Genomic DNA, 139,515 nt, shown 5'->3' with positions numbered 1-139,515 from the left:
TTGTAACTTCGAACAGTCGCTAAGCGAACTTTTGTAAGTCGAGGACTACCTGTACTTCATCACTTTTTTTCCTCTTTTTTTGGATCATCAAGTTTTTGACACCTTGCTAGGCGACTGGTGGTACTCGGATGTTGCCATGTCCTAAAAGTGGTACAATGGGTGAAAAGGTTGAAAAGCCCTGATCTATTCTTTGGATCAAACAGTCTCCATTGTAACCATGGAATTCAATGCAATCTGATTTCTCTACATACAAGATCAAAACAAATCTGGTTCAGCTATCGCCCGCTAGCAAGTTGAACAATTACTTTCTTCTTTCCATTTTTGAATGAGGGCTGCTTTGTACTTTGTTTCTAAAACTGCTCTTAAAGATGAGCTATCCCATTTTTTCCCTTTAAAGATTTATGTATAAGAGCAGATTTTGATTTTTTTTCCTGAAACTGTGGATTAAAGAACATGAATTGTACCTCCATTCTGGTTGTTCATCAGCAGAAAGTCTTTGAAAACTGTATTGTAAGTGGCTTTTATCACAGTGCCATCCCTCTCACAACATAATTTGAACTGATCTCGATATAATTATCAGAGGCAGCATTTACCGGTATTTGATTTAGATTCTTTTGTATTCCCAGAGAGGCATGCATTTGTGATATTTTCATGCTAATCTTCTCTGTATCGTTCCAATTTTAGTATATGTGCCGAAGCGAGCAGACATTTGTGATATTTTCCATCTCAAATGCTTTGGATGTTCTATCTCTTGATTTGGGCAGATAAATACCATTTGTCAGTCCATCCCTGTCAGCCAACTGCCTTGGCTAAAATTTGGTACTGTATGTATAAGGGCCAATATAATCACACACCCAAAATATTCTGGAATTTTTAAATCTCATCCTCCAACATGAGACATGAGTTGTAATCTGGACTGGTGAAATTGTAATCTGGATTGGTGAAGGAACCTCTTGCAATCCAGAAAACAGACATTTACTGTCGTATGTTATAATCAAATGGTAAAAAATATTGTCTAAAACTGGAAGTTTTAAAATCTAATCAATGAGAGTGAAGAGCAATGTTTATCTTAGAGAAGGATATTACGCAGAGGAACAGGAATATGTTTCTGTACTTCTAGAATGCATGCTGATTTCCTGATGCAAGGACTGCATAAACTAGTAATTTTTCACCTGGATACCATCACAGTCATATGATTTATACAATCCTGTCTCTTAACTGCCCTTCTCACAAAAAAATGAAAGGCCAAACTGGCTGTAAATTTAGAAATAATTGCACATCTCTCCCTATATTCCCTTTAGAAAAGAAACAGTGTTTCAAAGAAGAGAACAATCCCTGTCCTAAAAACTTTACCATTCCTTTTAAAGCAGGGGTGTCAAACTCAGTTTCATTGAGGGCCGCATCAGCATTGCGGTTGGCTGGGTGGGTGTGGCCTGGGTGGGCGTGGCTAGAGTGCGTATGGCCTACTGGGTGGGCGTGGCCAGCTCTACAACTTTCGCATGAAGGGTGCCTATGGGGGCCTGGGCAGGAGTGGGACAGATCTGAGGGTCTGTGGCAGAAGGAGGGTCTCTGGGCCAGGGCCAAGGCAGTGGAGGCCGTTCCTTTACTGTTTCCAGGATGGCTTCGCGGGCCGCATGAAACCACTTTGCGGGCCAGATCCGGCCCCCGGGCCTTGTGTTTAACATGTCTGTTTTAAAGGAACAAGAGGAAGGTATTTAGATTATGTGAGATAACAGGGTGTTTAAGTCTTTTACAGTGCTTTATTTACAAATTCTCTCCTGTATATATGATTCTTAGAAATTAAATGCCTGTAATTTGGTTATCCCTAGGAAAGGCTTAAATGAAATAGCTCTGCAAGGCATTTGCTTTGAAAAGCCATCTGTTCATCCATGCACAACTGCATCCCTTTAGCCTAGCATACAGTTGCACATACAGGAACAAAAATACCTGGGAAAACTATTGAAGAGAGCCATCCAAAGGACACCGATTTTTCATGTTTTCAGGATATATTTGTGAAGCACCTCTTTCATTGACAGGTATAATATAAAATTTATTTTTACAAACTGATATTTCCTTCTTGAAACTCATTAAGGCCTATTCATTATAGCTTAGTTTTATTGTTGCCATGCATTGGCTTTTCTCATGCAGCATGCATGTATGCACCTGGCATGCAAACACAAGATTAAAAAACATTCTGATTTTCCATTTTTTTCCACCCTAAAATAATTTGTTTAAAATTATGCGGAATGGAAAATTGCTGCATGTCTGCAAGATATATTTTCCTACTCAGACAAATGCAGCTTGTGTTTTCATCTCTGAGCACAGCCTATGTACACTTACATGGGAGTAAGTCCCAAGCCATTTGGTTGGAGTAAAAATAACAACCCTGCATAGAACTATCATGTAATTCTCCAACCACAACACTATTAGTTGCCAAACTATGTCTTAAACTGGCATATTTTAAGATAGGGTGACCATTTTTTGTGTTAATCACTTGTGAACAAAGTGACTCTTATTGCAATTTGTTTTAACTGTCCTACACCAATACCCCTCTTCAGGTACATTTATTTAAATTGTCAGATTTACATGTATTATTTTTATGCACAGATAGCAAAAGTGCAATATGATATACTAATCGTGTATAAGCTTACAATATTAGGTTCATTCATCTATTCAATTCTAAGTATTTATTTAGGACTGTACTTTTAATTATTTTAACTGTCCAGGACAGGTTTCACAATAGATAGCACAGGTTATTTTTAGGATTTGGAGAAGAATTTTTCTATATTTTTTTGTTTGTTGTTCTTTTCTTGCAAGTGGAAATACATTAGGTGCTATTATGGGTAGATTCCTTTTCATTTGCATAAACTGTATGACTGCAAATCCTTCAGAAGTGGAAAAAGATGTGCTTTAATCATTCTAAAAGAGATTTAATTTAATTTAATTTATTAATATTTCTATACCGCCCTTCTCCCGGAGGACTCAGGGCGGTGTACAGGGCAAGAATAAAACACAGAAATTTACAAAAACTAAAAGATAATTAAATGCATGCCCGATTAAAATACAATTGATACATAGTAAAAACCCCAATAAAAATGATAAAAACCCCACCAATCCCCCCTCAGGCCAGGCCGGCTTGCTCGAACAAGTATGTTTTCAGATCGCGGCGAAAGGAGCGCAGATCGGGCGCCGTCCGGAGCTCAACCGGTAACTGGTTCCATAGCTCCGGGGCGCCCACAGAGAAGGATCTCCCCCTGGGGGCCACCAGTCGGCATTCTCTGACCGGTGGCACCCTGAGGAGGCCCTCTCTGTGGGAACGCACAGGGCGCAGGGAGCTTGATGCCGGCAGCAGATGTTCCCTGAGGTACTCCGGCCCCATGCCATGGAGGGCTTTGAACACCATTACTAGCACCTTGAATCTCACCCGGAAGACAACTGGCAACCAATGCAGCTCACAGAGCAGAGGTGTCACATGGGAGTATCGGGAGACTCCCAACACAACCCTCGCGGCTGCATTCTGTACCAGTTGGAGCCTCCGGGTGGTCCTCAAGGGAAGCCCCATGTAGATGCTTTTTAAAAGTTCTCTCACAAACTGTTTGTTACTTTATGGTAAATCATCATCTTGCTATAAAAGCCTGTTATACATGTTGTCTGATATAGATATTGGCTACAAAATTTTTTTTATTTGATGGTTGTAATTGTAGTCACATCTTTTTCCACTTCTGAAGGATTTGCAGTCATACAGTTTATGCCCCACCCTCTTCTTTGGCTCTTCCGGGCAAGGTCATAATTTCAATATATTATGCACACTCAAAACTTTGTTTAATGTAAAATGGAAGGCTCTCTTTCAAGCACTGCAAATTAATTCAGCATTTGTCATAGAGAGATGTAATTTAAAAATAACTTGCTATGGTATTCACCTTTCAAAAAAAAAAGGAAAAAAATGGGAATTTAGTCAAGAAGGAAAAAGACAAATACTTATGAAAAAAACTTTTAAGTTTTATAGCTGCTAGTAATGTCATGGCCTTTATGCAATATTATTTGACTTAATTTACCTTCAGTTAAGAAGGGAAACTCAATTCTAATTTCATTCTTCTTTGGGTCTGATTTTCCAAGAACATATTTCTCATGGCCTAGAACTATCATCCTGAAATATTTTAGAAGATCAGGATTATCTTGAACCTTCTAGAAATTATCTCCAGTGTTCAAAAACAGGTACATGTAGGTCTTTTCAGAGAAAGACTGTACCAATATTATGTTGACATAATTGAGATCCAGATTTAATGCTTGTTACTTAGCTGTTGACACACAATTGCTATCCAGATTAACTATGAACAAGGACTCACAATATGCTTTAGCATAGGCCTATATTTCCCTGTCTTTGTATACTTCTAGATTCATTATTTATCTTAGAATGGATTCACATGTTAAAGAAAGTCAAAAAGAAAGGATATATATTATGGTTTACTAACCTAGTGTAACACAGAACAAAAGGTGAACATATAATTCTACTCGTTTTTCCACAGATTTCTCACTTATGATCATCTCTAGGATTTGTACTGAAATCTGGTTTGCCATGGAGAAAAACAACAAATGTTCACCTCCTCCTAATCTCCATGCAGTTTCATTCCAAACATGTTTTGATTTTGAGCTCATCCCATTTACAGTACTTTAATCCATATCACCTTCATGGTTGTTATGAGAGGCCAGTTTTTCCATATCTTGGATGTGATATCATATGAAACTTTGTAAGCATTATGAGAAAATTCAAGAGCACCAAAAAATTGGTTCTTATACATAGCAGGAGAACTGTGCTTCGAATCAATTGTTCCAAAGTGAGCTGCCAACAAATCAGTGATAATGATTATGGGTGAAGGCTGAATTCCTATTGCCAAGCTAACCAATTTTGTAAAGAAAACTTTACTTTCCAGCTAGAAATAGAGGTACACAATTTACAGAAGTGCCATATACCTGAAATTATCTCAAAGGTATTCCCCTAACTGCAACATAGTCTCAACACAGTGCCTTAAAATGACTTAAATTTCCTCTGCTATGATTATGTTATTTAAAAAAAACTTTGGAAATGTATTGCCAGCAGCATAGTTTTAAATATGGTTCTATATAATTTCCAAGCCCTTCAGCTACTTCTACTATTCTTTACTATCATTATCCCTGTGTTATTTCCTGAAATTACCGGTATATCAGGGAAAAATAAAGTGTAGGTAATGCAAGCCTAAACTGGGGCAATATTAATATTTTATTCATATAGTACTTTGTACTTTGTTTCCTCAATTCCCTGTCTTAAGGGTCTGTTTGCTATTGGATTTAAATGTTATAAACAAATACCAGTTTTGATTTTGCATTTGACTAATTTACGACTCTATAATCCCTTAATTCAGGAAAGAGTTGGGGTGACTGAATGGAGCTGAGCATTTACTGGCCAGGTGCACTTCCTGATGCCATGTGGAGTTCACAGCAGATATTTTTTTTCTTTGTGCCCTAGGAGAAAAACATCTGCCACTACCTAAGATTGAACTCTCAATCTTTTGAGTGGGAGGCGAGCATCTTCATCACAAGGCCATCAGAATTGCTGCTACTACCCTAATTGATAAATCATTCTTGGTCTGTGTTCAGAAAACACTCTTACCCTAATAAGCTATGTATTACAGTTTTTTTTCTTTAAAGGATTATACTGGAAATAAAACATGAAGATAACTGTAGGAATTATACAATATACATGTATATCTATATAGATATATATAGTTTATTTCACACAATCCTGATAATAGTTACAGGTATATTGGGAATCATTTACAGTTTCATAGAAAATGGAGTGGCTATGTAGCTTCTGATGCAAATAACATACGGTATGTAAAGCATACACGTTCCCAGTCAACCCACCCCACCATTCACACAATGATTTTTCAAAGCTAAGACTAGATTCAGCTATGTAGGAAAGCCTTGAGAATGCTAGGATACAGTGTTGGGTGTCATACAACACTGTAGTCACAAATGGGACAAGCTAAACTACTTTAATTTTCAGTCTAATAGTTCTACTCTACCTGCATTATTGCATTTATACGCATTTTAAAATTCAAATAAAAGAGAATACTATATGGGAAAGGAAAAATTCTTTGCCATTTTAAGGAGCTGAGCTGAAGCCCATACAAAGTGTCCATAGAAGCATAGGCAAGATCAGAAGATTTTTAAAAGGTTCAGATTTATTTTCTAACTCAAAGTGGTGTTACTTCACATTTGCTTTGACAAAAGATAGTCTGCAACCGCTGACTTCAAAATGAAAAAAAGAAACCACCTTAATCTCTGTTATGCATAGGCCAACATATATTAAGTTAGCATTTACCAACTTTGTTCTTTCCAATTGTGTTGGACTATATCTTGGAACTGGGTTGGTTATAGCCCAGGACCTATGGAGAATCTCATGTTGTTTATGTAAGTGTGCCTGTTAAGTAAGGGAAATAATCAATTAATGTTATAGGCTACTCATATTAATGGGGAGACTTTAGTAATGTTACATTGTTTTTAGAAACAATTTTTGCTGTGGAGTACATTTTGTATGATTTTGTTCTTTTGTTCAAATGAATCTAGAAGCAGATAGCAAACATTCGGATTGAATCAACTAGCATTTCCCATCTACACGGATTACTTTGGGCCTTCCCTTAACCATAAATATAGGAAAAGACATAAGAAATATGAAGGGGTGGGAGATCACCTCAAATACATTTACGAAGAAGGATACGGGCGTATCACAAAAGGAGAATTCTCCTTGCATTTTTGGTAGCTTGGGAAACTGGTTTAAACTTCTATGATTGAAAAATTAGCAACGGATTAGACAGTTTTAATTGCATCACATAGCACTCATCAATTCAGCACAATGAGATAAAATGATGGAACTGTGGCTGCCACCTTATAACCAAGGCATGGCTTTGAGATTGAAACAGACATTTATAACAGAACTATCTTTCATACGCCAGATATTTTGGGCCATGTTCGTATTAAGAAACAGTAGAATTTAAGGGATTACTCAGCCAATGCTTTTTTCCCCCCATTCATCCTAGAGTACAATTTAAAATGACGTTGGAGTCAAACTAAACTGAAGACTGCTTGGCAGACTATGGGAGATTCTGCGACATGGAGAAGGTGAGGTGGGCTTTGTACACTGGGCATCTTAGTAGATGGTTCAGGGGAAAAAAGAAGTGGTATAAGGAGAATGGGAGAATTTAAGATAGACAGAGCCAAGACTTTGGATAGAAGCATAGTCTTAATCAGGGGTCTTCAAACTTGGCCCTTTTATGACTTGTGGACTTCAACTCCCAGAATTCCTCAGCCAGCTTTGCTGGCTGAGGAATTCTGGGAGTTGAAGTCCACAAGTCATAAAAGGGCCAGGTTTGAAGACCCCTGGTCTTAATGTTTGCCCACTTGTACATATATTTGTCTAAACTAAATCACTTTCAGTTTTTAGATACCAGTTCTTATCATTACATTTTATTGTCCTCACACATCTAAAACAACCAACCAGATCTTATATAATAAAAGTGGCTTTTTGGAATGAGGAGGAGTTCCTTATCCTTTTGCTAGTTTTCCCATTCGTTTTTCACGTTTTAGTCACTAAAGAGAGAAACACTATCCATTTCTGTGGACTGTATGGGGGCAATACCTAAAACCAGCAAAGAATATAGAGTAGCCTCCCCTAACTCATTTTTGGTATTGTATAGTGAAATCTGAGTTTCTTTCAAGCAAAAAAAAAAAAAAGCAAAATATTATGTTGAGGAAAACTTTTTATCAGAATTACTGATGCCGTTGAAGCGTTGCTGCAGTTATAGCTGTATCACCTTGAATGCTCAGTTCACGCATAAGTTGCAGTATGTTTAATTAAGCAACCCTCTTGAATGTCCTATACAAGGCTGATAAAGGGCTGATCTCCTTGACTCTAGTGATACATGTTTATAGCCAAATTGAGATTGCTAATATATCTTAATATTTTGTACTAAGGGGCTGTACAGCAACAAAGAAGAAATGTGAGGGAACTGTCTTTCTAAATTTATATGCAGAATGAAAACTTTGTATCATCTCAATAAAAATTGAGAACAACTCATGTATTCCCTACCTAATAAGCACATGTAGGAAGCCTGGCCTACTGAATGGGGATTTTTTGATAATGCATGATAGACTGACGTTAAATGTGTATTCCTTTATTAGCAGGCTATACGTGGGCATCCGCAGGCAGATTGGGTGGAAAGAGAGAATGACAAATGCATCGTGACATCATCACACAAATACAAAGGCTGTGACTTAGCTACTAACATCAGATATTGTGATATCATCACATTACTGCACCACTTGTACAACGATATCATGACTCATTTTGCTACCACAGCAGTTTGCTAACAAATTTGCTGAAGCTACCAGTGTTCGAAAACTGTCTCAAGGCCAGTTCCCCCAATTCCATTACATTAAAATTAAAGATGGGGGCAAGGATGGCAGTTCCAATATTGGCAACAAAATTATCTGTGATTACTAAGGAGCAGTGTCCAATTATTCTTCACATCCTCTGTGTCTTAACATTAGCTCCGGCTCCATTCATACTAATACATGCCATTTGATATAGGAAATACCCAGTTGGAGCAGACATTTAATATTAGCTGATCATTTCCTAACCACAGAAAAAGGTGCACTCACTTATTTTGTAAAAATAACTCAAAAGTCAGTGCAATTTACTCTAGAATGTACTTTCTGAGGACTGCACTGTATTTAAAAAAGCAGTGTAAAGTTGAGTCTTGAGAGCCAAAGTTCTAGACCTTTCTTACCCATAAAGCTCACAGAATTGCCTTGGTCCATTCATTCTCAATCTAAACAATGAACGAGGGCTGATACGATATATAAACTTGGGGTGTGTGTGTGTGCTGGGTAGGGAAAGAGTAAAAATACCAAGTATAAAAACAGTTAGTTGATGAGTTGTATAATAATCCAGCTGATCTGCAACAATAAACAGAAACAATACTATTTTGCCCGTATGTATGGCAAAGTATGGCAAAGATTGAAATGGGGGGAGGGAATCCTTTAAAAACCAATAGAAGCAATCCTGACTTCATTCAAGACATACAAGGGTCCTAGCTGAAGATGGCTAGTCTTCTGAAGGAAGTGTTTTGTTACTTTATCACTAATGATAATAGAAGTGTATCAACAACCTTGGAACTAGAGAAATGCTTAAATGGGATTGTTGTACTATACAAAGTATAGCCAATATTAGAGATGTCAATGTCAAACTTTGCAGCAATTTCCCTGGTGCCAATAAGCAGCAACCAAAAGCTGCTATGCAAGGAGACAAGACATACGAGAGGTTGCACAAATTAGGATGCAGCGCATGTTGATTTGTTCACCTTTAAAAGAAACAAACTCAAATGTTGACACACATTCAAAAGCTTACATGATATTGTTTACCAAGCTGAAACATAACTAGCCTTTCTACTGAAAATTACACATTTTCATAAAGCTCAAGTTCACTGAGCTTAGCCTACACAAATGAACATATTTTCCAGATGTCCATTATTCAAAGCAAGTATGAGGAAGCATTTGCTGTGTTTATTATTGCAGTGAAATAGACTAAAGATGTATTTGTGGGGTATACAGCAACACATGCAGCAAATTAGGCCAGTTCTGCATCACTATCATTTCCCTAAGGGTCAGTTTGGGGCAGAGGCAAAGATGATACACAACCACTAGGTTTACATTAAACCTCAAGATTGAAATAAGCCTGCACATGTTATCACACAGATCCACAATTACACCACCAAATTATATTGGGGAATATCTGTTGATGCCATTCCTCGGGCATAATAGCTTCTTCCTTCTTCACCCATCCCTTTCCTGCTCCAGACTCTTATCAATTGCTCCAGAATAGTTTAGGAACACGTATCAGAGGCAAGCAGAGAAAGTTCTTTTGTACCAGCAACTGTCCATCAATCAGAGGGATTCCTTAGAAGCACAAGACGGATTATTATACATTCATCAATTAGCTAAATGTATCTTTGTTTATTGAAAGGAAATCTTGGTTTTGGCTACTGTACAATGGAATGCAAGTGGCACAAACACAGACACTTTGTGTGAATGCAAGTGTGCAGATAAATGGTTGTATTCTGTTTTTCTACAAAGAATACAGGTTTTGTAGCTTTACAAAGGCTTCATAAATTATAATGTATATACACATATTCTCAAAGAAGCTTGTACACATATACACAAGAATACAGGTTTTCAGATGGGGAAAAAGTTCTGAAAAATTATTCAGAACAGTGGGATATCACGATATTAAACAATGAGTGCCAGTGAATGATTCCCTTATCGACCTAACCTATAAGATCACAGCCATAAATGCAAGAGAGATGATTGATTGTAGCCTAGGCCAATGTTTCTCAATTTTGGCAACTCTTGAGATGTATGGACTCCAAATCCCAGAATTCCCCAGCCAGCCACATTGAAGTCCACACATCTTAAAATTGCCAAGGTTGAAAAACACTGGCCTAGGCACTACTATCATTTTACTATACTTCTGGATTTATAGTTTGCAATTTTAAAGTGAGTGGGGCTAAAAATACAAAAAAAGTCTAGTATAGAGGTTAGTTTCTGAACATGATGAGATGAAAACATGATACACACACACACACACACCACAAACATTAATCTTTTACTAAATCTGATCTCATTGGTATGGGTATGTTGTATAATTAATACACACATACACACCTGTTTCACACTGGTGGGGTCCAAGCAGGAAAAAAAATCTACTACATGAGGGATGGTCAGTCATCTTACATTATAACCAATGCTCCAGTGTCCAAATTCTTTCTGTCAGGGAAATATCTTTAGTAAATATATCAAAGACAAATAACTGTCCCCACCCCCCGCCCCCCAAATCTGGTTTTAAACATTTCAAGAAGACCATCAACACAACAAGCCTATTTCAAAACAGGAAATCTCCTCTAATCTTCAGCATCCTGGTTCAAATGTTATTGGGGGGAGGGAATGGCTCCTGTGACTCAGTGTTTGTTGTTTCTTTGCATAATTTCCAATGAAATACATGAGGCTATATCATTCTTTTGCTAGATCTTGAATTAAAGCTACAAAATGTTGAAATGAAGATCATCCGTTGGGTTCAAATTCTTGCATTTGGGCAGTTGTTCCATATGCAAATTTTCTTAAATCCATAATTCCAGAAAATATACACGCCTATTCCTTTTGTGTTCATTGTTTTTCTTGATTCCCATTTATAGCACAAACAGGTATGTAACTTTATATGGAGAAGCTCCGCTATTACTTCAAAATCCTTACGCACAGATGAGCTTTTCAATTTCCCAAAAGTTTAAATCACATAGATTTCAATATCTGATTATTATTTATTTATTTATTTTTTAAAACTTTTTTAAAGGTATCTAAATTCTACAAAGGTACTTGGCCAATGCAGGGTTGCATTTGACATGCATTTAAATGGTAGAGAAAGACTTACTTTACTATATTCCAAAGCTATTCCAATCAATGGCTAAACTATATTTAGTACTTTGTAGACACTGTGTGATAGATGGCAAGCCAAGATGTTGCCTCCTGGGCTTCAGCTAGTGATCTCAGTAAGCTAAGTTGGCTTCTTGAACTCTGATAGCTTCTCGTACTCTGAAGAGAACTTTGTAATTTAGGTGAGAATATACTTGGATGTGCTCTGACAATGGACCGAAGTAGATGAATACTGGACGGGACCACGTGGTCTTCAGATTAGTGAAGATGCTGCCATTTTAGGCACCTCTGAAAGTATTTCAGTGAGCTGGACTACAGGATACTAGATGGTCCTCTTGAAGAGAAAGTGTTTATTTCATCTGCTGTTCCATGGCACAAGTAAAAGCAAAGGAATCTGAAAATGATGCTGGAACCAAGTTTAAAAGCTGACCAAAAAGTGGAATGGGGAGGAGCTATGGAAAAAAACAACACAAAATAGCATCTATTGACCGGGGGGGGGGGAAATCTATTCTTTTTTTTTCAGGACCCTGGTATACTAACCTTGAGCAAGACCTACCTACGTCTCTCTTGCTATATACTGCATATTTATAAGTATGTATAGAAGTGATTGCATGCACTGATGTCAAAAGGAACAGTACACAACTCAGGGGAAATTCTGTTCCCTGCATTCCTTAGGTTCCCTACTTTTTCCGAGCTAGAATGGCTACTCCTATGATCACAGCTATGGCAGCTACTGCTGCCCCTCCACAGATGAGCAGGGGCTTGATGTTCTCAAACACGCTGCTCCCTGGCGACTCCTCTGCACTGTTCTCTTGATGCTCGGAGTTAGCGGGATGGGCACTTGCTTCAGGACCCTCAGCTGCTGGCACTGTGGCAGGCTTCAGGTTGCTGTGGTCATTCAGCATGGCTGCCTCGCTGGGTGCTGTGGCCCCCTTCTTTGCAGGGGTGGTGGCAGCAGGAGCGGGCTGTTCCTTAGGGGCTTCTTTCTTATCAGCACTTGCCGCCGGCCCAGGGTGAGGTTTCTCAGGCTTTGCTGAGCTAGACGTCTTGCTGTCAGTCTTGTTTCCACTTCGGGCGCTTTCTTTAGACTCCATTCTGCTCATGAGAGTGGCAAAGGTGGATATCACCCAAACTCAGCTCAAACCAAAGGAGAGGGACGTGAAGCCGGCAGTTGAGGTGGCTCTCTTCAGTTGGCCCTTCTCACTAGCCCAAAGGGAGGACCTGCCTCTCACTTCTTGAGATAGCTGTGGCTCTGTCTCTCCAAAAGGTGTCTTGCTCAAGCGATATCTTGCCTGAACATAGTACAACTCCTGTAAGATCAAGCAGAAACACACAGGTCAGAATATGCAGCAACACCCATATAAAGCAGCATTCTTCCCACCTTGAACTTGGACACGATTTTTCATGTTTCATTTCAGCTTGTACTATAGCATTTTTGTGTTATGTGCCAGTAGGGGGATATGCTTGCCGTTACAACAAACTCAGTTATGCTCCAACATTTTTCCCCCCATTAGTAGCATTATGTCTTTGGACAATATTCACTCTTAGTTTCATGCCCTGGAGCCTTCCATTTCAGTCTCCTGCATAATCTTTGGGGGCACCTCAGTGATCAGTCCACAAGGTTTCCAAAATCTTTATACTGCTAGTTTCAGATTAGGAATTTGAACTTAATAAAATGTGGACAATCACTTCCCGGTGACAGTTATTGGGAACTTGTAAGAGATAAGCAGCGTGGTCCTTAAATGTGAAACTCCACATGGTAGCTGGAACTATTAATGAGATTCCTTGTACAAAAGCGCTTCACTGGGCTTTGAAACTCTGAAGGCTCAGGAGGACCTAACAGTGCAAATGGTTTACAGTATTCCCGATTCATAAGCTTGTCAGTTCATATGTCAAAGCATACTTACAGTCCATTTTTCCACTTTAGTGATCTGTTTGTATCACTAAATTGTTTATAATGGGTTCGGAACAGCCTGTATTTAGTTTAAAAACCAAACAAAAAAAGCTATGACTTAATACCAGATCTTGTAATTGAAAGAATAAGATTCACTCAGACAGAACTAGAGAAGCCTTAACTTTGGCCCATCATGATATCTTAGGATGCCTGCACCGTAGAAATAATTCCTTACATGTTCAGGTAAATATGAATACCATTTACATACACCAGACTTTAAGCAGCAGATCAGTTCATGCATTCAACTGCATGTGATGAAAAAAATAGTGGTTCATATCAATAAGTACTTAGAGTAAATAAAATCACCAAAATCTATGATCATGTCTCTGGGGCATAACATGTCAATCATCACAAAGCAAACTGCTAGAATCATTGCCTCACCAGTGACTCCAAAACTAATCTAGTGCTTGATAAACTCTATCTATAGAGCTATATCAGAATACCATCTAAACCAGGCATGTCAGATTGCCGGCCTGCAGGCCGGATGTGTCATGCCGAAACCGCGCCCACCCCATTGATGGCAATGGGGAAAAAGTCCCAATACGTCGCATGACATCACATGACATCGCAAGTTTGACATGCCTGATCTAAACTGTACAAAGGTTGGTTTTCCAAATAGCCTACCTTTCCCTGTGCGTGGGCAAAAGATGAAATTAAACAGTTTCTATTTTATACCAGTTTCAACTGACTTCTCTCTGCATTTTCTTCACCCTGAAGATAGCATTCCACTGGGTTTGTTTATTTTTTTCCTTTTTAATTTTCTGTTTTGTAAGTTCTGCTTTCTCCCTTTTTGCAGAAATATTAACAAAAACCAGTAATTTGGCAAAAGTGAATATTATTGCAGAATACTAAAAAAAGGAAAGTGAGTATGGCTGGCTTTGCAAGCCATGTTTTGTAAGTTCTGTCATTAGTACAGGATGCTTAGGCTGTGGAGAAAAAGTATGAATTGCTTGCCAGTCAACCTGAAACATGGAGAAAGATTGATCAAAGGTGGAATCATGGGGGCAGGGGGGGACTGCCAAGAAGTAGCTAGCTAAGAGGGACACAGGGGACATATCGGAGAAGAAAAGTGGATGTATACTTCCGGGTTACACATCGTGGCATTACGGGTGCAGGAAAACAGGGCTCCGTTTTCCACATCCGATTTCGCTCTGCTGGGGATCCTAAAAAGGGTCTAAAGTGACCCCGGAGAGGCGACAAAGAAGAAGGGGACCCTCGTTGATTGCAGAGAGGTGGTGGCCCTTTGTTTCATCTGAGGAAGCCCTTCAAACCAGCAAAAGAAAGACCAGCCGCATTTATGTGGCCAGTCAGAAGCCACCAACAACCCAAGATAAGCACTAATTAGCAACCTCTGAACAACATGGATGGAACTGGGTGAGAACGTAATCCTCTCTTTATAATTTTAAAACTTCTTCCTGGAAAAAAGGATTCCCAAACCAAAGAATACCCCCAGGTGATAGAAAAGAGAAATGGCAAATAACTCTCTTTGGGGGGAAATTAGAGAAAACTACAAGATTAAATTGGATTTAATATAGAGACATAGCTTTGACAAATTTGGGGACTAAAAGTATTTTTAATACTTTCTTTTTGAAAAGATATTTGGAAAGTTAGTGAAATAAGTTTGGACTTAAAAGCTGGAAGATTGGTATTAACAACATCTAGTGGTGAACCTTGGCATTATAATTTATTATGCTTAAAGAAAATTTGGCACGAAGCCTGGGTATAGATAAGACTCTTTATTGTTCCTGGAAACTTTCACTTTTGCAGACTGCAGCTGGGAAAAAGAAAAAAAATCTTTGGGCTGTTTTATCTGTATGAAGGAGACAATAAACCATTCTGAATTGGCCAGCCTAGATTACAAATATTGACTGACTTTTAGTTTCAAGAATTATCAAGAAATGTTAAGAAACAGTGGGAAAGTTTCTTCTGGTCTATTTCTCTTTGGAAGAAACATGGATAATCAACAAGAAAATGTAAATGGACTTCAGAAAGAAATTCTTTCCATGTTGAAATCAATTCAACAGACAATTGTTTTCAATTATGAGGAGACTAAAAATAATTTAAAAAACATAAATGAGCAATTCTCCAACTTAAACTTTCAAGCAAAAAACGTTCAGAAAATGACCATAAAGAATGAACTACTGGTAGCAACTCAGAAATTAGAAGAAAAAATAGAGAAAAATGATATAAAGACAGAGGATTCAAAAGAAGAAACCTAAAGACAGACACAGATAAATAAAAATTTGGAAGACCCAGATACAACACCGGAAATGGGAAAGACATTTTAATTTTCAAAACTTCAGAACATATTTGAAGACAAGGAAGAAGAATTGAAGGAATGGATGACAGAGCTTGTATGAGAAATGCTGAAAACTGGGGAACAAAAAACTGAAAGAGAAACTGAAGGAGAAAGAAAATGGAGGCTGTTTAATGAATATAAATGGACTAAATTGTCTTTTTTATTCCAAATAATATATGCAGAAACAAAGGAAGAAATACTTGGTGACCTAAATGTACTGACTTGCAAAGTTATTTGGCAAAGGAAGAAAGCTAGAGTAAGACTGAAGAAAATAGAGGTCCTAACTAATTAGATGAAGTATTATACCATCTAGTGGATGTTTGAATGTGATTAAAAGAATAGACAATTGTTAGAAATAAAAGGACCATAGTGAATTAGAAAAATGTGATTTGTAACTAGAATAACATAATTTTCTATAAGATGGGAAATATGAAAATACTAAGAGGGTCGGTATAAGGGAAGCTTTTAGTTACCCAAATGTAATTAATTATGAGAAAAATGATAATTGATAAAAGTTATTTTGAATATTGATGGGAAATTAAAATTGAAAAAAAGAGAAAAAAACAGGATACGGATTGAATAAGGAAACTTTGTAAATACATTTGAGATATGTTTTGGCTAGAGAAGATATAAACTGATATTATTGACACTATGTATAATATTGGAATCATGTGATGAAGATGTTTATATTTGACTGTATATAGTATTAATAGCAGTAAGAATTATACTTACATAGTATGGAAAAATGATTATTATTGGAAGAAGATAGGACCAGGGAAATGATGGTGTAGTATTGGATGTTTTAAGCAAAAATTAGTATGTACCACTGGATGATAAGGGAAACCTGACGCCAAATTGTTTATTAAGTACTTATGATTGTAAAACTTGAAATTAATAAAATATATATATAAAAAGAAAAGTGGATGTAGTAAAGCAGACATATCAAACACAAGGCCTGGGGGCCAGATCCGGCCCGCGAAGTGGTTTCAAAGCCGTCCTGGAAACAGTGAGGGAATGGCCCCCACTGCCTTGGCCCTGGCCCAGAGACCCTCCTTCTGCCAGAGACCCTCAGATCTGTCCCACTCCTGCCCAGGCCCCCATAGGCACCCTTGATGTGAACGATGTAGAGTTGGCCATGCCCACCCAGTAGGCCATACGCACTCTAGCCACGCCCACCCTGGCCATACCCACCCAGCCCCCTGAGGGCAACCGCAATGCTGATGCAGCCCTCAGTGAAATTGAGTTTGACACCCCTGTAGTAGAGCAATTCTGTTCACTACGGAGAAGAGTAATTCTTCCCTGCTTTTCATTAAATTACATCAATTGAACCTATTCAATTCCAGCTCCTTTTCTGATGGGAATGTTATTCTGCATTCAGTGGACTTGACCTCTCCCAGTGATTCAAGTCTTCATCCCATCCCCATTCTTATAAATTCTTCCTTCCCAAGAAGAATAGAAATGAAGCACATTTCTTTTTTCTTTTTGACCACACTGCTGAAACAGTTACCCTGCAAAAAAATGAATGAGTCACTCTATTTTTCTTATAGGGTTCTTAATTTTCTGCAAGTAACATCCTGTGACCACCACTTGTTGTTTTCTCTTTAAAATATACCGGAGTAACAACAGGGATATGCACTGTTCCAGACAACTGCTTTCAGTATTCCTGGTCAGTCTGCATTTTGGTATTTAATTCAAGTTGTTTTTGACCAGGGCGCTCTATCAGGCACAACTCCTTAATATAGCAGAAGTCACACAGGATAAGAACTTTGGACTGCACTAAAGTGAGGATTTGTTTCAGATTCAGTTTGTCAACTTGATTCAACTGAAATCAAACAATATTAATATTTCAATATCTGATAAAGCTTTGGAAAACTGATCCCTTTGATTAGAAAATCCCAATCACTTAAACATCATGCTCCCGCATCTTGGAATTCATAGACAAAGTAAAAAATCACCATTGGTTTTGTGTGTGTTTGTTATTGTTGTTGTTGTTTTTGCAGATACAGCTAGGTTTATCACATTCAGCATAATTTCTACCCGTGATTTGCTGAATAAATCCATTCACTGATTAGGTCAGCTGTCCCCAGTCTGCTCCTCTTCAGGGTTCTAAGATTTCAGTACCCAGGACAAGAATAAAAAAATGCTGTGGAAATTTTAGTATTGAATCAAGGAAATTAAATTTACCAGCCCTGTATGTACCATTACTTGTATAAGCACCTCACCTAATAGATCATCTCTCTCCCGTGTTTTTATTCTAAAATTAAAAAAAACAGAAGGTAATAACTTTATTAGATTTTTTAAAAATGTCATACAAGACTGTGTGACATTTAAAAAAAAATCTAATAAAGTTATTACCTTCTGATTTTTGAATTTTAGAATAAAAATATGGGAGATAGTTGATCTATTAGGTGAGGTGCTTATAGAAGCCTACAAGACTGTGTAGGCTTTCAGATTTTCTAGAACTCTTCATCAATAAAAATGGCAAAGAAATGGGATGCGTTCTACTTGATGAGGAAAATCATTTTATATATTAATTATTAGGCTTACCACATCAGAACTGTAAAACTGACCCACCTAGTGGTCATCTAAAGGGTTGCAAACCTGATATTCGCAGAATTGCTACTGGCTTTGTGCTTTCAAAATTTTCTCTCCCTGGAGATTAGGTATGACCTGAAGTTAACAACCTGCAGCACTAATTAGATATTTCATGTTCAGGTTGATGCTGAGTTGAAGGTTTCGTGATTTAAACATTTGGCTCTGGGGAGCTTCTTACTTCTCTCTTGTGCTCTGCTTTTCCTTTTTTCCTTTTCTGACATCTTACCTAATGAAATGTTTTTGGAGAATTCAAAATCTTTCACATGATTGGAATCAATCGAGTTATTGCCACCCCTGCTCAGTCAACATGACTATAACTGTTCATTATGTATGCCTATTTTATTGTTTTCCTTTAATTGCATTCCCTCCTGGACCTTTTTTCCTCTCCTGTTATTTGTCATAAATTAATATGTATTCCACTGTTAAATATAGTGATGTTCATAAAAACATTGCTAAAAATCTTTTTTCAATAAATACAGTCAAGAATCTGTATAAGACATGCTAGAACTATAATTCTGACTAAAATTAAATAATTCATTGCATTCAAATTTCATTTAAAGTTCATTAAGTAAAACAGCTGATGAAATCACAATAAAATTCATTGCCTGTTAGGATGTACTGTATATCAGAAATAATCCAGTAGAAATGTACAGCTGAAGAGTCAAAACGTCAAAAGAGATTATAATGTACAAAAGTTCTACAGTTTTTGCAAGAAGGGAAGAAGAGATGTTTATGATGAAAATGACAGTATCATGGTTTGTACTGGGTGCCTCTGCATGTAGCCCTGCAGACACAGACCTGGTCATGGTGCTAAGCCATGGCCTTAATTTTCTTTTGTTGAATCAGCTACAACTGCCTATATAGCCTTGGAACACACTAGCCCAAAACCAAACCATGTTCTCAGCTCAGCTGGTTTGAACAAGATTCCAGTTTCAGCCAGGGTCAAAATCTTACACCTATGCAGACCACTGTGTAAACGTACACAGGAAAAGTCAGTTTGCATCTTTTTGATCAATTGGTCAATTGACCGATTTACATGATATCAAATCAGTGTGAGAAGGTCAGTGACAACTCTCTGGGCTCTTTCTCACATACAGCTTATTACATGTATTAAAGGTAATTTAATTATAAAACTGAGAAGATGACATGCTTCAAATAAACGTAAGGGCCAGCCTTCAGCATCTCCTTTATTTCCCAGAATTTCTCTGGAGCCCAAAATGGGTCCCATCAAATAAAAATGTTGGCCAATGGAAGAGGGCAAGAAATGATGACAGGTCATATGCAGGTAAATTGGTACTTTGTAACTGGCTGCAGTTCCCATGAAAACCCATTAAAAGCCTTAGCTATTAATTCAAGTCCGGGAAGTACCTTAAACAATTCAAGTACCTTTCCAAAGTCTGAAACGGGAAAAGCACTTCCACCCTTTTTGTTCTCCAATGATGGTGGCTATGTTCACACAGTCCAGCTGATCCAGTTTTCTCTGATTAACTTGGCCAGGGGAGAGCCATTTTCTAAATCCCCCAAGTGCTCATAGGGGCTGTCAATTCCATTTATCCTGATCTAGCAGTTTTAAAATACAGAGGGTTAATTGGGATTAATGCAATTGCTGATGGATTTATAGAGCATTTACCCATATCCTCCCCATTTTGCCATTTTTCACAGCTGTTCATGTTGTTGTGAGGGATTTATGTATGCAAACAGAGGAGGAATTCCTAGAGAGGCTTTGCAAGCCATTGAGGACAATTTGCAACTAAAATTAATAACTGTGGGGTAGATGTTCATTCAAGATATTTATTTCCCATCCCCACCCACCATTATCCAATTAAGTGTGTGATGTGAACAAGGCCTGACAGCACTGTTGTTAAAGAACACACATAATCTATATGTATATTTGTGCTTATATTGGAAACACTTCATGTACAGAAGTTATATAATGAGTGAAGCAGCCTTCAGGACCACATATAGTTGTGCAACACCAGGAGTAATATTTTTGCAAACACATTTTTTTCCAGCTAAGCACTGATCATGTATTTAATTTCTCAAACCACTAATCTTTCTCTCTCCCCAAAGATCTCCCCTTCTTTGGAATTGTGACACAGTCCAGAGTCAAATTTTAGCAATTGCTTCTTCAAGCTGCAGCCTCCTCACAAGACAGAAACCTTGCCTTTGACCAAGCATGCTGAAAACCAGCCTGTATTGGTCCTATGGAAGTTACTTGAACCACTCAATCTGACAGTGGGGGCGGGGAGAGCTCATTTCCTTAATTATGCCAAATATTGGCTTTGCAGGGCAAATTTAAATCAGAAAAATCAACTGTCGCCCATTTTTCTTTCCCAGAAGTGATTACCCAGCAAGTATACTCTTTCATCTTGCCCAAAGAGTAATACCTCACAGATGGAAAACTATCATGTTGGGGGAAGCATTCAGTCTTGATGTCCTATTTTTCACTGATCTGAAATTGGTACCCATGGTGCATTAAATGCAAACAAGAAAAATCACTCCTACCAGTAACCAAGAACAAAAAATACTGTTTGAGTTCATTCATTGATAAAATAATGCTCTGTTCCATCAAAGGTTGGAGCACATTGTTTGTAAAATGCAGAAGGAAAATTACCAAAGAGCAACACAGTTTGGATCCAGACATTATGCCAAGATATATGCCAAGATATACAAGATAGTGCAGCAGAAATATGCAAATCCATTTTTTATCTGTAAATTGTGATTATGGTATCACATTAAATATATCCTGGTGGTTAAGCCTTAAACTTATAAATCATTGTGGTAACTGTCCACACACATGTGGGATGCATTTATTACTAAACCTATGAGAGCCCTCCATACATGTACACTACTTAAAATGTTGTTTTAATAAAACACTCACAGAAAGCTGAACTGACCCTGGCAACAGGACACGTCAGTCAAGGACCTGTGGCCCAGGAAAACAAACTGTTTATTTATTTATTTATTTATTTATTTATTTATTTATTTATTTATTTATTTATTTATTTATTTAATATTCCATGACTGTATCTCAAAGATAGTATAGCTACCACAATGACCTAGTAAGACAGGATAAGTAATGAGCAGACCATCTAGATGGGTTTACCTAAAAAAATTACAAAGTCATGCTGTAATTTACACTGTGTTTGCCTTTTTTGGGTTTTGTCTTAGAAATGTAATAGGCTAAAGCAGGGGTCTTCAAACTTGACAACTTTAAGACTTGTGGACTTCAACTCCCAGAATTCCTCAGCCAGCCAAGGCTTGTTGAGGAATTCTGGGAGTTGAAGTCCGAAAGTCTTAAAGTTGCCACGCTTGAAGACCCCTGGGCTAAAGGTATATATGCTGCTGTTCTGCTTTTACCCAGGGTTGCACAACAAGCTGTCAATGCTTTCCTGGGAGCCCAGTGTCTGCTGTATTGTTTGCATACCCGTGCTGTCTCTTCAAAGTGATTTGGTTGCTTTAGGTGAACCATGGTTTATTTTTAAGTATGAACTCGGCCACCAACCCACTGACTTTGAGAAACAGGACATAAAAATTATGCCATGTCAACTAACTAGCAGAATGGGGAAGTCAAGCCCCTTTGGGTGATATTACGCCCCACAATACAAAAGCTCCACTGAAATGGCAGTGCAGAGCAAGAAAGTATGGCCAAGAGGAAGATCACTGGCACATCTGACAAGCAGAGTCAAGGTCAAGGAAAGTTTCAGATGAAAATATTGCACAAATAAGGGCACAGATTCACAGCTGCCCCAGACTTTGCTCTGTCTTTATCAATCTAAAAATCCATCCTTCATTCTCTGGGACTCTTGCCCAGAGGAACGGTAGCAAGTTTATTTTGCAGACATAGCTCTTTTCTAACGCTCTTAAATTTCTACTGCGTTGCACTGAAAATGCAGCCTCTGGATTCCAAGAAAGAAAGAAATATGTAAATAAAATTACATGTAAATAAAATGTAATAAGTGGTGCTTACTTTCAATTCAGAAATAAAATTTCAAAGAGATACAAAGAGATCCTAGGCTAGGGCGAATCACCCAGCAGGAGGACATCCCAAGGACATGTATTTCTACTTACATCCTATTTCTAGGGGTGTCAAACTCAATTTCATTGAGGGCTGCATCAGCATTGCGGTTGCCCTCAGGAGGCCGGGTGGGTGTGGCCTGGGTGGGCGTGGCCTACTGGGTGGGCGTGGCTAGAGTGCATATGGCCTACTGGGTGGACGTGGCCAGCTCTACATCGTTCGCATCAAGGGTGCCTATGGGGGCCTGGGCAGGAGTGGGACAGATCTGAGGGTCTCTGGCAGGAGGAGGGTCTCTGGGCCAGGGCCAAGGCAGTGGGGGCCATTCCCTCACTGTTTCCAGGATGGCTTCGCGGGCCGCATGAAACCACTTCGCGGGCCGGATCTGGCCCCTGGGCCTTGTGTTTGACATGTCTGCTCTAGACTCTCCCCCAGCTGGGGCAGCCAGAGAAAAGCTGAATGTGCTCAGTTCTGGGAATGGCGTTTTCTCTAATATCCCATTTCAAGCAATGTAGTTATGATGGGGTAATGTGCATTGTAGAGATGGGGTGAAGCAATGTGTTTTGTCCCTGCAATCTTTTAGCGCCAGTCATTTTCTCTGGGGTTATCCCTTGCATTCTGGGCCCAGACTTCTTTCCTCATCCCTCAATCCTTTTCGGAGACTGGAACTCTAGCTTCCAAGCCATTTTTTTTACATAGGTTGGGCAACTGGTTGACCTAGAAAGTGCAAAACCTTAAAACTGACCAATCTAAGCCTGATTAGTGCAGGAAAAAGTGAAACTTCTATTCTAGGTCTATTCTAGGCAGGGAATTCCTTTCCAGTGTCCCTGGAAAATGGTGAAAGCTCCTGGCTTTCTCTTGTCATGTTATGTTCTTAAGACGGTTTGAAGCTTCCACTGTTCAATCCATTTCTCCATTGCTAGCTTTCCACTGGTTCTTCCCTACTGGCTGATCACTGTTCCATTTCATAGTGGCTAAAAGTTACTTTAAAAAAAGCCCTACTTTCATTACTGCCAGCTGGTGGTCATTATATCAGTCTTTATATCACTGTATCAGATCAGTTAATACATAGATTCAAGAATGACTGCAACAAACTAAAAGTTAAGTTGTTCTTTACTGCATAGAAGTAACATTTAAAAATATACCATTTTGCCACAGCACTGTACATGCCAACTGAATGTGCCTTTTCATGTGGCATTTCAGCCCAGGGAACTACCACCACCACGGCTTTGAATTTGCACTTTAAACCTGTATGGACAGATGTGCAGCACGCCCTTGGCCCCAAGTACACAGTAAGGGTTGCTTTGGGGATAGCAAGAAATAGAGTGGCATGGTTTTCTGCTGGTTTCTGGGAACATAACAGTGCAACTATATAAACGTGGCCTTAGCGGGATGAGGTGTTTCTTGATACTATTGAACTAAACTAACCAAGATCTAGCCTGGGTCTATTTACATAGCAGCCTACCCTAACCTGATGCATAGGCTTAGATATTTATGGGACTTCACTCCCATCAACTTCAGGAAGCATGGCGAGTCCATATAAACTTCCAGGTTGAAAAAGGCTGATCTGAATTCTGGCTGAATTCACTCATCGTATTAGGCTGTAATATTGCTGGTTTCACTTTGGCCTAATGCACCACGGAATTCAGCTATCATAACTTACAAACCATAGGTTTACGACGTAAGAAGCTTGTGCAAATTCAGCCTATTATGATCTTGTGGCTGTCCTTAGTTTCTTAGTTAATAAACAGCTGAGAAAATACCTTTGTTTAGATGGAAGTTGAACATCACTGGTTCCTGGTTTCATATCCTTCCCCGAACTGCATGTATTCCTTCTAGCCAATTCACAATCAAGAACTCATTTATGTATAGAAAATCTTGTCTCAAGTTTCAGTCTTTGGCTCACAGATTAATATTCTTGGCAGGTTGAGCTGCTGCATATTAAAATTACAATTTGTGGGGAAAGAAGTTATACAATAAACACCACTCAATAAGACTGCTGATGCTTTAGGATGCCAATGCTTTAGGATGCCAATACTCTTACATTCTCTTTTAGCCACAAGTGGAAGAGCAAAAAATAAGAAATTTACTATATACAGTATAGAGCAGGGGTCTTCAAACTTGGTCCTTTTATGACTTGTGGACTTCAACTCCCAGAATTCCTTAGCCAGTGTGCCTGGCTGAGGAACTCTGGGAGTTGAAGTCCACAAGTCATAAAAGGGCCGAGTCTGAAGACCCCTGGTATAGAGGAATGCAAGATTCAAGTGGGCTTTTATGGTTCTGATCACCACTGAGTTGTATTGCTTGCAACAAAATAATTTTCACTACCCATTTAAGTAGATTTATCTCATGCCACTCTTTGGGGTTAATGTTTAACTATCTCTCAAACACTGTACATAGAGAGGCACAGTTTAACTGCAGAGAACTACTACTGTATTAACATTCCAGGTGTGACAAAGTTGATTATGGAATTTAGAGTTTAGAATTCTATTAGCCACGATACTGATATTTTACGCGGGGGTGGGGGTGCATTTCTTTGTCAAAAGCAAATTCAGAGCACCATAAAGAAAGAACAAAGCCATTGGTATTGTGACATTGAACAGTAACTCTACAGAGTGTGATAGCTTTTTCCCCCCTCATCAATATTTCTAGTAACTAGCTCCTTCTGTTTCCATCTAACTAGATTCCAAACAATGCAGTGGCCCAGATGTCACCAGCAATTGCTCTGTTCGCTCTATTGGGTGAAAGCAAAGATTAGGCAGGACCTCCCAAGATGTCTTTCATAGGCACCAGTCCAAAGCTACTGTGTCGCACTGGAAATTCAAGAAGCCACTGCAGAGAAAGATCCTGACTCAGCTTGAAGCAATGACCTTTAACAAATAATAGCACACAATCAATGGGAGGGCCTGGATTCAACAGTCTTCTCCTGCCCATTCCCCTGTGCAAACTGAGAGGGCATGGAGTGGAAATTGTGCATCTCTAAGCTACTTAGCACCAGGTGTTTTTTTCTGAGAGGGACGATTTATTCTCAAATGATCAAGAAACAAGAGAGGGAAAAAAAGAATAAGTGCAAAACTGTCTTCCTGTTGCAGTGAGCTTTCAGTCAACAATGTGGCTAAAAAGAACTGAATAGTAGAGCAATTAAGCTTGCCAGGGATGGTAGTGGCAGAATGCCAGGAAGGTGGGTGGTGGTAAAGGGAAACTGCTGCCAAAGAATGTCTGGCTCGTGACATTTCTATGCTGCACCTATAGCAAGGAGCTTTCAAAGCATCCTCCAGATGTGAGAACATTTTCTAACTAGCTAATCATGAGGAAGGCCTCCAGAGAAACCAGTTGATTTCAACCCACGTATTTCTTAATCACTCCAAAAGCACCACCCATGAGAACTGAAAAAAGGTGAATAATCCAATTTTTAATACCCTCTGGAAAATAAATTCTAATGTGGAATGCAAACTACAGTCATAGAAAAGAATAATCTAGCTCTAGCAGCTTATTCACATAATTATGAAATAAGGCTGTCCAATGGAAAATGCAAAAGCTATCCTATGAAAATTAGATACTCCCCCCGCCCAAAAATTTAAAACCTGTGTTTCGTGTACACTGAATAAAAGGAACTTGATGCACTTTTTTATTGATCTGGCTGTTGATATGTGATGAAACTGTTTTCTTGACTGTACTGGGTATATATGTATAGTCTGGAAACCAAGAGGAAACATCGGGTGCATTATACTGGAATTATATTCCAAATAAATCACAGCCTTTCCAAAGAAAAGGTCTGTAGCAGAAATTTTAGTCTAAGCGTATGTTGTTATGCTCTGTTAAACTGTAGCCAATTCTTGGTGAACCTACAGATAAAAACTTTCCAAATGCATATAGATTTCTCAACATTTAGCCATAAACAAAACTACAGCAGTTGTAGTTTGTGAAAAAAATGTTTATTTGCTTATTTATTACTGATTTTTAATGCAGCTCTAATCCAAACAGCTCTGGGCACTGCTCTTTGGCCTTCTTAGGCAAGATAGAAAAGCATCCATTTCTTGTATGAAAATTGAAAAGAAGGGTTTTTTTAGAACCCAAATCCCAAAATTTGGCATTGAATTCACTTTTTTCCTTTGGTATTTCAAGCAGAACATGAGTGATCAAGGTAGAATTGGTTAAAATGATAGCAGATACTAAAAAGCATTTCCTACAGATGTTACCTAATTCTGTATGATTTCAACAACTAGCTAGTAAATTCTTTTTTAAAAAGCAACAAAGGATAGCTATTCTTAGTTATTAGGGATTTTTCTTTTTCTAATAAACTCAAATGTAATTTTGAAAAAAGTTTTAATAATATCATTTTTTTAGTAGAAAGTATGTTTATGTTTGTATCTGTATGTAGATGGGGAAAGAACACAGTTCTTAGATTTTAATTCCAAATGAAGATAATACTTTTGATAGGATGCAAGTAATTATATTTTCTGTACAAACCAGCTTTCAGCCACAACAAATTTGCAACAAAATGCATAATTAATCAGATTGCTCATTAAAATTTGAAGAGAGTTGCTACATTTTGAGACAGACCTTCATTGTAAGAGGTGCTTTTTCCCCTTTAAAATTGTTTGCCAAGATCCTAAATTTCTGCCTGTTCCTTTCCTGGTTTAAGCTAAGCCTAGGTATGTTTCTGGACTATGACAGTACTCTTTAGTTGGCCTTCTATTTCTCAGGACCAGATGTAACATTTTTCCCAGGAAAAAAGATTATAAGATGAAATATTTCTGAGCACCCAGGGAAACCATTATGCAGACTAGTCCTATCTGCAAATGACTAAAGCAAAAGGCACATGATGCTCTTCAGCCATTGAAGCCTAAGGTTAGCCTGTTAAGTCTTCAGCTTCTGTTCCTGCTCACACCCACAATCTGACCTTCAAGACAGACAGTAGGACACATTATCCAAAGACACAACCTTCGTTTTAGTGAGCTGAGGTGGCAGGATGGGGTTAATGGCACCTAGATGACTGACACTCCTGCTGTAATCAAAATGCTTTTGTCATAGCAGCAGCGGTCCAATGACCTCTCCTTCAGAGAAGGGATAGCTTAGATAGGCCGCAAACTTCCAGACCATCACTAGAGGGCAGCAAAGAGATTTTTTTAAAAAAAAGACCTTAATGATTTGCTATCACCTAATTGCCCTCCTGAGTTTTGCAGCCCTGGTCGCTTTCCCCACCTTAGAGCCTCTCAACCTTTCACAAACGCCTTGCTCGGTAATCCGGCGTGCAAAAAAAAAAACAAACCCATTCCCAATCCCGATTCTCCTCCCCCCCGAACATTTAAAACATATTCCCTACATTTTGGAATCTTATGGCGTTTGAGAAAAGCCAGGAAGAAAAAGCCATCCATACCTTCACTCCCACCTTCGGCTCCCGGCTGCTGATGTCACACACCTTGCAAGCCAGATGCTCCGCAGAAAGGAGGAACGGATGAGGGCGGTGGAAGCGACTGGGAGTTTCCCACAATGCCTCGCTGCGGCTCTCTGCCTAACTGGGGAGACCGAAGAGAGGCGGGGAAAAGGGTGGAGCGAAGGGGATTGCTAAATGCGGGGCCGAAAACTAAAAAGGGGGTAAAACGTTGGTTTTGGCTCCCGGTTTTCTTTCAGCTGACCTGCCCGCCGAGAAAACGGGGCTCCTGGCATCAGGGCGGGAAACGCCTGCACGGGGCGCATCGGACGATGGGCTCCTTTAGGTGCAAAGATTGGGGAAAGGACGGCTGACTAGCCAGAAATTGATTTTGGAGGCAGATGGTGGGGTGGGGTTTCAGAACATGTTAAGGCTCCAAATATTTCGGAGCAATGAGAAGGCAAAGTACTCGGGATGCGTTTATGCTTAATAGCGCTTTTCGGCCTTATTTAACAAGGCTGGCTTAAGTCAAAAGCAGATTTATTTTTTTTTCTAAAAAAACAAAACAAAAACCCGGCAATAAAACCCATCTGGATTAAACGGCTTGTCTGCAATAAATAAATAAATAAGGAGGCCAAGCGTAAGGCTGAAGCCAGCGCATCCGGGAAGGAAGAAGGCTTGCCACAGGGAGCCAGTTATGTACCGGGAGGGGAAAGGCCGGCCGCCCTGCGAGGTGACTCGTGCCACCCGGCTCAAACGTGAGCCTACCCTTGCCAGAATGGCAGTAAAATGAATTTCCGCTTCCAAATTTGAACCATCTCCACCAGGAGTTGTCCCACCCTGGCGACTTTTAAGACTTGTGGACTTCAACTCCCAGAATTCCCGAGCCAGCCTGGGAATTTCTGGGAGTTGAAGTCTGCAAGTTCACAATTCTGGGAGTTCAAGTCCACAAGCCTTAAAAGCTGCCAACGTTGGACACCCGCTGATGTCCGCCACCACTTGCCCGAGGAAGTGTGTATATATATCTCTCTCTCAAGCTACGCCTCCTAGATGGTCCGCCTGTGAGGTTTCACAGGACTTTGTAGCTGAGAACGGGAGGAGAAAGAAGACGCAACTGTCCTCTCTAAGGCTGCTTCTCCAACTTCCCCCTCCCCCCCCCACGCCTCCTCCCCCAACGTGTCCGCTTCTGTAGGTTGGCTTCAAGTCATGCAGACCAAAGGCTTGTTGCAGCCTCGAAGCCTGCTTTAACGCTGCACCCCTTGAAGTCCCTGTTATGTTCCCTAAATAGTGGCGTTTTATGGCGTGGTCGCAAGGGGACGCTGGGCTTAATTTTCTTCGGTTTGGCGTCCTTTCAAATCCATCCGTGACACTGAACAATATAACAAATCACCCAATAGTTCCAAAAATCGGGTTTGGGTTTATTTAAAATGACTCTTACTTTAATAGATTGACTATGGTAGATTTCTTGGGGGGGCGGTTTTGTGCGCGTGCCTTTGGATCAATCTTTGACGCCTGGCAATTGTCCTTGCCTGCTTCCACAGGCTGAGAGTGAGTGACTGGCCCAAAGCTACCTTTGTGCCTAAACTGGGGTTCTAGCCTGGTGCCTTCACCACTACACCAAACTGCCTCTCTATGGTGAATATTACCCTTTTCTATAGAATGAAACTCTCATTGTTACAAATAGAAACTTCTCCGGGTCATCCAACCTTATTTGACTTTCATTAGTAAGATTAGCAAAAAAGCTTTAGTAATTAAGTTACTAAAGAAAACATGTGTTCTCTTTTATTAGTGCATTGTTTTCAAGCCACAAAGTCAGAAATTCCTGGTTAAAAACATTGCATATTATTCTGCCCTTATTGCATTTGTCCTTTATATAGTATCCTATGGGAGAGCGGATCAAACCTACTTTTTGGAAACTTATTTTGGCAGCTTAAATCTAAAAATGTTTTTAATATGTGTTTTATTGTTTTGTTTCAGATTTATGTTGTAAATCCTCAAAGGAATATTTAACCCTATGTTGTGAGCCACCTGGAGTCACTCTGTGTAAACTGAGGTAAATATTGGTTGACATTAATTTAAAGTTGGGAACTTTGATGTCTCTCCAAAAAGCTTCAAGTATGTATTTGCATTATTGCAAGGAATAATGGTTTGCATCTGGCCACATTTCCTTTTCTTCTTCAAGTTTGTCAGTGATACATGGTGGTCTAGTCAATTTACTTCCTTAATATAGGCCCTTTTTTATTTTCCTGAACTGTAAAAAGAAATTCACAGAGGCACAGGAAATTCAAGAGTGGCCACAAGATGGTAGTACACTGTGTGGAAAGAAAGAAAACAGAGGGATAGAAGCAAACAGAAAAAAATGAACAAGGTGACCCTGTTGCTTGTACAAAAAGATCAGAATTCAGATGAGGAAAATAAAGACAATAAAATTGCTGGGTCGTGATGAGAATCAGTTCCTGAAACTGGTGAGCCGTAGTTCTCTTTAATCTTTTTATGTGAATAGAACAGAATAGAACAGACCACATTAAAAAGTTCCCAGGGTTGCTAAATTTGGATTGCTGTATTAGAGTGATATATGAATACTCCAAATGGTTTGCTTGATTTCACAAAAACAAAACAAAATTTGATCTTCTCCTCCAACCTTGAAATTTCACTGGACATTACCTTAAATGGACACTTGGAATTTAAGTTCTCATATTGTTTAAGGGACGCGGTGGCTCAGTGGGTTAGGACGCTGAGCTTGTCGATCAGAAGGTCGGCAGTTTGGCGGGTCGAATCCCGAGTGCCGCGTAGCAGAGTGAGCGCCTGTTACTCGTCCCAGCTTCTGCCAACCTAGCAGTTCGAAAGCACGTAAAAATGCAAGTAGAAAAATAGGGACCACTACGGTGGGAAGGTAACAGCGTTCCGTGCGCCTTTGGCGTCTAGTCATGCCGGCCACATGACCACGGAGACGTCCTCGGACAAGCGCTGGCTCTTCGGCTTTGAAACGGAGATGAGCACCGGCCCCTAGAGTCGGAAACGACTAGCACGCATGTGCGGGGGAACCTTTACCTTTACCTTTACCTATTGTTTACTACTGTGCAAAAACTGAAAACTCTGCCTTTAAGCTACATATTCAACAGGTCTTAAACAAACTCTGCTCAAATAAGCTCATAATGAGCTAGATTCCATTTTGTGGAAGCTCGGCTGACTTTTCTGGATTTTAAAAGCACTTTTGCTTCATTCCACAGTTCAATATGTTTATAGTGATGAACAATGATCTAATATAAAAGGCAGACTAAAATATTTTCAGTTGATCCTTTGTCTATTTTGCCAAAGAGAAAGAGGACATCATTATATATTTGATTTTCATTAATAAGATTAGCAAGCAAGCAAACTTTAATGTAATTGTTACATTATTTTAGTTAATATTAGTTTAATTTTCCAAAGGTACAACTACAGATTAGGCAAAACCTTACTCAAAAATAGTAACTGTGAGAGGGACCTTGGAGTCCTAGAGGACAATCACTTAAACATGAGCCAGCAGTGTGTGGCAGCAGCCAAAAAAGCTAATGCAATCCTTGGTTGTATAAACAGAGGCATAGAATCAAAATCACATGAAGTATTAGTATTGCTTTATAAATCCTAAGTAAGACCACACCTGGAATACTGCATCCAGTTTTGATCACCGCATTACAGAAAAGATGTTGAGACTCTGAGAAAAGTGCAAAGAAGAACAACTAAGACGATCAAGGGCAGACATGTCAAACTCGTGATGTCGTGTGACGTCACGCAACGTATCGGGATGGTTTTGCCATTGCCGGCAATGGGGTGGGCGCAGCTTCCGGATGACGCGTCTGGCCCGCAGGCCGGCAGTTTCACACCCCTGATCAAGGGTCTGGAGACTAAAATATATGAAGAATGGTTTCAGGAATTGGTTACCTAGAGAAAAGAAGGACTAGGGGTGACATGACTGCAGTACTCCAGTATTTGAAGGGCCGCCATAAAGAAGAGGGGTCAACTTATTTTCCAAAGCACCAGAAGGCAAGACAAGAAACAATGGATGGAAACTAATCAAGGAAACAAACTGGAATTAAGGAGAAACTTCCTAACAGTGAAAACAACCAGTGGAACAGCTTGCCTTCAGAAGTTGTAGGTGCATTTTTAAGAAAAGACTGGGCAGTCACCTGTCTGAAATGGTCTCCTGCTTGAGCAGAGTGTTGGACTAGAAGACCTCCAAGGTCCCTTCCAGCTCTATTCTGATTAAAGTTATTAAAGAAAGCATGTCTTCTATTAGCCAGTTATGTTTTCAAACCATAGATCCTGAGAAATTCATTGTTGGATAGATTGCATATTGCTTTTACAGTATTGCAATTGTCCTTTATATAGTATCCAAACAATATATTTGGGGAGGCGGGACCCGCCTTTGGAGAATTCCTGTGTGAAATTTCAAGTAGGACATATCTTCTGAATTCACTATTGAATGTGTGTAGTTGTTATTGGTCAATAGTTACTGATTTAATGACTTCCGGTGGCTGCGCGGCGCCGGAGACAGCCTTCCCGGGCTGCCCGCGGCTCAGCTGAGTAATTTTCACCCGAAACAGTGCCGATCAGCTGTTCGGGTGAATTTGAAGCCCCCTCCTCGGGAGAAGAGGAGGGGGTGAGGCCCCAGGTAGGGGTCGAGTTCTCCGGGGCCGCCTGAGCTTGTAGCTTGGGCGGCTGAAGGATTGAACTCCCCCGTAGCCTGGGTCGCTCCCAGCTGGTCAGCGTCTCTGCTCCCGATTTCTTGGAGCAGAGCCAGGCGTTTGCGACCACCCCTGCCTGAAGGAAGGACTATGGAATAAAAGGAGCAGGCAGAGCGGTACAAGAGGAAAAGGTGAAGAGGATTATTATATTTTACTCTCGAGCTTGATGGACTTTTTAAACTTAAAGTGAAAGTGCGTCACAAGTGAAAGTAAAAGATGGCGGCTAAACCTCCCCCAAAAACTCTTCGGAGTGGTGGAACTTCTCCGGTGCAACAATCATCATTGCAGGCGTTGCATCCTCCTGATGTATTGACAGCGAAGCATTTACAAGATGCTCTTGAAAAACATGCCCAGGTAATTTTGGAATCAATGGGTGATAAATTTGCACAGATGGAGGAGAAATTGGAGAAATTGGAGGAGAGAATGGAAGAGAGGATGGAACAGAAGTTCAGTGTGATGAAGGTAGACATTTTGTCTTCAGTGCATAAAGTGGCTGAATGTGTGGAAGATCTGGATGAAAAACTGGAAGATTTGACTCAAAAGAATGCCATATTAGAAGCAAAAGTATTGGAGAATGAAGATTTAAGAGACAAAATGGACAGAGAATTGAGTCTTGCTCAATATTATCAGATGCAGTTTGCTGTTAGAATCAGAGGCTTAAAAGAGAATATTAAGGAAGATTTAAAGCAGCTGATTTCTGAGGCTCTGGAAGTGGTATTGAATCAGCCAGCATCTGAAATAAAGGGAGGCATGGATAAAGTGTTTCGTGTGAATTCATGGATTGCTAGACAGAGAAAGCTGCCTAGAGATGTGGTGGTTTATTTTGCAAAGAGGGAAATTAGAGATGAAGTTATACATGCTGCCTATGATTCTAAAGTGGTGATTGCTGATCAAGAAGTTTTGGTTCTAAAAGAAATCCCTCCAAAGATTTTAAGGAGGAGGAAGGATTTTACATTTCTTGTGCAAGAGCTCAAGCAACGAGATATAAGGTTCAGATGGGAGATTCCAGTTGGGTTGATGGTGATGCATGAAGGTAAAAGGTACCGTCTGGTTACTGTGATGCAGGCGCGTGATTTTTACAATAACGTTTTAAAAGCAACCTCATTATCACTTCTGGAAGCTGCAAAGGGATCTGGAGAAGGAGAACATCAAAAGGCTGAAGATGGACAGACAGAGGAGAACGGTGCTGGAGGAGATCAAGCTACAACTTCTTTGGATGATCCTAGAGAGCAGAGGGTGACGCGTGCTGCTTTAAAACGATCAAAAAAACCAAAAGAACAAGATCAGCAGAAGTCTATGGAACTTCCACAACGTACTTACAGCCAAGCAGTGGGAGGAGCACGGCCTAAAGAAGATAGTCCTATCAAAGCAGTGCTCCAAGAGCTTTGGGATGATATGCATGGCAACTAAATTTTTAACTTGGAACGTTAATGGACTAAATTCACCACAGAAGAGGAAGAAAGTTTTTCAATATTTAAAACAATTTAAGATAGATGTTATATGTTTGCAAGAAACGCATATTAGGGTTGTGGATCAAAAGTATTTATCGAACTCAAGGCTGGGTACGCAATTTGCTGCTTCTGCAATGAATAAGAAAAATGGAGTGGTTGTTTATGTTAAAAGTGCTTTAACAGCAGACTTAATTGAAGCAGATAAGCATGGAAGATACGTTATGATAGAGCTGCTGCTAGAAGGTAAAAAGACGCTTTTAGTTGGATTATATGCTCCTAATCAACAACAAGCTGACTTTTTTAGTTTACTTCATACAAAGCTTACCCAGTTGGATTATAAATCTTTTATTTTTATGGGGGATTGGAATGGTGTTTTGGATGTACAGATGGACAAGGCTGGAGCTTTTAAGCGCGTCCCAAGTCATGCTAGACTGCCTAAATCCTTTTTTGAAATGAAGGATGACTTGGAACTGCGAGATATTTCGCGCAAGAGACATTTGCAGGAAAAGGACTATACTTTTTTTTCTGACAGACATCAATCTTTTTCTAGGATTGATTTTATTTTGTTGACTAATGATTTTTTTTTAAGGACTAAGAAGGTGAAGATTTGTGCAAGAACTATTTCTGATCACAGCCCAGTTTGGCTAGAGATTGATAAGGAGAATAGAGATAGGCGCTCGTGGCGCGTAAATGAGAATTTGTTTAGAAATCAGAGAAATGTGGAAGAATGCAAACAGCGGATGAAGGATTTTTTTGAAATTAATATGAATAAGGGCACCTCTATGGACATGGTTTGGGATGCTAGTAAGGCCTATATGAGAGGGGTGTTGATATATATGAATAATAAACATAGACGTGCTGTGGAAGCTAGGAGGAAAGAACTGGAGAATGAAATAAAGGAAAAAGAAAAGGCTTTGATTTTGAATTCAGAGGATGTGAAGATTAAGGAGGCTATTAAACTGTTAAGAGGACAATTTGATAAATTAATGGCTGACCAAGTGGCAACCAATTTGCGGTTTGCCAGGCATAATACCTTTTGCAACGCCAACAAACCAGGTAGATGGTTAGCCTATAGATTGAGGAAAAAGCAAAGGGCTTCTAATATAGACAAAATTGAGCATAAAGGAAGGGTTGTGTTTCAACAGGACCTTATTAAGGATGCTTTTGTGGATTTTTATTCTAAATTATATGCTAAGGAGAAGATTAATGAAAAAGACATTGATATATATTTGGAGAATGCTAGCATCCCGGTTCTTACGCAAGTACAAAAAGAGGGGATTAATCAATTAATTACAGAAGAAGAAATTTTTACAGTAATTAAGGAATTGAAGATGGATAAAGCACCAGGTACGGATGGTTTGTCTGCGGCTTATTATAAAAATTTACAATTAGAGATGATGAAACCGTTAAAGGAACTGTTCCAGACAATCCAGAGGGGGGGGAAAGGTGCCACCGTCTTGGAGAACAGCTTTTATTTCCTTGATTCCGAAGGAAGACCAAGATGCTACTCAAGTTAAAAATTATAGACCGATATCGCTTTTAAATACAGATTACAAGATATTTGCTAAGGTGTTGGCTAATAGACTGATGAGGGTTCTGCAACAGGTGATTCATGGGGACCAAACGGGGTTTATTAGTGGTAGGCAAATGAAAAATAATGTGAGGCATATAGTTGATGTGTTAGAGTTTTTGGAAAGGAACAACCAGATCCCTGCGGCGCTAATCTTTCTAGATGCTGAAAAAGCTTTTGATCAATTGAATTGGCAGTTTTTAATGAGAGTTTTAGACAAAATGGATTTTGGGGAAAATTTTTTACAACCGATTAGGGCATTATATCAAAAACAAGCTGCCCGAATTATAGTTAATAATAGTCTGACAGAAGCATGTAATATTGAGAAGGGCACAAGGCAAGGGTGTCCGTTATCGCCCTTGTTATTTGTATTAACATTAGAGATATTATTGGTTAAAATACGGAATTCGGGAAAAATTAAGGGTATACAAATTAGAGATCAGGATTATAGATTGAGAGCATTCGCAGATGATCTGGTTGTTACAGTGACCCAGCCAGAGAACTCTGTTGTGGACCTGATGGAGATAATAACACAATACGGGAAGGTTTCTGGATTTAAAGTTAATATACAGAAAACCAAAATTCTGGCTAAAAATATGACAGTTTCGCAAAAGGCTCTCTTAGAAGGATTAACTGGATTTGAGATTGTTAAAAGGGTAAAATATTTGGGGGTGCTTTTGTCACCCTCTAATACAAAGTTATATAAAAATAATTATGAAAAACTGTGGGGGAAAATTCAAAAAGAATTGGAGAGTTGGGAAAAATTGCAATTGTCCTTGTTGGGACGGATCGCAGCAGTGAAAATGAACGTCCTGCCTAAATTTCTATTTTTATTTCAAATGATACCGATTCTTAAGAAAGATTCTAATTTGGAGGAATGGCAGCGAGGTATCAATAAATTTGTTTGGGCAGGGAAAAGGCCACGAGTTAAACTTAACATTATGCAGGATACTCGTGAGAGAGGTGGTCTTAAAATGCCCAATCTTAAACTATATTATGAAGCTGCTGCATTAGTAGGAATAAGTGATTGGATTAATTTGACACAAGAGAGATTATTAAATCTTGAGGGCCACGATTTGTTGTTTGGCTGGCATGCATATTTGTTGTATGACAAGAAGGTAGACAATGTGTTTAGAGTGCATATTCTAAGACAGGCATTGTTGAGAGTTTGGAAGAAGTATAGACATAAGCTAGATTGTAAAATACCACTGTGGGCAATTCCAAAACACGCAATAGAAAATATACATGCTGGTTTCAAACATGATGTGACTACGTACAAGGAGATTCTGAGCTTGGAAAGAAATGTCTGGAGTTTGAAATCATATAGCCTCTTGCGAGAAGAGAAGGTTGTTCAAAATTGGTTTCAATATACTCAGCTACGGGCCAGGTGGAAAGAAGACCAGAAAATTGGTTTTACAATGACTGATGAAAATTTGATAAAACAAATTAGAAATCAGGGTCCCGCACATATCAAACGGATATATCTTGCATTGATAGAAATTGACTCAGAAACAGAGCTTGTTAAAGATTGTATGATTAAATGGGCCCAAAATATTCAAGAAGTAGTTACAATGGATACATGGGAAAGGATTTGGGTGAGGAACGTAAAATTTACACAAGCTCAAAATCTAAGAGAGAATTTTTACAAAATGTTTTATAGATGGCATCTAGATCCTAAAAAGCTTGCAAGTATGTATCCGAATTATCAGCCTAAATGTTGGAGGTGCGGTGACGAAGACGCAACATATTTTCACATATGGTGGACTTGTAAAAAGGTTAAGGCTTTTTGGATAAAAGTCTGGTGGAGCATGCAGAAGATTTTTAAACAGAGGATAAAGTTTTGTCCGCAACTTTTTTTGTTGGGAATAATTACAGATGCTACAGTTGTGGACACTAAGTTGATGTTGAATTTAATTACGGCAGCAAGACTCTTAATAGGTCAGTATTGGAAGAAGGAGGAACTGCCGACTATAGGAGAATGGACTTTAAAGGTTTCTGACCTGGCAGAGATGGCAAAGATATCGGCCTATTTGAAAGATCATTCGCAAGAACGTTATATTATGGAGTGGAGAAAATGGATTGAGTATATCCAGAACAAATATGGGACTAAAAAGTTTCATGTAGCATTTGAATAAGTCTTCCCTTCTTTTCTCTTTTTTTTTCTCTTTTTTTATATATTTTATATTAATAGTGTTTGTAGTTATCCTATATGAGCTAGAGAGTGATAGATTTTAGAGTTTACGGTTGTTAGCATATGGTTGTTTATGATTCTTTTTTTTTGTTTTTTATACCTTGTATTTAGCTCTGGGAAGTCGGGGGGGGGAGGGGGGGAGGGGTAAGGAGGGAGGGGGGGAGGGGTAGGGGGGTTTGTTAAAGATAAAATGTATGATAAAACTTTTCAATAAAAAAAAAATAGTTACTGATTTAACTCAATATAATAAACTCCTATGTTCCTGTTAATATTAGGATGACTTAGTTCAACTTGTTATCTTTAATTTTCCAGTCTGAAGAATAAACACATTTTTAATTTCGGTAATTACCGTACTATGAAGATCACAAATAAAAGTAAAAAACACAAGCAAAAATCAAATAGCACTGGAGAATCAGATTTTAATTCTACTTAGATATTTATTTTACATGACAATACACAAAAGTACTTTTCAAAACTCTCCAGGAGAAAAGAAATAATTCTTCTTTTATCTTTAAGCAGCACTTTAAGAAAACCACAGTACAAGTAGTTTAAAATTCCTATTCAGCAACAGGATATACTAAAAATGTAATCTGAAACTTCATTCAGGAACATCTCAAAACAAAATAAGTGTGTGCACAGATACGCGTGCGCGCACACACACACACAGAGGTTAATGTAAATGGAATCATGAAATGTTATTTAACTGAACAAATGAGTGTTTAAGATAAGGAATAACAAGATCTTTTAATATCAGAAAATAAATAGTGAACATAAGATGACATAAACTTGTCAATTGACATATCACTAACAGAAATTACTACTACTAAAAAAGTACAGTACAGAGAAGTTGATTGATCCTGCCTGTTTTCTATTGAAACTAAGGCCTTAAACCCCAAAAAGTCAATCTAAGAAATTTCAAAATAGGCCTACCTGACATTGAGCTCTCAAAGGAAATCAACTATCAACTATATCAGATGAAGAAAGAGGATGTCACAATTACATCCCTAACTTAGATTAAGAGTGAGGGAGTTTGTCCAAAATGATTTTATCGTGTTAATTGTCATCCCTCCAGTGTTGTGTTGGACTAAATCACAAACTGCACATACAAAACTGCACTATTGAAGAAACAGCTGTGGGACCTGAAAAATACAGCCAAGGAAACAAAAAAGCCAAAGCGGAAGAGGAAGCACTTGTGGTTTAGGGGTTAAAAAAGAGGAAAACCTATGCTACTAGTCCAAACACACTGACTGATGCAACCAGGAGAGTTGGTGACAAACTTGGAGGTTCAAAAAAATAAAAGCAATACCCCTTTCGCCATGCCATTCCACAAACGCATAAGGTGTAAGCACAACATCAACACATTCCCATCTGGAACCTCCAGCAGTGCACATTCTTGCACAAACGTACAGCCCCATACAAGAAAAAGCTGAACTCTGCATGCGAAAGAAGACCTCACACCAAGAAGTGTATGATCACTGCATACACACTTAACACAAAATGGATGCCTGAGGTCCAACAGTTTTCACAAAGGCAGGCTTGCAAAATGAGCATTTTCACCATCATTTAACAAGGGACTTCTGTCCCCTTTCACACTTGTTTTCACTATTTGCTCAATTTATTGGAATAACCTGGCTTCAAATGGGAGCAAGAAACATTGTTTTAGGTCACAGACCTGTCAGGTGCAAAGATGTCGCCCTTAGTATGTATATACTTCATGGTATTTTCTGGAACACAGAAAGTGGATTCTATGGTCCACAAACTATTATAACAACTCCAGATGACAGATATCAATTTATGCTGAAAATTACCAGTCAGATCCATTAATTTGCCAAGACTCTGCATTATGTATTTTGAAGCTCTCTATACAACTTTACATACAATTTTTTTTATAAGTAGGAATCATCCCAAAGGTGCTTTCCCCCCCCCCCCCCAAGCAACTGGACTTTCTTGTTTTTCTTTGAAGACGTTTTGCTTCTCATCCAAGAAGCTTCTTCAGCTCCGACTGGATGGTGGAGTTAAGTCAGAGCTGAAGAAGCTTCTTGGATGAGAAGCGAAACATCTTCAAAGAAAAACAAGGAAGTCCAGTTGCCTCGGGAAAAAGCATCTTTGGGATAATTATGACCTGGATGACTGAGAATCTCCATAGATCATAAGTATGAGTCAGAATTCTATTTCCAGTTCAGATAAAAAAAAGAGGTTGAAAAAATGGAACATACAAGGGTCAGCCGCTCTCTCATATCTTTAAAAATTGTCTGGATATACTCTAAATAAAGGCTAAACACACTTCCATTGGATACTGACATAAAATCTATTTTCCAGGACTGAATAGTGAGAGACACACAGCATTGACTATAGTTTGTGCTTGTAATAAACAAAGCCCCTTTCTGAAATGTTGCTTTTTATGCTTTCCAACTGCACCAATGGTTAGAAAGGATCTTCGGACTTTCTCAGCAGGATAACTCAAAAAAAGGAGAAGCCATGGGATCAGATTTGATGTAGGCAAATAAGCCAGCAAAAGAAAGATGGAGTTTGAAAATAGGCCTGATTCAAAGCTGCAGAGAAAAGTCTTGCAGAATAGCTCCTCCCATTCATCCCTATGGGAGAGACCATAGGGCAGGGCTTTTCAACCTTTTCACCCATTGTACCACTTTTAGAAGATGGCAACATCCAAGTACCACCAGTCGCCTAGCAAGGTGTCAAAAACTTGATGACAAAAAAAAGAGGAAAAAAGTGATGAAGTACAGGTAGTCCTCGACTTACAACAGTTGGCTTAGTGACGGTTCAAAGTTACAATGGCACTGAAAAATGTGCCCCCCAAGCCACAGCCGAGCAAGAGACCTGCCTGGCTGGCGGTGCTCTTCCTCCGGTCCGAGGTTTTCATTGTTGTGAGCATTTCTGTTCAGGATTGGCAGCGGGGGTGGGGTGGGGGGGGAGTTTGGTTTTTATTCCTCCCCCCTCCGTCTGCTGGGTGGTTGCAGCAGGTTTTGGTCACTTCACATAACCCTGGGACACTGTGACCGTCATAATTATGAATCAGTTGCCAAGCATCTGAATGTAAACCACAAGACCCTGGAGATGCTGAAACATTCCAGCCGATTTGTGCTTCTTCTGGGCTCAGCAAAAGCGCCAGGATCAGCACCGAGCTCCAGCTGGAACCTGGTGCTGATCCTGGCGTTTCCGCTGAGCCTTGACAGCCCCGAAGAAGCGCTGATCCTGGCACTTTCGCTGAGCCCTGACAGCCCTGCAGCTCCAGCCATCTCTCGCTCAGGCTTGTGTGGTGCTGCCACCGGTTCATCTCATTCCCCTCCCCCACTACCACTTTTCTAGGATGGTCGCGTACCACCTGCCAGGTGCCAATGTACCACAGGTGGTACTTGTACCACTGGTTAAAAAGCCCTGCCATAGGGCAGCTCCTTGGAATAATGCCAACCTCTCCTTTCTTAGCCCCTCCCTCATCATGTGACCAAGGGTGGAATAATTGTTAAAGTCGGAAGGAATTCCAGCAGCCTTGTTCCAAATGCTCTTCCGTAACTTGTTTTACAATGGATGTTCCTTTCAAAACAATTAAGCAACAGCTAATCATGCTGTGGGTGAAGAGGGTTTTTTTGAAGGCACTGAGGCTACCCTGAAGATTAGAAAGAGCAGCAAGAAAGATAAGTGAGAGATTTATCCTTTCAATAGTGATCAGCCATCACAATTTTTGTGAGAGTGAAGTTGAGCGAACCTGTGGGTACAAACCTATTTGCTAACATGCCTTTGCAAAACACAATTCACAACAACCTGGGGAAAAAATTCTATGGAAATGTCTCAAACAAGCCAGCAGAAGTGTGCTGCTGCCTATTAATTACTGCCATTTGATTTCATCTCTAGACAGAGAAACAATTCTAACATTGTGAAGACAGAGAAAAACCTACAAAACCAATCAGAAATAAGAGCGGTCATTGGAGATGTCTACACAGATTTGTTATTTCTCAGTGAAGCAATAACTCAGTTACCTCCTTGCATTCAAAAACTTAAAGCTATTCTCTAGGCAGGCATGGCATGCAAAACTGAATGTATTGTCTGTCTGTCTCTCTTTCTCTTGCACACAACTAGCAACAACTTAATATTTACACAACAGAAATGGGGGAGGACCAAAATTTGTCATGTTGAATCCAACTCATTGTTTTGAGGTGGAAAAATGTTTTGTTTGCTTTAGTTATTTTTGTACTATATGTTGTCTGGGTGACTTGCAGCTCTTTATATGTTTAAATGTTTAGCAATTATTGTTTAAATGTTCAACAGTTATTGAGAGAACTTTGCTAAAGAAATGTCTTCTCTACTTTTTGTCATATTTCTGGTCACCCTCCTATGAATAAAACAAAGGAATTAATTAACTGCATATTTTTCATTAATGTGAAAATCGAGTTTGGAAAACATTGCCAGTTTGTGTAGGGACAGAACTGAGACAAAAATGCATATTGGTTCCATATTTGTTGAACTTGGTGGAGCAGTGGGCTAATGCCTCCTTAAGTAACACCAGCTGCCTGCAATTATTGCAGGTTCGCATCCCACCAGGCTCAAGGTTGACTCAGCCTTCCATCCTTCCGAGGTAGGTAAAATGAGGACCCAGATTGTTGGGGGCAATAAGCTGACTTTGTAATAATGCCGCTTGGGGGGTGTGAAAGCCCTAATAAGCAGGCATATACATAGAATGAAGGCTATTGCTAAGCACATTTGATTTGTGCTTAGATTGTAAGCCGCCCTGAGTCTTCGGAGAAGGGCGGGATATAAATGGGATTAAAATAAATAAATAAATAAATAATAAAAGTAGCAGGATTAGAAGAAACGACAGCTGGAATCGACTCAACCCTGACAAGACTGAGTGGCTGTGTGTGCCGGCGTCTCGGGAAATTCAGAATATTCCATCGCTAAATATGGGGGGGTGAGATATTACCCCCCGTAGATAGGGCTCGTAACTTGGGTGTCCTCCTAGATTCACAGCTCTCCTTGGATGATCATATAGGAGCTGTGACTAGGGGGGCCTTCGCTCAGGTTCGCCTGGTGCGTCAGTTGCGGCCCTATCTAGACCGGGATGCCTTGCGCACAGTCACTCATGCACTCGTGACCTCCCGTTTGGACTACTGCAATGCTCTCTACATGGGGCTGCCCTTGAGGACTACTCGGAGGCTCTAGCTGGTGCAGAATGCAGCCGCGCGAGTGGTGGTGGGGGCTTCCCGATACTCCCATGTAACACCTCTACTCCGTGAGCTGCATTGGCTTCCGGTTGTCCTCCGGGTAAGATTCAAGGTGCTGGTTACGACCTATAAAGCCCTAAATGGCATGGGTCCGGGTTACTTACGGGAGCATCTGCTGCCGGCATCAACTTCCCTTCGTCCAGTGCACTCCCACAGAGAGGGCCTCCTCAGGGTGCCGTCGGTCAAAGAGTGTCGACTGGCGGCCCCCAGGGGGAGGGCGTTCTCTGTGGGCGCACCAGACCTTTGGAACCGTTTACCGGTGGAGCTCCGGATGGCTCCCGACCTTCGCTCCTTCCGACGTGACCTAAAAACATATTTATTTGAACAAGCCGGCCTGGTCTGATGGGTTTAGGGGTATTTCGACATTTTGTATTAATTTATTTAATTGGGCTACTGTATTTAATATTTCTTTTAATTTTTATATATTGTATTTTATTGCATTGCCCTGTACACCGCCCTGAGTCCTTCGGGAGAAGGGCGGTATAAAAATTAATTTATTAAATTAAATTATTATTAAAACTCTTTGTAATTATTTAAAATAGGCAAGCACTGCAGTATTGTGCTGAAACTAAAGAAGACATAGAAGAGTATATTATGAAATTACAAACAGGAAGTAAACAATTAAATTTACTGGTAAGCATTAAGATAAAGGTAATGTCAATCTGCATATTTGGAGAACTTATAGCGGGAGATAGTTTTGTCTTGTGTTCTAGAATGTATAAAGATAGACTGTGTGTTGGAGAAGTAAAGAAAATAGACATCTTCAAATTATGGATTTGGAGACAGAGAATCCTAGAAAGTAAGGGGAACCAATCAATCTGTCCCAAAGAAAATGAAGACTGTTCCCTTAAAAACAATGATCAGAAGCAGAAACTTGAGACCTGGACATGTGATTCAAGTGTATGGTGAAGTATAATTAAAAAACTGTACTTGGCAGAGGCTGAGGGAAGCAGAAGAAGGGGGAGATAACATAAACAGGATTAAGGAGATCACTGGAATATCTCCAGAAGAGCTATGAATTATCGCTGGGACAGATGGTGGGCATTTGCTCTTATAGGCATATTTGGCCTAAAAATATGACATTTAACTAATATTTCCTATAGCAAAGGTAGATGACATGTCTTCTGACTAATAGAATAACAGAGTTGGAAGGGACCTTAGAGGTCTTCTAGTCCAACCCCTTGCTCAGGCAGGAAACCCTATACTATTTCAGACAAATGGCTGTCCAGTCTCTTTTTAAGAACTTCCAGTGTTGGAGCATTCACCACTTCTGGAGGCAGGTTGTTCCACTGGTTAATTGTTCTGACTGTCAGGAAGTTTCTCCTTAGTTCTAGTTGCTTCTCTCCTTGAATTAGTTTCATCTGTTGCTTCCTGTCCTGCCTTCAGGTGCTTTGGAGAATAGCTAAAATAGATTTAAATCCAAGCCTTCCCCCCGCCTTACCTTTTAAAAGATTTTAATAGATACGTTTTTTATGAAAAAAAAGATTATGCAAAATCCTAAAGAACATTGGCTCAAGCAAATATCCTTTATGGTTATGTTTAACTGCTGTAGTCTATTATATGCAGAGAATACCAGATTGTATGATTTTCCTCCTCTTTTTTTTTAAAAAAAGCATAATGCATCTCACCATTCCCCTAGTTTTAAAGCAAATGTCTCATATGAAATAGGCTAGAAACCTCTTCACGGTACAAGCAACTTCAGAAGAGGTGCCTCAACAAGAATACCAACATTATTTTAAAATCCAAGGCCAGAAAAGAAACAAGTATATTACATACTGTATAGACCAGGGGTAGGCAACCTCGGCTCTTTTATGACTCATGGACTTCAACTCCCAGAATTCCTGAGTCAATTCTGGGAGTTGAAGTCCATGAGTCATAAAGGAGCCGAGGTTGCCTACCCCTGGTATAGACAACTGGAAGATTATTTGAGCAATGGAATTGTGTTCAAAGCCAAAAGAAAGGATGTGGCAGTGTTGTAAAGAAGTTGGCAAGGAGCAGAACACAAAAAATGCTTGCAGTCCACTCAGAAGCCAATGCTTGGGAAGGTGGAAGAGACAGAGGCCGAAAAAAAAATACCAATGAATCAGGCTGTACTTTTCAGTTGTCTTAATAGACTATGACAGGCAGCAGATGGAACTGAAAATCCATACTTAAAAATTAAAAGTAAGCTGATTTTCAAGGTCCCCTTTTTGTTCCAGGAAGAAAAAGACCTTTCCCTTTAATGATGAAGCATCATTCGCATATATTTAACAGGGTATTTAAATTTTCAGATTGACTTCAAGTATATCTTAATTTTATATTCAAAACACATTCACTGGCCAAAAGATTTGCAGCAACCAATGATCAAAATGTGGTCAAAACATGACAGTTTTTAAAAATTGCAAATGCACCATTGTCATTTTGTTCAAGCTTTCGGTGGTTCAAAAGCAGTTGGATTTCTTAGACCTCCTCCTAAGGTTACAGTGATGTGATACAAAGCTATAAAATATTAATTCCCACTCTCATATGGCAGGTTTCATCAGAAAAATGGGAATTTTAAATTTTAATTTCCCCAAACTGATCCCTTGTTTCTAGAAAACTGCAACATTATACAGATACTTTTAAAATATCACTATTTACTTCCTTTTCATGTCATAAGAATATACCGTAAGCTAGTGCACAGTAATATACCAGGATTCTTAATAGCTTAACTAGCTATTTTTTGTATTTATACAACAATCAGAGCTGTAATGTACATATCAAGTATTACAATCCATTTCATAGCAGCAAATGACTTACTAAGCACCAGCACAATGCACTGTCTTAGAAAGTTTTGAAGAAGTAAAAGTGACAAGGAATCTTATAGCACCTTAAAGATTAGCATCCAACTTGTAAATTAAACACAAATTTCCTTCCTCAATAGGGTGAATTTCATAGTAAATATTGACTACTGAAATCTCAAAGATTTGAATAAATTATGTTGGGAAATCAACATTCAAATTAACCTTCCCATCAGCAGCCATGTCATCAAAATGCTAAGTTGTTTTTTGAAACATATCAACTGGAAATTTTTCCAGGCACTATATCATACAAAGGCACTAATGCATAAACAAGGGCAATACAATAACGATTAACATCTGCAAAATTCAATGATAATCATATCTAAGACCTCACAAAATATTGCATTAGACTACCCTAAATCTCCCCTTCATGGATTACTGCCTTGTCGTGGCGAAGGGGCTTGTGTAATTCAGTGAAGCTATGAGCTATGCTGTGCAGGGCCAACCAAGACGGACAGGTCATAGCCGAGAGTTCTGACAAAACGTGATCCACTGGAGAAGGAAATGGCAACCCACTCCAGTATCTTTGCCATGAAAACCCTATGGACAGTACCAAAAGGCAAAACGATATGACGCTGGAAGATGAGCCCCTCAGGTCGGAAGGCGTCCAATATGCTACTGGGGAAGAGCAGAGGGCTAGTACTAGTAGCGCCAGAAAGAATGAAGCGACTGGGCCAAAGCCGAAAGGACGCTCAGCTGTGGATGTGTCTGGTGGTGAAAGGAAAGTCCGATGCTGTAAAGATTTTTTCTCCATAGGAACCTGGAATGTAAGATCCATGAATCAAGGAAAGCTGGACGTGGTCAAGCAAGAGATGACAAGACTGAACATCGACATCTTAGGTATCAGCGAACTAAAATGGACAGGAATGGGTGAATTTAATTCAGATGACCATCAGGTATACTACTGTGGGCAAGAATCCCTCAGAAGAAATGGAGTAGCCTTCATAGTCAATAAAAGAGTAGGAAAAACAATACTGGGATACAATCCTCAAAATGACAGAATGATCTCAGTTCGAATCCAAGGCAAACCATTCAATATCACAGTAGTCCAAGTCTATGCCCCAACCACCAGTGCTGAAGAGGATGAAATTGACCGGTTCTATGAAGCCCTACAGCACCTTATAGAACTAACACCAAAAAATGATGTTCTTATCATCATGGGGGATTGGAATGCTAAAGTAGGAAGCCAAAAGATAACCGGAATAACAGGCAAGTTTGGCCTTGGAGTGCAAAATGAAGCAGGGCACAGGCTGATAGAATTCTGTCAAGAGAATACGATGGTCATAGCAAACACTCTTTTCCAACAACCCAAGAGACGGCTCTACACATGGACATCACCAGATGGTCAACACAGAAATCAGATTGACTATATGCTCTGCAGCCAAAGATGGAGAAGCTCTATACAATCAGTAAAAACAAGACCAGGAGCTGACTGTGGCTCAGACCATGAGCTTCTCCTTGCAAAGTTTAGGCTTAAACTGAAGAAAGTAGGGAAAAGCACTAGGCCACTCAGGTATGAATTAAATCATATCCCTGTTGAATATACAGTAGAGGTGACAAATAGATTTAAGGAATTAGATCTGATAGAGTGCCTGAAGAACTATGGACAGAGGTTCGTGACATTGTACAACAGGTAGCAACCAAAACCATCCCAAAGAAAAAGAAATGCAAGAAAGCAAAATGGCTGTCTGAGGAAGCTTTGCAAATAGCTGAGGAAAGGAGGGAAGCGAAAGGCAAGGGAGAAAAAGAAAGATACGTCCAACTGAATGCAGAATTCCAGAGAATAGCTAGAAGAGATAAGAATGCCTTCTTAAATGAACAATGCAAAGAAATAGAAGAAAACAATAGAATAGGGAGGACCAGAGATCTTTTCAAGAAAATTGGAGAGATGAAGGGAACGTTTAATGCAAAAATGGGCATGATAAAGGACCAAAATGGCAGGGACCTAACAGAGGCAGAAGAGATTAAGAAGAGGTGGCAAAATTACACAGAAGAACTATACAAGAATGAGCTTAACGTCCCTGATAATCACAATGAGGTGGTCACTGACCTCGAGCCAGACATCCTAGAATGTGAAGTGAAGTGGGCCTTAGAAAAGCTGAGCAACAACAAAGCTAGTGGAGGTGACAGTATTCCAGCTGAGCTATTCAAAATCTTAAAAGACAGTGCAGTAAAAGTGCTACACTCAATTTGCCAGCAAATTTGGAAAACTCAACAGTGGCCACAGGATTGGAAAAGATCAGTTTACATTCCAATTCCAAAGAAAGGCAGTGCCAAAGAATGTTCAAACTATCGCACCATTGCACTCATTTCTCATGCTAGTAAAGTCATGCTTAAAATCCTACAAGCTAGACTTCAGCAGTATGTGGATCGAGAACTACCAGAAGTACAGGCAGGATTTCGAAGAGGCAGAGGAACTAGAGATCAAATTGCCAACATACGCTGGATCATGGAGAAAGCTAGGGAGTTCCAGAAAAACATCTACTTCTGCTTCATTGACTATGCTAAAGCCTTTGATTGTGTGGATCATAACAAACTGTGGCAAGTTCTTAAAGAGATGGGAGTACCAGACCATCTTATTTGTCTCTTGAGAAACCTATATGCGGGTCAAGAAGCAACAGTGAGAACTGGACACGGAACCAGTGATTGGTTCAAAATTGGGAAAGGAGTCCGGCAAGGTTGTATACTGTCGCCCTGCCTATTTAACTTATATGCAGAGCACATCATGAGAAAGGCAGGGCTAGATGAATCAAAAGTTGGAATTAAGATTGCCGGAAGAAATATCAACAACCTAAGATATGCAGATGATACCACTCTAATGGCAGAAAGTGAAGAAGAACTAAAGAGCCTCTTGTTGCGGGTGAAGAAGGAGAGTGCAAAACTTGGGTTGAAACTTAACATTAAGAAAACCAAGATCATGGCATCTGGCCCTCTCAATTCCTGGCAAATAGATGGGGAAGAAATGGAGGTAGTGACAGATTTTATTTTCCTGGGCTCCAAGATCACTGCAGATGGGGACTGTAGCCAAGAAATTAAAAGACGCTTGCTCCTGGGGAGGAAAGCCATGGCAAATCTAGACAGCACACTAAAAAGCAGAGACATCACCCTGTCAACAAAAGTGCGTATAGTCAAGGCTATGGTCTTCCCAGTTGCAATGTATGGCAGTGAAAGTTGGACCATAAGAAAGGCTGAGTGCCAAAGAATTGAGGCCTTTGAACTATGGTGCTGGAGAAGACTCCTGCGTGTCCCTTGGACTGCAAGGCGATCAAACCGGTCAGTCCTAGAGGAGATCAAGGGAACGACAGAGAATGAGGTGGCTGGATGGAGTCACTGAAGCAGTAGGCGTGAGCTTAAATGGACTCCAGAAGATGGTGGAGGACAGGAAGGCCTGGAGGAATGTTGTCCATAGGGTCGCGATGGGTCGGACACGACTTCGCAGTTAACACCAACAAAACCCTAAATCTTGCAAGACTTTCAATAGCAAAGTCTCCCAAAATTTAATAATTTTGTTTAAACATTATTCAGTCTCAAGGTTTCACAGATGCTATTGCAAGCCTTACCAAAATGAAAAAATAATGGCAGAAGACACATCGTATATTTGTGTCAGTATCGCACCAATGTCTAGAGCAGATACCCAAATCAGGGGGCCCCATCCTTAACAGGAGCTTACATGTGGTTCTGTAACCACTGTTAAATTTTAGTAGCATAGAAGCAAGGAGTATCAACACACATTTAATGGCCATCTTTAATGATGTTATACTATTTTTTGTGCCATCTTTTTTATGTCTGTACATTTTGCCTCAGATTAAACAAGGTGGTTTTAAATTCATTTTGTCACTGCCTCTTTTAGCTGTTAGCTTAGTTCAAATTAGCAGTCAGCTTGTTTTAAATTACCTCCTTCCTTGATCTGAATGTTACCAATACCACTGTCTTTTCATCATGCTCTTCCTTCATTAATGTGGATCCCAGAGATATTGATATTCCTTCTTCCCATTCACTTTGTTCTAGGTAACTAAGCCTGAACGTCAGGTACCTTGCAATGCATGCAGACGCCCAGATTCAAAGAAACCTTAATTGAGAAACGATTGATAAAATTCATTTAATGGATGAACAGAGGGGGAGATGGCTCAGAGTACACAATTTAATCAGAGGGAAGTCTGCATTTCCTAATTAACATTACATCTGGTTATAGCAGAAATTTTGATGGGGGAAAGCATCAGATCTACCCAGAATCTAATTTATAAATTTATTATAGCAACAGAAGATCTGATGGTAGGAGGAATCAGTGAACTGATTTTACAACCATAAATGGATTTAATAGCTAAATGTTCAGAAAGTCTTTTAAGTCAACTCATAAACAAATGTACTCAATTATTTATTAATTTTGAAACAGAGAACGTGAGTTGGATCTTTTTGTCCAATGGTTCTCATGGGTTTTCCAATCCTTTATTTATTTTCTTCCTCCCATTACTGAACTCCAATTTTCATTCTGCCCCATGGCATGTCCTTTGAAGGTCAAAGCTATCCTCTGTCCAAAGCCCTTCACATATGTCTTAGAGAGTATTAGCATCTCTGTAGAGCAGGGGTGTCAAACTCAATTTCATTGAGGGCCGCATCAGCATTGCGGTTGCCCTCAAGGGGCCGGGTGGGTGTGGCCTGGGTGGGCGTGGCCTACTGGGTGGGTGTGGCCTACTGGGTGGGTGTGGCCTACTGGGTGGGTGTGGCTAGAGTGCCTATGGCCTACTGGGTGGGCTTGGCCAGCTCTACATCGTTTGCATCAAGGGTGCCTATGGGGGCCTGGGCAGGAGTGGGACAGATCTGAGGGTCTCTGGCAGAAGGAGGGTCTCTGGGCCAGGGCCAAGGCAGTGGGGGCTGTTCCCTCACTGTTTCCAGGATGGCTTCGCGGGCCGCATGAAACCACTTCACGGGCCGGATCTGGCCCCTGGGCCTTGTGTTTGACATGTCTGCTGTAGAGGTTTGCTACATCTATAGGCTCTTTAACTCCAAAGCAAGAATCACCCTCCATCTCCTCATCAGTTTCTCCAATGCTTATATCCTACCCTGTGGGTGCAGGTTGCTCTAAAACTATACTCTCTCTTCTTGACTGCAGAACCATAAGCCCGTGCAAAGGAGGATATACAGTAGTGGCCAAAATTGTGGAAACCTTTTGGGAAATGTGTACAGTAGAAATGCCACCTTTGGTTACGTTTCCACCATTTTTTCTTCTAATTTCTTTATAACTGCAGCCTTGTTCACTTAATAATACTATTTTACATCGCTTTCTGGGCAACCAGTCAACTCTTTGCACCATTACTTTTGTTTTATTACGTTTTACAAGCTCACTAAATGAAAGAACACAAAAAAACCCAAACAACTTGATAGCGATCACATAACACACTGACAAATGTCCTCCTCTCAGCTTCAATACAGGACATCAATAACTGAATCCTACTGTGATCTGATTGGCTCATTGCCAAAACAAGATGACACCTGATTGGCTCTCTAAACACTCATTGGCTACAATCAGATGAAGGAAAGCTACCTGATATCAACCTAAGCAAGTTGTGCTTCCTTTTTCTGCTTATTTGGCTATAACTTTTCATAGAATACAGTACAGATAATTGAACAAACTTTGTTGCATTACATTCTTGATTAAATTATCTTTCCATTGATATACTGTATAATTTTATGGTACTCCAAAAAAGTGGTGTTATTAGCCATCAAACCTCAAAAATACTTTCCCCAAAAGGTTTCCACAATTTTGGCCACTACTGTAAGAGTATTAGAACGTTTTCCCATCTAACATGGTGGGAAGACAAAGCTGCTAAGTAGGAAAACAAAGATCCTACTTGGCTATAATATAGTATATCTACTAGCTTTAAAGTGTATGCTGTTAAAACGTGAACTCTAAAATCTGACCTTCACTAATAAGACTTTCGATTATGTTACATATATGGGCTACTATTTGTGAGGAATAAAAGCTAGAATTGTTTCCTAATTAAAAAAAATATGTGCTAAAGCAAGGCCTGAGTTTTAAGAAACGCCAATTAGGAAAGGCATCTTTTAATAAGCATATATTGGAAGCATGAGAGACTTTTAGCTTTAAATTCAGAAATAATTCCAGTTAGAGATTTACAGGATTGTATTATAAATGTTTTAGCGTGGATTGGGACAATTTCTGTCAAAAGTTAGATTTGGTTAGAAATATGCTCTACAGATGAGCCTGCTGAAAATAACTTTTCAGAAAGGAATCACAGATTCTATGAAAAATAGCTCTTTAGATAACCAAGCATCCCTAACCAAAAATTATTTAAGGTACAGAAACTTTCCATGTGTGAGTTTCTTCTGTTGCTGTTACTCAATATTCACTGATTTCTGTGAATCAGAATGCCTAATTAGATGAATCTGCCAATGATTTATTTTCCCCAAATTCTACAGCTAAATTGTAATAATTAATTACAAATCATTGTAATTTTCACAGAATCTAGTTGTTGCTTTTAAAATTTCAGAGAGAAAAGTGCATATGAGAAGAAAACTTGACAGAAATGGGTTTTGTTTGTATTTATTAATTTGTTTTGTTTATAAGATGGTTTTATTTGTATTTAAATGTTGCTTAATAATATATTGTGGCAAAAAGTAATCATTGGTATATGGAAAGAGTAGAATCAAATTTTACTCTTTTGTTATCTTCAGCATTAAACTTTCCTAATGCAAAATATTTCAGTAGAAGCTCATAGAATAATGAATGTATGTTACAGGAGACTGGTATTTTGAAGCACTAACAAAATGAATTCCCTTAAATGAGCTTCTGGGAGGTAACATTCACAAAATGAGGTTTTATTCAAAAGAAGGACACAAAAGTCACCCTGTGATGCCCTTAATGTCACCCACTATGTTCCACATAGAACCAGGCTTAAGTTAAGATTTGTTAAGATATTAATAATGGCAGTTAATGTCAGATTTGCATTCAGAGAGGAGATCTGAAGTGAGAGGACTGTAACAAAAGGGGGACATTTTTCCTGGAGGAAAATTATTGCAGCCTTCAAATTTGGACCCCCTCCATATGCTTTTTAAATTATCATGTTTAATCCAGAATACCCATTTTAAGTAAACAGTATTATATTTTTAGAACTTGAGAAGTAGCCTATATTTCCTAATATCATATTTAATCATGGTACTATTATTTAGTCAACCAAGAGTCCTTTGTGAGCTCTTGTGCACAAGATCTGAGAAACTAGAATACTTAATCCATATTTAGTAAATAAAACGTAGTCCTCAAAATTTCTTGCTTCTCAGTTAGCATGCAGCAGCTAAGACATGTTACCTGTTAACATGCTTGTACCCTGTGAGTACAGACAAAAATGTGATCAGGGACAATTTATAAAATGACAACAACCAACCGGCGAATGATTAGACCTAGGACTGAGCTTTATATTGATGTTACACTGGCGGAGAACAAGATAAAATGTGATATCATATATTAGATAACAAGTTTATGCAGACCAGAATGTATATATGCATTTTATGTTGTATGCGTTGTCTTCCATACTATGTCCAAAATAAAAGCAAGAAAAGTTCAAAATCACATCCACATTATTCTATTGAAAACTCAACACCATTAACTTCCATTCCACCTCAGTTTAATAAACATCAATTCTCAACTTCCCTTCCTCACCATCCAAACTCTAGGTGGATATTGCTAGGGGCAGGGCCTACACAGTTTTCCTGTAAGGCAGTCCCCAGCCCTACTGTACCAAGTGGCTATTTTTAGATGCTCGCCTCCAGCGCATCTTCTTCCAACCATGCAATTAAGAGAGATTTTACTTGCCAACAAGCTCCTGGGCTTTCATGCAAAGACTGAAATATAGTTTGATAAAGAGAAGCAACGGGAAGGTCACTGTATAAGCTGGTGTTGGTCATCACAAACTAAATAGCACATAGAATCACACGTTTAAAAATAATCCAAGCAATTCAATTGTCAGTTCAATCTTTTTGCTTTATCAAGATTATCCTAAATACAACTGTGTTACATGGAATGTGCAAAAGTCACCAGAGGCCTCAAGAAGCCTGTCAAAGCTCTTGGACCTTAAATAGAAAAACTCCAATCTGTTAAAACAAGATGGAAAACTTCTACAACTTAAAAATATGCTTGAAGTCACATTGTGAGGGTGTTTTTTTTTAAAGTGAGCACTTGCGAGTAAACCTTTGGGAATCAGGAAACCTAAGAAGCTCCAACAGAGAGACTGTCAATACTGCAGTGATTCACAATTTCCGTACAAGAAAAGAACCCAGCTAATCATGGTCCCACGGAGCCACAAGGCCCTCTGACAAGCAGTCAGGCAAACATTAATTACACTCCAATTAGATTGTCTCCGCAGCATAAGCATGCCTTAAGAATATTAGCATTAAACATTACATTGCAAGGTAATATGGAAGCTTGTGAAATAGTGACACCTTATTTTACTACATCTGGGGCATGGAAATGCACTAGCCCCAAAATAGTGCTTTTTCTCCCTTTCCAGCAGTATTGCTGACCCACAACTCAGCAGTGATAAAACATGCAGCTGCAATCTAGTGGCAGTTTTATTAATCTGGGCCTAGTTGAGGTATAGATAATTTTCTTTATCCATGCCTTCATCGAAGCAAAGGTTTACCTGGAATTAAAATAGAATCTCAGACAATTAATCTTGCAGATACTATTGTAAAGGACATTAAACATTTGTTTCTTTTTCTGTTTTTTTTTAAAATGACAATCGTATTTTTAAAGTTTTAATTTAACCAAATGGTTGATTAAAACAAGGATTTATCTAATCTCAATTATTAAAGTGCATCAACTAATCCTAATTTTGTGCTTCCTGAAAAATCAAAATGTTGCTTAATTTCTGTTTCAGAAATAACAAAATATATTGTTGCAATGAATTCAAATATTATGTGCCATTATATTTCATGGTTTAACAATGAAACCTTAAGGCATTCTTTTTTTGAAGTGAGGTCTGATTAGCTGGGTGAAATAAATATTGCAAAAGAAGTTTTAAACCATGATTAAATGCTTATAAAAGGACAAAGTGAAGAAAAATCTGTGTGTCATGAAACAAACTATTAAATATAGGTTCTATTCTAAACTAATCTCACCAGCCACACAATTATTTTGGCCACATGAAACCCTTAACTTTCCAGAATAGACATGGTTTTACATTGAATTTGAAAGAGCAAGTAGAAAAATTAATGCCACATTAAAAAAAATCCTTATTATTCAAAAGAACTTATAAGGAATGTGAACATAGTTAACATTCAGATTTGGAATCCAAGAATATTTCTGAATAGAGGGGACAACTATGTATAAAATTTCTTTCTATAGAATGACATGAAGATACTAGCAACTAAATCTACAGAGACAAGAAATCCAAAATGCAAGCAAAGACATGCCAAAAATTAGATCTTCTATCCTCTAAGACTAAAAGTGTTGTAATTTTTAAGTAAAAATATTTTTTTTAAAAAAATTGTCCCCCGGTGTCTAATATTCAAAAAGAATATTCAAAGAAAAGCAGCTGACTGAACTAACCAAAGCCACAAACAAAAAAGAAAGAAACCGTCAATGATGGAATGGCTTTTTCCACTGAACCAGCAAATGTAAGGGAAAAACTATAAAACCAGCTTGAAATGAGAACATCTATGCATGGATGACTTTATGAAAATAATAAACATGCAAACTTCCCCTTTACAATAAAAACTGGCATCTAAAAATGCAATTTGTTGTTCAGGGGAAAAATGATAATCTGCTGGTATAAAATAGGTTAAACTTCTTTGACTTTAAAGAAACATACAAGGTTTTCCTCCGCCATGCTCTGTTTCACAAGCTCTTTTTTAGCACTGACCAGCCACAAGAGAGTTCACTTGCCTTTGGTGTTACTATGATCCCAAACAAAAATAAGGAAGCAATAAACACATTCTATGCACAGGTTAAAATACACAGACGTTTGAAACCCAGGATGGGGTGAAAAGTAGCATGGAGAGCAGCATCTCAGTCTGAAAGAGAGTATTTAAGGTACCAGACTAGACTTTTATCCAGCATATATATATTTTTTTTTAAAAAAACCCCAAATAATTTGGTTTCCCCCAACTGTCATGGCTCACAGATAATTGATGACCTTGGACATCACTTTATTTCCAATAGATGAGGTTTCAGAGGGCAAATGCACAGTTGTCCTGAGTACATTTTCCCACACGGACCTATTATGAAGATGATCCTTCCATAAAATCAAAACATTTAGGATGCAGCTTTCCCTTTGCCCTCTCTTAATATTCAAAAGTTCGTTAAGTCCAACTAATTTGGAGAAGTGTTGTTTAGGAGACCCATCTAAAAACAAATACTTTGATCTCAGTAATTGCCTGGGTCAAAGTGACCTCCCTTTTATTGAGTACCAACCGATTCTTTTCCCTAGAGACCTAACCCCAAGAATAGAGGCATGGAAACATGTCCTGTTCTTTTGCTCCTTCTTGAGTTGTTAGCAGTTCCAGAAAAGGGGTGAGGGGGCTCATCTTCCACTAGACAAGAGGAACAGCAGGCCACTCAGACAGTCTGTGTTAAGCAGTGTCTTTAAAACTGATAATTAAAAAACAGATACGACTATTTAGGTATCCCTCCTCAGGGCTATGTTGATATGAGGAAAAAAAATAACTTTGGAGACAACATTCATTCCCACTATTACTGCTTGGAACCCTTTGTGCCGTTGCTCTGACATCACAATGATAAAAATACTATGATGAATTCCAATTGGATGAGAAGAAGTATGGGAGGTTAATCCCGATGCCGTGGAAACATGTCTAGGATGAATTCAGCAATGCCGATGAAATAGACAACTTGTGCAATACCAAAGAGTGGAGCAATGACCAAGGCTCTGCAATATGCCCCTTTAAAAAAGGCCAAGGGACCCTCATTACGCCAGATTTTCCTAGAAAAAGACACAAAGAAAAGAGATGAAATCACAGCTGGCTTCAAATATCATGTTAAACCATGGCTGGTTTTAATAATGGTTTGCTGAATACATTGCATTAACCCATAAATCAAAGCTTACAAACCACACTGTCTGGAGTTGGCAAATATGCCAAGCCAGTATAAAATAAACCACTTTACATGTCAGGTTTACACACCAAATCTTGAGAGGGGCCCCAGAGGAGGAAGTACCTCTCTTAAACAGGAGTCCACCTAGGTTTCAGGTCTGACACCAGCCATGAAATGGGGTGGGGGTGGGGATAACAATTGCAATCCAGGAGGTCTTCAAAGCTTTCAGAGGCTCTGCTCTGGAGATAACCAGATATAAAACCCTTCAAGATGGGCTATAGAGAGCTGTTGAGCTTGTTGGTGTTGTACTGGACTCCCTGCTTGCAGCAAGAATTCTGTCTGAATTCTATTGCTGAATTAGCCATTCAGTCTCTGTGGCTGCTAGTTCTTGGAGCTTAACTTGCTTGTGAGTGATACGGAGTATGGGATGCTTAAGGATCACCTTGGTAACCATGGACCTGACCCAAGTCTTTGAGGACTCAACAGACAACAAGGATAACACACTAAATCTGATCTTATCTTGGGCCAGTTGTAATGTGGAAGACGTCACCATAAAGGTTTTTTTTCTGCCATAGTTGGATCACTCTATGATTGTTTGCTGAAGCTGTTTGCTGAAGCTTTAGCGAGTTTTATGCCAACCACTCTAAAGATATCATCCTTCCATTGCTAGTCCTCTATTAACTACTCATTAACAACATCCTTCAGACAGAGATAATTTACCTGGCACAGTCTATTATCCCTGAATATGTGTCCTCATTGACTCCTCTCTGCAAGGACTGAAGTCTTGTCTTGATTACTGCAGAAAGATATAGTGGTAGAGCTTGTTATAATGCCTTAATTTGTGTCAAGTTATTTTTTTCAAGTTTTTCAATTGTTACAGATACTTCTATTCAATTACTGGACAAGATTTTATCAATTCTCCCTCCAAAAACATATCAATATTTAATCTTGGTCTAGAACATTCCTCTTAGAACTACAGTATGTGTGAACAGCTCTCAGTAAGCTTTTCTTGAAGAGAGAGAAGAGCCCTTAAGTCATATTCTTTGATTATCTAAGGCAGGGGTGTCAAACTCAATTTCATTGAGGGCCACATCAGCATTGTGGTTGCCCTCGGGGGGGGCGTGGCCAGGGGGGGCATGGCCTACTGGGTGGGCGTGGCTAACGTGCGTATGGCCTACTGGGTGGGCATGGCCAGCTCTACATCGTTCGCATCAAGGGGCCTGGGCAGGAGTGGGACAGATCTGAGGGTCTCTGGCAGAAGGAGGGTCTCTGGGCCAGGGCCAAGGCAGGGGGGGCCGTTCCCTCACTGTTTCCAGGATGGCTTCGGGGGCCACATGAAACCACTTTGCGGGCTGCATCCGGGCCCCGGGCCTTGTGTTTGACATGTTTGATCTAAGGGATTTCCTTGGGAACCATACATTATCTGATAATGAGAAATTTGGATAATGGGCTGTGTGATTGACTTTGGAGACAGAAGGAAGAGCTGAAGCTAGACATCCTCATGTAAACGTATCTCAACCCACAGAAGGAAAAGAGGAGTGGGGACCATTTCAGAAGGGATCCTCCCGAATTCTCTGTAAAGTAAAAATAAAGGAGGGGGGAGTGCTTTCAGACCCTAACATTAAGAGGTTTTCAATGGAAAGAGACATTGACAGCTTTTTGTTCAGAGTTGTTTGTGAACCACAATAAAATACTTTGGAAAATCCCACTGCTGAAGAAAATGAAACTAGGGTTAGGTCTACTTAGAGTAACGGCTGAAAAATATTTATAGAGATATATTCTTAGCAGTTTTCTAAAAAAAAAGAGTGGGTAAGTGTCTTTGATGTGTGGGAGCTAATTTTAATTTAAAATGTTCCAAACACATAGGGCTTATTTTAATTATAGCTTTTTAAATGTCTGTTTTACTGTTTTTCTTTTGCTTTGGTTGTTTTCCTCAGCATCCATAGCCAGCAAGGTTGATGGATCTTCCTGCGCCTGCACCCCAATGAATGCTATAAAAGTACTTACCGTCACAAGGATTGACAGCTACAGCTGCTGTGCTGCCTGCCACACATCCAGACAGGAAGGAGACATAGAATGGAGCCTTGACCTCAAGGCTCTTCTGCCCCAGTTTGTTCAGGTTGGCAAACAGTGGAAAATAAATAATGGAAAATGGGACATCCCTACAAAAGGAGAGGCACACAATGAGTGGGATTTCTGAAAAGCTGTTTCTGTCTATCCTGTAATAGTATTAGTTGGCCACACACTTGTTCATTATAACTATGTGTGCGTTGAGAAGGTAATTCTTTATACTTGCATTTAGCTCCAAAAAGCTACTCCACAGAACATCCCTGGCACGTTTTTGGCCTTCCTAACTGAATGAACACTCAAGGGAAGGTAATGGTGCTCATTCAGATCCACCCCTTTCCGGCCAAGCCCTTTCTTCTCTCCTACAATATTTTCTTGCTTCCAATTTAAATCTTCTGAGAAGATTTGTTTCTGGGGATTTTTATTTATTTATTTTGCTTGTAACTAACCAAATCAGCAGCAAGCAGTAATGATCCTTAACATAATTTTAGTAATACCTCAGAAATAATAAATGCAACACTTCTGATAGACACACATGACTTATTTTGAACCAGGGATGGAGCCAAGTGGCTGTGCTCAAAGGCAGGAATTTCCCATACATTAGGACCTTTTATTTAAACACACACATGCAACTGAAATGGTTGTGTTGAGTCTGGAGAAAATGCCAACCTAAGCAACGTGGCTCCAAGTCCTTTATACAGTCCTGCAATGCCTTTGCTCCGAAGCAAATCTCTTGTGATCTGGATCGCTGTCATTCGTGTCTCTACCACCGACTCTGCAGCTCCAGTGCCAGTGGATGGGCTGAGCTGAGCTTGTCCTATCATGGACTTCTTCTGAGCAGCTGCAGAGGAACCAAAACAACAAAACCACTTAAAAGATTCTTCCATTTTAGTCTGAGGATGCAGCACAAGTGGAAACCCCAACCGATGGTTAAACTGTTAAAATGGTATTCTCTGACCTCAGAATAAATAGAGCACAAGACACAAGAATTTTACTTGTTCTTATTCAAAGATTACTTTGGTACATATGCTAGGGGTGTGCTCATTTGTAATTTTTTTTATTGGTTAGCTATTACCATTATGATGAACCAGGTTTCTGGAAGACCAATATACTGTATGTATATGCTAATGTACTGAAAAAAACTAGAATCCTTTTATCTATGAAAAAAAATCTACTGTATATCAGACTTGGACTGATATGAAAGAAGAATATCTATTCCTGAGACTTTATATGTTGGTTTAATAAAACTGTCAACATTCACCCTTTAAATTAGCTGGATAATATTACTGTATAGTTAGTCCTCGAATTACAACTACAGTTGTGACCAGAATTTCTGTCAAATCCAATTTTCTGACAATCATGCGGTTGTTAAAACAAATCCAGCTTCCCCAGTGGGTATTTTTTTGCTGGAAATAGGCAACCACCCCCACCACCCCGAAATCATGAATATGAGCCAGTTGCCAAATAGGTGAATTACAATCAAATGACCACGGGGGTGATGTGACAGTCATACCTGCAACAACATCTCATAAGTCACTTTTTCCAAGGATGTCATAATTTTGAATCATTGTTAAACAAATGATCATAAGTCAAGGACTACCTGTATAAGGTCTAGGTTTAATTCATTATTTAAAAATTGGATCATGCTTTTAAAATTAAAGTTATATAATTTCAGTAGCCTGATACATTGTTTTCTTTGTTATTCAACTCCCTCCCCTATAGTTAGAATTAGATATAATGTAGGTGTAGGTTTTTGTTTTTAGTGTTGTTTCACATTTCTTGTTTAAATTTTTTCTTTTCCTTTTCAGGCAGTTACTTTTTTTTCTTTCCTTAGGTAGTTTAGAATTGCTTCCCCCCTTTTTTCACTATATAGCTCTTTGTACAGTTTATAATTCACATTTAGCTCTTTGTATATATTTTACATAATAACGTACAATAGTCCTGCATTCATTAATAATATAGTTATAATTGTTATAATTAAGATGCTGTTTAGGTTATACACAATATTATAAACTAGCAACTAAAAGATTTTTTTATAAAATAAATGTTAATGTTTCTAAAGTGTATAAAGATCATATTTAATAATAATAAATAAGACTTCTGGGAAATCAACAGCAAATTGGAAGACGATACCACAAAAAGTGGAGCCAACAACCACAGGAGAATGAAGAGCTGGCTATCTCTTGGATAATTCCTCTCAGGACAAGGAGAGGACTTGAGATTGCCCACAAGTGCTCCAGATGGTTGCTCCTCACAAGGAGACTGCAAGACAGCAGTCTCTTGCAGATTTAGAACTGTGGGAGGTGAGGAAATAGACCTCTTGCACAAAGTATAATCCATGCCTTTAAAAGGGCACTGGGTTCATATAATTCCTTTTCTAATAACTTCTGAAATTTGTTTGTTAACTGCTTCAGGAAAAACAGATCGTTTTTAGAAACCTTTGAAGTGACAAGCCTTATGATCTTGCCAGACCAGAAATCTACCCTTAATCTCAATCTTAATCATGTAAGTCTACCCTTAATCTTAATCTTAATCACCGCCCTGAGTCCTTCGGGAGAAGGGCGGTATAAAATTTTAATAAACTTAAACTTAAAAGTTTTACTTTTTCCCCTCTGAATTTCAGCTGAGGTCACATATCAAAGGCAGCCATTTTAATTTACATTTAAGATTTACACCCTCTGCTTTTTCCCATTAACTACTCCCTTTGTAATTCTCCTGTTTTTTTTGCCATAGAGCTACATGAAGTCCTACCAAAGCTAGTGCGTAGAGTTAAAATAGTTTCTAAGCAACTAAGATACTTATATCAAATTTTGTGCTACAGTGACAATTTTCTGCAAAAAACAAAAACAAAAAGAATCTGCATTACCTTATTTGAACCGAAAAAATGCAGAGATCGGAAAAAAGAGGCAAATTAAAGTATAAAGACTGCTCATCCATAGCAGTCTAGCTTGACATAATGTCTATACTAGACTGTGGCTTTAGGAAATGAACAGTGAAGATAGCTCAGCTTCAGCAAGAGCAGGCATTCTTCATTCAGCTCTATGTCCCACACTAGCATCACTTCAGAAGGAGATGGAAGGGGCTGCCAGAAGCACTATGGACAGCTGGTTTGGGGACCTACAACCAGCACTTGGAAGGTGTCCATTTGGAGATGAGGTGAATGTCCCGTTCCTGAATCATTAAAATTAACATTTAATATAATAGTTAAGGGACGCGGTGGCTCACTGGGTTAGGACACTGAGCTTGTCGATCAGAAGGTCGGCAGTTTGGTGGGTCGAATCCCGAGTGCCACGTAACAGAGTGAGCGCCTGTTACTCGTCCCAGCTTCTGCCAACCTAGCAGTTTGAAAGCACGTAAAAATGCAAGTAGAAAAATAGGGACCACTACGGTGGGAAGGTAACAGCGGTCCGTGCGCCTTTGGCGTCTAGTCATGCCGACCACATGACCACGCAGACGTCCTCGGACAAGCGCTTCGGCTTTGAAATGGAGATGAGCACCGGCCCCTAGAGTTGGAAACGACTAGCACGCATGTGCGGGGGAACCTTTACCTTTATAATAGTTAAGTGAAGTACAAACACATTCATCCTTTTCCTGCTCTACACACAGATTGAGTACTGGGTTTTGTTTTGAAGTAAATCAGTCCACCAAAAAAGATAAGTTGTGGGTGTGTTTGTGTGTCTGTGTGAAGAACAGGGGCACATAAAATGTGTCTAAGGCAAAACTAATACACCTGTAGGGCTCAGGAAAGCAACTGTACAAGTGGGGGAAAGAGAGAAAGTTGAATAAAAGCATCAAGAGTGACAAATTCTCTTCCTTGTATGAGTTCTCCAGTTTAATAATTTACCACCACAAGAAACCTATTTTTTCCTGTCTTTTTCCACTATTTAAATACTTAAAGATCCAGTTTCATTAAAAAGGGGTCCTATAAATGAGGTATATCTGGACAAAAAGAGAAAAGACTTCTCCATAAAAAAAAGGAGAGGGACTATTGTTATCACAGCTCTAATTTGTCAGACTCCAAATTTATTCCTAAACTTTATTATTGAATTCTGCTATTAAAAATTGAGCTATTTAAGAGACCTTTTGATTCTTAATATAATCATCCATTTCTTATATTTATTGCTATTTGTAAGCTGTTTCTATCTTTATTTTAATGATTTTAATCTTTGGGAGGATATTTATGTAGACTTGTAATTGTAACATGGATATTTTAATAACATTGTGATTGTAACCTGCTGAGATTTTTATCGACTGCTATGGGTGAAAAAAAGAGTAACAATAACTCAATATTCCTAATCTGGCATCCTGTCATTCTTTTATAAGGCTGTCCTGTTATCTCCATAGTCCTGACCATTTTCAGGACACGGTAGAAATTTTAGTCTGAATCTATGGCTAAGATGGATGGTTTGCTAAGAAGCTGCATCTTTCTCTTTGTAAAATCTTAAGTTAGGCTAGCTTGCCTCAAGTCCCTCTAGCCATGACGCAGCTTACTCTTAGCTTCCTTCCATTATTAGGAACCACTGAATGCATTTTCTGTTATTACATGAGCGCTATAAAGAAAGGAGAGAGAGAGAGAGAGAGAGAGAGAGAGAGAGAGAGAGAGAGAGAGAGAGAGAGAGAGAGAGTGTGTTAAGGTACCAATTCGGCCTGCATCTTGCAGCTGGATTTTGAGCATCTCCATGGGAGTGGTGACAATCACCTGGCAGGTCCCCGCCCCACAACCGGCCAGCATCTCTTTTAGCAGCGTCAACTTGCTCCTGGCAAAAACACAGAGAAGAAAGAAAAAAAAAACACAAAAGAAAATCAGCTAGGCAATCCAACGACCTGCTTGATTTCAAGCAGCAGTAACAACAACAAACCAGCCAGTTTTGTTCTTTCAGTCAAATGGCCAGTTTTTGCTGCTAAGGAGTCAAATGACAAACTGTGTAGAGAATGAGAGTCATCAAACCTGTCCAGTTTGGGTCTTCTTGATCATGAATGCAATGGCATATAAAATCTGAAGACGACTAGCTCAATGACACAGCACTGCAGCACAATTTTGAAAGACCAAAGTGTTTTTTTTAGTGAACAAAGACAGCACTCAGAAGAATGCAAATATATACTGTTCTTGCTTTTTTCAAAGACAGTTTCTATGTTGTTATTTTAAAACAAAAACTACAGACAGATTTATCCAAGCACACTCTTTGGCAAAATACTGGAGACATAAATTAATAAACCACAAACATTGGAGGAAATGAAAAAATTCTGGGGGAATTAATTATGTTAATCTGTAAAGCTAGATGTCTCTCTAAGAGGCTGACAAGAATCCTGTTTTGGAAATAAAGCCACCACAGTGCTAGGCAGTAAATCTCTCCCTTACAGTATTTTGGCTTTGCAGAAGGGTAATGCAAATCATACTACTGCGTACAGCTGTCATCACCTGACACCATTGCAATCAAAATGTAATAGGAGACTGTAGCCACAGGAGTATCACCACCATCAGAGCAAAGGAAGATAACAAGATAGGAATTTGGTTTTCTTAGTCAGGCAACACTTTGAGAAAGAAGTAACTTTCAAGGAGGGCGATACAACAGGGATGAAGGAGAGAAGCAACTGCCTCATGGGTCTTCCCTTTAACCCTGAGGCATATTGGCTTTTGGTATTAGCCCTTTCCATCCAACTACAATCTGTTGCTGTAGAAATTTCTAATTTCAAAAGCCTCATAGGTAACTCCAGAGTGCCTATAACATTTGCCACCATATTGTATGATTTTCATGGGAGAAAATGAAAATTATTAAATACATGGGGATTAACTTAATTAAAGCCCTGTTCACCGCCCTGAGTCCCTCGGGAGAAGGGCGGTATACAAATTAAATTATTAAATTATTATTTTTAAATACTGAACTATTTGGTTTTCCACTATTGGCTGCAAACAAATAGGAAGTTTCACATACTTTTGATAACTTAGCATAATATAAGACAAGTGACCAAGTCTAAAACTCTTAGCCTGTAATACCAGGCAAAAGCAGAGTAGTTCACAGTGTTGGGAACAGAAGTGGCTGAATTCCCATCACACTCAACTCATCAAGTGGTTATTTTCAAAGCCAGAATTAAAAGAATACGCTACCTGATTAAAAAAACAAAACCCTCCCACACTCATGCCTACTGGTAGAACTCAAGAGACTTTCTGTTTTCTTCCTTTTCAACATACTACTTAATTCCACGATCTGAAACATTTTATTATGTTTATACGGTATTTTTTTTAAAGGGGCTTTTGAGTTGGCACCCATGACCAATGACCAGCCTAATCAGAAAGAATGATCTGAAACAACGCTTTCACATTTTAATATGTACTCATTCTTTTGCATTTTTAATATATCTATTACTGTACACGAAGGGGAAAAAATGAGAGGAGACCATTAAATCACTTCAGTTACACTGAATAAAGAGGATCAGGAAAAAATAGTTTAGGTAAGAGATCCAGAGTGAATGCACAGGCTGGCCTATTTCTGGCACTAAGGTTAATTTGTCACTTCTCAGAGAATTCAGAGCAGCCAAAGATCTTGGCCACCAGCCAGAGCTGGAAATGAGGTGGTACATTGCCCAGTTATGTCTTCAAAGCCAACACCACGTAGCTGAAGCTTAGCATCTGTGATCCATCAAAAACCTCCCTCTGTGGGAAGCCTGGAGTAGCATAACATTCATCCCCTTACCTACAGTAGTGGCCAAAATTGTGGAAACCCTTTGGGGAAAGTGTATTTTTGAGGTTTGATGGCTAATAACACCACTTTTTTTGGGAGTAGTACCATAAAATTATATATCAATGGAAAGATAAGTTAATCAAAAATGTAATTGCAACAAAGTTTGTTCAATTATCTGTACTGTGTTCTATGAAAAGTTATAGCCAAATAACCAGAAAAAGGAAGCCCAGCTTGCTTAGGTTGATATCAGGTAGCTTTCCTTCATCTGATTGTAGCCAATGAGCATGAGTGTTTAGAGAGCCAATCAGGTGTCATCTTGTTTTGGCAATGAGCCAATCAGATCACAGTAGGACATGACCACGGAGACGTCCTCGGACAAGCGCTGGCTCTTCGGCTTTGAAACGGAGATGAGCACCGGCCCCTAGAGTTGGAAACGACTAGCACGCATGTGCGGGGGAACCTTTACCTTTACCTATTGAAGCTGAGAGGAGGACATTTGTCAGTGTGTTATGTGATCGCTATCAAGTGGGTTGGGTTTTTTTGTGTTCTTTCACTTAGAGAGCTTGTAAAATGTAATAAAATTAAAGTAATGGTGCAAAGAGTTGACTGGTTGCCCAGAAAGCGATGTAAAATAGTATTATTAAGTGAACAAGGCTGCAGTTATAAAGAAATTAGAAGAAAAAAATGGTGGAAACTTAACCAAAGGTGGCATTTTTACTGTACACTTTTCCCAAAAGGTTTCCACAATTTTGGCCACTACTCTGGAGGGACTGCCACTGCCTCTCGGGCTCAGAAAAATAGCTTCAGGCAACCTCATGCAGCCAGTTCCTCAGTCTGCATGATTGCTGCTTAGGTGCGGAGTTCTCTAATCTGAGGAGATTATAGTTGTAAGGCCGCAGCAGAGATGAGCAAATCACTAAATATAGATTTCTCCTTTGAGAATATAGGAAGGAATTTTCACTGCACGCAAGTGTCACATTGGTACAAGAAGAAAACAGAGAGTTGGCAACATCCTTTTGAATCCATTAAAGCAATCAATTCCCTCTTTGAATAGAATCTGGCAGGGAATCAAGTCCTCTAAGGGACTAGTTTTCTGTATTAGTTTTTTTTCCTCACAAAATACAGATAGTCCTCAACTTGTAACAGTTCCCTTAGTGAACGCTCAGTTACAACGGCACTGGAAAAAGTGACTTATGACCATTTTTCACACTTACGACAATTGCAGCATCCCCATAGTCAGGTGATTTACATCTGGATGTTTGACAACTGACTCACATTTATGACAGTTGCAGCGTGCTGGGGACATCTGATCACCTTTTGCAAACTTCTGACCAGGAAGGTCAGTGGGAAAGTCAGATTCACTTAGTAACCATGTTACTAATTTAACAACTGCAGTGATTCACTTAACAAATGTGGCAAGAAAAGTCATAAAAGGGAGCAAAACTCACTTTAAAAATTTCTAACTTAGCAACATAAATTTTGGGTTCAACTGGTTGTAATTTGAGGACTATCTGTAACTCTTAAATCCCTCATAGGTTTAGATTTTCTTTTGAATATCTGTTGAACATTATTTTCGTGTGCTCAAAAACTGAGAAGTGGGCACTAGATACTTTAAAAATGCTTTTAATCCTTTTAAAGATTAGTTTAGTTTAATTTAATTTAATTTAATTTAATTTAATTTAATTTAATAATATTTCTATACCGCCCTTCTCCCGAAGGACTCAGGGCGGTGAACAGGGCAAGAATAAAAATACAGAATTACAAAAGTTAAAAAATGATTAAATACATGCCCACTAAAGAACAATCAATACATATTAAAACCCCAATAAAATGACAGTAAAAAACCCCCCACCAATCCCCCATCAGGCCAGGCCGGCTTGTTCGAACAAGTATGTTTTGAGATCGCGGCGAAAGGAGCGAAGATCGGGTGCCATCCGGAGCTCAACCGGAAGCTGATTCCATAGCTCCGGAGCGCCCACAGAGAAGGATCTCCCCCTGGGAGTTTAGTTTAGTTTATTAGACTTATATACCACCCTTCTCCCGTAGGACTCAGGGCGGTTCACAAGGTTTTTTAAAAGAAACAATACTACAATTACAAAAGTTAAAACAATTAAAATGATTATATTAAACCTTGAATATAAAAAACCTAGTTAAAAACCAGTTAAAACCCCAATTAATACCCTCAGTCCAGGCCAGAAAGCTCGAAGAGCCAGGTCTTCAGGTCCCGGCGGAATGAACGGAGGTCGGGGCCAGTCCTAAGCTCTGCGGGCAGCTGGTTCCAAAGGGCCGGCGCATGAGCTACAATATTTTAAAAATTGGAGCTAGTTTGTCACTTGCCTCCAAAACTTTTCCCCAAAGTTTTCACTGAAACATGACTGAAATAACCTTACTTTCTGGATCAGGATGGGCAGAAACTAGGTCATAGCCTGTTTGTGATATCTATTTTTGGTAAAATGTTGAGCTTTTCCTGATTCCTGAAAGCCTACTTTGGAAAAACTCTCCACATATGTTGGAAAAGCAATTCCCAGTATTTCTAATTAGCAAGGCTGAAATCACTATGGAAGCTGCAGTCTGGTGGATACTGCTTTGAAAAATGCTGTTCTAAAGAATGCTGGATAAGTAAAAATTATGTAATCTTTTACAGTATATGCATTTATAAACCACGTTTCCACTCACAATTTCTCAGAAATGAATCATCATTAATAAAAAATCATTTAAATAAGCTTTTACAATTTAGAGGTCTTAGTAAGTAAGTAAACGGAAAACCCATGGTAGAAGCTTTAAAAAAGGAGCTCATACCATATTTAGCAAAAAACAAAAACAATAACTCATGAACATAATTATAGTTGCACTAAAAATAAACAAATTAAATATTCAGTATTAATTCAAACAATTGAATTGAAACAATTTCCCAAGAATATTATAAAGTTAGAAAAGAATTCTATTTCTCATAACTAAAGCTAGCATACCAGGGGTCCCCAAACTGTGGGCCGCAGCCCACTACCGAGCGGTGCCCTCTTGGCCACCGGACCACATGAATGGCTGGCCAGTGAGTGCACTCCCCACCCACACACTCACGCTATTCCTGCCCTGAGTGTTGCACAGGTGCTAGGCCTGCTCCCAGCGTTGCACGGGCGCTTGCACTGTCACGCAGAAGCTAGCCCCACTCCACCCCCATTTGCATCCCATACACGCACGCAGCCCCATGCTTCCCCCTTCCTTTCCCTCCGGGCCACCAACCTAGAAAGATTGGGAACCTCTGTTCTAAGCTGTTAAACTGATGAGTAAGGAAAAGGTTGCAGAGGGCATCAGGTTGATCTTCAGAATTTCCTATTCCAATCTATGCATCTGTGTCAGTCCTTTGAGCTAGTCCTGACAAAAAGTATCAACCACAGGTGCCAACAATACCTTTACTGTAGTATTACATAGTGGAATTTTGCCAGTATGAAAGTACGTGTCCCCTCCCTTACTTTTACATTCCCCAAAACTAGGGAGGATCATTTTTGAGATACTTTGTCTACCTCCACTCCTCTATTAAACTGAGATTTCATTTATCAGACGATCCTCATTGACTTCACTTGTCAGCAGGTCTTAAAGGGAGCTCATATGACCCCTGGACACTGCAACCGTCTTAAATATAAATCAGTGGCCAAGTGTCTGAATTTTGATCACATGACTATAGGGGTGCTGCAATGGTTGTAAGTGTGAAAAATGGTCATAAGCCACTTTTTCAGTGCCACTGTAACTTCGAACAGTCACTAAATGAACTGTTGTAAGTCGAGGACTACCTGTATGCCATTTCCTATCACCCCATTCCATTGGACTACCACCCTTTTAACAGAATTAATCTAAGCTGCTTTTACAACCTAGTAAAACGGACTTTGAATATGAGGGTAGGGCAGCAGTGGCCCCAGTTAGGTTTTTGAAAACATGGCTACTTCAGCAGAACAGTTGTTACAACGCAGTGGTGGGATTCAAATAGGTGAACCACCGGTTCTCTTTGTGGATGCCACTTCCGGAAGTCCGTTCTGGGCCTGGGCAACAAAAAATTAGCTACCGGTTCTACTGAACTGGTGCGAACTGGCTGAATCCCACCACTGTTACAATCTGGCTAGCCAATCAAAGAACTGTCTTTACCAGAAAGTGAATTGATGAAGATACACTTCCAGGATGCCATAGAGCAGGGGTAGGCAACCTCGGCTCTTTTATGACTCATGGACTTCAACTCCCAGAATTCCTGAGTCAGCTGACTCAGGAATTCTGGGAGTTGAAGTCCATGAGTCATAAAAGAGCCGAGGTTGCCTACCCCTGCCATAGAGAAACCAAGCATTGTAAGTTCTCTCTCGTTTTTGTGTATTAAGCAAAACAGTATCACTTACAGGAAACATAAAAAGGAGGGGGGAAGGTATCAGTTTTCCTGCTGATTATGATAGGATGCATAAAGAAACAGTTAATGGAGCCATGCTTAACAACCAGGAAGGGAAAGAAAAAAAGCTCAGCAAATTTCTTTGGCCAAACCTAAACAGCAATCTGAAGGTCAAGATAAAAAGAATAAGATTTTATTGCACCACGGGGAGGAGTTGATATTAACTAAGATAAAGTTCCTTTGGAAAAAGTGATACAGATAGTTCTCATTTAGTGACCACAACTGGACCGGCAACTTGGTCATTAAGTGAAGTGATTGCTAAGTGAAAGCACAACTGTGCTTTCAATCTTACTTCAGCTTTCTTTTGCTTTACGGAGCTGCAAAAGTCACAAATGCAAGGCTTGGTTGCAAATTTACTATTTGATCACTGTTGTAATTGCAGTCACTAAATGAGGCAGCCGCTAAACAAAGATTATCTATAGTCAGAACATTTTTAGATGTTCGAAACTATTTACAAAAAATATTGTTTTTACTAGCAATTTTTGAGACACATTAACCAATGGGGCCAAATGATAGTATACATATGCTCCAAAATCACCTGTAGAAATTATGCAGTGCAAAGCAGGATACTATTTTCAGACTCTTGCAAGTACATATTTTTCTGCAATAAAGTCCTGTAAATATTTACTCAGATGCAAGTTTCACAGTATTTGAGAGGATTTGCACCTTTCAGAGGCCTTGACCATTCTTCTTTCCCCCCCATGAAATCTACCATCATTGGTATAAAATATAGCAAAATATTGAACTGGGTCACATCTGTTATGAAATTACTTGGAGAAGGACATGGTTCAGTCTCAATTTATGGGACTTAATTTATCCCCATATAAATGGCAACTGAACTGTCCCACTTAGGATGGCCCCTGACTTGTTACACTTTTAATCAGATCTTTTAGAGTATTTTTACGCTTCTTGTGGTTAATTATTTTATCATTCTTGGTTATTTGTAAATCACAGTACTTGGAGAGAGACAAAATGTAAGGCAACAATCAGCAAGTTCTAAAAATAACTCATGTGCAAAAGCAACACATGTATTAATATTTTTGCTATATCCAGGAACATGCAAATGTGCATTCAACTAACCAGTTCCACCCCACTGGATTTATTGTTGTGTCGAACACAAATATATCTACGATGCTACAAAACTGTCTTTGCGGCCCGAGGTCTAAACCAGGTAAAACCAGTTCCACTAATCTGGTCCTGCTATTATCAACAAATCATTTAACAGCCATAGCATGCCAATTATGTGTTTCAAGAAATGCCATTTCCAAGCATTCCAGAAGGAATTTGACTGAGGTCCATGCCATCCTCATAAATACCGGGGCTGTAACCCCTAAGGTCGGCCCACAGAATCATAATTGAGAATGCACATAGGGAACATATGAAAACAGACACACTACTGAATTTAATAATCCCAGCTTAAGTTTGTCTGCTTAAACAAACAAAAATCCTGACATTACTTATGCAACCTTCTGAAAAAAAGAAAAATCCTGTGCCTGCTTTATGGTAATCAGTGTTTCAGATGAAAAGGGACCCTGAATCTTTGCATGATTAAACTGGTAATATTTATTCAAGATGCCAGCCCCCTTCTGCAGGGAAACAATATTCATTTTCTACATTTCTACTTTGAAAATTCAGATGGCATGATTACAAACTGAACATTTCATATCTTTAGGCGAGCTGAGGAAGGAGCAGCGGAGTGTAACTAGCAGGCTTAGTGAAGACATGGCGAAGCCCCACATCAAACAGCTTCATCCCAAATTAAAGCACCATTTCTGGTCCACCTTTCACTACTGCAAAGGCTTCTGTTTCAACACATTGCTTCACAATTTCTCTTCACTCAAAAATAATAAAGTTTCACATCTATGGATTCACATTTGGTGTTCCACTAAGCCTTTCCCAGGACAAAGGCGTTTGGAAGTTACCGTAAGTGAAATCTTTTGCAATTATTTATCCTGACAATAGCGCAAGGATAAATCTGGATTAAAGACTAGGAAATGCATGAATGAGGGTTTCTCCAAATCAGAAAAGCATCTCTTTTTCCAGCTTACAGAACTGACCAGAGTAGAAATATCTCCATGAGGGCATACACATGTCTATATAATCCTTTGCCTTTGGCCCCTTTTTTTTAAATAAGATAGGCTTTATAGCTCCTTCCTAACCCAAAGGACCTAAAAAAAAATTACCTTCTCTTTTCACTGTAAATGTAGTAGCGCTTATGATTAAAAAAAAAACCTGATTTTGATGGGGAAAATACCTTGTGAGAAAAGGGGTGGCTAAATCCCTTTTTTGCCAAGACCTAACTCAGGAGCATCCAACCTTGGCAACTTTAAGATCTGTGAACTTCAACTCCCAGAATTCTCCAGTGGAGTTGAAGTCTACAGGTCACCCCTGTTCTAACTAAACACCACTCCTACCCCAGCCGATTGGCTGCATATTGAATATGATGAAAAGGTATCATGTCCTCAGTCTCCTATCTCCCAGGAATTGTAAAGACAATGGAACAAGTATTAATTAAATTCACAATGTCTTTGGAGAAGGTATATGATATTATACAGAGACAATCTAGCGCATGTTGTAAAAAAAACACCAGTTCAGTTCAGTCTATTACAGGGCTTTTCGACCTTTTCACCCATTGTACCACTTTTAGGATATGGCAACATCCGAGTACCACCAGTCGCCTAGCAAGGTGTCAAAAACTTGATGACCAAAAAAAAGGAAAAAAGTGATGAAGTACAGGCAGTCCTCGACTTACAACAGTTCGCTTGGTGACTGTTCGAAGTTACAATGTCACTGAAAAAAGTGCCCCCCCAAGCCACAGCCGAGCAAGACACCTGGCTGCCCGCCCGGCGGCGCTCTTCATCCTGTCTGAGGTTTTCATTGTTGTGAGCATTTCTGTTGAGGATTGGCAGCAGAGGTGGGTTATGTGGGGGTGTTTGGTTTTTATTTCTCCTCTTCTGCTGGGTGGTTACAGCAGGTTTTGGTCACTTCACATGACCCTGGGACACTGTGACCATCATAAATATGAATCAGTTGCCAATCATCTGAATGTAAATCACAAGACCCTGGAGATGCTGCAACATTCCAGCTGATTAGTGCTTCTTCAGGGCTCAGCAGACGCACTGGGATCAGCACCGAGCTCCAGCTGGAGCCTGGCGCTGATCCTGGCACTTCCACTGAGCCCTGACAGCCCCAAAGAAGCGCTGATCCTGGCGCTTCCGCTGAGCCCTGACAGCCCTGCAGCTCCAGCCGTCTCTTGCTCAGGCTTGTGTAGTGCTGCCATTGGTTCAGCTCATTCCCCTCCCCCGCTACCACTTTTCTAGGATGATCGCGTACCACCTGCCAGGTGCCAATGTACCACAGGTGGTACCCATACCACTGGTTGAAAAGCCCTGGTCTATTAAACACACTATTTTTAGCACCGAAATTACTGACCGAAATAAGCGACCCTCTGGGGATGACTTTCACTTTCATTTTCCACATGCATCATTCTCATCACCTATCAGAACGACATTTTACACAGCTATACTCTATAAAAAATTTGTGCAATCCAAAGTCAAGAAAAACTGCATGCTTTTATTATTGAGCACCTTGTTTGGATCATCAACAAGATAGTCAATAACAAGTGTAATTAAAAAGGATAGTGTTATGGTTCCAATAGATGAGATCTTATAAAAGGGAGGAGGTGCTGTTTAGGATTGTAGCATATGGGGAGGGTCTATTTTCCCCTAATTTCTATATTCCAAATCTTGGTGCCGATGTCAGATTTCCTTTTGAGGGAATAGCAACTACCGGACAGGGAGATATTTAAAAGACTTTATGATATGTAGGCATGGAGAAGAAATGCACTGGCATTTCTTCTAGCCCTGCCCCCAGTTATTATTTCTAAGAAGAAAACAGACAAACAGTGTGTATTTGCATTTTAACTGCTTTACTTGGCATAAAAAATCATAAACTGCTAAGCTTGTAAGCCGCCCTGAGTCTTCGGAGAAGGGCGGGATATAAATGGAATTAAAATAAAATAAAATAAAATAAAAATAAACAAGTGAGAAAGTTTGTAGAATTTCCCCACAGATCTCAAAAATTATATTCCTAATAGTTGAAATTAAATAATTACAGGCAATGTTATACAAATATGAACCAAATATGATGATTTAGTTGTCCGAGAAAGGAATTCCCTTTGATGACAACAACTCGCTGATTGTTGCCTATGAGAACTATTAACCTTGTGATTATAAGCTCCATGCCTAGGTTTAAATACTATAAATTTTGGTCAATTCTGTATTTTATTTTATTTTTTGCAAATACTGTATTTCTAAAATAAACAGTTCTAGGAACATAATTTGGATACCAACAATCTAATCCCATATTTTGTCATAAAACTATGACAATGCAAAGTTTCCATGGTTTCCAAGCTGGCTTTGTTGCCTTGCTATATTGCTTAAAGGATTTTGGTGAAGTAGAAAACTTGTGCATTTTTTCACATTATCTGTGTATTAAGGATATTGTCTTAATATGGAAGTTGGAATTTTATTAAGCTATAATAAGATGCCTCAACAATCATACAAGTTAACCCTGACTTACTTTTAGAACACCAAAGCAGTAAGTAGTAACCATTTCTGCCCTGGAATAAGGAGGATATCATATTTTGACAACTACCCTCCACCCTCCACCAAATAGAGCATGTCAGAAGGTGAAAAAATAAGTTTGTCCCACTCCAAAAAATATACAAATTGCCTGTTCTGGACTTGGGATGTATCGATTTCTATACTGTGAACAGAATAAAGCAGTTCAAAATTATAGAGGCAAAATCAACAGATATTGAGGTTCAACTGTTCTGTGAATTATAATGGGAGGAAAATACACAATGGGGTAACAGTGACAGAGCCCAGCTTTGTTGGAAATCCTTATGTGCAGTATGTGCAGTATGCCCCACACTCCACTTACCCATCTTTGGCAAGATGATACCTAAAGAAATCATTGGCAGCTAACTTGATGGCTTTTTCCGGAGTCACAAGTGTTAAATTCACTGCAGCCCCTGGACAAGAAAAAGAAGACAACGCAGAGCTTAGTGGTTTAAGGGATTTTAAATCATCTTTGCGTGCTGACAATCAATTGTGCTCAAAACAAAAAGTTAATCCTAGGAGAGGCATCTACACACAGGAAAAGGCATGTTATGATTGGCAGCCAGCAAACAATGACAAGTACTGTGTTGCTATTTATCCTCTCTCCTATATTGTGTCGTAACTGTGCTACATAAAGACAGTCGTACATTTATATACTGCCTGGGAGACAGCTAAACTGCAGATGAACTTTGCTAGCATTTTCTTTTTAAAAAGCTAACAGGTACAATTCTTTCCCAACAGCTGATGGTAGGAAAGGGAAATTAATTCTTGGACAGGGTAAGACAGTTGTCCCAGTGTTATTGCTTCCATTGTAGAAATGCAAAACTGATATTTGCACTATTTATCTATTTGCATTTGCATGTTTTCAAACTGCTAGGTTGGAAGGATCTGGGCTGAGGATGGGAGCTCACACTGTCACATGGAGCTTGGGTCTCGAACCTGGGCTGCTGGCTTTACAGCCAAGAAGCTGGAAACAAGCACCACTGAGCATCTATCTATCTGTCTGTCTGTCTGTCTATCTATCTATCTATCATCTTTGTGTGCAGGTTCAACCTGAACCTATGGGTGTGGACCATGGAATGAATTACTTCCTTCCTTCCTTCCTTCCTTCCTTCCTTCCTTCCTTCCTTCCTTCCTTCCTTCCTTCCTTCCTTCCTCCCTCCCTCCCTCCCTTCATTCAATATTTATACTGTGGTTCTACATAATGTGGAGGGCTGCAAGGTCCATACCCATGAATTAGGACATATCTACAGGTTCAGGTTGAAGCTGCACAGAGCCACTGCACTGAAGAATATATACATCTTTTCAACACATGCAATCCAAAGTCAAGCCCTGAAATTTAGAATCCAATTGATGTTGCAATATTCATTGGCAAAAGAAACAGCGTTCTTCATTGGACAAAGCTAGAAACAGCCAGTGAGCATTACAGAAGCATTCCATTCTCTTGACCCTGTTTGAGTTTATAAAATAGGTAAGCTTTGTTACCACATGTTAAAAGGAGCTATTACTCCTTTCAAAACATTTTGACTCAGTTCAAAATCCATGGTAATGGTAGGTTTCTCCAATCTCCTTAAGAGGGATGAGTACTGTTAGAAATTCTGTTTATATAAAGCACCATAGAGCAAACAAAGAGTACAGTGTCAATGCTCTAAACATTGACATGTTTTTGCATTGACAATATAAGAGACAGCCTTTTGTTTAAACTGCTTCACTTGAATCTTGAAGGGAGGGAATTTTCTAACGACTAATTTGAGAAGATTAGAAAGCCCCCGTACAGAATGGGAGGAGAGACCTCATATGTAAAACTAATTGGATAATGTGATTTATGACGTGTAGATAGGGCGGAGATTGTGTGTGTGTTACGATGGGTTTGGGGGGAGGAGATTTCAGATTCTGGCATCCCTCCATGAGTGCCAATGTTTCGTTTCATTACCAAGACTTTTAGATAAATAATATACCTGCAACTTGTTTGAATTGTCTCATTCATCGGAACCATGACATACAGTCTCCATGTGCTTTACCGCTTAACTATTTAACTGTAACAGGAAACAGGAAACTACTTAGAACAAAAAAGCATAAAGCCGTGGTGGCGAACCTATAGCACGTGTGCCACAGGCGGCACACAGAGCCATCCCTGTGGGCCCACGCGTCATTGCCCCAGAGGAAGGCGGGGCCAGGCTGCTCCCCTCCACCTCTCCATGTGCGCCTGTGCTTTCTCTCTCTCTGCACTGGGAGTCAGGGAGCAGCTGCAAGAGCTGGCCGGATCTGGGCTGGATGGTGGAGGTAGCTGCCAGCAAGAGTCCAGGTAAGCCTCTGGAGCGATTTTTTTTAATTTATTTAATTAGTTTTATATACCGCCCTATTCCCGAAGGACTCAGGGCGGTTTACAGGGCAAAGTTAAAAGACAAAATAAGAGTTAAAATAGAATTAAAATAAGATTAAATAACAATTAGTAGCCCAAAGTTTAAAAAATTTAAAAGTTTAAAAATTAAAACCCCTCAGTCCAGGCCAGATAAATCAAATAACCAAGTTTTTAGGTCCCGGCGAAACGAAAGGTCGGGGGCGGTCCGGAGTTCCACAGGCAGATCGTTCCACAGGGCAGGCGTGCCCACAGAGAACGCCCTTCCCCTGGGGATCACCCGCCGGTACTCACTGACCAGCGGTACCCCAAGGAGGTCCTCCCTGTGGGAGCGCACAGGACGATGGGAAATTGATGCTGGCAGCAGGTGCTCCCTAAGATAATCACCCCGCAGCCATGGATGCGAGCTCCAGAGGCCTGGAAAATGCTTCTGCCACCCGGATCTAGGGCTGCAGAGTGATTTTGCGCCCCCCCCCCCATGGCTGATCTGGGCGGCAGAAGCATATTCCAAGCCTCCGGAGCTCGCATCTACGGCCACAGGGTGGATTTTGCGGTGTGCCAGCAGCCCAATCCGGGCTCCGGAGGTCTGGAAAATGCTTCTGCCACACAGATCGGCCATGAGGCGGGCAGGGGGGTGTGGTGGTGCAAAATCGCTCCAGAGGCTTACCTGGACTCTTGCTGGCAGCTACCTCCACCATCCAGCCCGGATCTGGCCAGCTCTTGCAGCTGGAGAACACGGGATGGTGGCAGCTGCCCCGGGATGAGCAGTAGGTGGGGTGGGCAGCAGCCCTATGTGTGTCCCCATGCGCGAGTCCGCCCCCGCCCTGCCAGGCAAGCTAAGCTGTGGCATCTGCGGCCGAAGAGCGCAGGTGGGCAGTGGAAGACATGAGGAGCCCCAATCCCAGCACAGCCCCTCCCCACTCTCCTCCTCCCCCCCGGAAGAGCAGCTGGGCTCAGGAGCCTGCCCCCATGCCCCCCACCCGCTGAGCTAGACGTCCTCCTGCCCACTGCCCCACCCGCCAGAGCAACATCGAGCTGGCCATGCCCACCCAGTGCCATGCCCACCGTAGCCACGCCCACCCAGCAGGCCACGCCCACCCGGCACTCGGCAATACATAAGTGGGTTTTGGGTTGCAGTTTGGGCACTCGGTCTCTAAACGTTTCGCCACCACTGCCATAGATCCAAACTTGTAAATATTGCCATCTACTGGCTGAATACTACTGTAGTTGTTGCATAAAAATACATTCCAACAACAAATTTCAACAGGTACAAACTGGAAAACTACTTCAAATCTTATTTATTACGTATTTATCTGGGTGCCTTAGGCAAGCCATTACCAACAACTCCAGCCCTCTCTTCCAGTTAATGCTTAAGACCTCCTTTAAGAAGTGTTTTAGGGACTGCCAAAATCATGCATATTAAAGCTCACATATTTTTATTCTTCAGGAAACTCCACCTAAATATTTATATTTATCAATAACATTTTCCTGTCAACGTAGGTCGACTGTCATCTGGCCTGACACATGTTTGTTCTGAGTGAAATCTGGTTCAGGGGAAATTCTCTTTGTAGGCAAACGCACCAGAGCACTACTTTCTGCCAGCTCTGCTCCCTGGCATGTAGACAGCCTTTGAGAGGGATATGGGAAAGAGGGACTCCATTATATAGAGAGAACCTAAGAACAAATCCCAGGGCTGCAGAGAGGATCCCAAGCTGTGCCTGGCTCAGGGAGGACAAAGGAAAGGGGTATTACTAATGCTAAGGTGACCCACTTTACTGAAATCACTCAGAGAAGAGAGTCCAGCATCTGCCAAGCCTTCTTTGTCTTTGGAACATTTTAATCTTTCATCTGCTCTATCCAACTGTTTCACAATGGGCCATAATAACTAAATGGGAAGCTGACATTCTGCAAAGCAACCGTTGTCTCTAAAGCAATTGTGACTTAGAAAGACACTTGTGCTTCTGTTGACAAATTGGCTATACAACTAAGAACTACGTCCAACATTCACTCTTTTACTAGCCCTTTCCCTTTTCCAAAAAGCTCATGCCAATGCTTTTAATTAAAACAGATATGATTACATAATCTTTCTCGGCATGAAGCACTGTTTTGTCTCTATTACTGAGTCAACCCAAGGAAAATTCAACTGGTGGTTAGCACTCTTTAACAATGAATTATGAAGAGGTCTGCGTAATCTAAAAACCTGCATGTTCTTATACTTAATGCCATTTATAGTGTAATTTTTTGAAAGATGGATAGCCATATAGACTTGATAAATTAATAAGTAAGAGAGATTCTTATTTTATGGGATTTCTGTTGTTTCAGCAATATCAGATTCTACCAAAAATTAAGCCATTACTAGAATACAGAAATGTTTAATGGGATAAAGACAAAAGCAAGGTAAAAATTGTTAGAAACATTAAGGATGCCTCTGAGGTTGCCAACTAGTGGCAAATCATTATGTTATCGTCTATTCCGATTCTTCTATTTCTACCATTAAGCCAGGGACACCAGGGGTTACCCTCAAGAGAAAGCAGAGGCCACCAGACAGGAATTGTGTTTAAAAAATTTGCCTACAAACCTAGGCATCTCAAGGTTTAAGTATGATGAACTCTGCTCTCTCAGCAAGATTCAGCACGAGGGCCAGCGAAATGGCATTAAAACTATTCTCCTGCAGTGAGTATAGGCCAATTCTGCTTTAGAGCAAGGGTCCCCAACCTCTGGGCCGTGGCCCACTACCAGGCCACGGCCTATTCAGACCCGGGCTCCACGAGAGGTGGGCTGGTGGGCACACGCGCACAGCTCAACTTGTGCGAGTGGTAGGCCAGTGCACATGCACGGTCCGGTTCCCCTCTCTCCCCCCCTCCAGCTGGGCTGCCAAGTTGAAAAGGTGGGGAATCGCTGATTAGGAGGAAGGAGTGGGGACAAAAATAACAATCTGCCTCAGGGGTGAGGTGTTTTGCTTCCCAAGCCCCTTGGGAAGTATGGCCAGGGAAGTATGCAATTTCCTAGTTTACATAGTTTGCAACATCACGGGAATGTATGTGTGGGAAGAGAACAAGATTATGCCAAATTTTGCCCCTGTCTGCATTTTTCAAGGTTAAAAAACCACAAAAACAAAATGAAAGCCCTAAGCAAAACCAGCGTATCCTTTACATCAAAAAGGTCTGACATTGGCTGTCTTACGCTGCAAGTCCCCGTATGGCATGTTGGGAGAGCATGAAGTAGATCAATACCTGTGTACTGAATGGAAGAAAAGTTCACTTTGTTCCCGGCGGCCAGAAATGGTTTGCTCATTTCACTACAAATCAGGGGATGAGGAGGAGGCTATTCTTAGTAAGACGGCTGTCTGTCTTGCACGGTCTGCTTTGCAGAAGTTCTGTGCTATGGAAACAACTTGGCAAAGACAGCTCTTTGGCAAGCTCCCAATCCAAAAGGAAAGTAGGAGAAGAAGCTGAGCAAGTTGGTGGGAAATTTCATGCCATTATTATTCACAAGCTGATCCAAACGGATGACCTGCCAGTCTCCGAACTGCTATTCAGAAATAGCATTAGGATGATGCGGAAGAGGCTGCAAAGGAATCCAGCATTTTCTAACAAGGAAGGAAGTTTTCAGTTTTTACTCTTTTTTTTGGATTTCCCACACTTAAAAGAGAAGGCACAGTTCAGGCCTTATTGTTTGTATTCCAGTGAGCTTATAAGCATGAAACCAAACTTTTCGCTGCTGGGCAAGGTGGATGTTAAGTGAGTCGTGCACCTTTTTTTTTCCATAGCTGTTAAGTGAATCCCTGGAGTTGTTAAGTGAATCATGAAGTTATTAACCCAGTCCAGCCTCCCCCATTGATTTTGCTTGTTGGAAGCCAGCTGGGAAGGTGACAAATGGTGATCACACGATCCGGAGATTCTGAAATTGTCATAAATGTATGCCTGTTGCCAAGCGCCCAAATGTTGATCACATGACCACGGGGATGCTGGGATGGTTGGAGGTGTGAGGACTGATTGTAAGTCACTTTTTCCAGTGCTGTTTTAAGTTCAAATGGCTGCTGAACAAATGGTGGTAAGACAAGAACAACCTGTACTTTCCACTCTCAGTTAGTTGCTCCACTGCCCTGATCATAGGTACTGAACCTAGAGAGTAACAACTGCTCTGAACTCAACTGACATTAAAAATAAGTATTCACCCTGTGCACCTGCCCTCCGGATAGTTAAAAAAACTTTGACATTACCAGGTACATCTCATGCCACGCCCTGTTTTTCTTTTCTGAGAAGCTACAAAAAAGCTACTGCAGCATTGTTTTAAAGATCATTAAAACAGGACAGGGATTTATGTAATCAAATCACAGAGCCTTGGTGGAGCAGTGGACTAATGCCTCCTTAAGTAACACCAGCTGCCTGCAATTAGTGCAGGTTCGCATCCCACCAGGCTCAAGGTTGACTCAGCCTTCCATCCTTCCGAGGTAGGTAAAATGAGGACCCAGATTGTTGGGGGCAATAAGCTGACTTTGTAATAATGCCGCTTGGGGTGTGTGTGAAAGCCCTAACAAGCAGGCATATACATAGAATGAAGGCTACTGCTAAGCTTGTAAGCCGCCCTGAGTCTTCGGAGAAGGGCGGGATATAAATGGAATTAAAATAAAAAAAAAATAAAAAAAAATCTGAAAACTAACTTTATCTATGCTACCCAATGCTGCAGAGTAAGCTATATGGTACTCTGGTATGCTGCATTAGCTCTTCTGAGCAACAGATAAAAATGTTTACTCTTGCGAATCTTTAGAACTATAAACTAAGTGAGATTTCAGTTGTAGCTACACCCTTCTCATTACATGAATTACTTCAAGGTTTATAGCCGTTTGAACTGAAACTGTGTGCCTCTAATCTGGGACTACATTGTTAAATGAAGGCGTGCCAAGATAGACAGAAGGTAAATTAGGTAATGTAATGTGGACAATATGTTTCTTCTGGTCGGTACACACAAATGTCCTTTGGTCACTACTGCTGCAAAGCCTTTCTAGCTTTCACAGATGTATGGTAAGTAGATAAGCAAGCAGAAGGATGAGAAAAATGTTCATTTACCAGATTTCAGCTTGTCACGAGGTTGTAAAAAAATAACAAGATTTTAATCAGAAAAAAACAACAAACCAAAACAAACAAGCAAACAAAAAAAAAAACAAAAAAAACACCAACCCTCCAGCATTTCTAACATTAACAATTAAGTTCAGGAATTTGATGTTTCTCAGTTATTGTTCATACTGACATAGGAATCTGGACAAATTTTAAAAGTCAACAGATTTTTTTCCAAAATAAATATTTTTTATAAAACAACTATAGTTGGTAAATGAAATGATTTTATCAAGAAACGGTATGTGTATATTTGCTTTCTAAAGTTGTGATTAATATTAATGAAAGTAAATGAATTAACATTTTCCTTAAACAAAATCTGTATTTCCAATTGCCAGCCTGATGCAAGTTATATAAAGTTTTCTCATACCTATGTGGCAACAAAAAAAATTGTAATTCATAGAGGGTGTCATAGGAATGTCTTTACTCCACATTTGAAAAATTAAGCCACAACAGGCACTCTTTTCCTGGCTGCCACCTAGAATCCCTTCTAAATCATTGCATTTCAGTGGTAAGAAACACTAATTGCTATAAAACAGCTAAATGCATAGCAGCCATATGGCTAAAACCTAGCAACCTCTAATCTAGATGCAAATTTTTCAGTAAGATTTCTTTCTGGAATTATTTGTGACCATGAAATGTAATACTGACCTCTGTACATCCCAAAATATCCTTCAGATCGGATTGTTTTAATAAGGCAGTCAGACCTGTTTGAAAGGTGGATGGATGAAAGAGTTATTAGTTATTAACACACTGAAAAAAACAGAATAACAGAATAATAGAGTTGGAAAGGAGGTTGGAGGTCTTCTAGTCCAACCGCCTGCTCAGGCAGGAAACCCTATACCATTTCAGACAAATGGCTGTCCAGTCTCTCCTTTAAAACTTCCAGTATTGGAGCATTCATAACTTCTGGAGGCAGGTTGTTCCTCTGGTTAGTTGTTCTAACTGTCAGGAAATTTCTCCTTAGTTCTAGGTTGCTTCTCTCTTTGATTAGTTTCCATCCGTTGCTTCTTGTCCTGCCTTCAGGTGTTTTGGAGAATAGCTTGACTCCCTCTTCTTTGTGGCAGCCCCTGAGATATTGGAACACTGCTATCATGTCACCCCTCATCCTTCTCTTCATTAAACTAGACATTCCCAATTCCAGCAACCGTTCCTCATATGTTTTAGCCTCCAGTCCCCTAATCATCTTTGTTGCTCTTCTCTGCACTCTTTCTAGTCTCAACATCTTTTTTACATCGTGGCAACCAAAACTGTTCAGTCTTCTCAAAATCAGGATACTGTAGATATGTGGAACAGCAGCTTCCATCCACATAACCAATTGACTGGACTTGCTGGTACAGCGCATATGAGAGCAAACAGATTGGAAAACTATCTAATAACATTATATCTGTGCCAGAATTTCATTCTTGTTTTCAAACTGTTTAAAAACAGCTCCCCTTTGATAAGAGGTACAGAACCCCTTAAAAAAAGTAAGAGCAGGAAATCAAGTTCAAATATAATGAAGAATAAGAACATTTCATTCTCAAGAATATTTTCTTCTCATAAGAAACATCAATTCCTTTGAGGAACATTTGAAGCTAAATAAAAACAGCCATAAGCAAAGTGTTTCCCCAACCACCTAATTTGCTGAAATTTTGGGTCATATAACCTTGGTGAATGATTCTTTTCATACTTGGGTAGACTTTAAATACATAGACTTCAAAAATACTTTGCATGCTAAACATTCTAATTTTAGGTCAATCATATCTATTATAAGCAGGGTATTTTTTTCTTTAAAAAATAATTTTACAAGTTGACCATTTCTATAGTAACAGAATAATTATTTGTGAGAGATTTGAATTTAGCAGGGAGTCTTGATGAAAGACGGGCTCTTGAATATAAGCAGGATCAAGACAATTTTGGAGGGAGGTAGAGAGAAAAGAGAAAAAACATGAAGTTTTCTTTGTCTCATAAACACAGACATTTATTTAACTGACCACATGAGAAAGAGAGACTGAGGCAGGGTGTGAAGACCCTTCTCCTCATCTATCTCTTACCCATTTGCCTCAGGGTACAAAACTCTTAAGTGCAAAGAGATGGTGATCTCCAAAATCAACTTTAGAATAAAGCCTGGAGACCATTTTCTCTAGCCTGGAAATACCTGATGTGATAACATAAAAATTTCTTTAACAGGCTGAAATTTATCTTCCCATCTGCCACTAGAGCATATGTCAGGGGAGCTATAACCAACAGATTCAAACAAACAAAGCTTTTTTTAGGGTTCCCATCACATTGCTTCTCTCCTGTTGTGTATTAAGCATCTTTGACAGTCAGCATAGACTGCGTTAATCCTTCAATGACCTTGCTGCATGAAACATGAAAGGGCAATACCCAGGCAATGGAGTGATGTTTTTAATGTTTTTATTCTACAATAATCCTGGCAGATAAATCGGACTGGGGAAATGAGTAGCCCAAGGTAGACCCAGTGATCTTATGCTGATCACTGGGTCTTCCAGTGTCCAAAGTGAAAACTTTTATCCTTCTATTTTGTCCAGATGTAAAAGGATGACAACCTCAATTGGCATGTCCAACCAATATCCTTTAGGCATGTTGATTATAGTACTAATCACACCAGCATGTAAAAACTATCATAAAATTAATATTTGAAAACAGAATACAGAATATCATAAAACATTTAGTGTGTTCAGCTCATGATATTTGACTATGCTGTACAATCATGGGCTACTTTCAAGGCAGATTCATCTCTGAATATCTCCCTGAATTTTTAAGAACTTTTCAAATATATTAGAAGTTCTGCCATTGTTGAAGGCATTGAGGAGTCTGATAAGGAAATATCTATGAAACGATGACCCAAAGGATCATGGGTTGTCTAGTATACTAACACACAGCTGGCTCCAGAGTGTACTCAGAAAGAGAGTAACTGTTCTTCATTAGACTGGAGGGTGATGCTAACAGTTCAGCCCTGGGCTCCATGCTTTTTAATCTTTTTATGGATGATTTGAGGATGAGATAGAGAGATTACTTACTAAATTAAATCTGTAGGTGAAATAAAGGGGGAGGTTTAAAATAATTTGGTGTAATGGTCAGTGCACCAAGCTAGAAATCAAGAGATTGTGAGTTCCAGACATCTCTTAGGCACAAAGCAAGTTGAGTGACCTTGGGCCAGTCACTCTCTCTCAGGCCTAGAACAAGGCAAGAACAAGCCACTTCTCAAAAAAAAACCTTGCCAGGAAAACTGCATGGACTTGTCCTGACAGTCGTTATGAGTCAAAATTGATTTGAAAGCACAAATTAAAAAATGAATAGTCTGCAGGACAGCAATAAGATTAAAGATTAATTTAACAGGATTTCAGCCCAAAAAAGCAAATGAACTTTTAGGCTTCATTAACAGAAGTATATTTTCCAAGTCACAAGAAATTGTCATTGTCTGTTGTTGAAACCTGCCTTAGGTACTGTGTACAGTTCTGTACACTTCACTGTAAAGAGGATTCAGACAAATTGGTAAAGTTTCAGAGAAGAGGCTTGAGGAATGACAGGGGACTATAAATTATGTCTGATGAGAGACTGAAGGAATTGGGAATGTTTAGTTTTGAGAAGAGAAAACCAGTGAATAGGATACGACAATACTCTTCAAGGACTTGAAAGGATGTAAAACAGAAGAAGGTCACTAACAATTCATATATTGAACCATGGATGTTGGAATAGAACTGGGAAAATCCAAGCTCTGTCCACATTTAGCTGTGAAAGCTCAGTGGATGACTCTGAGCCAGACCGTTTCCCTCAGCCCAACCTCACTTTTCAGGGTTGTTGTTGCAGGAGCTGAAGGAGGGGTAGCCCTGTCAAAGTCTCCTTGAGCTCCTAGAGAAAAGGGTTAGGGCATAGGAATCTAATCAAATAAATAATTATGCTGAATCATCCTAGAGAGTAGAAAGTTGATCAATTAAGTTACAGGAAGGGAGATTGTAATGGAATGTTAGGAAAGATTTCCTAGTACAGTTGAATTAATTACTTTGAGAGATGGTAAGAGAACTGGTCTGGTTTAGTGGTTAAGGCAACAGGCCATAAACCATGGGGCTCTGAGTTCTAATCCAGCCTAAGGCATGGAAGACAGCTTGGTGACTTTGGGCCAGTCATATTCTCTCAGCCCAACCCATTTCACAGGGTTATTGTTCTGGAGAAAATATGAGGAGGATAGAATATTATATCTGTTTGTTGTCTTCAATTATTTAATAAAGGTGGGATAACAATTTAGTATATAAGCAAATAAACAAATTTCTCTCTTACTGCATGTACATTCACAAGTGTTCCAATGGTGAATGACAGATTTGCTTATGTGTCACTGAAGCTTTAATATGGATTTTAGCACAAAGCAGGTGCTGTATTCAATAGCTAGAATGACCATTTCCATAATTATTTTATTACTTATTTAAATTTATTATACCTACCCAATGGGTTAAATCTCTCTGAGCAGTGATGCAGAAATATCTCTCACAGGCACCCAACTCTTAAGATTATTAAAACTATTACAATAGCTCTAAAAAAAACTCAGTTAATCAAAACTGTGATGCAGTATTGATGAATTATCTTAAGATCGAAGTTCCACTAAAAATATGTGGCCTAGGGAATCTCAGTAAACAGCTCCACAGGATTTTTGTGCAGACAAATATAAGCAGTTCGCACACAGGAACAACTGATTAAAAAATAAGAATGAATGAATGTTTTCTTTTTTCTTTAAATCTGTGGGGTACTTACATACTGGTGTACATCCTGTGGCCATTCTGCTGGTTCTGTAAACGTGTTTTTGCCAAGTCAATAGGAAACACACAGGTGACCCCAATGAGCCCAGCTATGCCTCCATTGATCAGCTTGGCAGGTACACTGTAAGAAAAAGAGCATAGGGGTTCATTCCCAAGAGAATAGCAACCCAGCCAAAAAAGGCAAGAGAAATGTAGAGAAATGTCAGGCTGCAGCATCTTAAAGATTTTGATTTTTTCACAGCAAGTTTCATAGACTGGAGACCACTGAATCAGGGCTATAACTGATGAAGGGGGGAACCTACTCTTGGCAGGTTGTGATACTTCAGTTTATCACTTGACACAAAACCAACCATGTTACAAAAAACATAACTCTTTCGGAACTTATCAAACCCTATCCCTGTTCATTCAAGCACATTTTCTGTTCTGTGTATGTGTAGTTATTTCCTCTAACTTTGTTTTTCAGAAATCTTTTTTATAACATTTCTGAATGGTATGTAAAGCTTGGATCTCATATTTATTTCCACAATACCAGAGGGGTTAAGAATTTAGATAACAGTAGGTTCCTTTACTGTACTACAGTGATTTTCTTTTGCTTAATTTTAGTTTAATAAGTCAAATTTGGCTAGGTACCTAAAATGCTGTTCCCCAAATTTTACAGTTTCCAACCCACAATGGCTATATGTTAAGTCAAACCCGACAAATCACACTACAGCTTAGTGTAATCTATAAACCCATCTAAAAGATTATAAAACTCCCATTTTTTTTCATTTCCAAACAGTAAGAATTTCCTTCAGTCAAGCTTAACTTTCTACTAATGATATGGCTACCTCACCAGGATTGTTAGATGCTTTGAATGATGAGCTTACACCTAAGTCATCTCATTGAGTTCAATGAGAGTTAATTCTCAGACAAGCTTGTAACCCTCAAATCTACAGGAATCTCACGTTTATCACACTTAACTGGAAAAAAAAGGATTTATAGAATCCTTACAAGATCTCCAACTGTATAAGAACTGTATGGAACTCTGGCTCTCCTTATTTTAACAGCATTATTGACTTGACTTTCAAATAGAATGGCCAAGATTAGAAGGCCAATTTCTAAAAGATACCAGCCTCAGTTAGTGTAGCATATTCTATTCAGCCCATACAAAGAATGTTTACTGGATAGGAAAGGACAGAAGGAAACAAGAGAGCAAATTCAGTCAGTTGGTTAAAGAACTCTGAGGATTTTCAAAAGACAGACAGTTGGAGGTTATCATGAGGAGTTGTAAGACAAGACAAAATATGTAGGAGTTTAGAGGTCAAATGTGGGCTTCATAAAATATGATGTTTTCTCCAGATCAGCCACTATATCATCTAAAGTTTAGATTCTAAAGTTTAGATTCTAAACTATCTTGGGTCACCTTGGAAATTTAGAAGATTAGAAAAACATCTCAGAGTATATACTCTGGCATGAATCCATTCTGTTGCTTAATTTTATAAAGCTGATTAGAAAATATTCCTGCAAACAGTGTAGAGCTGTTAATCTTTTTAGATTCTACTCTATTTGCAGCATTATCAGTTGGGTCCAGCTGCCTATATGTAGAAACGCAAAATACAGACAAGAGCTTAAATTTAAAATGAAAAGAAATCAAAGACTGGTTTCATTTTGAACACTTGGTGCTTGAATCAAACATAGGAACTGTTTAAGATTTGTTTATGACCAGTCTGCAATTCTGTATTTAATCTATAGTTCTATGTAGAGAATCTTTATATTCTACATTTTTTCTAAAAATTATCCAAACAAATAAGGTGCCAGTACACTAAATGAACCTCTCTATATACAAGGGTTTGGACTATCAATATTTCTGATACACATAAAAAATGCCTCTTCATCTTGCACGCTCTAGAGTTTTCCTTCATTTTAATCTTCTTATATCATCTAGATAACCTTGCAAATATCATCTATCATTATCATTTAAGATTGAATTTCCTCAAAATGATGCTTTCTACATGTGTTCAAACAACTCTCCAAATTATAGTCAGTTGGGAATAAAATTCCAATTAACCAGAATTGGGGAAACTAATTATCTTATTACCTGGCTATGTATGTGTCAAGGAATTGCACAGCAGGTGTCCAAATGAAGTCAATGATGCTGTTACAAACTTATAGTTTTATGTAAATAAATATATTTAACATCTATATTTACAGTAGATAAGATACTCAGGCACATCACTACATCATGAGGTAAATTGTTAGGTAAATCACAGAACAGTATACAGAGCACACAGAAGAAAAAGGCAGGAAAAAAGGGAAACTCTCTCCTCACACCCAGCAACCAATCATAATGTAGATTGCCTCATGCAAGAGCCCACACTCTCCAACCAATCAATTACCACTGTGTTCTGGCCCATTATTCACTTTAGTGTTCCAGCTATTAAATAATAGTAGACATATTAATTTCATATTTCACTGATATATTCCTGTACATCCAAAATACCACCATTAATATTGATACCGATATGATATCCTATAAATGTTATTTTCTTTCTTTTCCTTTTGGTTTCTGTTTCTACCATTTTGATATAAGCCAATCTTAAGGAAGTGCCCAAAGGCACACAAGGATAAGAGCACTACGATATACACCATTAGCAATTCTCTTAACTCTTAACAATCCCAATGACCCCCTTTCACTACACCCTTCTAGACAGGTTTATAAAGATCAGAAATGAATTTGAGAGAAGAGACGAATATTAAGAAAAGACAAACTGCCCTCTGGATTTTTATCCAACATTTATTCATTTACAATGATAATCTGAAACCTTACAACTTGATTTCTATAGAGAGGATATGCTTTCAAACATGTATTTGTCCACAGGGGAGTAGAAGTTCTGTTCTACCATGGAATGCATGTTAACTCATGAATGTCTTACTGTTTGAATTAGCCCCTAATTTCTCTTTATCCTCTCCCAACCGAAACACATTAAGGGTAACAAAGGGAGGATCAAAGTAACCTACCCCAAATTCTGCTTTCTCATTAGGGACTACTGAAGTACAAGTCACCATCTCCATCCAATTTTCCAAAGGTTACATTAGCTGGAGATGATGGGGCTGTGGTCCAACACATGTAGAAGACAGATTAGGGAAAACAGAAATAAAGGCAAAAGGAAGATATATTTTGGAGTTAGGGATACAGAAAATGAACTGTGTGGTAACAACACAAAGGAAAAAGTTGGAGAGAATAGCTGAGAGAGGAACAGAAAAAAGCTCTTACCTAATCTGTTTATCAGCCATTTAATTCAGTTCTGATCTTGTAGAAACAAGACTTAGTCTTCTAAGAGTCTTCCAAACCTTTGGGTTACAATCACTTAATTCTGCCGATGGTTGTCTAGAAAAAGATGGAAATAACATCAACATTATTACTTCTAGTCACTGTTAACTTTGTATACGATAAGAATGCTTTGATAAATTTCCCACATATTTCCAAGAGAGATCTGATGAAATTTCATGCAAAAAATGGCTAGAATGAAGAAAATATGCATTTTATTCCAGTTGGCCACAAATGGTAAAATGAAATGTACCCTCAAACATTATTTTTATATTTTAGGCACATTACCTGTGTTACATCTGACCATTAATTTTGCAATCCATATGAAAGACCCAAGCAAGCCATTTCCTTTCGTATTGCTAACCTTAACTTGTGAGAAATATTGTTTAGATATTTGAGATATTTACCAAATGGAGCTATTTCATTCGGAATAGAAATTAAGTACATTCATTTTTCAGTGTATTCCCGGAAAGATCATTTCAAGCTCTTCCTGCTATGTACTGAAGCAAGTCAACAAGCGCAGTTGAAGGGATGACAGCTAAACCCTCTCCACCCACCCCCCATATGGCACTAAGGCATTTGCCAAATGTGCAGACTGTGGAAAGAATCACAAGAGAAGTGAGGCTGCCTGCCGAAAATTGTTGCAAAGGATACAAGGAAAATAAAGAGAGGTGAATTTCCCATCAAGTAACTATGCAGCAAAAGAAACAGCAACATTCTTATGCAAATCCAGAAAAATAACTGATAGTTAAGGCAGAACTGGCTGGATTTCCAGGTCTATTTCACATAAATACAAGTTTAGCACTTCTCAAAATCCAAATAATTCAAGTTATTTTTTTTTAAAAGAGCGTTATAGCTAAAAATGACAATGATTATAGTTTATTTATATTTAACAACTGGGCTATATTAATAGACCGGCTATAAATTATTCTCTGCTCAGAGTGAATACCTTAACAATACATTAAACCACCTTGCAGCATTCTCCAAGATTATATACCATAGTAGGCAAGAAGTGCAACATTCCCACAAGGTGCTAGAAATTCCTCAGGGACTAATGGTGAGCTATTGCGGGGGTGGGGGTGGGGAGGAGAATTTAATTATTCTCTTTAAACATACTGAAATCAGAACAGGAAACCTGGGAATTACATTTTCCAAAAGGCAGTAACGAAAATGCAGTTTTGTAAGTTCTTAGTCCAAAGGGGTGCTCAAGACTTATTTTTGCAGCAATCCTTATGCTTTTTAAACAACCATAAAATTACTCGTGATTGTGATTTGTTTTGTTTGATTAGTTCCATATATGCAATTGTTTTTAATAACAGCATCAGGAAATTCACACATAAAAGTGAACAGCTATTTTAAATCCAGCATGTTGCAAAAGAAACATAGTGCATCACAAGATACCGGAACATCACAAAATGTATCAACAGAACAGTTCACATATTCACCAGAACTATCAAGTGATCTCATCGAATGATTAATTTACTTACTTACTGTTTGTCCTGCTTCACTGCAAGGTTTGTTCATTTCCACTGTGCTTCCCTAGTTCTCACAGCAAACCTATCCATACATGATGCAATGAGGGTTTTGTTCTTCACCAGTTTATTGTATAGTTTTATAGTGTGAAATTGCTTGGCAGCTGAGAGACAGTGACTGGCCCAAGGTCATCCGTTGGCTTTTGTGGCTAAGGAAAGACAAGAACCTGGGTTCTCTTGCTCCTTGTCCAGCTTTTTAACCACCACAGCATGCTTGTTCTCCACCAAGTTATTTTTATTACTGTAGTGGCCAAAATTGTAGAAACCTTTTGGGAAAAGTGTACAGTAGAAATGCCACCTTTGGTTAAGTTTCCACCATTTTTTCTTCTAATTTCTTTAGAACTGTAGCCTTGTTCACTTAATAATACTATTTTACATCACTTTCTGGGCAACCAGTCAATTCTTTGCACCATTACTTTAATTTTATTACGTTTTACAAGCTCACTAAATGAAAGAACACAAAAAAACCCAACCAACTTGATAGCGATCACATAACACACTGACAAATGTCCTCCTCTCAGCTTCAATACAGGACATCAATAACTGAATCCTACTGTGATCTGACTGGCTCATTGCCAAAACAAGATGACACCTGATTGGCTCTCTAAACACTCATTGGCTACAATCACATGAAGGAAAGCTACCTGATATCAACCTAAGCAAGTTGTGCTTCCTTTTTCTGATTATTTGGCTATAACTTTTCATAGAATACAGTACAGATAATTGAACAAACTTTGTTGCAATTACATTCTTGATTAAATTATCTTTCCATTGATATATAATTTTATGTTACTACTCCCCCAAAAAAGTGATCTTATTAGCCATCAAACCTCAAAAATACACTTTTCCCAAAAGGTTTCCACAATTTTGGCCACTACTGTATATTACTTACACAGTCCCTAACTTATGATCACAATTGAGACTGGAACATCTGTCACCAGGTGATGCAGATGTCAACTGAGTCATGTCCACGTTTATGATATTTTTGCTGTAGTCAAGTGAATCATATGGTCGTTAAGTGAATCAAGCTTCCCCCCAATGCTTGTCAGAATCCCCTGGGAAAGTCACAAATGTTGATTGTGTGAATCAGAATGCCCACTGTAAATACATGTCAGTTGACAAGCGTCTGAATTTTGATCATGTGACCATTGGATACTGTAATGGTTTTGTGTGTGAAGCTCAGTCGTCACTTTTCCGGTGCCATCAAAATTTTGAATGGTTGTTAAGCTGAGGACTACCTGTATATATCCATCCATATCCATTATAATTTAGCCTTTAGCTAATAAATGATAATAGAAGCATGGCATACATAAAGAACAGGGCAAAACTGAAGAATTCAGCCTTGAAAACAATGTACTAAAAGGGCAGCAAGTGATGACGAAATGAACCACCACTCAGTTTATGTATAACTTATTGCAAAAATCTCTCTTTGAATATTCAACTGTGGCAGCTATGAAGCAATCAGTGATTCACTCTTAAGATAGGTCCTACTAGAGAGAGCTCTATTGCACTCTTGCATTCACACACATACAGTAATTGGGCTGGGGATGATTGTTATCTGGAAAATTAGCCAACTATAAACTTAACCCGAGGATTTACTCTTTTGGCAATAACTCTGTCCACAGAACAGAAAGGCGACGTGACATACAAGTATTCAAATATTTCCCGTATAGCACAACTGCATTCTTCACCAATAAGGAACAGGTACGTTCATTCCTTTAACAAAATCTATGCATGTTTTTAGAGTCCATTAGAAGTTACAACTGATGTTATGAGTGTTTCAGTTCATGGACAGGCAGAGACAATGAATTAAAAGCCAGCATTTCCAAGGCGGAATCTGAACAATATGCACCATTTTTTGCATATTTTGTTTCTCAGTTCCACAACTCAACCACCAGTTCCCATCTGATGATTCAGATCCTCTCATTTATTCTCAGAAAAATTCACAAAGAGCTGCAAATCCGGAAGGTACAGCAGCAACCAGCTGTTTGCTTTGCTAAAGCAAGCCATCCTTTCTCTTTGAGCCTCTTCACAATCACACCTTTGGAATGAATCACTTTGTTCCCTTTCACAGCTGTGAGGAAGTTCAAAGTTACTGCAATACATTTTAAAAGAGAATGTTGACCATTGTTTGTGGTTGATGATAAGAAGAGGGTCTTCATAAGTTCTGCAAAAAGTCACAAGAGTTGCAGCACTATTGCTATAGAGTTTCTTGCCACATTTTGGGCCTAGGGCAGGGGTCAGCAACCTGAAACAGTGAAAGAGCCACTCGGAACCAGTTCCCTCACAAAAGGATAAACTGGGAGCTGCAAAAAATGTGTGCGCATGCACGTACATGCACACATGTGCAGAACAGGGTTTGACTGAAGAGTGGAGCCAAGGCGAGATATGCACCTACCCTGCATATTTGAATTGACTGGTTGAACTTTTTTAGTCCCACTTTTATTTTTTTTTGGACTGCACATAGCAGAAGACTGGGAGCCGCAGGAGACGGCTGAAAGAGCCGCATGCGGCTCCGGAGCCTAGGGCATCCTGTGAGGCCAGGCAGCTGCAGCTTGTCCAATGAACTATGGTTAAGATACTTACTGTTATTCATGACATGGGTCAACGGCTGCTGTCAGGCTGTCTAGAATCACATCTTAAATTAGGAGATAGCAAGTCACAGCCTTTATCCTCCTAAAGTAATGCATCAGCCACAATTACTTTATTCCCCATGTGACCAGAAGCATTTTTAGAAAATAAAATGATAGACAGTTGCTGCTCAGGGTCTTTGTAAAAATGAGCCTACCTCCCAGCCAATGTAGCAATATTAAGTTTAAAGAAAGAATAATCTCAATTTGCTTTCTGAAAAATGAGTGATTCATGAATGGCAGATGTTTTGCAAAGATATGCATAATATGTTCTCAACATTACAAATTTGCCTCCTGGCCCTTGAACATTACAAAGCGGTAACCTAATAAAGATCTATATGCAATGTCCCAAATTTTCATCCACAGTGGCAAACTGTTTAGTTGACAGTTCTTATATTGCAAATATTTCAGGAAGAGGCCAATCACAATTGTTCTTTGTAAAGTATCCCATATCCTATGCAGCAATAGTACTTAGACGGTTGCTTTCCTATCATTTTTGAGGACAATCACCTTATTCATAAGCAATCTTTCTTGAACATGCTTCTGGATATCCATCTGAATTTTTTCTCAGTAGTATTAACCTTCCATACAAATTTGAGCCAAACACAAATAACTACATTTGTAACAGAAACTTCCTTATAAGTTTGAGCCAAACGCAAATAACCTCATTTGTAATATAACTACCAAACATTAAATTTACTTATATGCATTTTAGTACTTTGCTGACATTAAGATGACTTCAAAATTATTCCAGATTTGAATTTCTTTATTGAAGGCTGGGGAAAGGTCTTTGAAAACAATTATGCTCATTCCCAAAATATGAATAAAATTATTGCCCAAAAAACTAGTAAAAACAACAATAAAATAAAACAGGTATTTGAATTTACTTGTAGTGCGGGGGTATTTTTATTTTATCTTATTTTAAATTGGGTATGTTTGATATTGTATTTTAAGCGGCCTAGAGTGACTTTGATTGTTGCAGCAAAGAAATATATTGAACAAATTAGTAAATAAATCTAAATTGTACTCATATACAGTATAAACATTTGAAAAGTTACTTTTTCCAGTATTAAAATATCAGGATTAGTTAGTTTCCTCTGCTGAACTTCTGCTACCCATGTCCTCAGGAAGAAAAACCTTTTGACAATAACTTCCCTTGTTGTGATTCAACTATAAAACTCTTTGTCTTCTAGGAGGCACTGGCAATATCCCAGAAGAGATCCATGATGACAGCTAAATTTATCTCAAACTAGTCCATTTATAAGTTTTAATCCAGTGAATTGTCCAATTAAGCTCCTGTGGTATTAACTCTACTGCACATTTTAATTCACAATGGACTAGAGGTATTTTGTGCTCTTTTTACAGCATTGCAATCAGAGATCACTACATTCCAAGCTCAATCTGGTTTAGACAAACTTCACTGGGCAAATCCTTTTTCTCTAGTTCATGTTCAGCATCTTGGCTCTTTTGAGCTAGAATACATGTCCTAAAGCCTCATTTCAACTGTCCTCTGCAGGAATCCCTGCAGCTAACAGCTCCCTTTCACTATCCATCCTTCTCCTTGGGAGAGAAAGTAGACGATACTGAGAAAAATAAGAGAAAAAGTAGGTCAAAAGTAGAGTTATCAGAAAAAGAAAAGAGAGGTCAGAGAGAAATAATATCTTGGCTTACTTTCAGCTCAGCTCCTATTCCTTGCATTGTTCCTTCTTTTCACACAACCAATTAGCTCTGCTGCTTTTGATGCAAAAAAATCATGCACATCCGTGATCTTAAGACGTAATCCCACTTTCCCATATATTTATCCCAATCATCCCACCTCTCTGTAGATGTCCTTAACTGTCTCCTAATATCAGTCAGAAAGGAATTGCAACTCCATAACTCAAGAATCCATAGCTGCATTCCGACATTCTTATTTGTTAGGATTGTTGCTCTCTTCTGTTCTCACATACTCCCTTTTCCTACCTATCAGTTCTACAAAGGAGCTCCTTCACATTCTTCAACCTTCACAGAGCAGGAAAATCTGCATGCAGAACTTTCTGAGATAACATATTAGTGGGGAGTGATTAACCTTTGGCCCGCTTTTATTATAAAAAGGATAGTACTTTATCAAAGAAACATAGTCCATTTTGTTACAGCATTCATTTGGAAATCCCGCTGGAAATGCTTTGGGTGCAAATACTGAAGATCTTTGAAAAACTGAAACAAATTGCCAAGTTCAAGATCTCTTTTCTAGATCTGGTCAGTCCAACCTTTAATAATTCTGAAATCAGGCAAACACCCTCTCTTTTTACAGTACGCTGAAGGGGAGTTTACCTCAGCAGATGGCAGCACCTGACCAATGTCTAGTTGGCATTTGAATGGGTGACTGCCAAATAATGTTTTCAGAAATATCAGATCCATTCTCTGCTGTTTTCTTAGAAAGCCAGAAAATACTGGTTTTGCTAAGGTTGAACACGACTTGCTGCTGCTTAAATCTAGAGAATTAATATCAGATCAGAGTATACAAAATAGAATGAAATAGCCTTCCTAAAAGTAGAAGCCAAAAGAATACATTTGGTAATTTGTATATAGTTATAAACACCGTGTGATGGGGTAAGCTCCCATCTTTGCCCCGGATCCTGACAAGCTAGCACTTTGAAAACATGAAAATGCAAGTAGCTAAATAAGTACCACTTTGGTGGGAAGGTAGCAGCACCACGGCATATAGTCACGCTGGCCACATGACCACGGAAGCGTCTTTGGACGATGCTAGCTCCCTCCATTAAGAAACAGAGATGAGCACTGCCCCCTAGAATTGGACTCAACCGAACAGGGGAAACCTTTACATATTTATGAACTACAAAATACTTCATTCATTTGTGGCATCCTAAATTCATTCTATTCTGGGAATACGTCGTTATATAAATTCACCGATACAGCTCTCCCATTTTAATTTATTTCTTTGTGTTCCACCTATATTACTTTTACAAATAACTCAAGGTGACCAACAGCACACACTCCTCCTATTTTCTGCACAACAACCCGGTGGGCTGAGAAAGAGTGATTGGTCCAGTGTCACCCAACTGACTTTCGTGACCAAGGCAGGACTTGAACTCATGGTCTCCAGCTTTCTAGTCTAGTGCAGTGTTTTTCAACCTTTTTTGGGCAAAGGCACACTTGTTTCATGAAAAAAATCACGAGGCACTCCACCATTAGAAAATGTTAAAAAATTTAACTCTGTGCCTATATTGACTATATATAAAGTAATTCTCTTGAATAGGAATCAAATAAACACAAAGAAAGTATTTTATAATTACTTTTCAATTTTTCCCACGGCACACCAGGCAACATCTCGCGGCACACTAGTGTGCCGCGGAACAGTGGTTGAAAAACACTGGTCTAGTGCCTTAACCACTAATCCAAACTGGCTCTCTGATGACTTTTGCTGATTTTTTTTAATCTGATTTTTCCCCCCAGATCTTCACAGCCTATATGGAAACTGATGGCTGGACAGGAAAAGTGGACCCTTCTCTGCAACAGTTCTTATTGCCAATAGATTTGTCTTTCAAAAATATACATTTATGACCTCAGTTATTCAATGGATTAACGACCAAATGTTACCTGAGATATATGAATGAATTGCTGACTCTATATGGACCAGTATAGCAAAATATGGCTATCCTTCTCTGAAACTGTTAGGAACTTTTCTTTTAAAAAGTACTGTATTTGTATCTTTATATATGTGTGAATTTTCTATTAAAAACTATTTTTAAAGAATGCAAACACCAGACAGCAATGTTAACTACAGCACTCCAAGGCAAACTTCTTTTTCTGTCTCCTACCTCTCAAACATTCATCAACAAGAAAAACAGATCAGATAGTAGACTTATATCTGCTTGTGTGAGTTGGGCTGTGTGTTCATATGCGTGCGCCAGCCTACCACTCACATGGCCCAGTTGCAAATAGGCTGCGGCCTGGTAGGGGGCTGCAGCCCACAGATTGGGGATCCCTGATGTAGGATAAAAACAAGATAGTCAGAAACCCTAACTTTGGAGTACTACGTGATGGAACATCTGAAGGGCTGACATTGCTCCTCTGTGACCATTGACCTGGACCTATCTACACAGGAAGGAGTAGAACCACTGTGTTTCAGTGACTCCTAATCTTGCAGGCAGTCCGGAACTATATTGTGATCAACAGTATCAAAAGCCACTAAGATGTGTAGCAAAATGAAAATGCCCACCATCCTTTCATCCAAATGCTGCCAAAACTCATCCCGGAGGGCAACCAATACAGTTTAAGTTTTATCCCCAGGCCTGAATCCTGACTTTTATGTGTCTAGACGATTTACTTTTTCCAAGATTCTCTGTAACTGTTGCCTTACCACATTCTCCATAAGCATCTCTACAAAAGGAAGCTTGGTCATAAAATGATAGCTTTCCAGCATACGCAGATCCAAGGCAATAGAATAGAAACATATTTCAGCAGCAGATCAACTCACATGTGTTCCAAAATAAAAGCCAGGTCAATGTGTGGCCAGATCAGGCTTATAAACACCTGGGAGAAAGGTATTTTTATTGTGGTCATGAATTTTTGAGCCACCTCTGACTTTAGAAGGCAAGGTTAAAATTACCCAGAATTAATTTAACAATTCCTTACTTAAACATTCTGTTCAATATCTGGGGAATATTACAACAGAATAACAGAATTGGAAGAGACCTTGGAGGTCTTCTAGAGTCTAGACTCTAGACCATGGGTAGGCAACCTTGGCTCTTTTATGACTCGTGGACTTCAACTCCCAGAATTCCTGAACCAGCCATGCTGAGGGGAAAGGGAGAGATTTCCAAGCTGAGCCATGTTGGCTCAGGAATTCTGGGAGTTGAAGTCCACTAGTCATAAAAGAGCCAAGGTTGCCTACCCATGGTCTAGACCAACCCCCTGCTCAAGCAGGAAACTCTGTACCATTTCAGACAAATGATTGTCCAATCTCTTCTTAAAAACCTCTTGGGAGCATCCACCATTTCTGGAACCAAGTCATTCCACCGATTACGGTAATTGTTCCAATTGTCAGGAATGTGATAAATGGACAGAGATGTTGCTTCATGTCTTCTATTATCATTTGGAACAATAATTAATCAAACTCATAAGCAAGAATCTACTAGAGAATTGCATAGCCGCTCCTTAAAAAAATAACAGACTTCTCCCTAACCTGACTACTTGCTGGTCAGAGCTGCTCCTTATTCACAGTCCAGTCCTTCAACACAATCTTATAAAATATTAAAACAAAATTGAGTTTGCCAGCAATACAGATTTACACTTGCCAAAAATGCTGGGGTAATTTTGAGAAGTAGGAAACCAAGTTATAGATGAGGCTACTTTGTCTAGACTGTAGCATTAAGACATTTAGAAAGAAGAACAGTTGCCATCTGTCTCTATTATAATACAGCAAAATTTCTGAAGGAGGAAATATGGTAAAATAGGTGCTACTCCAATGTACTACAACTAGCACTTTTTCTCTTGCTGCCCAAAAGAGTAATAAAGCTGCCATTTTAGTTCTGTAATTGAGGGAAAAGATTCAGGCAATATTTTATCAAACCACACACTTTTATGGCCTAGAAGCCACTAATGAAGCCCAAAACATCCATATACTCTCCGTACAAATTACTGAACCATCTTCAAAAAAGGACAAAGAGATGACTTTATCAGTCAAGTTAGCTGATTCAGCAGCAGCCTTTTTTCCCTGATTTCCTTTAACATAAGGGTCAGAGATCATGAAAGGGAGGTGCACTGGAGCAGAGAAGACAAAAAGGTCTGCAATGTGGTGGTACGTGCAATTCAGGAGGATTTCAACTGGTAAAGAACAGGGATGGTGGTAAAAACAGAAGGTTGTGGGACAGTGTATGTCCACATGGTAACTGGTGATTTAACAAATTAAACTCTGATTCTACAATTGTAAGCATCTAAACAAAATTAGTGTGAGTGTGTGTGTGTGTGTGTGTGTGTGTGAGAGAGAGAGAGAGAGAGAGAGAGAGAGAGAGAGAGAGAGAGAGAGAGAGATCATCTAACTATCAACTAAATATAGTTAAAGATTTATTAATAGCCTGGTTATGTGCTTCAAAGTATGAAATTCTCAACAATATGAGAAAGAGCATAAAGAGCCAGATTCAGAGTTCTCTGTCACCTATATTATAAGGATTTGGTCCCAGTGAAGCTCAGGAACTGGTCTCAGGCTCCTGAACCTGGGAAAGAACATTGGGGGGGGGGAAAGGGGACTGAAAGGGGGGGAAAAGAAAAATCAGTTTACACCAACATTATTATCTATATACAAATCTGATTAAACCCACAGATAGGAAGGACAAGTAACTTTCACTGGACCAGTTACAGGAAATGTTAGTATTAGTATTTCTACAAATGCTAGAAATCATTACACTAATTTTCAAGCAAACCGAATATTGTATTAAAGAATTATTGAAACAGCTTTTGCCTACTTTCAGAGAAAACAAATGTGCTTATTGTGAAATCTGTGAGCAATACAGGAATTCTGAACAATCAGGAATCCTTGCAAGGAACAGGCATATGCATGTGCTGTTCTACATGTATAGGTTCCATAAGATAAAGACATCAAGACAATTCTCTCATCTCTTAGCTTTGTTCTCTCTGTATCTGCGTAGATTTTATCTCATTGGAGCCTGACCAGGATACGAATCTGTGCTTTCAATCCCCAATCCTCCTGCTACTTGTCTGTACTGTATGCCCGTGAAAAAGTCTTTCTGATTGACTAACCATATAAATCCATTTCTCTAGCTGCCTAGCAACCTCTGTCTCAAACAATTGCACGATCTGCCTAGCATGTTTGAGAGTTTCTAAAATGTAAGACCCGCAGTTCCATTAGAGCACGGGTGTCAAACTCACCACATCACATGACGTGTTGCGACATATTGCGACTCTTTTTGCATTGACGGCAATGGAGTGGGCGCAGCTTCAGTATGATGAAACCCCCCTGCGGGCTGGCAGTTTGACACCCCAACATTAGAGCTACTGATAAAACAATACAATCATTTTATAAATCAGTTTCGGCTCACAGGTTTTCTAATTTTACATTACCCAATACATCTGCCAAATGGCCCAAACAAGCACTTAACTACATTAAGGAAATATCTTCCTTTAATTACTCTCTTTTTAAAAAAATAATGCAATGTTGGTTTCTTAGAAGAAGTTAACAGCAAACCATTTTAGTTTTGCTGCCATTTGCACATGTCCATGAAGTCATCAGGTGGCAGGTCAACTGAATGGAGACTACATTGTAGGCTAATAAAGGGAAAATAAATATACACATTTGTTCCTAGACCTAGAAGATATTCAAAATTATAGCAATTTGAGGAATGCCATCCTACAGGAAGTAACCTGATGAGCAAATAACTCTGTGAGAAGAAAGCTGTAATGAAAAAAGACTGTCCTGGTTATTCTTTAAAAAGCTAAGTATATATTTACTGTTCATTAGTCTCCAGTAGTTATTTACCTGGCCATTTTTAAGATAACAAGAGCTGTACTTAGGGTATAGGTAGCTAAAATGTGGCATATATACATCAGGATTAGGTAGATATGGAAACCTGGCCGTAGGATAGGCAAACCTGGGCTTTCCTGTCTCTCCAATGCTATATTATCGTCTATATCATGGCTCAACAGGGCCCCACATCTAAATAAGTTGTTTACTGGAATGACATTTTAGATAACCTGTCCATGACTCATAGCAAAATTCAAAGATTGAGCTTTCAAGAGGACAGGTTTTTGTTTTTTTTTTGTTTTTAAAAAGCCCTGCATTTCTTGTACTTTTCTTCTCCATTTAATTTGGCAAAGTAGATGCTTCTGGTCCACCCACTCATAATCACAGTTGTTTACTGACATATTGTCCGGATTAGATTAGCTACTGTGGTTTAGGTCTATGAGAAGGCAATTAAGGTAAGGACTATCAATACTGTCAATGCCTGAGTCTTGCATATTCTTTCTGGAAGGAGTTTGTTTGAAATTATTTCACAATGCAAAGACCCATAAAAATGAAACATGGTTTTGTGAGTCTCTCAAAGAAATCCAGTTTGTTCTACAATAATCTTGAAAAACTGCAACCTCTCAAATCCACTTCATCTTAGATGCAGTATGATTTTCAGGATCACATCTAAGAAGTGACCATTCACGCTCTGCTATTTACTTTGGATAAATTGCGTTGCCTCCACATTCTCTCTCTAGATGAGAAAAAAATGCTATTTCTTCCACTGTTCATTTCATAAGAACCTAAAGCAAAATGGAAAGCTAGCCCTAAATTTTGGCATGCTGATAACAGAAAGCAGATTAACAATCAACAAGGGCAAACAAACTTTTAAGAAACCCAGCCATGTGTAACGATATAATCTATAGCTCACTCTTGGGTAATATTTATTAGAGAAATTTGAAATCAAGAGGTCAGAATGTGCTGATACACGAAGAACAAAGGACATGTACTTTGCATTGCAAAATCTTGTCCCAGTTAGGGGCAAGGACAGGTTACAGTTTTAACACAGAACTGTAAAGTCAGAGACCTGTTGAATTAGTAGTTGGTTTTGCCAACAACAGAAATTACATTTATCCATTGTGGGATTGTCCAATGAAGGCCCTCTCTAGCCGTCTTGGGAAATTTCACTCACCTGCTCTCTCCAGAGTAAATGAGACCAGGTGACTGAGAAACCTGAACTGTTTTCCTTCCCATTACTCTACAAGAGACTAGTGGAAAAAATCTAAGCAGTTAATTGGATGCACAAGGCATTCAGGAGGCAAGCAGTCTCGAGGCAACAGTCAGCACAGCACAATAATAAATCCCTCAGTCCAAAAGATAGTTCCATAGGTACCACTGCGTCTACATCAGATTGTCCGCAACCATATCTAAATCAGAACAGAAAGACACTTCTTGCAGACAACATAAACAAAATTCTTTTTCATATCTAATAATGTGTGCAAACACCTAATTAATTTTTGTACCTACTCAGTAAAAGCAACCACCAGACTTGGTAGTTTCCGGACCTGTTAAGACTGGGAACTAAAATATCCACACACATAGATCTTTATCAGGTTGCCAGTTTTGTTGGTTTGAATCACTTGAAACTGGAGTTGGGGAAAGTCAAAGTTGAATACTTTTATATGTTGTATATTTAAAAAGGCTTGCATGGACAAAACACTTATCAGGAAACATGTTTCTTTCTTGCCAGATGTGTAGCATGTCAATTGCTTGTTTTAGCTATCTATTAATGATCAAAATTAATTAATAAATTGATGAGAAGAATTAAGTTAGCAGCTAATTAGGCTGGCTCACTTGGCAGAATGAAGGTTATTCAGGTTGAAGGCTACTGTTTGGGGCAGTCAGAGGTAAGGGAAGAGAGATATAAAGAAGAATTGATGTCTGAATGGTGAAAAAAGAATGATTAAAATGTTGGTTAAGGGATGAGCCTGGGTTCTGCTTCACGCAGCAAAATATCTTGATTCAAGCTTGCAAATTTGATACTGATTTAGCACATGAACTATAGAACAGTAAGTGTCTGTACGTCACCAATTATTCAGATGCCAAGGTACTGTGTTTCAAAAATAGATAAAACACCTTATTCTGTGGGCAAAAGAGACACAGGCGCGGTCTATCTTTTAACACAAACGTCAAACAACTTTAAAAGCAACTGCAAAAAAAAACCTTGCAAAAAACTAAGGAGAGGAGAAATAGATCAACATATTTCTATTCATTACTTAGTGGGAATATAGCACAGCCAAGCCATGGCAGCATCCTGTGGATTTGAAAAGTCCTATTCATTCCCACTAGTGAATAGCAATATACAGGTCTTGCTTAAAGTTGGCTGTTTCACTGGAAAAAAGAGAGATTTCAAAGCTCTGCTTAGGAGAAATATCCTCTGGATTGGCAGCAACATTTTCTAGCAGCCTCAGATAATTGTTTCCTAGGGCAACATATTATTAAGTGAATCTCTTCTCAAGCTTTGGAAAATTTGCAAAAAGAAAAAGAAAAAAGATTTGTGGTATCAAATCTTAAGGGACTTTTTCTTTACATATTTTTCAGATTTGGAAATATATGTATACTTTACACTAAGGAAAATCATCACTTGCAGAATAAATTTCTTGGGGAAAACAAAATGAGCAGTGTTTCCCAAATATTTGCTCAGACCAACCTTGTTTCTTGCCAATCCAGAAACCAAAGATTTAGCCGCTGGAATCCTAGCTGGCTTGTAGGTCTGTCATTTTCCCCAACTCTATTGTCAAGGTTTAAGTCCTAAAGTGAGAAAGTCAGTTTGGTGTAGTAGATAAGGCATTAGGCTAGAAAGCAAAAGACTGTGAATTCTAGTCCTGCCTTAGGTACAAAGCTAACTGGATGACGTTGGACCAGTGGTTCTCTCTTAGCTCCAGGAAGGAAGCAGGTAGTTGCTAGGAATTAACACTGGCTCAAAGCCACCCAGTCCACAAAAAAGTTGCCATAATAACTCTCTAGGAACAGCACCCCCCACTCCAAGATTCTCATGGTTCCTAGCCTCATAATGTTTAAGAAGTCTCAGGAGCGCTGGCTGTTCCCTCAGATTTTGGGCTAGGATGAATGCTGAGCCCCTATAGAATTTTAACTGTTTGAGGAATTGCCCTTTTTGGACATACACAGTTTGCATTTCTTACTGTTTTACTGTTGTATTTACTGCTGTATTCCAACTGAATGTTATGGAGTTGGGCAGCATTATAAATCCAATAAATAATAAGTCTGAACATACATTTTACAATGACGTTCACCTCTAGTTTGAAAGCAGCATCTCCCTCTATGGTGAATCTTACAAACTCAAGAAGATAGAGGTCATGCATTTTGACGGAACCACAGCCAAACTTTTAAGTAGCAGGAGAAAGAAAACTTGATCTAGTTAATCGTAATTTCTGTGGGTGAAGGGTATGCTTACCCATTCTTGGCACTACCGTTTACCATTTTCAGATGGGAAATGTACACTGCGTAAAACAAGCATATAAAATAATGCCACAGAGTGTTGCTTCTATTGTGCCAACAGAATGTATTGGAGAGTGAAAAGAGGTCACTGCAACTCAGGAGCCTGGGAAAAGGGGACTACCTTTTCCCAGGCTCCTGAGTTGCAGTGACCTCTTTTCACTCTCCAATACATTCTGTTGGCACAATAGAAGCAACACTCTGTGAAAGCCCAAAAGAGATTGTCCATAGCTTCTCCTAATGAGAGTACAAATCCAAAGATGCCTTCAGCAAATTTGCTCAGGGACTCTTCCTCTCCTAGGGACAATATACTGCAATTCATCTCTAGGTATGAATGCCAATTTTCAAGCACCATCCATTTCCTGTTTCACAGATGCTCAGCCATGAGCTTACTTTTTTCAGGTGAGAGCTTCTGCCTGAGTGAATGTGTTGATTCTATCTTGTTCTGTGAATAGCAAACAAAGGCTAATGGAGTGGGGTGAAGGACTGATGTTCTCTGGCAACTCTGAATTAGGCAACCCATTTCCAAACACTGCTCATGGGACCTTCAGAAATCTTTATGTCTTTCATCCTGAATATTCTGGAAGCCAAAGGAAAGCCACCGCTATCCAAATATTCTCAGTTGTTTCCAGGAGCTATAATCAAATCTAATTAATAAGAATACAGAAGGGAGATTACTCTCAAGACTAAAGTTCTGCCAGTGATCAGTGAAAGTGATTGGTGCCCAGCATTTAACCATGTAAAGTTTAATACCTGTAATTGCAAAGGCCTATCCCTTGTGAGTGAGGGAGGTTTTGTTCTGAGGCAATTTATGCAAGCAAAAGTGAAGATGGTGAGTGACCCCACCTCTGTGTTTTTCATACTGAGGGACATTGTGTTTCAACAAGCCTCTGCTTATTAACAGCCCTAAGTCATGAGAAATGAAAATAAACTAATTTTTTTCTATTCTGCCCAGCAAAATGTTCTATGGAAGACAAAGGTGAGCCTATTCCTACACAAGTAAGCCATTGACATTTAGAAGAATTTCATATGAATTATCCAGAATCGCTTCCTCTCACAGGAGCTGAGTAGCAGTTAGATACCTCAGTGAAGTTTTAAAAATTAAACAGGTTTTAAACTTTGGTTTTCTGCTCCTACCTAGAAGAAGAGTTGATGCAAAGCACACAGAAGAATGGCTGACTGACAGGAAGCTTGAGATGTACATCTCAAGGTTAGGCACCTACCACTCACTGGCTTGTTGAAGTCTCTTTTTTGCTGTCATATAACTAGCGGTAAAGGGACGTGGTGGCTCAGTGGGTTAGGACGCTGAGCTTGTCGATCGGAAGGTCGGCAGTTTGGCGGGTCGAATCCCGAGTGCCGCGTAGCAGAGTGAGCGCCTGTTACTCGTCCCAGCTTCTGCCCACCTAGCAGTTCGAAAGCATGTAAAAATGCAAGTAGAAAAATAGGGACCACTACGGTGGGAAGGTAACAGCGTTCCGTGCGCCTTTGGCGTCTAGTCATGCCGGCCACATACCACGGAGATGTCCTCGGACAAGCGCTGGCTCTTCGGCTATGAAACGGAGATGAGCACCGGCCCCTAGAGTCGGAAACGACTAGCACACATGTGCGGGGGAACCTTTACCTTTACCTTTTAACTAGCGGTAAATGATGTCTATGTTCACTCTGTTTAAATCCCTGACCTATATCTATTGGAGATTTCAGTTCATATAACAAAATGCAAATTAGACTTCATTAATTAAAATACCATTTAAATTTCCACCTCTGATCAATTTTTAGTCTGAAAAACAAATAAAATTTTTGTTGTTGTTGTTAGTTGCGAAGTCGTGTCCGACCCATCGCGACCCTATGGACAATGTTCCTCCAGGCTTTCCTGTCCTCTACCATCTTCTGGAGTCCATTTAAGCTCACGCCTACTGCTTCAGTAACTCCATCCAGCCACCTCATTCTCTGTCGTCCCCTTCTTCTATTGCCCTCAATCTTTCCAAGCATTAGGCTCTTCTCCAGTGAGTCCTTCCTCCTCATTAGGTGGCCAAAGTATTTGAGTTTTAACTTCAGGATCTGGCCTTCTAAAGAGCAGTCAGGGTTGATCTCCTCTAGGACTGACCGGTTTGATCGCCTTGCAGTCCAAGGGACTCGCAGGAGTCTTCTCCAGCACCAGAGTTCAAAGGCCTCAATTCTTTTGCGCTCAGCCTTTCTTATGGTCCAACTTTCACTGCCATACATTGCAACTGGGAAGACCATAGCCTTGACTATACGCACCTTTGTTGACAGGGTGATGTCTCTGCTTTTTAGTGTGCTGTCTAGATTTGCCATGGCTTTCCTCCCGAGGAGCAAGCGTCTTTTAATTTCTTGACTACAGTCCCCATCTGCAGTGATCTTGGAGCCCAGGAAAATAAAATCTGTCACTACCTCCATTTCTTCCCCATCTATTTGCCAGGAATTGAGAAGGCCAGATGCCATGATCTTGGTTTTCTTAATGTTTAGTTTCAACCCAACTTTTGCACTCTCCTTCTTCACCCGCAACAAGAGGCTCTTCAGTTCTTCTTCACTCTGTTCCCTAGTAGAAATGTAATGGTTTGGAATTGTTCAGCCTGAAAATCTGAGTTTACCTACAGGATGCCAAAATAGAAGCTGCTAAATCTGCATAGGATAAACGCAACATGTAAAAGAGATAGACAATTCTGAAAAACTCCCTTCTCTCTTTTCTTGAAACCACGAGTACAAGCCAGGATTTATACATAGATGACATTCCTGGTGTCAATGAGATAGCCTTAAAAATCCTTTTGCAGAATCAGACTTTGTCCAACCAGGTGGTGGAGCAACTGATTTGGCTGATCTCAAAATGCTAAGCACAACTGAATCACCTCTAAGTTTTGTTTGCCAAAAACACTACAGGGACGTGTCCATGAAGTCAGCAGGAATCAAGCCCAGCTTGAAGGAGACTTTCAAGGAGACACATGACCCTGCCTTGGCTAAGTCTTAATATGACAGTTTTGACTATGTGCAAATCCAGCCACTGCAACTTGTAAGCCATGACAGTACAATGTGCAAATCCAGCAGTTGTGGAGATACTGCTAGAATGTCATGGGTGGTGCAAAAAAGTGGGTCTGCACATACACACACACACCCATGTGAAGCCAAACAGTGAGTTCAGAGACAGGCCTTCTCAGTAGTGATCCCTGCATTATGGAATACAGTCTTCCTGGAGGTGTGATTGGCTCTTATCTCCTTAGATTCAGGGAAACAGTTCAAAACAGTTCTTTGGCAGCTGGCACTGCCAAATCCAGGAACCTTCATATTCCAGGACAGCAACATAAAACTAAACTGTCATATGCAAGCTTAAAAACAGTTAACTCACACAGTTTTCCCAAAACAAAATCCAGGGCATTTATTGAACAATTTGTGAAAGTGATATGCTTCTCTGGGGGGAAAAAACCAGGAGGGAACCTTTTTCCCCATTACAGTATAATCTACTGACCTATTGGAGCTTCAGTATGATCCCTGAACATGAAAATATTTAGAATATTTAGAAGCATATGTAGTAGAGATCAGAGCTTGCTTAAAAGTGAGGAAATGGAAGTAGTCATAAACCTGCCTCCTTTGAACTCCTCTAGTTCCTTGAGTTCTAAATGGTTATCTGTTAGTTTACTACTTCCCAGCAATATGTTTTATCTACTCAATTTTAGGACGACAAACATGTAATTTTACTTCATAGGCATGGAATACTTTGGGAAGTCTACTAGAGAAGAATCATGTTGAGTTATAACAAACTAAGCATTTTGAAACAGCCCTTCTCAGTTTGCTGTCGTGAACAATGGGACAGATTGAGTGAAAGCTAAAAAAGGAATACAAGGGGAAATAGATATAAGCCATATGAGTCAGCAGTTTATCTCATGAATACCATCTCAACCCACATGGCAAGAAATGTGAAAGGAAATTGTGAGACTTCACCTTAATAAACTCATTATAACTGAGGGTGTGAAATTTCTCTTAGAGTTCCCAAGATTCTGCATTTATCCTAGAGCTGCATTACACATAGCTTCCTGAAACCTTGCTCTCCTTAGCTATATTGGGTCTGACAGACAGCAAACCACATGGTCCTAGCCCACATAACCAATGGTCACGCTACTTGGCAATGTTGGGGCTTATAAACGAAGACATCCAGAGAACCCAAGGTTAGGGGAAATAGTTTTCAAGGTTTATTTGTGGGGCAAGAGCTTGAATAAGGTCTGTTACTTTTTCAGCAGCATGGCATGAACATCACACACAGAAAGATACATATATCATGAGGAAAAACAAGAAGGAAGGCACATTAAAATTGATTCATCATTGTAGGGAAGAAATATAAGCATCTGGGAAGAGTGTAGTTTCAAAACTAGTCTTCCTTCTGCCAAATAAGAACAATTATGTGTTATCAATCCCTTTCAGCAACAGAGGGATAGAATCAAGATCATGTGAAGTGTTAATACCACTTTATAATGTCTTGGTAAGATAGCACTTGGAATAAAACATCCAGTTTTGGTCACAATACAAAAAAGATGTTGAAAGAGTGCAGAGAAGAGCAACAAAGATGATTAGGGGACTGGAGGCTAAAACATATAAAGAACAGTTGCAGAATTGGCAATGTCTAGTTCAGGGGTCTTCAAACCCTTTTATGACTCATGGACTTCAACTCCCAGAATTCCTCAGCCTCAGCTTACCTGGCTGAGGAATTCTGGGAGTTGAAGTCCATGAGTCATAAAAGGGACGAGTTTGAAGACCCTTGGTCTAGTTTAATGAAAAGAAGGACCAGCAATGTTCTATTATCTAAGGGGCTGCCACAAAGAAGAGGATGTCAACCTATTCTCCAAAACACCAGAAGGCAGAATAAGAAGCAATGGACAGAAAATAATGAAGGAAAGAAGCAACCTAGAACTAAGGAAAAATTTCCTGACAGTTAGAACAATTAATCAGTGAAACCACTTGCCTCCAGAAATTGTGGGTGCTCCAACACTAGAGATTTTAAAGAGGAGATTGGACAACCATTTGTCTGAAATGGTATAGGGTTTCCTGCCTGAGCAGGAGATTGGACTAGAAGACCTCCATGGTCCCTTCCAACTCTGTTTTTCTGTTTCTCTGTTATTCATATTCTTTCTTCTGGCAAATTATCTGCTTCCTCCCCCAAACATTCTGTTGCTGATAATTCTAGCTGCTGCACTCGCATATGTCACATACAAATACATCTTTGAGATTATTATGATTTTCTCTGAAAAACCTGCCCAAAGAACAGAATTAGCCTTGTTTTCATATACAACATTTCTGACTATATACCTTGATCATAGTTCAGTTTTTTTATATGACTAAAACCTTTACGGAATAGAAGGTGCTGAACAGAGCAAAGGGGAAAAAAATACATGATCCTGCAGCTCAATCCAATCCTCGCACCATACACACTAATCTCTGCATGTACTGTGCAACCATCTTTATCTCGAGCCTTTTTGAATCAATGGGCAATTCGTACAAGTTGATACAGATCCTGTCCAAACCAGCTTTGTGGAGGATGCAGCAGTCTCAAAGCTGTAAAACTAGTAACTTGCCCAAGAATTGACACATAAGATAGAGATGGTATTTGAATTCCAAAACACAAAGCTGCTCTTTGGAAGCCCAGCTCTTACCCTTTTTAAAGATGTTTTTCCCCACTCTCATCGTATATTCTCAAGTTCCAATACTTTTACATCCCATACTCCCAGCCCATAAGATCCATTAACCTCAACATATTCTCATATACCTTCAATATCTGTCTCTCTGCACCACCACTAGTGAACACACATACACGCTTTCTCTCTCACATACTCAAAAGAACATGCCATTCTTCTTGTTCTATGTCAGGGGTGTCAAACTGCCGGCCCGCGGGCCGGATGCGTCATGATGAAACCGCGCCCACCCCATTGCCAGCAATGGGGAAAAAGCTCCAATACATTGCGTGACATCACATGACGTTGCGAGTTTGACATGCCTGTTCTACGTCATTCCCAAAAAATTCCAGTCACACTTCTGAACACCTTGCTGACTTTCTACTATTCTCCCAATCAGACAGTGGCAGCTGGGGAAGAGAAATTCTTCCCTTCATTTCTTCCTGGATAGCTGGGACACAATATTTTAAGAGGCGAACTGGTGGGTCAAAGCGGAAAAAACTGGAAGGAAAGAGAAGAAGAAAAAATGGTGCAATATGAAAACTTTCTCATAAAATTCCCCTTAGAAATAATAACACAGAGACCAAAGCACAAGCTTTAAATCTAGCCCTGCTAGTTTTTTATTCAGATTCCCTAATCTAAAACCCTGTAAACACCTTTCTATGCTCTCAGAACTTCAGCTTGTCCTTTTCAAGGTGTACATTTTTTGGCTTGTTTGGAATTGACTGCCAAATAGCATAGCAAACAAATCAGGGTTAAGCAAACCATGGCTGAACGTGCTATGTGAACCTAGTCGTATGCTGCAGTTAATACTAGCTCCCAACAAATATTTTTAACAGGAGTGCTCCTTGCAGCCTTTTTCTATTAATATCTGAGGCATTTTATTTGATTTTTAATAAATATTTAACAGTTTTGCCATGCAATGTATGCATGGTAACAAACTGCATTTGTGACTTGTTTTTTTAGTTATTAGCTTTCCTTTTCTGCTCTTATGTTCTCCCTCTGCTTGGCCTCCTTGAAAATGAAACATTGTGCAACACTCAGCAAAACCAGAGTATATAGTGGAAACCAACACGATTTAGGCGGAACACATTACTTCTGCATTATCTGACTTTTAGAGGTTTAGAAAACCCATTTTTCCTCTAGCAAGCACAACACCTCAAAATAGAAAATCAATTGAATGCACAAATGTGAACCTTGCTTTCTGAAATACCAAAGACGACAATGAATCTTAGCCTAAGTCAGTAAATTAACAACTATCCTATCAAACATTAAATACTGTGCTGTAACCTTTAGAACAGTGTTTCCCAACTTTGGCCACTTCAAGATGTGTGGACTTCAATACCCAGAATTCTTCAGCCATCATGAAAAACTGCTTTAGAATCATGCTGTGCATGTATGTCTTTGTTCTATACGTTTGTCTGGAGACATAACATTTTAAAAGCATCTCGGTTATGCAGTTACATTCTTGAACAAATCATACATCTGGGCATATTCTGAAATCCAATTCCTTTATTCGCTGGGTCACATCAATTGAGGGATTTATGGAACAATAACAAGGAGGAAGCTAACCTCACTGGGGGGGGGGAGCACTGTACCATATGGCTGGGGCTGCTGCAGAGAAAGCCTGCCTTATAGATCAGGGTTTTAGATTAGGGAATCTGAATAAAAAACTAGCAGGGCTAGATTTAAAGCTTGTGCTTTGGTCTCTGTGTTATTCTTTATATATTTCTAAGGGGAATTTTACTTCCTTCAATAAGTTACCTGTTTCAAATATGCATTAATTGCAGGGAGGGTGGTTTGAGAATGATCTTTTGGGTTTATATTTCAGTATTTACTTTTTCTTATTGGTTGTGTTGTTCTTGTTATCCTTTACTTCTTTGAGCCTTCCTTCCAATACTGTAGAAAGCGAGGAATAAGTAAAAAATAGTCTTTTTGAGGAGACAGGTTGTAGCCCCACACATTCAGAAAGAGTACTTCAGGATCCCCTTTGTTTATTCAGCAAATCAGCAAATTATCTGTTAAACTAATAAACCAGATGGAATTGTAAAGATTCCACCTAGTTTTCACCCCTTTTCTCTTTGTATAAATAGGATTATATAGGAAGGCTCCTCTGTTAATTCTACCTGTTCAGGTAGAATTTTTCAGATGGTAGACTATATTGTAGGGTGATTCTTTTATTGGTTGATAAGTAGATGAATTGAGGCCTTTGAACTATGGTGCTGGAGAAGACTCCTGTGAGTCCCTTGGACTGCAAGGCGATAAAACCGGTCAGTCCTAGAGGAGATCAACCCTGACTGCTCCTTAGAAGGCCAGATCCTGAAGCTAAAACTCAAATACTTTGGCCACCTAATGAGAAGGAAGGACTCACTGGAGAAGAGCCTAATGCTGGGAAAGATTGAGGGCAATAGAAGAATGGGACGACAGAGAATGAGGTGGCTGGATGGAGTCACTGAAGCAGTAGGCGTGAGCTTAAATGGACTCCAGAAGAGGGTAGAGGACAGGAAGGCCTGGAGGAACATTGTCCATAGGGTCGCGATGGGTCGGACATGACTTCACAGCTAACAACAACAAGTAGATGATAGTCAAACAGCAATCACAGAGAAGACAGAATTGCTCAATTTGAACTCTGGAAATAAGAACAAAGAAGTGGCTCCACAATCAAAAGAAGACTCTCATAACTGAAGAATACGGGCCAATGTGACATCACAAGTAGTGCTGGAGACCAAGTAGAGACATCTGATTTGAAATTGCTGATAGTTTGATCAATGACAAATCGATCATTATTTGAGTCTAATTTAGCTTGCTAGAAAGGGATTTTTTGTTTGTTTTCTTTTATGGGTGAATATCCTCGTAATGCTATTAGGAACAATGCTATTAGGAACTTGTGCTTTGCTTACCAAACGAAAATAAGCTGGAAAGGAAAAGCATTAGGCTAGAAAATCAAGTTATTATATGATTGTTCACTGAGAGAAATCAAGAACTTTATGTATATTTCATCACTCCATTTCTGTGAGGTGCCTAGGGCAGAGATGTCAGATAGCCTTGAATAAACCTTGTTCAAAGAGTATTAACTAATGGTACTAACCTGCCATCTTCTACAAAATTCACCACTACCTCATGGCTGCACAGCTGCCATGTAAGTTGGCTGGCAACATTTTGTGCTAGATCTTAAACCAGTAGATATCACAATAAGCAAAGAGCAGATGATCAAGGGAAGGCTACACATCTGAACAGACAACAGGCAACACCAATAAAAGAGGAAGAGAAAGTGCAGAGGAGCAAAGTGCCCAAACTGACCCTTTGACTAAGCAGATGTATTAGGAAGCCAACAAATAAAACAAAAAAAATATGCTAATTTTATATAAGGGACTTCAGAACACCCAGTCTCCAAGATGGACTAAAAAGCGTGGAGCCTTTGAAACAAGTTCAACTAAGGGTGCCTTACATGGATGTATTGATGCAAATTTCTTGGTAACAATACAGAAGACGTCTGAGATTCCCCCCCCCCCCCATTTCTCTTACAAACCTGTAACTCTGGACTGGATGCTTCCATCCAAGTACAAACCAGGAATTGATCTGTGAAGATCAACTAGAGCAGTGGTCACAAACCTTTTGGGCACCAGGGACCAGTTACATCGACAAGAGGTTTTTTGTGGACCAGAGAGATTGAGGTTTCACATGCTACCTGCATCCCATGGATGGGACTTCGCTTGTTTGCACAACCCGGTTTCTGGCATGCTAGGAACCAGTGCCAGTCCACAAACTGCGGGTTGGGGACCCCTGAACTAGAGCCTGCCATCTATTGAGACCATGATGCGCTATTAAGATCAGAGTAATCTATACATTCAGCACTAAAATTCAACTAGCCAAGCCAATCTTACAGCCATTCTCTGGTCTTGCATCCTCCAGATGTACTGGACTGTGATTTAATAAATTCCCAACTCACATCCTTTTCATTCTGATAATGTAATCAGTGACAATATCTAAGTCTGTTCTCTAAAGAGAAAGTTAAATGGAAAGAAAGCTAAGTGAGTACTAAATCTAAATGTGTATGAGGAAACTTGCCAAACTAATCTGCTCACTTGACTACACTTACACTATGTACTGCCTATATCTTGCTGTTTCTAATATGAAGACATAACATGAATAAGCAAGGTTTTATCAGACCAGGCAAGACTGTAGTTTCCATGTTAATGTGAGGGGGTGGGGGTGGGGGAGAGAATGTACTATGTTTTCTTCCAAGATAGAGTACATCAAAGGGGAGAAGATTAAAGGATATATTATTTTTGTCAGAAGGACACATTGCAAACTTTTTATCTTGTCAGTTTTGGCAAAGCTCCACTATAGAAAACGCAGGAGTCCTATATTTTAAAATGTGCTGCCCCTTAAAGGTGTCATCCAGGCAGCTTCAAATATCCTGAATTCTGTAGTGTGAATTCTGTAGGTTTTTTTTAACAAAAAAAAGTTTGGTAAAGAAATATCCAATTTTTTTTAATGGGCTTAAATTCAGTTATCTTTTCTCCATCACGAAAGGTTTCAGGATTAATGAATGCATATTTAAACTAAACTCCGCCTCTCAAATGTTAAACATGGGGAAGCAAGAGTCATGCTATCAAAGGGAATATAACACATTTTAGATTGTGACCGGATAACTAAAAAACCTCTCTCTGAAAAATTCACAGGACAGCTTAGGCATGTCCCCTTGGCTGTTATGTCCCACTGAACTTTGGATATAGTGCTGAGTAAAAGCTCCAATCAGACTTTCAAACCCTGCAGGATGAAGCAGCAGAAACTGGCAGGGTTTTTATACCCCACACCCACTTCAGCATCCATGTTTCCTGAACCACCTCCTCCTCCTTTACCATCAAGACCTTTTTGATGTTCTTTCCTGTCCACATCTCCCAAAGAAAAGCATAAAAAATCCCTGATACAGCCACAAATATAAATTGGCATGGGAAGCAAGCCTTCAAATATGCTGCCAACTATAGTCCAACTCTTACTATTCCCTTTCTGGTTGGGAATGATGACGGTGGCAGAGCAATTAAGTGGGAGGTCACCAGCTGCGAGAAGACTGGAAGAATAGCAGCAGCAGCAGCAGCAGAATAATATTCTTGGGAAGCCAAGGAAACTCCCGGCTTCCTACGATTAGGGGACAAAACCGAGCCTCATTCAAACTTTCCAGTTTCTCCAAGGAAGCCGCGCATTTGCTCAAAGGAAGTGAGGCTGTAGTAAGGGCAGAGACCCTGCCGGCCTCCAGGGCAAGGATGGGCATGATGCAACAGATACGGTGGGAGGAGAGGATCTCTCCGGCGGAGTTCCGACAAAATACACCCTTCCTCACGCCGTTCGGGATTAACAGGGCAGTTCATCCGTAGGCACCAGCCTTTAATCCGGCTGCTTCATTCTGCAAGTCTGCAGGAGGGAAGGACGCGAGGGAGAAATGTGGGTGGGTGAGCTCCGCCGGCTTGCAAGTTAACGCGCTGCAACGGGCACAGGAAGGGGCTGCAACCAACCAACCCCCTCCGCGGCGCTTGCAAACCACGACTATCGTAGAACGGATCGGCGGCACAATTTCGGGCGCTCGGCCACCCGTCCTTGCGCCGAACGAGGGATCTACACAACGCCGAGCCTGCCCAGACAGCCCATCTGCATCAACGAGCAAACGAGAAAGGGGAGGGAGGAAAGGCGGCAGCAACACTCACCGAGCGTCCAAGCCGTCGCAGTCTCTGCTTCTTTGCCCGCCTCTGCCTGGAAACTGCCGAGAAACCGCCAACCCTCCGGCTTAGGTGTCTCTTTGCTTCCTTCCCTCCACTCCGGCTTTTCCTTCAAAGTGGTACAGACCAGGATGTCCGTGGAGGGTTTTTTTTCTTCTTCTTCTTCTTCTTCTACAGCTCCAGCTCACGCGCCGCCTTCGGTAGCTGGCGGGAATCGCAGCGCCTTTGCAGCTGGTTCTCCGGGTTACGCACGAAAGTTCGCGTCCCCCAGAGAGCTCACGTGAAGCCGACCGCGTCAGAGCTCGCCCTCACGCCTCTTTTCGTTCCTGCTCCCGTCACGGCACGCGCCTCCTGAGATGAGGTCAGAGACTGCTCCCTGCCCTGCCAAAGCACATAACATCCAAGCGGAAAGTAGTCGAGCTCTAATAAAGGAAGAGTAACAATCCGGCCTTTGCCAGCTCTGGCTAGTAACGTAGGAATTTAGCAAAAAAGAAGAAGAAGTAAATACACGGAGGTACTGAAAAAAATAATCTTACAGTAGAGTACCGTGCAAGGGCCACATGAGAGTGAAGCCCCTTTGCAACTGATAGCTATTTCTGTGGGAGAAAATAGAGGATTAAATTGCACTCATTAATCTATGATACTAAAAATTATCTGTCTGCTTATATATATATATATATATATATATATCCATCTATCTATATTTATTTCTATCCACCCATCCATCCACCCATCCATCCAAAGCTTCACTTCCCATAGCAGTCATTCACCTCTTTCATTGTTTTTAATTTTAATTCCATTTACTTCGCTTGCATTTTTTAAAATAACAATCAAAGCCAGTCTACATTTTCTCTTGCTTCTTTGAATCTCAACCCATTCCTTGCTCTATGTTCTTTCCAGATATCTTTTCCTCAATATATGTTATATCTTTCCTTCAACTTTACTTCATGTGTTGTGGCTATCATTCTCCTATGCAGTCTTCCACATTCTCTTTTAGCAACTCATATCATCAAGGTTGTCATACTTTCCAGTAGTGTCATTTAACACACTTCAGTATTTTTGTTCACTCTGTTCCAGGAAGTTTCCATATGTTCATTATGTTGTTTTTTTCATTATGCTAAAAGATAAATCTATCTTCTAAAACTCTTTAATGCAGGACATTTCTTTTTGTGAAATCACTGTACTTTTTATTCTAATTTCTTTTATTTTCTTTTTCATGTCTATTTTTCCCTTAATACCGGTAATCACTCTTGATACTGTCAAAAATATGTCTCATGTTCAGAATTTCTCATTGCTCTGGTATCCTTAGCTAATTTTCCCAATCTTTTATCCTAAACTATCAGATCATTTCATAGTTTTAGATTCACTTCTTGACCATGTGAGGTGAGTTGTTCTTAATCCATTAACTAGAAATAAATATAATCTTTTCTGAGCAGATATTGACAGCAAATAATAATTTTTATTCCTGGATCTATGAATGATCCAACTTTTTCCTCATATTCTCATGTTTTTATTCCTATAGATAGGATATAAGAATTTCACATTCTTGATTGCATTCAGTCAGAATGTTGCACAATTTTCCCCAAAACTCATCCCTGGTTCTTCCATTACCATTATTCACTGTAAGGTCAGTAGGCACAAGTTTAAAAATACTAATTCACTGCTAATGAAGCTTGTTCTCAAAGAGACTGGTATTTGTACCAGTGTACCACAACAACTATTACCAACTTATAAAGGTCCTTTACTCCACACCCACAACAATCTAGATGCTAACTTGTCATGTTTTCTGATTATGTTTCAGAATAAAACCAACATAATTGCATAATTAAACCAGCATGTTCCTTACATGTATTCATCAACTACATTCCAGAAGTTGGGACCAACTTCATTAAAATATAACACTTCCTTCTGCCTCCTTTGTTTCACAAACACACAACATGCCTATTTTCCTTGTATTTTATTATTTAATTATGCTCTTTTATCATTTCCTATTCTTGCGTTGCACATCACAATCTTCCTCACCAGACAGGCCCTTAGATAACAGCTTCCACCACCAATCACATATTTGGTCAACCAAGGCTTTCAAATGAGTTTTTAGTAAGACAGGATGTTGACTAAATTATTAGCCTTAACTGTACCTCTGTCACAAGCAGCCATTCTTGCTAAAGGTAGGTTTGGTACATTCTGGCCAATATTCTACAAGTATAACAAAGTCCAGTTTTATTTCAAGCTTTCTAATGCTGTTCTATGCAAACCATAATAACTAATCTAGAAACTGTTCTGAAAGTCAATACATTGAGGGGTCCTTGGTGCTCTCTGAGCTTGGTTGTTTTCTTGCAGACGTTTCATTATTCAAACTAGGTAACATCATCAGTGCTGTAATGAAACATCTGCAAGAAAACAAGCAAGTTCAGAGAGCACCTGTTGTGATTCAGGGTCAGCCTGTGGGTTCGGCAGTTGGGTCGGACGATTCAGAGGAGGAGGAGGGGGGTGTTGGAGAGCCTGCAGAGAACAGCCCTGAGGCTTCGCAGAGCCCTCAGCCAGGCCCCTCCCACCTGGTCACGACGCAGACCCAGCTGTGTGAGCCTGACAGTGGATGAAGATGACCCACAGCTGGCCCTGTTCAAGGACGCCCGACGCAGGAGGCAGTCAATCAGGAGTAAACAGAGGAAGGCAATGGGGCACCTCGGAAGGAGGCAGAGAGAAGCCACGCCTTGAACTGTTTAAAAGGGGAATGTGTGGGAGGGCTGGTTTGCTGAAGGCAACCGTTTGAATAGCTCCTGTTTCATGGTTCATGTTTTTGTTTGCTCTGTTTTGTGTCAATAAATTTGGCAGGCTTAGTTCCAGCCTCTTGCCTTTTTGTAAAGGGGTTGTCCCTGCCTTTTCTGCAGGGCCAGTAGTAGGCTGGTACAGAACAGCACCAAGGGCCACTCATTTCAACCCTGAGCTACAAATATTCCTTATTAGTCAACACATTGTTCCCCACATCCTATCAAATATGCATTGTAGTAATACACAAAATAAGCAATGTGCAGATAAGATATTAATAAAGGAAAAGAAGCTGGCTAAAGTAGGCTTAAATGAAACTTAGAAGACTTTAAAGGACCTTCTGGAGATACAGTCATGGCCGAAATTGTTGGCACCCCAGAAATTTTTCCAGAAAATCAAGTATTTCTCACAGAAAAGTATTGCAGGAACACATGTTTTGCTATACACAGGTTTATTCCCTTTGTGTGTATTGGAACACAACAAAAAAGGGAGGAAAAAAAGCAAATTGGACATAATGTCAAACAAAACTCCAAAAATGGGCTGGACAAAATTATTGGCACCCTTAACTTAATATTTGGTTGCACACCCTTTGGAAAAAATAACTGAAATCAGTCGCTTCCTATAACCATCAATAAGCTTCTTACACCTCTCACCCAGAATTTTGGACCACTCTTCCTTTGCAAACTGCTCCAGGTCTCTCTTATTGGAAGGGCGCCTTTTCCCAACAGCAATTTTAAAGATCTCCACAGGTGTTCAATGGGATTCAGATCTGGACTCATTGCTGGCCCCTTCAGAACTCTCCAGCACTTTCTTGCCATCCATTTCTGGGTGCTTTTTGACATATGTTTGGGGTCATTGTCCTGCTGGAAGACCCAAGATCTCAGACGCAAACCCAGCTTTCTGACACTGGGCTCTACAGTGCGACCCAAAATCCTTTGGTAATCCTCAGATTTCATGATGCCTTGCACACATTCAAGGCACCCAGTGCCAGAGGCAGCAAAATAACCCCAAAACATCATTGAACCTCCACCATATTTCACTGTAGGTACTGTGTTCTTTTCTTTGTAGGCCTCATTTTGTTTTCGGTAAACAGTAGAATGATGTGCTTTACCAAAAAGCTCTATCTTGGTCTCATCTGTCCACAAGACGTTTTCCCAGAAGGATTTTGGCTTACTCAAGTACATTTTGGCAAACTGTAATCTTGCTTTTTTTATGTCTCTGTGTCAGCAGTGGGGTCCTCCTGGGTCTCCTGCCATAGCGTTTCATTTCATTTAAATGTTGACAGATAGTTCGCGCTGACATTGATGCTCCCTGAGCCTGCAGGACAGCTTGCATTCCTTTGGAACTTGTTTGGGGCTGCTTATCCACCATCCGGACTATCCTGCGTTGCAACCTTTCGTCAATTTTTCTCTTCCGTCCACGACCAGGGAGATTAGCTACAGTGCCATGGGTTGCAAACTTCTTGATAATGTTGCACACTGTGGACAAAGGCAAATCTAGATCTCTGGAGATGGACTTGTAACCTTGAGATTGTTGATATTTGTCCACAATTTTGGTTCTCAAACTCCTCAGACAGTTCTCTTCTCCTCTTTCTGTTGTCCATGCTTCATGTGGCACACTCAGACACACAATGGAAAGACTAAGTGAACTTCTCTCCTTTTTATCTGCTTTCAGGTGTGATTTTTATATTGCCCACACCTTTTACTTGTCCCAGGTGAGTTTAAAGAACATCACATGCTTGAAACAATCTTATTTATTCACAATTTTGAAAGGGTCCCAATAATTTTGTTCAGCCCATTTTTGGAGTTTTGTTTGACATTATGTCCAATTTGCTTTTTTTCCTCCCTTTTTTGTTGTGTTCCAATACACACAAAGGGAATAAACCTGTGTATAGCAAAACATGTGTTCCTGCAATACTTTTCTGTGAGAAATACTTGATTTTCTGGAAAAATTTCTGGGGTGCCAACAATTTCGGCCATGACTGTAGTAGGTGCTGTGATTGAATTATATTTCTTATTGCTCAAGGCATTCCAGAGTTGGAAAATAACCTTATCTGTTCCTGTTTGGATGGCAACCTTTATCAACCAGCAATATGTTTTGGAATTTAGCTGCCTGGGTAGGATAGATACCCATTAACAATATGCAAATACAAAATTAGGCAACTGCTGTTTATACATTTGGCAACACCAGATTCAAGATGAAGCTCAAAGGTTAAAGGTCAGAAATCCTAAAGTTATATATGCTATTTACAATCTCCCAAATGTAAACTTTGGGTGATAAAACACTAATTATTCAGACTGGTTCTTCAGAAACATTAGGATTTCCGGAAGTTTCCCAAAGCTCACTATTATCCAATTGCATTGGACTTCAAAATCTTTCACTGTAATGATGGTGCAGACTCCAATTAGAGAATTGGAAGACAACACAGTCTAGAAAACCAAGTTCTCTGGCACAAAAGACCAGGACCACATGTGAAGGTCCAGTGAAACTGATTTATTGCTATCTTACCCTTGGGAAATCTTTCCAACCCAATTCCTGTGCTAATACACCAAGACTCTGGCAATTTCCACCACCCTTTCATCTCCCTTTTTACTAACACACCCACCTATCACATATAATTATTTAAAAGATATGACTGTAAGCTATTAAAGAGCTAATCTATGAAAAGCAATGTAGCATACAAAAATACGGTGCGTTGCACTTCAGTGAACAACTTGAAGCACTACAAAAATGTCTGCTAGGCTACTTTGATTGCAGCTGATCAAGAAACAACAAATACCGTAGTTTTCCTATTTGAACTCAAGCCTTATAGATAGTGGCAGCGTTTGAATTTTGATATATTCTCCATGCTGTTCTAAGCGGCTTTTAATCCTGCAGACAGCAAAGAGGTTCACTTCTTCTTTTGGTTAAAAAAAGGAGAAAGGCCTCATATTGAGCCAACGTTTACTGTTACCAAGGTTTCCTCTTCTAAGTATTTTTTTTTTCTTTTAGAACAGGAAAGAGCTGAAATCATGTCATATAAAAACACGTGACAGGAAGATAAAACTGGAAAAAATACCTGGCAATTGTGCCTAAGTTTTTCCCCAGAATACATGTGTACCAACATGTGCTTCTCCTAAAGCATTTCATTAGTGATAATTACTGAAGAACTTGACAAAATCAATAATATATTAAGGGGTAAAAGAGATGGGGCAAGCATGCAGTGGATCCATCGGTATTTGTTGGGTAATGCCTTAATGCTAAGGATGCTTTTTCATAGGATAGTCTGTCCCATCTTTTAGATCTGCTAAGACTGCAGGTCCTAGAATTCTCTAGCTAACTGTTCTCTGAGTTGTAGACCTAATGCATATCAAAAGCTTCAGAACCAGTATTTTGTTGATTTTTATCCTGCCTTTATTACTTTTATAAGTAACTGAAGACTCTTCTTTTTCTCCCAACTTTATAAGTTGGGTTGGGCTGAGAAGGAGTGACTGGTTCCAAGTCACCTACATGGGAGGGTGGAAGATATTAGATAATATAATATATATTTAAAGACCTTTGCAAAAGGATTTCTAAGATGTCTTAGGAGAGATGGAACAGACAGATTTAACTGAGGTTTCCTTTACAATTTCAAAGTAGAAGCCAGCTGTCCAATAGTAGCTCATGAATTTATTTTGGATACCAGTACTAGAGCTCTCAGACAAATCCTTTTATATCAAACTTTCCTCTTTGCCCCAAATGTTGATTTTAAGAACCCAATTCAAGAGAGGGGAGAAAAACTCTTTATCACATTTAGAAAAGTATACATTAACACGGGTTATCTGAAGCAATAAAGCAAATTCAGATCTACTCTCTGCCCAACTCTGATATATAAAAGATATTACAAAACTCTGACCTTGTTAGGAAAAACAGATAAACAAGACCCATTTCTGTAACAATATTTTTATGTGTATTCCCAGTTCAGCGAAGATTGAATATTTTTTGCCTCAAAGCTGTTTTATTTATAAAACTCCTATACTTTTGATTTTAATTGAATTGACATACTGATTTTCAAAATACAATACATTAAAGCATGAACACTAACAAACACTAACTTCCATTATGAAATAGAACAGAACAGAATAGAGCTGGAAGGGACCTTGGAGGTCGTCTAGTCCAGCCCCCTGCTCAGGCAGGAGAACCTATACCATTTCAGGCAAGTGACTGTCTAGTTTCTTCTTAAAAACCTCCAGTGATGGGGTGCCCACGATTTCTGAAGGCAAGCTGTTCCACAGGTTAACTGTCCTCACTGTTAGGAAGTTTCTCCTTAATTCCAGGTTGCTTCTCTCTTTGGTCAGTTTCCAACCATTGTTTCTTGTCCTGCCCTCTGCTGCTTTGGAAAATAGTTTGACCCCCTCTTTGTGGCAGCCCCTCAAATACTGGAATACTGCTATCATGTTGCCCCTGTTTCGTTTCTTTAGACTAGCCAAACCCAAGTCCTGCAGCCATTCTTCATATGTTTTAGTCTCCAGGCCTTTGATCATTTTAGTTGCTCTTTTCTGAACTTTTTCACATCTTTTTTGTAGTATGGTGACCAAAATTGGTTGCAGTATTCCAGGTGTGGTCTTACTAGGGTTTGATAAAGCAGTACTAATACTTCACGTGATCTTGATCCTATGCCTCTGTTTATACAATCCAGGATTGTATTAGCTTTTTTGGCTGCTGCTGCACACTGCTGGCTCATAAGCCAAGTGATTGTCCACCAGGACTTCAAGGTCCCTCTCACAGTTGCTGTTTTTGAGCCAGGTCTCACCTAATCTGTACTTTGGGGTGTTGGCTATTCCTGCCAGTTTAGTGTCATCTGCATATTTGATAAGCTCCCCTTCTATTCTCTCATCTAAGTCATTAATGAAGATATTGAAGAGTACTGGGGCTAAGATGGAGCCTTGTGGTACCCTACTGCTTTTCTTCCTGTGGATGTAGTACCATCGAGCACTACTTGCTGAGCACAGTTTGACACCCAGCTACAGATCCATCTGATGGTGGTGTTGTCTATCCCACCTTTTTCTGGCTTACTAAGCAGCAGGTTGTGGTCTACTTTGTTAAATGCCTTACTGAAGTCTAAGCATACTATGACCACAGCGTTTCACTGGTCTACTAATTTAGTTATTTTATCAAAGAATGAAATAGCATTGGTTTGGCATGATCTGTTTTTGAGAAACCTGTGAGGGCTACTGGTTATAACTTTGTTTGCTTCTAGTTGTTCGCAGATCTGTTTTTTGATTATCTTTTCCAGGATCTTCCCAGGTATTGATCTTAGACTGATTGATCTGTAGTTTCCTGGTTCTGTTTTTCCCCCCTTTCTTGAAGATGGGAACCACATCAGCCGTTTTGCAATCCTCAGGTACTTCCCCAGTGCTCCAGGAATTTTGAAAGACATGGTGCAGTGGTTCTGAGATAACATCTGCCAGCTCCCTCAGAACTCTGTTACCTATAAATGATTTTGAACAATATTTCTTCGAAGTGTATATACAGCTTCATCAGTTACCCAGCACTGAAAAGATTAACCTTGTCAATTAATTGGATTGCTCTTGCTTTATAGCAGCTATCAAAGCACAATTCAACCTGTTACATAAAAGGTGGACTATAGTAATATAATCTACGCTTATCTCTGTGCCAGAATACTTCATGTTCTTTATTGCATGTTGACGGAAACCTTGTCCTGGCCAAAAAAAACTGCTTGACTCAAGCTGAGTTCTCTTCTTGGCAAGGAGATCTTTGGAACAGCACTACTGCCACCTACCGCAAGTCAGGCTGTGTATGAGCAGCATTTTTGTCCTAAACCTGCAGAGCCCCATAATAGCTAAAAATCAGGAGCATGGTATGCCTTTTCAGACTGACACATTTTATTAAAGTTTATTTAAAAATCCTTTCTGTCCTCTGAAGTTCAGTAGGCTATAAAGGAAAATAGGCAAAGCTGCAGAGGAATCCACATACACATTCAAATATTTGCATTATTTAGAAGACTGAAGAATTTATTTCTTTGCACAGAATGATTGTGGCACAAAATGGAGACATTTTATTCTGACAGCAATTTGCAAATCACTTTACAACCTTCAGCATGCCAGCTGATACTGGCTGCCACCACCTTCTTTTCTCAGGGGTTAACAGCAATATGCACAGCTTTGGCCCATTTCATTATGGCAACTTTGACCCATTTTTATTATGCCGACTACATTATTAGGTTGCAAAAGAATAAACAAAATTCTACATATTACAAACAAAGGCAATATGCCCTATTTAATCTCTCCAAAACTGGAGCACCAAACGAAGATTTCCCTAATACAGGCAAGTCTAAAAATCATACACAAAAGAAGGAGGAGCATTTGACAACTAAAATGATTACTGGCAGGGCCACAGAAGGAATAAATAATAAGACATATTAAAATGGAAACATTTCATTTATCATGCTTAAAGGTAAACCCCTATCTCTCCAACTTCCTGAAGAATGCAGGAATAATAGCTCCTTGGCAATTCTTTCTAAGAGGGGAGACAACACTTAAGGTCTTGTTAGAACAGAGATGAAGGGCTAGGAAGTCCAAGAAAAATCCATCTGGTTGGTGCTTATTTAATTCTTACAGGTCCTTTGTAAAAATGGACAGCTTGAACATCAAGTAAAATACCACAGCTTTCCAAATGGGGAAAACTTCCTTTTATCAGCATCTGAAGAAAATATCAAACAGCTTTACTTTTTTAAAAAAAAAAAATCACAATCGTCTTAAAAAGCATTTATAGCCAAACAGTGCAGCAGTCTGAACCTCCTGACAGGACACGAGGATTAAAAAGTAGAAATACATTTATCAAAGATGTGTGTTTCTGTAAAAAGGACCATCGATTAGAACTGGTTTGATGACTTACAGAAACAACAATCAAGCTACTTCCAGTTTCTAGGATAGTTTTAAGACAGCCAGTTGTTTGTTGTTTTTTTAAAAAAAAACCAATAAAAATTGTTCACTTTATATGAGGACTGATCCCAAAGGGGCCGCTGAAGCTGAGAGGTTCAGGGACGAAAAAAGGATGACAAGAAACAAAAAGCAGACGCTGAAGGGTAAGAAAGGAAAGGATGGAAATATGACAGCTGCTTTCTCATTTCTGAGCGGTGACACAAAAGGATTAGAAAGCTACTTTCAACATCAAGATCAACTTTCAACACATATTTTTTCCCTGTTAAGTCTGTTGTAATATTATTTTTAAAAAAACGAACAATTCTAAATTTAACCTTACATTTTATAAGCAATAAAACTCTAGCTACAACTCTAGTCAGCCTAGCTAAAAGTGGATAAAGTGACTCAAAAGCAGAAACGTTTGGAGAAAAATCTAAAAAAAACCCAAAGCCCTAAACTTGTCCTAGTAATCTGATGACTGACTACAACCATGATTGTGTATTAGCTATCCAAGATGAATGGTTGTGGAACTACCTGGGATAATCTGCCCTGGATCTGATACATTATCTTGGTTGACATGATTTGTTTAGCCACGGCCTATTGAGTAAACGAAAAGGGCGGGATATAAATGGGATTAAAAATAATAATAATAATACTAAGCCGTAAATTGCAATTTACAAATAACAATGGTTAAGTATTATACTTCATGCTAGGTCACAAATAAAAATGTGACAATATATTATGTGTAGCCAGAGATACAGTAATTTACAACATCTGGTCCTAGCGTTCATCAGAGGATGTTGTGCAGTCTATTTATGGTCAACTAGGCTTTTATTTTGATTTATTTATGTACTTATTTTAAAAGGAAAATTTTAGAAGGACCAAAGTGGGGCTGAGAAGCATCTCTTGTGATTTAATATTCTTCAGTGATCCTCCTTTTTTCCTGCAAGTACCTGACAAAAAATAGGTTAGGTGCAAAATAAAATGTGGAGGAATGATTCAGTTTTATGGGTTCCAAAATCCAGCTTCTCTTAGTACAGATGATAACATCCTAAAGGATAAAACAAATTATGGAAGACCACTGTGTTAAATCACAACAGCACAGCCCCTAGTTCATGACTGCTGCGAGATAACTTAAAACATGAAATTCCCTATCGCATATCAGTAAAAAACAGCTATCTACCTAGGAGAGGAAGGAGCCAAAGTTTTAGTGCAGTGTATTTTCTTAACCCCCCAAAATAAGAGGTCCTGCAGGGTCCAAGTGCTGAAGTAAGGCCAAGGATCGCATCAAAGAACAATTGAAAAATGTGCAGTTTGCTTCTAAAATGTGCCTATCCTTAAGAGAGCCCAGTTGACTTACTTTCAAAACTCAAGTTCTACCCACAAGGAACAGACAAACAAAAAAGTCTTAGGCTCCATAGGAAGTATTGTGCACTGGTCTGCCTCATGTATTTCAAGGTCATTTTTGCCCTAAAAAAGTAGAATTTTAGTAAAATGTAGTTGGGAATCTAACTTATCCTAGGTGAACTTGCAAGTAGTTGCTTACAAGGATCTAGTAAAAGCCACTGGTGGCACATAAGCATGGGTAATTGGCAGCAAAACACTAAAGAGAAGAATTGGACAGTACCAATAATCTTGAAGAAGAAATAGCCTGGATTTGATTAATCCTATTTTGTTGACTAATCCATAATTGTCTAGCAATTATCCGGTAGCAATAGCAGAATCTTCTGTACTACTTTCCCGATCCAGGCCTACCCTCTGGATGGACTCGGTATATTTTTGCCTTCCCAATCCAATGATGGTGGTGATCTCATCTGCTATGTCTTGGCGGCCACTATCTTGCATGGCCTTAATCAGCTTGTCTATGCAGTCAGGCTTCTTTTCATTTTGCTGAGCCCAGGAGAAGAGCATATCTAGAATCTGAGTATGGAGATCTTCTCTAGGGAGAAAATAAAACAACAGTGAAAAAATAGGTTTGTATCATGTATAACTGTTATATGAAAGTCTCATTTGCTTTAAGTATCAAAATCAATATCAATACCTTTCAGTGTGAGCCTATCAATGTGCATGATAAGGCATAATTTTTTATTTATTTTTATTTATTTATTAAATATACATGCTGCCCGTCTCACTATCAAGAGACTCTGGGTAGAATAAAATGGCCACCTGTCAAAAAGCAGTAATCAGTAGCTCATTCATTTCAGCAGCAACCCAGTTTAATGTCTTCTGAATAGGAAAAACATCTTTATGACCTGAGGGCAAAGGTAGTAGAGTAACCCAAACTTATGCTAGGTATATCCTAGGGGTAAGGAAGTTACAATACTTGTGCTCATGGAAAACATGTAAACCCCACAGGTTGTACTTGCATGAAATATTAACCTGCAAGGATTAGTTAACGACTGCATGCGTGCCCCCCCCCGCTAGCCACTTAAGTCAAAATGCTGATCAGCAACACTGCGAAAGTGTCCTGGTCCCTCTGAAGGAAGGATGGACTGGAAAATCTAGTCAGCGATAGCAGGGATCACCTGCTGAGCATCTTGTAGATGCACGTGCTCCAAGTTTATGTATTTATGTATTTATTTATTTAATTAAATTTTTATACCGCCCTATTCCCGAAGGACTCAGGGCGGTTTACAGGGCAGCATAAAATACAATATAAAAATAGTATAAATTAAAATAGATTAAATTACTTAAGCCCAACAATTAAAACAATATTAAAAGCTAAAACCCCTTCAGTCCAGGCCTGATAGATCAAAAAACCAGGTTTTCAGATCCTGGCGAAATGAACGCAGATCGGGGGCGGTCCGAAGTTCCACCAGTAAATCATTCCAAAGGGCAGGCGCGCCCACAGAGAATGCCCTCCCCCTGGGGATCACCCGCCGGCACTCCTTAACCGTCGGCACCCTGAGAAGGTCCTCCCTGTGGGAGCGCACAGGACGATGGGAAGCTGATGCCGGCAGCAGGTGTTCCCTTAGATAATCCAGACCCAAGCCATTTAGAGCTTTATAGGTCATTACCAGCACCTTGAATCTCACCCGGAGGGCAACCGGAAGCCAATGCAGCTCATGGAGAAGAGGTGTTACACGGGAGTATCGGGAAACTCCCATAACAACTCGCGCGGCTGCATTCTGCACCAGTTGAAGCCTCCGCGTGGTCCTCAAGGGCAGCCCCATGTAGAGAGCGTTGCAGTAGTCTAGCCGGGAGGTCACGAGTGCATGGGTGACTGTGCGTAGGGCATCTCGGTCCAGATAGGGCCGCAACTGGCACACCAGACGAAGGAAGAAAACATCTGAGATGGCAGAGGTAATATTATCTAGGCGGGTTTTGAACTTATGAATCCCAAGGAAGTGGATAGTACTCTGTGATCTTATCTCCATTACCTCTGGATTAGGTCCTTGCCCCGCCAAGGAGAGAACTAGGAGTTGGACTCAAGCTATAGTCCATGTTTCTTTAAGGGAAGGGAAGATGCCAGAAGTTCCACTCATTAAGAGGCCAAAACTAGATCCAACAAAATTAGACAAGTATTGTACTATAACTAAGTTTTCTTTCTAGATATAAGGTACTGAGAAAATTGAGAGGCTGCAGAGGGCTATGGAGAATATGGATTATCACAACTTTAACCATCTGGGTTCAGACTGGGTATAGACAGAAACTTATTGCTATCACAGATGACTGGTGGTGGGGTTGAACAGAGGTGGCATGACTATTACTATATATATTCCTAGATTTTCAATAGTCTTCAATGCAGTTGACCACAGTATCTTTCTAGATGGGTGAGATTTGGAGGCATGATGTTACGATGCTTCTGAAGTCAGGTGGTTATGGTAAAGAAGCTGGTTAGCCTTCAAAAAAAACTTCATTATGGACTATCTCCCTTTCTCCTATCCTGTGCAATATTTACCTGAAACTGCTGACCGAAGTCATTTACTGTTTTGAGATGAAATATCGGAGTGAGCGCCTGTTACTCGTCCCAGCTTCTGCCAACCTAGCAGTTCGAAAGCACGTAAAAATGCAAGTAGAAAAATAGGGACCACTCCGGTGGGAAGGTAACAGCGTTCCGTGCGCCTTTGGCGTCTAGTCATGCCGGCCACATGACCACGGAGACGTCCTCAGACAAGCGCTGGCTCTTCGGCTTTGAAACGGAGATGAGCACCGGCCCCTAGTCGGAAACGACTAGCATGCATGTGCGGGGGAACCTTTACCTTTACCTTATCATCAATATGCAGATGATATTCAGTTACACCTTTCTATCCAAAGCCTAACATGCAGTGGATATCATAACCCAGCATGTGAAGGCTGTTGGAGTTTGGGTGGGGGAAAACAGGTTTTGACTCGACCCAAACAAGACAAGAGTTGCTGTTGATTCAGAGACTGACTGATTCCAGGTCTGTGCATTCTCTGGCTTTTGATCATCTTCCTGAGAAACAGGTTTGGGAAAGGTAAGACAATGACCAGCAGCAAGGTAGATAATAGCCACAAATGAACAGCAGCTCAGTTGTAATAGCCACAAGTGCACCATTGGAAAGGTCCGGCTTAGTGATAGCTCACCAAGGAGAAAATTTATTTACCCAGTTGCTAAGAGTTAAGAACAACTTAATGGCATGTAATCAATAAAAAAATCAAAATAAGGATTTTTTCCCCCTGTAATGGTTAACACCCTAACTGTCTTGCTCCTTGCCCTGTGTTCCTGCAGAGACATTTCATCTCAGTGGTGGGCCCGCCTGAAGCAGTTCTCTTTAGATGGAGTAGATTACCTCATGAAGGATGGATGACCCAACCTTCAGGGTATCTCAAAAGCAGATTAAGATGGCTCTTCCGAAGAGCCTTTGAGGATTAACTATGCGTAACAGTATGATTTTCTATAATTATAGCCTTCAATTTGCTGTTTTAATTAACGTTTATTTTGATTCTGATTTCTCAATGTAAGTTCTGTCAGACAAACATCATACATAATAAACAGGCTGAATAGATTTCCTGAATTGTATGACAATTCCAAGGCAAAAAGAAAAAAAAACTTTATATCATCTAAGACACAAATGAGGATATAGGCAGCTGGATTATTGATGCTCCAGGTCATGTTTCCTGAATTAATTTCAATTTTTTTCATCTCACCTTTTGTTATACTGTATCCGCTCCAGCTGCTGATAGGACAATCCCAGGTTTAAACCAATCATTCTCCATTCAGCTCCTATGCGTCCAGCAATGCCAAGGAGGTTGGACTGAGTCAAGTAGCCAGTTTCAGCATTCCCCAAATTCAAAGGAGGAAGAGAGAAGCCATCTGGAGTTGTGGGCTGCTTGTTTACCTGAGTTTTCAGTTTCTGGTAGAACAGAAGATAACATGTTGTCACATATTAACGTATTATCCTGTTATTCAGGACACATTATAAAATTTGATTGTGACTGTCCACCTTGGATCCTGAATCAGAGAGCACTGTCTCTTTGGATAATTGATTCTCAGGTTGAACTGACCTTAGCATGAAGTGCTCAACTAAATTTCAACTACCCTCATCATTTAAATTCAGCTGATTTAGCTCTATAGAGGTGGATACTGCACTGTCATGGATATTTATTTAGAATTAATTTCAGGGAAAGGTATAAAATATTAAAATCGAACCATCTTCAATGTACAATTCACCATCAAGTCCTGGAAAACAACAACCATAACTGGTTTGGTGTGTTCTGGCAATTTGTTTAACTACTACAGGGAAAAGGTGGGAGGAGATTTGAAATACAGGCAAGCAAGCAAGCAAGCTTACTTGGGTTGAGTTGAGCTACACGCAACGGGTCACCCTCTACTATTCGTAGCTCTTCAAAAAGCCGTCTTCGTGTTTCCCGGGTGGGATTTCCCACGCGCTAACAGCCTATCCATATTAGCAGCTTCCAGTGCCGTAATAAGCAGGGCCAGCACACGACACCGTTTCTGGAGAAAACAGGTTGAGGACTCTGCGCTTAAAGTGGCCAATCTCGTAGGCGCGTCATTTTGCAGAGCAGTAGAATTTAGTGGTGCATATGCAACAGGATTGCCTTGCGATCCCTCTTTAATCTGGTTTGCTCGATTGTGGCTTCGTATGGTACAGCCAGAGACTGTAGTAACATGGTTTAAACTAATCTCATAACACTATTGAGTTCACTGGGGGGGGGCAGATTTGTGAATTGAAGGTAATGCTTTTGAGGGAGGTAACATTGAAATATTACTTAGAGTTGTGCCGGTATAACAAATCCAAATTCTGTGGAATTTGCATAAGGGAATTGGAACTACTACGGATTTAGAGAAAGACATCCTTTCCCCACTTGAAAAAGACTACAAGTTCTGTTGGACTTCCAACATCTATCTTCTTGATCACCAATGTTGCTGACTGGGACAACATTTATCCAATCTTGTTTTTGCTTCTGATTTTAAAATTAGAAAAAAATAACAACTTTTGCTATTAGTAATTTAGCTTTTGTGCCAATGTAGTCTGTTCTTTGTTCAGAGGTAGGTACCTTTTTAAAGTAGAAAGGAGGAAGTTTTCTACCCACTATTATTAACTATTTCTTCAAAAAGAGAACGAGAAACAGTACATATCTTCAGTTAAAATATAGTCCTCTGGTCTACCATAAATGAATTATATAAAAAGTAAACATTAAAATGATATTTAACTTCGTAAACAAAAAGTAGAGATTATATTAAAAGAAGAGTCAGTTCACCGTGAGTTTTGGTAAATATCTATGAACTTATACACACGAGGTGGTGTAGATGCCATCTTATTAAGGTTCTACCTGCCTCAGCCAGAAAGAGACTTGATGGGTTATAAACTCTCCTGGTCAGAAGTTATCTGAAATCTGCTGAAGGGTCAATCATCATTCAAGGTAAAAAATATACTTAAAAGTTTTGCTTATCAGTTAATGGTTAACAGAGGTTGATTTATTTTGACTTACGGAAAGCATCAAAATGTGAACTGGAGGTATGATATGGTAAAAAAGACTGATGTTATAGTAAGAAGGTAACAGTGAACTTTGAATTAGGAATGGGCAATAAAAGGTTACGTATTAATAAAGGCATTAATTTGGAATATTTATATAAAAGGTAGGCATCTTCTTGCTTACATCTAATCTCTTAGGAATTTTATGATCAATGAAATGGCCTGGAATGTGAATTTATGCTAAATATATAGTATAATTAAGCAATTATATAACACAGTTGTTATCAAAATATGAATGTGTTGGTTTATAAATTAGAATGTATCCTTACGATCAGAAGTGCATATTTGTGAGCTAAAACATCTTAATATTTGAACGTTAGAAAAGTTCTTTATAAAAACAAGCTATTTTAGAGAAACTCTATTAAACTCTGTTATATAGCGAAAACCCACATTATGCTATTATAAAGTGTCAGTTAAAGAAACCATGCTTCCCTTTTTGAACTGAATGAACCCAACAACAACTTTGGTACACGTTTATTGAAAGTATATAAAATTGTCTGTAGATAACTAATTGTCTATAGATAATAGATAATTGATTGGTAGTCAAAACGTTTTTTTTAATGGAATTATTTTCCTAAGCAAACATAGCCAACTTAAATAGTTTTTCAAAACCCTGCACACAATCCTCATCTAGTTTTTAGTCAAGCAGCATTCAAATGTTTCAAGCTCCAACCACCGACTCTTATGTACACATTATTCTTAATAGTCTCCCTTCCTAAGTATTTTATTTTCAGTTATGTAAAATATTTTATATGATTTCATACAGCTGATAACACGAACAACACCAAATGTAAGTACAAGTCGGTACAAAATAGCAAAACCTTTTCTTGTTTCACCCCAAAGGATCCCTTTAACATTCAGCAACTAAATTGTAATGTAATGGTTTTAATAGTTCTCATATGGTTTTAAGGTTATTTTATTATTTAATTCTTGATTGGGAGCCGTCTAGAATCTGGTATAAGATGGGTGGTTGTATAAGTGTTTTAAATAAAATAAAATAAATAAATAAATAAACAACTATTAAACAATCAACTAACAATTCCATATTCTCTCTGTCCACTAATGCTATATCATGATATAAAGGATATTTCATGTGAAATATTAAAGGAGTAAGTGCATAAGACAATCTGTGCTGTGTCTTAATAACAAGAGTGCTTTTGCAGAATATCAAGGATCTGCCATCAAGAAGTTGGCATTGAACGGTACATTCTTCTCAAGAGGAAAAACAGTAATGCACTGTAGATTTATCTGTCTGGGATAATGAAGGAATATAAATATAATATAAATACCCATTGCTTAACAGCAATGCACTTCCTCTCATCCTTTCAAGATATATGGAGAACTCTCTCTTTTTTCTGCTTTATTAATCTTGATCAAGCCAGCTCTGCCGCAGTATCAGACGCATTTTGGTCCAAGGTACTTGCACCCCATTAGGACGACTGCCTTTCTTACTGGCCTTGTTTCAATGCATTTGCACAGGCCAACTGGAAGCACTCCTTCAAGGACTGAATGCAGCATGAGTGCAGCAATTCTTTCCACTACAGCCTCCCCCACCCCCACCCCCAGTATATTTCTCCTCTTACTCCTAAAATCATTCTGTCTCAAAGGTTGAGAAAGGAATGGGAAAACCAGCAAAATGTGGGGTGACTGCCTTACATACACAAGGTGTGCTGCCACCACGTGGCTGTGTGGAGAAATCACAATGTGGGCAGTCAGACCCTCCTACCATATGATGTATTTCCTTTCCCCTCCCCTTTCTGGGATGGACTTCCTCCTCCCTTTTCCCTAGTGAGCCATGCTTCATTAGCAGAAAACATGGGGTCCCAATATGCAGACCCTGGGAGCATTATCATCTTCTAACCTTGGAGACACCTCGGGAATATCTTGGAAATGCTGTACAACGTCATCTGAATTGCAATAAAGGTATTTCTATATAAAAGGTGTTTCTACGAGTTCAAACTATCTGGAGAGACCTGTTAAGGTTAATTATATCTGCTTACATCAGGGGTGTCAAACTCAATTTCATTGAGGGCCGCATCAGCATTGCGGTTGCCCTCAGGGGGCCGGGTGGGTATGGCCAGGGTGGGCGTGGCCTACTGGGTGGGCGTGGCTAGAGTGCGTATGGCCTACTGGGTGGGCGTGGCCAGCTCTACATCGTTTGCATCAAGGGTGCCTATGGGGGCCTGGGCAGGAGTGGGACAGATCTGAGGGTCTCTGGCAGAAGGAGGGTCTCTGGGCCAGGGCCAAGGCAGTGGGGGCCGTTCCCTCACTGTTTCCAGGATGGCTTCGCGGGCCGCATGAAACCACTTCGCGGGCCGGATCCGGCCCCCGGGCCTTGTGTTTGACATGTCTGGCTTACATAGACCATAGAAGTCTTACAAGAGATTAATTAAAGTACAACAGCTTCGATCCAGAATACAAGGCCAGGGCCAAAAAGAACAGCCATCCAAGTTGCTGTGCATGTCAATTCTTCTTTGTGAATAGCACTTACAGGTAACTTGATTGGCAAGGTAGCTAGCCAATGAGAGTCAGGGCCCTTCCTCCTCCTCGTAATCTCTTCAGGAATGCTCTCTGGTACTTCTCCTCGATAAAAGGAAACCTACAAAAAGAGATCAGCCTTAGACAGGTTTGAGAGAACCACAGCTGGTTGAGATGTTGGTGTTCTCTCATTTGGGAGGTTACTTACTTATGCATTTATTTGTAGAGGTTCTAGCGTGAACTGAATATAAAGCAAATAATCTGATCTAGCATATTATTGTGTGCCTATTATTAGACCAGTCTGTTGAGAATTACTGCTATGGTTTTGATTACTTGGGATTTGCTCTGCTCATTCTTTTGCCTCCCCTCCCCCAAACATTTCTTTTATACTTTCGTCAATGTTGAAATCTTTCTTGTGTTTTCTTGAATCACTTTCAGAAGGGATTTGCCATTGCCTCTTTCCCAGGGCTGAGAGAGGCTGACACCCAAAGTTGCTCAGCTGACATTGTGCCTATAACAACAGAATTCAAGGTCCCCCAGTTTCTAGGCTGGTGCCTTAACTACTACACCAAACTGGCTCTCCTCTTTTGCTCCTACAAACTATGAATTTGTAAGCTCTAGTTTAACTACACACAATAATGAAATTAAATCTGTATTAAGTTAAATACTATGAAATATGACAAGGCTCACACGTCAGCCATGATTTGCTTACTGAGCTGTTGAGATGAGGAATAATCAGCTGTGTTCATGTCAACAATAATTCAAAAACAAATAAACCATGTTATGATCACTGTAGTGTACGGAATTAGTTATGGTTTGCAAAGTAGCTGAAAAGGATTTGCTTAACAAAAAAATTGCATGTACTTAAGTCCTGAGTTTTTATAGCTATTTAATACTAGAGACAGTGGGACTATATAAGGGGGAAATAATAATATGAGAACCAGAAGAAAGCATCCTGGGCAGTAGAAGTTTTGACATAAAGCCTGCACAGTTGGAATAGATACTTTTTTAAAAAATTCTGAGATAAGGTGGCTTTGAGTTAAACTGTGAACGTCACCCATCCATGAAGCACATTCTACAAAAATATTTGGAAGATAATATTTATTACAATCAAAATTATATGTTCATCTTTTGAATTATGGAATCAGAGAATATAAATAAGTTATGCCACTGGACTCAGACAATGAGGAAAAAGAATTGATATGCTAGTATTAATTAACTGGGGTACAAACTGTTATGGGAAGTTTTAATGTGGACAAGATGAGAAGCATACGTACCTGCCCTTTCACAGGCTTGCTGTTTCTGTCCACTTCAGAGGTAATATAGACTTCCTTCACATTTTTCAAATGAGAAAAAAAATTGAATGAAATTCTTCCATCAATGCAGTCTGGGCGGTCTGAAATAAGTTTGAGAAAATAATTCAATTGGCTTAAATCACAAATAATCTCATTTTTATAAAATAGCCTCCTGCAGCTAGAAGTTCTCCAAATGGGGTAGAACACAACTTCTGAAATTCTCAGCTACCATAGTTTTGGGAAGGCTGTTAGAAAGACTAAATTTTTTTTACAGGTTTTTGTCCCACAAGGAACAGAATTTTGGAACTAAGTCATCTTAACTCCCCCCCCCATCCTCAGTCTCAAAGTAAATTGTAAATTTTGCCACTCATTGGCAAACCGTATGGTTTAGATATAATGTATCCCACATTTATTACTCAAATTGTCACTTGAAAGAATCTGTTAAGGAGGCAAAAACAGCCACTTTCAGTTAAAGGCCTTTTAACATTAATATAATGGGTCCTCCATCCTAGGACTCTATCCTTGAAATTTTCCAGCAACGGGGAATGCGTAAATAACATTGATCTGCAATAGTTTAAATCAACTGAAACTTTTCCTGGGAAATTCAGAAAAGGAATTTCATCCTTATCCATAAATTAGAAATTAGGAAATAGTCCCAGGGTGGGAAGGGGGGGGGTGCAGAGAAGGGATTTATATAGTCAGAGTCAGGAGAACTCCTATTTGTTGTTTTTCAGATAGAGGCCTCACTACAATACCATATAATCTGGGATTAAGATAATCCAGGTTTTGCCTGTGCAACTGGTTTTGTCTTTTGTTAGTTCTTTTAAGATGAGCTGTGGTTAAGGTGCAGTGCAGTGGTTAAGGTGCAATATTGCAGGCTAACTTTGCCCGCAGCCAGGAGTTCAATCCTTATTGGCTCCACTTAAGGAGTTCTGTAAAGCCCTATGGAGTGCTATATAAGTGCTATTGCTATTGTTATGAGCTGATTTGGAATTGGAGTACTAAACCTGAATTATGGAGGCATACATATGTAAATACGGGCAAGCTGTTTGACATTTCACCTGCATCAATGCTGATGCCTTGTTCAAAGGCTGCAAAGAACTGTTCCCCTTCAAACATCTCCACAATATCGGATGGCTCAGGGCCTCGATATCGGTCATAGAGCTTTTTCAAAACAGGATCCACCTAAAAGACCATCAAAAAGGAATAAAGATACTGGAACATTATTTTTAAAATCCTCATTTCTTTATCCTTGTACCACTGCAATGGGAAGATTCAGGTTTCCAAGGAACAGAGTTCCTGGAGGCTTGCTAAAATGCAATACATTTGATATGAGCTGCCTATGCATACTTAATTATAAAGTCTCATATAACTAGTAACAATTCCACACAAACCTGGGGAAAAAATATGCTGGTGTTTTAAGGAGTCAGGGCAATGGAAGCTGGTCTGATAAACAGCAGAAAAGTATACACTTGTAGAAAGTTGAAGCAATGTACCTAATACTCATCCAAGTGTTGCAGCATCCAATAATAATCTAATGAACTTTTTCATCAAGTAATTTTCCTCCCTTCCCTCCATGTTTGCTGATCTCACCTCTCCTAAAACGTATTGAAACCTGCAAATCCTTCCCTAGAACTGAAGCATTTTGGTGTTGTGATCTTCCATTTGAACTCCAAAAAATCTGCTTATGTGATTATGTACATCATGTAATTGCAAATGAATTTTGTTTTGTTCGGTTCTACATATTACTTTTATAAGTCTGGCCCCAGACAGACACTTAAAGGCTAAGTTCAACTTTAAATGAAGGAAACATTATTCGGAGATAGCTATATTCCTCACTCCTACTTATTCCAACTTATTCCTCGCTATATTACTATTTCTAAAATTCTGGATACTAGGAACAACTTTGTGCTTGCAGAATACAAGCTTCATTTCCTATGATATGGGCAAATGTATGCATCTGTATAAGCAGGGATGTGCAGGGTTGTACTCATACACACATAGAAACACCCACCTTGTGCTTCGGGAGGCATTGGAGCAAGACTTGCTCTGGATCTTTCTTTCTCTGTAGTGCTATGAAATTCACCTGGTACATGCGCAATTTTTTATAGACTTCTTTAGCAAAGCCACCAATGTAGGCTTTTGTGGTGCACCATAACCAATACCTGGAGGGAAAGGGAGATTTGTAAAATGATTTTGATTGGTCCAGGTTTTCCCTGATAAAGTCAACCACTTGAAAATATGAATACATGAGGGCTAAAATAACTGCTTCATTAATGAAAAAAGCACGATATGAATTATTTTATACTAAAAGAACATATTAATTATTATTTTTTACTTTATAAGTAACTCAAGGCGGGGAATATATGTAATACTCCTTCCTCCTCTTTTTCTCCACAACAACTACCCTGCAAGGTGGGTTGGGTAGGGTTAA

At 39.5% G+C, this 139,515-nt stretch overlaps 3 protein-coding genes across 3 annotated transcripts in view; all 3 read right to left on the bottom strand.

Annotated features, from left to right (window-relative positions):
• Positions 1-12,200: 12,200 nt before the first annotated feature.
• On the bottom strand, positions 12,201-24,208 carry CEND1 (cell cycle exit and neuronal differentiation 1; the record flags this gene model as incomplete). The annotated part of the gene is made up of 2 exons (XM_081315324.1): positions 24,147-24,208; positions 12,201-12,830 (listed from the first exon to the last, which is right to left on the bottom strand). Exon 2 carries the CDS (start codon positions 12,621-12,623, stop codon positions 12,201-12,203), a length of 423 nt encoding a protein of 140 aa, XP_081171450.1. The 5' UTR covers positions 12,624-12,830; positions 24,147-24,208.
• A 26,538-nt stretch (positions 24,209-50,746) lies between these two features.
• SLC25A22 (solute carrier family 25 member 22) lies at positions 50,747-116,952 on the bottom strand. The gene is made up of 10 exons (XM_081313179.1): positions 116,664-116,952; positions 90,090-90,203; positions 86,832-86,957; positions 82,731-82,786; positions 74,929-75,019; positions 63,517-63,635; positions 59,548-59,719; positions 58,819-58,973; positions 57,532-57,607; positions 50,747-56,701 (listed from the first exon to the last, which is right to left on the bottom strand). The coding sequence occupies exons 2-10, from the start codon at positions 90,107-90,109 to the stop codon at positions 56,548-56,550; spliced, it is 969 nt and encodes a 322-aa protein (XP_081169305.1). The 5' UTR covers positions 90,110-90,203; positions 116,664-116,952; the 3' UTR covers positions 50,747-56,547.
• An 8,463-nt stretch (positions 116,953-125,415) lies between these two features.
• PIDD1 (p53-induced death domain protein 1) overlaps positions 125,416-139,515 on the bottom strand; it is a 36,385-nt gene continuing 22,285 nt past the window's right edge. Inside the window, exons 11-17 of the mRNA XM_081313170.1 lie at positions 139,096-139,246; positions 138,143-138,266; positions 137,064-137,182; positions 135,800-135,907; positions 131,459-131,664; positions 127,974-128,285; positions 125,416-126,125 (exon numbers count right to left, since the gene is read on the bottom strand). Coding sequence (XP_081169296.1) covers positions 128,048-128,285; positions 131,459-131,664; positions 135,800-135,907; positions 137,064-137,182; positions 138,143-138,266; positions 139,096-139,246 — 946 coding nt within the window. The 3' untranslated portion in view covers positions 125,416-126,125; positions 127,974-128,047. The remainder of the gene's footprint in view (positions 126,126-127,973; positions 128,286-131,458; positions 131,665-135,799; positions 135,908-137,063; positions 137,183-138,142; positions 138,267-139,095; positions 139,247-139,515) is intronic.

Source organism: Vipera berus (assembly GCF_964194415.1).
Source record: "Vipera berus genome assembly, chromosome: 1".
Classification (NCBI taxonomy): domain Eukaryota; kingdom Metazoa; phylum Chordata; class Lepidosauria; order Squamata; family Viperidae; genus Vipera; species Vipera berus.
The sequence above is the reverse complement of the archived record's forward strand: the minus strand, read 5'-3'. Positions and strand labels throughout refer to the sequence as shown.

Excerpts from the sequence above, each read along its gene's own strand:
- SLC25A22 (XM_081313179.1), bottom strand. The coding sequence starts at position 90,109 with ATGGCTGATAAACAGATTAG. Across the intron at positions 63,636-74,928 it reads TATCATCTTGCCAAAGATGG|GAGCAAGTTGACGCTGCTAA; the intron begins GTAAGTGGAGTG and ends TGTTTTTGCCAG. Across the intron at positions 58,974-59,547 it reads CTTGGAGCCACGTTGCTTAG|GGATGTCCCATTTTCCATTA; the intron begins GTTGGCATTTTC and ends CTCCTTTTGTAG.